The sequence below is a fragment of the Rhinatrema bivittatum genome, chromosome 6 (assembly GCF_901001135.1).
Source record: "Rhinatrema bivittatum chromosome 6, aRhiBiv1.1, whole genome shotgun sequence".
Taxonomy (NCBI): Eukaryota; Metazoa; Chordata; class Amphibia; order Gymnophiona; family Rhinatrematidae; genus Rhinatrema; species Rhinatrema bivittatum.
The window spans coordinates 107,244,427-107,382,566 of NC_042620.1; the positions used below are offsets into that span (position 1 = coordinate 107,244,427).

The 138,140-nt window shown below is 45.2% G+C and overlaps 3 protein-coding genes across 23 annotated transcripts in view; 2 read left to right on the top strand and 1 right to left on the bottom strand.

The window, feature by feature from the left end:
• Nucleotides 1–12,596, top strand: part of KLHL23 (kelch like family member 23) — a 14,589-nt gene extending 1,993 nt beyond the window's left edge. The window contains exons 2-4 of the mRNA XM_029605702.1: nt 1–567; nt 2,527–2,679; nt 11,906–12,596. The exon at nt 1–567 is cut by the window's left edge and continues 743 nt beyond it. Of these exons, the coding sequence (XP_029461562.1) occupies nt 1–567; nt 2,527–2,679; nt 11,906–12,216 (1,031 nt within the window). The 3' untranslated portion in view covers nt 12,217–12,596. The remainder of the gene's footprint in view (nt 568–2,526; nt 2,680–11,905) is intronic.
• Nucleotides 12,597–38,786: 26,190 nt separating this feature from the next.
• On the top strand, nt 38,787–86,898 carry SSB (small RNA binding exonuclease protection factor La). 5 transcript variants are annotated; one of them, XM_029605708.1, is made up of 12 exons: nt 38,787–39,008; nt 49,306–49,380; nt 53,898–54,001; nt 63,094–63,268; nt 64,607–64,714; nt 64,810–64,910; nt 66,390–66,461; nt 66,557–66,596; nt 66,897–67,037; nt 67,223–67,409; nt 85,286–85,405; nt 86,392–86,898. In XM_029605708.1, exons 2-12 carry the CDS (start codon nt 49,315–49,317, stop codon nt 86,571–86,573), a joined length of 1,296 nt encoding a protein of 431 aa, XP_029461568.1. In that variant the 5' UTR covers nt 38,787–39,008; nt 49,306–49,314; the 3' UTR covers nt 86,574–86,898. The 5 variants fall into 5 exon arrangements, with proteins under 5 accessions (XP_029461568.1, XP_029461566.1, XP_029461571.1 ...); XM_029605706.1 differs by lacking the exon at nt 38,787–39,008 and adding an exon at nt 46,800–46,955; XM_029605709.1 differs by lacking the exon at nt 38,787–39,008 and adding an exon at nt 46,940–47,076.
• METTL5 (methyltransferase like 5) lies at nt 86,554–121,462 on the bottom strand. 17 transcript variants are annotated; one of them, XM_029605712.1, is made up of 12 exons: nt 120,883–121,461; nt 120,548–120,765; nt 120,485–120,495; nt 118,262–118,384; nt 106,169–106,283; nt 105,615–105,790; nt 104,894–104,976; nt 104,577–104,628; nt 103,860–103,954; nt 96,390–96,439; nt 94,665–94,787; nt 86,555–86,691 (listed from the first exon to the last, which is right to left on the bottom strand). In XM_029605712.1, the coding sequence occupies exons 2-11, from the start codon at nt 120,565–120,567 to the stop codon at nt 94,709–94,711; spliced, it is 804 nt and encodes a 267-aa protein (XP_029461572.1). In that variant the 5' UTR covers nt 120,568–120,765; nt 120,883–121,461; the 3' UTR covers nt 86,555–86,691; nt 94,665–94,708. The 17 variants fall into 17 exon arrangements, 16 of the variants coding, with proteins under 16 accessions (XP_029461574.1, XP_029461587.1, XP_029461572.1 ...); XM_029605713.1 differs by having other exon boundaries at nt 120,548–120,694; nt 120,809–121,461; XM_029605715.1 differs by lacking the exon at nt 120,485–120,495 and adding an exon at nt 119,381–119,637 and having other exon boundaries at nt 120,650–120,765; nt 120,883–121,458.
• Between the last annotated feature and the right edge of the window lie 16,678 nt (nt 121,463–138,140).

Below are 138,140 nucleotides of genomic sequence, written 5' to 3' on the forward strand. Positions count from 1 at the left end.
GAACTGAATGTATTCATGACCTACTGAGGTGTATTCAAGTAGATTTAGATGAAACATATCTGAGGACAGCTTTAGAACTGCAAAAGCCATATCTGCTTAGTGAAAACAAGATTAGAGCTTTGATCTACTGTGCTTTGAAGCCCAAAACAAAGATTTCCAAACGATCCACAGCCAACATCTATGTTATTGGAGGGTATTATTGGCACCCTTTATCAGAGGTCCATGTGTGGGATCCATTGACTGACAATTGGATCCAAGGAGCAGAGATGCCAGACCACACAAGAGAAAGCTATAGCACCACCTGTCTAGGACCAAATATTTATATAACTGGAGGCTATAGAACTGACAACATAGAAGCTCTTGACACTGTTTGGGTCTACAACACAGAGACTGATGAGTGGGCAGAAGGCAATCCCATGCTCTCTGCGAGGTATTACCATTGTTCAGTTACCTTGGCTGGCTGTGTCTATGCTTTGGGAGGCTACCGAAAGGGAGCCCCAACTCCAGAAGCAGAGTGCTATGATCCTCTAAAGAAGGAATGGATTCACATTACAAACATGATTAAAGGTATGGAGCAGAATTTCTAACATTTCTTTCTTCCTTGGATTTCTCTCCGTTTGGGCGTGTTTATGCAAAAAAAACGCACTGCAACAGCCAGTGTTGTGATTACTTGGTGGAGTATGTCTATTGTTTAAAACAAATAACACTGTGCCTTTCATTATAGACCTGATTCATTAAGGTCTTTTCCCATAGCCACAGAGGAGTCAATTTTTCAAAAGCTTATGCATTCATAAAGCACTGTTTTACATGCAACCTGTATATAGGCCTTTTGAAAATTACCCTGGGGGATGTATGCTTAAAAGTGCGCACAGAAGCAATTGCACATATACTTTTACGCGTACTTGACAGAGCACTCTTGGGGCAGGGTTAGGGCAGGGAAACCATGTACTAAAATGGAAAGTATGTATGTGAATGTCCATGGGAAGATTTATACCTGCCTCCTATGGTGGCGTAAATGTGGGCATGCATTCTGTACTCACTCATTTTCAAAGCACGTTTAAGTCTGCTTCGAAAATGATGGCTGAGGTTCATATGCACTCTGTGCACGCGGACTTCAGCCCTAAGATCTGTTAAAAAACTGAGCTTAGAATGAAAAAAAAAAGGCCTAAGTGACTCAGCCTCTTACGTCACACAAAAATTGAATTGTCAACTAAAGGGTTTAAAAGAAAATGGAATACAGTTCACAGAAGGGTTAGGGGAAGAGTGCTTGCTTGATGAAAGTAAAATGTTTACTATAGCTTGCATTAAATATTGGTAATTAATACACAATAATCAACTGTGTCCAGAACAATAAAAAAAATTCAAATTCATATGAGAAAGCTAACCCCCTCACCCCCCAACCGTGTTTCAGCTGAAAAACAAGCACATCCCCATGGAAAGGGGAATGCAATCTTGTGACTCAGCAGTTATGGACACGACAGAGCTATGGCTGGTCCAGAGAGATCTAAGGTTTTAAAATAGTCAGCCCTAGTGGAATTAATGGCCCTGTTAAAGAACACCACAAGCAGCTACACCTCGCTAAACTTAGCAGAAAATTGGAAAAGGAGCTGTTAATTTCACCGAATCAATGCCTATCAGGATGAGCAGCAGTTCTTTTTTATTGCACTAAAATTTAACTCCAGATGCAGTAAACAAATGGTATGTTAATGCATCGGGAGTTAAAAATGTGTGCACAAACCCAAGGTAAAATGTGTGCTCAGATAATGTTGATCTCACATTTTAACTCAGGTGGCGGGGGCAGGGGGTGGCACGGGTGGTGTCTCAGACATGATTTATGGGCACAAAAATCATGTTTTCTTCACAGAAAACAAGCTTTGTATGCACAAAGCATTTTTTGTGTACATTAATCCCAAGTACAGTTCAGGATACCAGAACTCCTTCTTCTGCCCAAAGACTAGCACTGGAAACTTTATTCCACTTTCAACTAGCTGTAAAATTTCCTACACTAAATTTATTTATTTCTCAGTTTTATATTCCGCAAAATCCAAAACCTGAGTTAAGCCAGTGCATCTCTCTGCACTGGGGATAATAGCTAATGCCTTAATTAACATGGAAACTCCATGCCAGGGCGCTAAGCAGCATACACAGTTTTTATTTGCAAACCTCCTTGCTGCATTGGGAGTACAGTCTGCGCACAATCGCAGGTAAAACTGTGCGCCCTGCTGAGCACACTTTATTATATCGGGCCTGTATTTAGGGGTATGTGATGTACTTTTAGCTTATTTCTAAGGCCCAGGAGTGTTGTTGCAATAGTTGAGCTAAAAGGAAGAGATTAAACAAACAAAAAAAAAAAGCTGCCAAGCAAAGACACAGACTGCCTGATCATTTCTGTCAATTTCAGTATAAAAAGCTCTTGATTATGATTTCAGACCATCTTGCCATCGGCAAAAAGCTGAACTGTGTAATCGCAGTTGAAGTGACCTTGTGTGAAAAAACTGACAATGTGCTATACAATTAACTAAATAGGTGTTGGAAATGCCACAGCTTGCGTCTTGCGTGATGTCATCTATGTAACAGGAGGTCACTATGGTTACAGAGGAAGCTGCACCTATGAGAAAGTTCAGAGCTACCGCTCAGATATCAATGAATGGAGTACAGTCACAACTAGTCCACACCCAGGTAAAGAGAATGTTTTCCTGATGACTGCTGCAATTCTAGACTTGGACTGTTATTATATTACCTTTCCACTTTGAGATATAATTTCAGGTATTCATCTATTCAGTAAAAAAACCTCAAATACATTCTTTTTTTTAGTACTTTATTATTTTTTTTAACAAAAGCAGACAGGTAAATGCAACAAATATCAAGCAGAGAGATAACATGCCACAAATAATTCATATAATATAAACATACAGGACCACACTCACTCGCAACCACCCTGAACATAAATGACTCCAAGACAAATAAGTTGGGAAAACAAAGGCCGCAGCTTTATTCACAAATGGTCCGAGCCCTAAAACATCGACCATTTATTGTTAAGGGATCTCAACATTTCCTCCCCCGTCTATCCGCCACTCCGGCAGGATAGCCTTCACCAGCCACCCGGCTTACATAATTGGCACTCACTCCAAGTTCCGGCCTCCGTTGTCCTCCGACAAGGAGCCAACCTGAGTGGACCCCTGCCTCCGCCTGCCAGGGGTCTGGCCCCAGCAGTCCCCGCCTCCTTCCAGCAAGGGACCACCCCCTGACAACAGCCCAGTTGTCAACCATCACATGTCTCCTGTTGAAATCCCTTTACCATCAACCATCGCTTTAACTCTGCTGGCTCGGACCAAGCACCCCAGCTGCGACGACCTGCCCAAAACACAACTTGTTCAGTTCCATATACAAACAGTGAACAATATCACCAAATAGGGTGGGTGGGAGGGAAGCAAAACTGTCTCGCCTACCCGCCGCCGAACGACTAACTAATGTTCCCTCCTGAAGCTCTGTAACTTCAAATAGCTTTCCCCCAATCAGATTCCGTCCCCTCACCCCCCAGCCAATCACAAGCTGCCACTCAACCTCCCGTCCTGCACTACCTTCCATGCACCCGGCACCCCCCCCCCCCCCTCCTCAAACGGACCTCCAACCTCCCTTCTCGTCCCCCCCCCCTCCCCCCACCAACGCTCCTCGAGTGCGCCCTTCGTCATATTATGTGATCTCCGTGGACACAAGGTCCACTTTGACCGTCATAATATAAACATACAGGACCACACTCACTCGCAACCACCCTGAACATAAATGACTCCAAGACAAATAAGTTGGGAAAACAAAGGCCGCAGCTTTATTCACAAATGGTCCGAGCCCTAAAACATCGACCATTTATTGTTAAGGGATCTCAACATTTCCTCCCCCGTCTATCCGCCACTCCGGCAGGATAGCCTTCACCAGCCACCCGGCTTACATAATTGGCACTCACTCCAAGTTCCGGCCTCCGTTGTCCTCCGACAAGGAGCCAACCTGAGTGGACCCCTGCCTCCGCCTGCCAGGGGTCTGGCCCCAGCAGTCCCCGCCTCCTTCCAGCAAGGGACCACCCCCTGACAACAGCCCAGTTGTCAACCATCACATGTCTCCTGTTGAAATCCCTTTACCATCAACCATCGCTTTAACTCTGCTGGCTCGGACCAAGCGCCACAGACACAGGCATCCTATGTCCTGTGACCCCCCAAAGATGCGGCCTCGGCTACTTTAGGAAATAATACTTCCAGTACCTCCTGAATGGAATTTAAGAACAAATCAGTACCCAGGAAGGACAAATGAACCCCATCGGAGCCAAATAGCCCCGTACTCTTACCCCATGACCATTCGTGACGGACGTGCCTCCCCCCTAAGCGAGCCAACCAGGAACCAATCTGTTGGTTAGCTTTGGATCTGCTACGTTTCCACATCACATTATTCCATTCAGTAGGTCTAGCGATTATATCCGACCAACACAGGACGGTGGTAGGCAATAAGATTGACACAGTCATCAAGTCCTTTCGGACAATGCTGATGAATTGCCTGCCAGCCATCCGTCCCCAGTCATTTCCCCCCAGATGAATCACCACAACACGAGGCGGTCTGAGACGTGTGCATTCGTTCTTCACATACGGAACCAACTCGTCCCATCGCATGCCTCTCCGTCCCATCCAATGCACTCGCACCCCTCTGTTCTGTAGATCCAAATGAGGACCATAAGGCCGGCCTTGCGCGTGCTTATGTGCCCAATGTATATATGAATGTCCGATAATCCAGACCGACATATCAGCGGACACTGCACCTAAAAGAAACAACAATTAGTCGCCTTTCTTTGACATCCCCCCTTTTAGGCGGATATAGCCTTTATAGGCACTGGACCTCCACCGTCCGATCCTCTGTATCACCCCACCGGATAATCCCGCCCCCGCCGCAGAGGTTGCCGCTCCAATTCGAAACGAGTGAGTTCCAAATCGCCTCCCCTCCAATCCGATCAGGACCAGCGCCCGACGAAGTACCGCTTTAAATTGGTACCTGGTCAACGGACTTAGATTCTCGTGCACCAAAAATGGCGACACTCCCTCAGGCCGCGATCTACAATATTGAATTGCATTTGCCACCGGGCAGGTATTCAAGCCTGGCACAGCAGTCAACATCACAGATGACCCGCGACCTTGTTGATCTGTCTTAGAACGGGGAATACCAAGTACCACCGATCGATTTGTCACAATGACATGCTTGGCCAAGAGTCCCAAATCGTCCGTGCTACTGCCCGTTCGCGCCACTAATTCGCTGATCCTGAAGGCCCCGAAAAAAGCGAAAACAAAAGCCAAACGGAATAGCAGTATTTCATAATTGGACGAGCACAGCGTACCTACGGCTTCCCATAACCGAATCAAGATATCATGCGTGATGGGCAAACGATAGTCTGCTCGCTGCCCCACTTCACGCTGCCACCCCGCCAACAACCTACGTACTACAAAACGCCCCGAAGGAAAACCCCAGCCATGAACACGCATAAAGAAAGAAAATCCCGCCAATTGCTGACTCACCGACGACCTCGCATAACCATGCACTCTAGCATGTTCAATAAAACGCACTAGAGCCACGTCGGAGATAGGGCCACCGTGCCAACCCAGAGACGACAAAAATGCCGTCACCCTTCGAGCTCCATTAACGTAACCTGTCCAAGTCGATGTTGCTAATGAAGCTCGCAGCATAGTCCAGGCTTCGGGGCACCAAATTTCCAAAGGGAAGTAGGAACCGGCGTTCCATAAGGCTCCGCCTCCGGCGCTAATTCTCGAAATGTCTCCCACTTGAAACGAGAAAGAGAGTCGGCCACACCATTAGAAACCCCCGGCACGTGCCGGGCCCATATCGTAACATTCAAGGACATACAATACAAGATCAGAGCCCGCAACAACTCCGAAACTCGAATGCATTTTGCCGATCTTTTATTGATGACCTCGACCACCCCCATATTGTCACACCAAAAGACGACTCTCTTTCCCCGTAAACGCGCACCCCACACATGCACCGCTACCACAATTGGGAACAATTCCAAGAATGTGATATTTTTTGTCGCTCCCGCCTCCACCCACGTACCAGGCCATCTCGCCGCACACCATGACCCTTGAAAATAGGCACCAAAACCCGTAGACCCCGCCGCGTCAGTAAACAACTCCAGATCGTGATTAGATGACGGGTCAGACTGCCAAAATTCCACACCATTAAAACCAACTAAAAAGGTATCCCAAATTTGCAAATCCTCCCGTATTCCTTTGGAAACCCGTATGCGATGATGACGCTTCCTAACGCCGGACATGGCGTGTGACAATCTCCTCAGGAATACCCGACCCATAGGAATTACCCGGCACGCGAAGTTAAGGCTACCCGTTAACGATTGTAATTCCCGCAGTGTCAGTTTACGTCTGCCCAATGCCTCACTCACCAAATTCCGCAACCGCTCCACCTTCGTAACGGGCAGCCTGGAAACCATTTCCGCTGAGTCTAACTCAATCCCGAGGAAAGTCAATTTCGTACAGGGACCTTCCGTCTTGCTCTCGGACAATGGAATACCAAATTCCCTCGCCACATCTTTGAAAATGCTCAAGACCTGTTCGCACTCGTCCGAGTCGGCCCCTCCCACACACAGGAAATCATCCAAATAATGAACCATCTTATTAGACCTAGCTCTTATCTGAACCACCCAGTGCACAAAGGAACTAAACGCTTCGAAATAAGCACAAGCTATGGAACAACCCATAGGCAAGCACTTATCGAAATAGTAACCTTGCTGAAAACGAAATCCCAGCAGATGAAAACTATCAGGATGTATAGGCAGCAAACGAAACGCCGACTCAATATCAGCTTTCGCCATCAAAGCGTTTGGACCACAACTTCTCACTGCCCGAACTGCCGAATCAAATGACGCATAACGCACTGTACATAACTCTTGAGGAATCCCGTCGTTTACGGACTTACCCTCAGGAAAAGATAGATTATGTATAAGCCTAAATTTTCCTGCTTCTCTCTTGGGAATAACCGCCAGTGGTGATAAGACCAGATTTGGAAAAGGTGCCTCCGGGTACGGACCCGCGATCCTGCCTAGGACTAACTCCTCACTCAATTTTTTCTGAACCACTCCCACTAGCCTTCGTACGGACGGACAATTACTCCCTCCCCCCACGTCCCCTCCCCCCGTGAAAGGAATGCGAAAACCTCTTGAAAAACCCTGCAGAAGCAGTTCCGCCGCCGCTTGGTTTGGGTACAATCGTAACCAAGGCGACATCGCCGCAATATGAACCGGCGTCCAAGCCAATTCAAATCCCTGGTTTGTTCCCACCCTTGGCCTGTTGGGCCGCAGAGGAACCTTCACCTTGCCGTTTGAGGCATCGCAAGGCAGGGTGGGCTGCTCCGCATATGGAACAGGCGTGCCTGAATTTGCAATCGGGGAAGTTGCAATTGGAACGATTAAATCGCCAGCAGATGTCGCTACGCGCCACCCCTCCCTTTCCTCCCCCTCCGCTCGAGAACTCTTTCCGAAAGGACCGATTTAAATTTGCCCCCGAGACCAAACTCTGCCCGGGCCCCACACTCGACACCTTGGAGGCCATCTGGGTTAACCACAGGCCTACGTCCTGAGTACCCCAAGTAATAAATTTATTTTCTTCCATCCTGTCTCGGAACCTTTCGTCATAGTTTAACCATGACCATCCTTCGTAAGTTTTACTAGCTGCCAGAATCGAGTCTGCGTAAGCTAACAGCGACCCATACTGAGAGGGATCCTTTTTCCCCACTACGCTAGCTAACCTCAGGAATGCTCTCATCCAATTATGGATATTTCGTGCAACTTTTTGTTGCACCCCCGGAAAACGGTCGCTCTTACTTTTCTTCTTCTTTTCTTTACGCCTTCCCCGTCTACCTTCCAACAACTGGAAGATATCAATGAATTGCCTCCGCCAAATGCGCTTGCGAATGGATTTTGGCACTTCCTCCCACAGTTCCGTTAACGCCACTAATGCTGGGGCACCTCGTACCGTAGCTCCTCCCACCATCTCGCCTTTCTTTGACGCCCCTTCCTCAGATGAACTAGAAGACGATGAAGAAGAAGAAGAAGAGGAAGAGTCCGAGGAGCTAGAACGGGCCCTCTTCCTCCTCCTCTTAGTCTTCCCCGACCCCGCTGATCCCTTTTTCCCACAACTATCGTTGTCAATTTCGCTGCTCTTCCGACCTTCACTTACTTGCCCCGTGCCAGCCCTCCGCTCTCCCCTATCCTCATTACTACCAGAACCCCTGATCTGTTGAACCTCCCTCGCACCTTTCTTAGGGAAAATTACCCACTCACCAACTGGATCGGAATCCCCCACCATCGTGTCTGCTAGCATCATCCGTTCACGCTGCCCAGCTAGAACCTCCCTCGGAGCCACACTCCTCCATGAATCCTGTCCTGAAGGACCCGGCAATTCTCCGTCATCCGCAGGCTGATCCACCTGTGAAGACAGGGCACCAGAAGGGGAAAAAAGGCCAGCACCCACCAACATGCTCCGCCCTTCCGCCAAGCCCCGCCCCTCCGCTCCCCGCCTGTTCAGCGGCTGAAATTCCCCCTCGCTGCTCGCCCTGACGACACTCCCACGACCCCGCCCCAATCCGTCGCTGGTCCGGGCGTCACCTGGGGCCCGCTGCCTTTCACCCCTCTGCAGTGGCCTAAAACTCTCCTGCCTCGCACCTACCGCATTTCCCCCCTGAAATGCCTTCCATCCATATTCCCATGAACCGACGTCCCCACACGAGGAGAGCAATTGCCGCCCCCGGCCCATCCCCCTCCTAACAGATCCACGCCCCCCACCGATCGAGCTGACTCCCCTAACGCCTTTAGCAACGCCTCCTTCTATCTCCCTTTCGGACCCACTGCTAACCCTGTCTGCTCGTGCAACCCCTCTGCCCGTAAAAACAGCCTGCCGGTCTACCAGCCCCTCAACCACACCTCGCGAAGGCACATTCACAGCCTCTCTCCCAGCTCCTTCATATCTCGCCACCGAATCTGCCCGAATAGCAGCCCCTGCCCCACTCGGTCCCGCCCCCTTGCCTACCTCCGAAACTGGGCCTCGCACTCGATCACCACTCGCTACCCCTCTCCGGACTCCTCCCCGCCCAAACCCTCGAGGCCGAACAATACGAACGGACCGCCCCCGCTCCGCCCGCTCTGAATCTCCGGCCGTTGAGGTGAAAGAAAAAGAGCTAAGGCTCGCACCTCGGGCTGATACCCTCCCCCCGGCACTTCCCCGAATCTCACCTCGAAGGCCGCCTCCACCCCCGCCCTGCTCTCTGCTCACCCAGTCGCCGCCGACATCCTCCTCGAACTCCACCTCTTCTCTAAAGCCGGGCACCCAGGCCGCCTCCTCCGATTCAGGATCCGCTGCCATCTCACCGCCGCGTTCTCGCTCTGCCTGCTCCCACGATCCTGCCATGCCTCAGACTCCAAACGCCGATCCCTGCACGACTCCCGTGGGAAACAATGGCCCCTTACAACAAATTAAGCACCAATCGAACTACCCGCCAAAAAGTAAGTACCGAATTAACCCGCACAAGCAAAACTGTCTCGCCTACCCGCCGCCGAACGACTAACTAATGTTCCCTCCTGAAGCTCTGTAACTTCAAATAGCTTTCCCCCAATCAGATTCCGTCCCCTCACCCCCCAGCCAATCACAAGCTGCCACTCAACCTCCCGTCCTGCACTACCTTCCATGCCCCCCGCCCCCCCCCCCCCCCCCCCCTCCTCAAACGGACCTCCAACCTCCCTTCTCGTCCCCCCCCCTCCCCCCACCAACGCTCCTCGAGTGCGCCCTTCGTCATATTATGTGATCTCCGTGGACACAAGGTCCACTTTGACCGTCATTTTGGGAGTGGTTGGGCCTGTTTACTAAGGCTTTTTTCCTATGATATGTCTATGGGAAAGAAGCGTGGTAAATCAGGCCCATTAGGGCCAGAATTTCTCTCAGATGTTGTCACATTTATTTTTATTTTAAAACATGTCTTCTTTTCACTTACTGTAATGCAGTTAAAAAATTGTGCTTGTGCCAGTGAGCTGAGGAAGGAATATGCTTACAAAAAATTATATACCAGGCTACGTGTACTGGCTATCTCACTAACTGAACCTGCCCCCACCCCCTTCAAAAACAAAACAGAGGAGAGATGCATTTCTCTCCAATACCTCAGAAACAAATAGTAGGAATCAGCTTATAGGGAGACTTCCAGTAGCACCACATAGTTGCAAAGTATGCAGGTTTTATACCCATGGACCTTCCAGTATTTAAAAAGGGAAACAATTGGGTAGTTTCCCTTTGAAAACTGCCTACAAATTGAATGGGTAAGAGAGCACCCGCTTACTCTGTGATGCCTCTTTCTCTGTGTGGCAGAATGGGGGCCCAAACACCGTGCATTTCATTTCAAAATCCAAATGTAGGCACATTGCTCATGACCCCGACCTAAACACATCTATAGGAACTCCTCTTTTTATACCTGCTAAAAATATGTGTGTGGTGCAAGCCTGTGTGTACTGTTAGCCACTCAGAAGCAGGGGAGCATTTTCAACCTGAAAAACCCGGACTTAGTTTCCCCAGCTAAATTCCTTTGAAAACTATCCTTTTTGTATCTCCCAATCAATCATAATTACAGTTTCCACATTTTTCCAAAACCATTGTGCTCATATATATACACCACATGTGTACAATGCCCAACATGCCCACATCCCCCCAGCAAAACTTGGCAGTACAAAATAGCCATGAATAGGTGTGATGAATGAATGTGATCATGAGCTTAAATTGCTGGCAGTGCATAGAAACACCATATGCCTTTCCCATCATCATCATCCAAGAATACATTTTTTTTTTTGGCTTTCTATTCTGACTTTCCAGAGTAAGTTCAAAGTGGATTACAACACTTCCGATATGATAAGTCTCTTATCCCAAAGAGTTTATAATCTAAGTGGGTGCCTAAGGCAGTGAGAAATATCCCTTGTGATCTTGGGCAAGTCACTTTAGGAGTGGGAGAAGCAGAATGTGAATTCTGGATTTCCCCATCTCTCAGCCAATTGCTTTAACCAGTAGGCCATGCCTTCCTCCACAGCATTCATAACAAGCTGGAACCCATGCACACACACAGGTGACTTCAAAATACTGGCATATTGGGAGACATCTATTTTGTCATCAGTCCCTTTTCTACAAAAGATGGACTCTGTATTTTCAGTGCAAACTGCAAATAACCCAAAAGCCTTGACATGCTCTCTCCTCTCTAGTATAATAACTACTAAACACAAATGAGGGAACAAACTTCCTTATTGGCTGGTTTTGGTATCATATACAGGTGGTTGCCACTGGCTTATAATCTCATACCAATAATTTCATGTTTCCTTTTTTTTTTCTTTTTTAAGATATTGTCATTGCATCTAAAAGTTTTTTTTACTTGTGTAACGACTTTTCTCCTCTTCATATATTTCATGCAGACCTTCTAGTTCATATTTTGAAATATCAGTACTTATCTTAATATTCATAACCAGGTGATTTGTAAAGTCTCTTGTGATGTCTTCACTGAGGAAAATGACAAACATGTCTGGAATTGCCAGACCTGCTGGGCGGTGGGGAACTGGAACTGTTGCCACACCCTCTGTTCTTCCACTCCAAGTACAGGCCTAGGCTGCCTGTGTGTAACCAAGCCTGCCATCGCCACCAAAAATTCCCTTTTATGCCAGGGAAAGAGCGACTTCCACAACCTTGTTCTTCATCATCTGCAGGGGGTCCTGCTCCCGAATTGTTTTTAAGTTGCTGGCTTGGGCATTGCTGTTTTCTTATGCTACAGTGAGTTCAATGTTAAATTAAAAAAAAATAAAATTTCCTTTCTTTTCTCCAAGAATATGGATTATGCTCCATTCCCCTACAAAACAAACTTTATCTTGTGGGTGGACAGACCTCAACTACCAACTGCTATGACCCAGAAAAGAATGAATGGCTGGAGATGGCACATACAATGGAAAGACGGATGGAGTGCGGAGCTGTTGCAGTGAATGGATTCATCTATGTGACTGGAGGGTATTCTTATTCAAAGGGAACCTACCTTCAGAGCATTGAAAGATACAATCCTGAGCACGATGAGTGGGAAGTGGTGGGCAATCTTCCCAGTGCTATGCGGTCCCATGGCTGTGTATGTGTGTACACTGTGTAACAGACCTAGTCTTCCTTTGAAGGACGAAAGGAAGCACAAGATGTAGCAAACTCACTGCACACTAAGGTCCAAATTTAAGGCAAAGTCTGACAATGCTTTTTGTGGGAACTTCATAAGCCTTGGGCAAAAGGTGCAATGGTTCATGTTTGTACAAACTGACTTGTAGGTTTTTTAAGTAATTTCGTAAAATATTATTAAGAAAAATGTAACTGTACGCAAATGTAAAAAAGGGGTACGAGAGCGAATATTTTATTAATATTTAAACATGGCAACTTTGAATTTTCATTTTTAAAAGGTCAATCTAATGATCTGATTGCTCTACAAGCTAAAGAAAGGGATTGTTTTATCTGACATGTTTTCACCCTGATAAAGCCTCAGAAGAAGGGAAACTGGCACAGATGCATGTAGTATAAATTGTTGAATGTCACGGAGTGCGAGTCCTTGGGCTATGGTAAGGTTATTACTACCCAGCTCGTGAGAACAGCTGGGCCCACACCGACAGCAGGCAGACCTGCTATGCTAGGGCAGATAAGGCCTCACCTATACCAGCTTCTTCCCCCGCAGTTTGAGCCCATTGGATGAATATCCACAGCAGGAAGGACTGTCCACAGATCAAGCAGGCAGCGGTCAGACGGGGTGTCCATGGCCAGGCAATGGGTCGAGGGAGGTGGAGGACAAGACAAACAGAAGTCAGGTAGAGTTCAGGCAATGAGAGAGTCAGAGGGGCAGGGAGAGCAAGGGGCACGGACAAGCGAGGGCTGGAGTAAGGCAGACACTGGGACTAGACAGGAATGAGGGAAGATTTGAACAAGGCAAAGTGGGAGACAAGCAGGAACTGGGAAAGCAAGGAGCAAAAAAGGAACAGGGCAGGTAAAGGAGAGGAGCAAGGCAGGCAGCAACTAACACCATCGATATGCAGGAGGACCTGTTGCTGAGCCATCGGCTGGAAGATCAGCTGGGGTTTAAATGCCCAAGTCACGGTGACATCATCCATCTGCGCCGTGGGATGTTAGTGGCATCAGATGCATACACATGCGCACCTAGGGGAAGCCCGAGTGATGGCAACGACTTGTAGTTGGAGGCGGCAGCAGCAGCATGCAGGGTAAGTGAGGGCCAGCCGCTGTCGGCAAACATTACTCCCCAAAAACTAATACTACATTTATATTAAACTTCATGGTATTAATTTCCAAACAATTTTATTTATCTTCCACCTTTTGTGACACTTCAAAGTGGATTGCATTCAAATACTGTAGGTGTTTCCCTGTTGCCAGGAGGCTCACAATCTTTGTTTTATACCTGAAGTAATGGAGGGTAAAGTGACTTGCCCAAGCTCACAAGGAACATCCATGGAATTTGAATCCTGGCTTCCCTAGTTTGCAGCCTGCTGCTGTAACCACTAAGTTACTATTTGACATTTTCAGCTATTACTATTATTACCCATAAGGTCTAGATTACCTGTTTCATGCCTCTAGTGTTTCTTTAGCTTTTATTTATTGGTCTTCAAGGTGATCATCTCTAATTATAGCCACATGACCTTTTTTTTTTTTTTAACAATCCTTCTATAAATTGCCTCTATAAATTGTCATATGCATTATCTGTGCGACAGCTCTGAGGCTTTCTGATAAGGACTAGCTCAACAACACCTAAACTAGGTAGAGTAACAATAGTGGAAATAATAGAGTAGGAGCAAGTTTCTGAAACATTAAACAATCTCTTAACTAAGAATGAAATGAAAATACAAACAGGTGAAAAAGTGCACACCTTTAAAGCATATACTAATAGCTGAATACGTGGAAGATTAGAGCAGCAGGCGGGCAGCCAGGGTTCAAATCCCACTGACCTTGGGCAAGTCACTTCACCCTCCACTGCCTCAGCTACAAGTATAGATTGTAAGCCCTTTGGGTGACAGGGAAATGTCTACAGTAAGTGAATGTAATCCACTTTGAAGTGGCTTACCAGTCACAAAAGGCAGGAAAAAAAAGTGTGACACAAAGGCACATTTCAGGCATGTCCTTGCTTTCTCCGAATGTCCCTCAGAGGTCCTCTCCATGGACAGACCACGAAAGTTGGTAGGGGAATCTGAGGGTTAGCCAGGGCCTCTCCTGCCAAACTTTAACCACAGAGAGTGGCCTGAAATACCTACGGCTAGGCAAGCACAGTGAAGATTCTAGGCATTTTTTCATGGATGAAACATCTACAAAGAAGGATCTTAATCATTTTTGTACTAACCTGTGGGATTTCCAGTGGAAGTTTACTACTCATGCAAATTAACTATGTAGAAAATGTGGATGCAAATCTAAGCTACATGGATGGCTGGAAAAAAAAAGAAGAAACTAGCCCTCACTGAGATGTACTTATCTTTCTTGTGAAGATATCTTCATGTACATTTTTCACAGAATTCTCAGGTAATGAGCTGCTTTGTATGATATTGTATTGCAGCAGTTAATTATCTCAGAACTGTAGTAAACTTTCACAAACTATATACTACACAGAAAGGGGCCATTTTGTGATTTGTTTTGCAAATGGGCCCTTTTTGCATTAAACCCCCCCAAATCCTGGTGCTTTTTTGCATTTTGGACCATTTTAATACATGTTGGCTTCCTCTGTAAAACAAATCACACTTTAGTACTGTAACGCCTTGTATACCAAAGACAGTCTGTTGGTGAACACTACTACAACATCCAAATCCTTTTTCCCTCTGCAGTACTCCAAAATATGTTATTGGTTAATGTTTTCTTCCTATCAGGCCACAGCTGCAAAATCATGGTGGAGGCTTCAAATCCATTCTCATCTATAACAACATGAATACAATTTATTAATGTCACTCATTGTAAATACAGGGCCTTTTTCCCAAGCTGTGTGCAAAACCCCTCTGTTTATAACCAAATCTCAGTCATGTGCTAATCTCCATGGGCACATGATGACAGTTCAGAGGCGAGCCTTGGGATAATAAAGAGAACAAAAAAAATAGAGCCCCTAACACTCTTTTCCCAGCTTCCTCTGGAAATACTGTCCCAACCATCTGTGCACAGTCTGAGGAATGGATTGGATATACCTTAGAACAGTGGTCCCCAACCCTGCCCTGGGGGCCCACCAGCCAGTCGGGTTTTCAGGATATCCACAATGAATATGCATGAGAGAAAATTTGCATGTTATGGAGGCAGTGCATGCAAATTTTCTCTCATGCATATTCATTGTGGATATCTTGAAAACCCGACTGGCTGGAGGGCCCCAGGACAGGGTTGGGGACCACTGCCTTAGAATACGGGTGTTTCCTAGCTGGACACCTTTTCCTCGAAAAGCAATAATATACTGCTGCTTCTCCCCTTTCACCGCTGACTTGCTTTGGATACATAATTCACGGATCATGAAGTTCCTCAAAGAAATGGCAACGTCCTGCCCCCACACAGTAGCTCTCCTTTCTCTCTCTGACCACTCCCCAGTACAGTTCTAAACCAAACAATGTCAAAGGCTTTCCAATGGAATTTACACTGGTCCATTCCATAATCAGCTGAGATTTCCATGTTCTTGCAGCCTTCCACCATAGAAGGCAAAAGTCCTGCAGCGTTTCCTTCACTTCTTTTCAGTGGCTGCTCTAGTAGAGTCCCCTCCTCCAGAGGCCCATTCCTGTGCTTTCTGGGAGTTGCAGTTTCCTTTTCTCTTTTTCCGTTACCCTTGGCTTGAGGAAGGGATGCAAAGCTTACTGGTTGCATTTGTGGCACGCCTTCGCCACATTCACGTTTAGTTTTAACTGAGGCAGGGGCTGCTGAAGTTACCTTTAGGAAACAATTCTAAAACAGTTAATCTTACCCTGGCAGGATGTGGGACTCAGGTGTTGCTACCTGTAGCAGGGGCTGCCCTCAGCAGCTTCTTGCCATGTTTATGCCTCAATTCTGTTTTGTAACAATACTCAAATACTATACCCAAACTGTAATAACAAGATACAATATGAAAAAATTTATACAACTTGTTATGTATGGGGGATGTGGATTGAGCGTGCCTTCATACGATGCCAACCTGTGAAGTTTGGCTATCGTGTATGTGAGCCTTAAATGGCTTCTAAATCATTAGGCACCTCAATACAGGTTTTAAATTTATGGTTGTGTCCACGGGTTTGCGTGCTCTGCAAATTGTTTTTTCTAGATATTCAAGCCACCACTTGTATTATACTTGCGTGTGTGTAGTCAATCTTGTGCTGCCGACACCAAGGCGTTTCGGAGCTTGTGCTCCTTCTTCACGGGCTTTGCTTTGACAAGAGAGACCGCAAAAACACTGTGGCAATTATTGCTGTGGCTGTTCGAATGGTCGTGGACTGTGGCGCTGGAGACGCTGGTTGTCATGCTCCGTGTTCTGAAGCCACGGCTGCCTTAACCTGCTCCTCTGGCTAGCGCGCTAGCCCCGTGAGGAACCCCGTGAGGAACCACCAACCTGCTCCTCTGGCTAGCGCGCAAGCCAGAGGAGCAGGTTAAGGCAGCCGTGGCTTCAGAACACGGAGCATGACAACCAGCGTCTCCAGCGCCGCAGTCCACGACCATTCGAACAGCCACAGCAATAATTGCCACAGTGTTTTTGCGGTCTCTCTTGTCAAAGCAAAGCCCGTGAAGAAGGAGCACAAGCTCCGAAACGCCTTGGTGTCGGCAGCACAAGATTGACTACACACACGCAAGTATAATACAAGTGGTGGCTTGAATATCTAGAAAAAACAATTTGCAGAGCACGCAAACCCGTGGACACAACCATAAATTTAAAACCTGTATTGAGGTGCCTAATGATTTAGAAGCCATTTAAGGCTCACATACACGATAGCCAAACTTCACAGGTTGGCATCGTATGAAGGCACGCTCAATCCACATCCCCCATACATAACAAGTTGTATACATTTTTTCAATTCTGTTTTGAGCATCTTTGTTAGCCCTTTGCTACATTTAAATTCTACGTGAAATAGTACCCCTACTCTTTGACTTTCCCTGCCTTTTAAAGATAAGGGCTGAATGTCTTCTGCCCCTCTGAAATCTGACGAGGTAGGCTCACCCTCACAAGTACATAAGCCTCCAAATTTTAACTGGCAACTGAAGTTAAAATCTTTTCCCTACTGCATGTTTACTTTGCTTAAAATCCTATCCAATAAAGAAATCTCAGGGGCAGAGGTACTGGGAGAGGAGGCAGCTATAGCAAGGCCACTTGCAGCCACAGTACAATCTTAAATTCTGGTCCTGCTGGCAGGGCAGCCTAGCTCACCTGTTTTTAATTTATACACTGTGTATAAAATCAGCATAATGGGAGTGCAACTGGTGCGCACTTGGTTGCAGCAGCTGCTAATGCGTGCATACAGAAGCAATATCCAGCAGTGTTGCCAGATTTGAAATGGGGTTTATAGCCTAGAAAAAGTCTAAATAAATAAATAAAATAAAAAACTTTGTAGCCCAAGAAACCCAGGGAAAAGAAGGTCCCAAATCCAAAAGCAGCCAAATTTTCAAAAGATGAATAAAGGTTAAAATACAGTAAATTAAACACAGAAACTTAGAAATGATAACAGAAAAGGAACAATGGTCCATCCAGTCTGCCCAGCAAGCTTCCTATTGTAGTATCTACCATGCCGTGCAGGTTACCCCCATGTATCAGTAAGTGCTGCTTGTGCTTGACATACTTTGCTTAAGGACTTTGCCATAGAAGCAGTCCTGTGGTTTTTTCCTTAATGTCTGTGGAGCAGTACCCTAGACTGTAAAATAGTCATGACACATGTTGGTTCCCTCCGAATCCAAATTCTTCTTTTCCTCCACCCCCCACCTCCCTCCTTTGAGGCAGGGAGCAATGTTGCAGTTGCATCAAAAGCATCAAGGCTTATTGGTTAAGGGTAGTAATCCCATGCCTTCTGTGCAGGTTACCCCCATGCTTATCAGTTCCCTAGACTGTAAAACTCAGGGCCCTCATTGGTTGCTGTCTGAATCCAATTCCCCTTTTCTCCTGCCTGTTGCGTCCGTCAGTCTCAGACGGCTTCGACCTTTGTGTCTCACCTTTCGCTCTGCGCTCCCCGCTAGCCTTGGGAAGATGGCTACCGCCGTGTCTGCATGCCGCTCTCTCTGGCATCCCCAGAACGGCTATGGCAAAGCCTCACGCCATGTTTCTCCTAAGGGCCTCCAAGGGTATGCGCGCGCACGCCACCCACGTCTTTATCCACGTCATGGCGGGAACCTCAGGGGCGTCACGCCATACGGGTATTTAGCCTGCCCTTGTTTGCTAGCTCATCGAGTTAGCAAGGATCGTGAATGGATGGAAAGCCTCCGGTCTGAGCTATTCTGCCGCTTCCTCGCTGCCGCTGAAGCTCTCTCTGCCCTTCGGGGTATTTCTCTAACCTGGGTACCCGCTACTCGGGGGCCCTTTGCTTTCTTTCAGGTGCCTATCTGGGATCAGGTACTCGCTCCTCGAGGGCCTGCTCTCCCTGGCTCGGTGCCTGTATTCAACTACTTCTGCCTGCTGGGATCTCCACCTATACAGCTACCAACTTAGGCCTGGATTCACTAATGCCGCAAGGCTTAGTGAATCCCGGCGCTAACGGGGGGTGGGGGGGGCAAAGCAGGGGGCAGTGTGATCGCAGCAGCGATCACACTGCTGCGGTGCGATCGCTGCCGGCGACGCGCCAAATAACTACACCATAAAAGGTGTAGTTATTTGGCGCGAAATAGGCAGCGAAAAGGCTCCTTACCTTTTCGCTGTCGGCGCCGTCTTCGCGGAGTCGGCCCTGGTGATGCCCAGATTCCTCCTCTTCCGGGGCTGACTCCGCCCCAATGCAGCTAGTGCAGGCCTGCGCTAAGCTTTCCAGCTATTGCACGCTTGCGCTGGTAGCGCAAGCGTGCAATAATCTTAGAAAATAAGGCCCTTAGTGAGTAATCTAACATTCTCAGTCTGTCTCATCTACAGCTCTGCTGCACTGGGAACCTGCAACTGGCTCTCCCTATACTATCTCTGTGAGATGGGACCCCTCTGCCGAGGGTCCCTGGACTGCTACCTCTGGATCACTTAACTACTGCCACCTCTGGTGGTATATATCAGCTGTATAATAAAAGACAAATCTCTGTGTTTGTGCATCCCAAGTCTAGCCTAGTACTGTGGTTCCTCATGGGGCTCCTCCCCATGGGCGTGGTCATCTCCAAGAATCCATTCAAACACCTCAAAACCATAACACTGCCATTGAAGCAGAGAGCAATGTTGGAGTTGCATCAAAAGTATCAAGGCGTATTAAGAGTAATAACCACCACACCAGCAAGTTACCCCCATGCACGTTTTCTTTGTTTCTTTTAGGACTTGGCTGTAGAACCGTTCCATGCTTTTTTCTTTATGTCTGTGTATCAGTATCCCAGACCACAGAAGTCCGGACCCTCAGTTGTCATTTGAATCCAATTCCTCTTTTCCCCCTGAGTCTAAGCATGGAGCAATGTTGCAGTTGCATTAAAAGCATCAAAGCAGGAGGAAGTGATGTCACAAGAAGTGAAGGGCTGCTTGAGGGCTGAGCTCCGAACCACAATATTTGTGTTGCAGTCTGCGCCATCCAGTGTCTAAAGATAGCGAATCAGCCTCCAATTCCTCAGTGATGTCTGTATGCAAAAGAACAGTAGATTTGAAGCATTTTTCCTTTGAGTCGTGCACAGCTTGAAAACCCAATAGCCCGGTGGAGGAGGAGGAGAGAGAAAATGGCAGTGGGGAGGTTGGCTGCGAATAGTACACTGACAATAATAGCCCCTGACTACACAGACGGCCATGCCAGGGAGGACTTCCAAAATTGGTTTAGTGAGCTGCGGCAAGACATGGGCTCCTTGAAAAAGTAACTCAGATCCATAGTCGGAGAGCTGCGTCATGAGTGCATGGAACTCAGGGATCGAGTAGACAATACGGAGCACAAATTAGCAGAGCAGGAGGCTGCATGGGAGAAAACTGCACAAGACATGAAGTGGCTGCAGGATGATAACTTCATGTTAAAAGACTGGGTGGAAGACCTTAAGAATCAGTCTAGGAGAGGGAACCTGCATTTTTGGGGGGTGCCTGAGGAGGCTGCATATTCAGACTGTGCACAGATGGTTGCAAGCATCTGCATTGTAATCCTGGGGAGTGTGGAAGAGGCAGAGAAGGCTCCCTGAATTGAACTGGATAGAGCTCATAGAGAGCTTGCCTGTCAGAGGGGCAATGTCCCCAGGGACATAATGGTATGTTTTCATGAGTATGCGTTGAAGGCGAGAATGATGAAACAGGCAAGGAAGCTAAAATGTTTTTAATGGAAAGGACATAAGATGGAAGTATTCCAAGATCTTTCCTCAATGACTATTAAGAAAAGAAGAGAATTCAGAGAAGTGCTACAAATTTTGAAGAAAGAAAATCATCGCTATAAATGGCTTTTCCCATTTGGATTACAATTTACTGTGAATGGGGTTATCTCCTGAGTGAAAACAGTGGAGGAATCTGAAAAGATCCTACAAGTGGCAGGGCTGCTGAAGAAAGCAGATCATGGTTCAGGGTCATCTTCTCCTGCTACCAGGGGGAAACACCTGAGAAGAAACTTGGGAGGATCTTTGTCATCCAGATATGCGGTGACATGACCAGAAAGCTGGAAGTTTGTGGACTTAGTGAGATAAATGTGGACCGAGTCATCCAGATGCTTTGATTTTTTTATAAATCTGCTAATGACAATCTCAGAGTCTTTCTGAGTTGTGAATGTTTTCAGTTAAGGATGGGAGATGAGATATTATAGAGGAGTGAGTATGGTATTTTATTTGAATGATGGTCGGGGGTAGACCTTTTGCAGTTGTGGAAGGGAGGGGAATGTCATTCCTTGAGGAAGTGGTTGGAGTTGTTTGGGCGGGGAAGGGGAAGAGGGAGGGGAAGGGTTAGGGATGGGGGGGGGAGTGATTGTGTTGCTGGTAGAGTGGGATATGGGGGAATTGTAATGGAGGAGGAATGTTTGATAGAGGAGGGTGGAGGGATAGTGAGTGGCATTGGTTTATGAGAGTGAGAGGAAGAGATTGGACCTGTTACAGAAGATTGGCAAATTGGAGTTACATCATTAAAGGGTAGCCAATCTGCAGGTTGGTTCTCAGTTGGAAGTATTACGGCAGGAATTGAAGAGTTTGATTATGGGGGAAATTATCTTTCAGCTGGATAAGATTAAACAGGAGTTTTTTGAAGGGAGTAACAAAGTCAGTAGGATATTAGCCAGAAAGCTCAAAGTTAGGGTGGTACAGAACAAGATTTTAAAAATCAAAGACAGATCTAGGGACATGGTTCTGGATAATGAGAGTATAAGAGCTCGATTCACTCAGTTTTATCAGGAGCTATATTCCAAATGGAAGGATATTAAACAAGAGAGTATAGCTAAATACTGGGATGGGATTGAACTACTGACAGTGAGCAGCATTCAGCAGGAATGTTTAAACAGGATTTAATTTTTTGAAGTGGAACAGATTAAGGTCTTGAAGATAGGAAAATCTCTGGGAATAGATGTTTTTTTGGTGGGATTTTATAAGCATATGTGCTCAGAGGTGGTTGGTCCTTTGGCGGCGGCGGCGACATTTAATGAACTGCTCATGGAAGGTTCCATAGTGGAGGATGTCAATAGAGCTGGGATACGGTGTTGGCGGCTGACAATGTTTGGGGAGTGGTAAACTTGATTTGGTGGGCTCAGCATAAAAATATTCCCCTGGCTCTGTTAACAGTGGACACCAAAAAGGCGTTCAATGTTGTTCACTGGGAATATTTATTTTCAGTGCTAGAAAAATTGGGACTAGAAGTGATTATACCAATCAAAGCGCTTGAATAAAGACAAATGGGGGGTATTCAAGGACTTTCCCAATAGAGAGAGGCACAAGACAAGGATTACCACTATTCCCTTTGCTTTTTGTGTTTTATCTAGAACACTTGGCAGCCAGAATAAGGTGCTCAAAGATAGCTCAAGGACTTAGAGTGAGCAATTAGGAATACAAGCTCTCTATGTTCGCTGATGATGTTCTTTTTACCATAATACACCTAGAGGTATCGTTAACCCTGCTCTTGGAAGAGCTGGCGTGCTTTAGTTGAGTATTGGCCTATATACTGAATACAGAAAAATCTGAATTTTGAATATCTCTGTTCCCACTGAACAGCTGAATTTTATTAAGGAGAGATTCCTGTTCAAAATAGTTAACTCTATAGTGAAATATCTAGGGGTGAGAATAGGCTCTAAATTGGATGGGTTATTTAATCTGAATTATGATGACACATGGAGGAAAATTGGTGAGGATTTTCAGAGGTGGGAAAGGGGAGATCTATTTTGGTTGGGTAGAATTGCCACCATAAAAATGAATATACTCCTAAGCTTTGTTATTTATTTCAAATGCTGCCTGTGTTTATTTCTGAAGCATGTCTTGGGGTATGGCAACGCCAACAGAAGCTTTTCCACATTATCTGGAAGAGAAGACCTTTGAGGGTGAGCAGACGGGTGATGTATTTGCCTAAAGATAGGGGAGAACTGGGGTTCACTGTTTATTGAGGTATTATGTGGCTTTGGATTGGCATAGGAGGGGAGGAGGACAAACGATGGGTGGGATTGGAGCAGTCTATGCTACAGGGTATATCTCCAGATACTTTTGTGTGACTTCCTGAGAAGGTGAGAGTGGTGCTGGAAGTTGTGCTGCTGGTCGTTGCTCTCACATTAAAGTTTTGGGATAGATGGAAGGCACACCTAGTGGGGAACAAGCAGTATTTTCACAGAGCATCTCTCTTCTCAAATAGGGAATTTCTTCTGGGGTGTGCTCCAGCTGTGTCAAAACGCTGAATAGAGAGGGGATGTTGTAGGCTGGAACAAATGTGGGATGGCAAGAGACTGCTGGGATTTGAGGAGGGCTTTCAGCCTTGCACCCACAGATTACTATTTCTATCTTCAGGTGAGTCACTTTGTCCATCAAAGAGAAGTAGAAGAGGCCTTGGGCAGGGGGAAATCCCTTTTTGAAGGATTTTGGAACTAGAGGGATCTCAAAAATCTATAGTTTGCTAAATGAAGATCTCAAACAGACCCCCACACATATTGTTGGGTGGGAAAAAGATCTACAGCACACATTGGGCGATAGATTGTGGGATCTTTGCTATATCCATACAAAAAGGAGTTCTATTTCGGTTGCGATTGTAGAAAACAGCTACAAATTGCTATTTTGCTGGTACTTCACACCGGTCAGATTTCACATCTTACACCCAAATATGAGGGGTTTATGTTGGAGGGATTGTGGATTAAAAGGAACCTTCATTCATATGTGTTGGGAATGTCTGAAAATCGCTATATTCTAGGATGAGATCGTCCAACTGATCTTTGAGATAGCGGGGCAGAGGATTCCGAAAGATCCACTGTTTTTTCTACTAAATATACTGCATGAGGAACAGGAATACAATCTTGCATTTTTATCACACCAAGTGGCCCTGGCAGCTAGGGGAGAAATAGCATTCCTGTGGAGAAAGCCAATGGAACCAACCCTACAGAAAGTGACTCAAAGGTTGGATAAAGTACACTATTTGAGCAAACTAACCACAGTTAAAAGAAAGCAACTGGGCAAGTTTGAGAAACTATGGCAACGGTATATTGCCTGGAAATCTTGGGTATAAGGCAGTGGGTGAACATAGGAGAGGGCTGAGCTGGACTGGTAGGGCATGAGTGGATGGGGAAAGAGGAGGGGGTAGGGGAGGGTGGACGGAAAGGAGAAATTTCATTCATTTGACATGTAAGGTTTGTTGCTGGGGGTTCTGTGGTGTGGAAAATATTGGATAATACAGTTAACGTGTACATGGAGTGGTTTATTGAAAGAGAGTTTACTATAAGATGCTGCTGTATTAGATGTGAAGATGTTTGGGGTGAAGCAGTGGCTTTGTCTGTGTATGTATTTGGAAATATTCTAGTCTTTGTAAACTCCGATTTTTCAGTTCAGGTTGTATTTCATTGTATGCTAATTATTTTCATAATAAAACCAATTAAAAAAAACAAAACATCAAAGTATTATGGTTAAGGGCTTTAATCTCCATGCCTTCTGCTAAGGGTAGTAAGCACCGTACCAGCAAGTTACCCCCCTGCACACTTATCTCGTTTTCGTCCTCCAGCCTTTAGAAATCCACAGTGTTTATCCCATGCCTCTTTGAATTCTTTGACTGTTTTCTTCTTCACCACCTCCTCTGGAAGGGAATTCCAGGCCTCCACCACCCTCTCCATGAAGAAATATTTCCTGACATTGGTTCTAAGTCTTCTTCCCTGGAGTTTCATTTCATGACCCCCCAGTTCTATTGTTTTCTTTTCAACAGAAAAGGTTCGAAGTCCATACATCACTGAAACTTTTTAGGTATCTGAAGGTCTGTATCCTATCTCCCCTGTACCTCCTCTCTCCCAGGGTATACATACTCAGATCCTTCAGCCTCTCCTCGTAGGTCTTCCAATACAAACCCCACACCATTTTCGTCACCCTTCGCTGGACCACCTCCATCCTGTCTCTATCCTTTTTGAGATACGGGCTCCAGAACTGAACACAAGACTCCAGGTGAGGCCTCACAAGGACCTATGCAAGGGCATTATCACCTCCTTTTTCTTACTGGTATTTTCAATATTTATTTTCTTTCTGATGTAATAACATATACAGACTTGTAATATATTACAATATGGCAACAGGTGGATATACAAAACTGTATCAAGCAAAACTGAAAATAAATTAAAACTTTGTAATGAAAAAAATCCTTAAAGTGATCACAAAACTTTGTACATTAGGAAGCAATTTTGAAAATCCATTTGCATACAAAAAAATACAACTAACTTTGCCAGCACCTTATTAGGAGGAATAAGCAATGCTGAATCACGCCATTTCTGTGCAGTCCAAATCAAATGTGCAGTATGTTAGATAATATTTTTTTTTTTTTTAAATTTGTCCTTTTATTGATTTGAAAGCTAAACATACAACCAAATAGAACGTAACACCAATATAACCACAAAATGAAAACATTTCAGCTGCTTATAGGTGCCAGACAACATATCCCGGTCCCAGGATATCCCTAACGCCCCTCCCCCCCCCCCCTATCCCCTTCCAGGAGTACACTGAGATTAGTAAAGTAAAATTGCTCAAGAAGTTCTACATCAGCTACGGGGCTATAGAACGAGAAAGGGTAATTCACAAGGTACATATCTGATCCCACAAAGGCGAGACATCGAAGTCCCCCCACCTATCAAGACTAAAGAACCATTGTCTTTTCCCAGTCCATAAATGGTGTCCACGTGTTCCGGAAAAGAGTTACTGTCTTGTGTAACGCCGCAGTAATCGCCGCCGCCTCTTAAACGCGTTCAACAAAAGGTTAGATAATATTTTTAGTCTCAGTCTGTTATGAGTGCTATCTCTCAAAAGTGTCATCCGAGAAAACACACTTTCATCTTGGGCATTTGACACTGCAAGTGATAGCAATGTGATCTCACCTAGCCAGGGCTTAGGGGCGGATTTTAAAAGGCGCGCGAATAGCCTACTTTTGTTTGCGCTCCAGGCGCAAACAAAAGTACGCTGGATTTTAGTAGATACGCGCGGAGCCGCGCGTATCTGCTAAAAACCTGGATCGGCGCGCGCAAGGCTATGGATTTTGTATAGCCGGCGCGCGCCGAGCCGCGCAGCCTACCCCCGTTCCCTCCAAGGCCGCTCCGAAATCGGAGCGGCCTCGGAGGGAACTTTCCTTTGCCCTCCCCTCACCTTCCCCTCCCTTCCCCTACCTAACCCACCCGCCCGGCCCTGTCTAAACCCCCCCCTTACCTTTGTCGGGGGATTTACGCCTCCCAGAGGGAGGCGTAAATCACCGCGCGCCAGCGGGCCTCCTGCGCGCCGGGCCGCGACCTGGGGGCGGGTACGGAGGGCGCGGCCACGCCCCCGGACCGCCCCGGGCCGTAGCCACGCCCCCGTACCCGCCCCCAAAACGCTGCCGGCACGCCCCCGAAACGCCGTGACGACCGGGCCCGCACCCCGACACGCCCCCGACACGCCCCCCTCGGAGAACCCCGGGACTTACGCGAGTCCCGGGGCTCTGCGCGCGCCGGGAGGCCTATGTAAAATAGGCTTCCCGGCGCGCAGGGCCCTGCTCGCGTAAATCCGCCCGGTTTTGGGCGGATTTACGCGAGCAGGGCTCTGAAAATCCGCCCCTTAATTTGTAAACAGAAAGGAAGTGGAACCATGGAGGGTGTGCAATGGGCAGGGCCTGGGCCAAGTTTGACCAGTGCAAAGGGGCAGGACCAGGGCCAGGTGTGAACTCTCTCTCTCTCTCACATACGCACACACACACACACACACACTCATACCCAAATCAAAGCCATGTGGCTGCCCTGTCTCAGGGTAAGTAGCTCTGCTTCCTCCAAGGGCTAGAGCGCCAAAAATGATCCATGCAAATACTGGGTCTGCTCTGTTTCCTCAGGTGAACCAGAATTGATATACACTGCCGGCTCAGTTCCACTTTTTTGGGTCCCAGAAAAAATGTGGCAGAATGTTGTTCTGTGTTGTTTTGCCAGAAATTAAGCCCTTGGTAATGGACACAAAAAGGGGTTGAATTAGCATAAGTTTGAAAGTTATGAGCAGTAGTGCCATGCATCAAGATCAGAATGAAAGCCTTAACAATTGGCATTACTGCTCACAACTTTCAAACGTGTACTAATTCAACTTTTTTTTTGTAACTCTATTTTAGCAGTTTAAATACAAAGAAAAGGAGAAAACAAAAGTCAACACTCCAATTATAGAACCACAACAAAGACAATGACAGTGATTCCAAAGTCTGAATCAGTTTGGGACAGGTAGATACTTGAGGTCTGCAAATCAAAACTTAGCAACTGATTTCATTGTTCATTTGCAAATGATGGCTTCATAATCCTTTTGAAAGTTGACATGTAAAGCGTATGCAGATTACAGAATATGGCCAATGTATTTCTCAAGTCCAGTTGGAAAATATTTTGACTAATTTAATATATAACAAACTTCAGAAAAGTCAAGTAAAGAAAGTTCACTTCTTCATTGTACATTTCATGTAGCAGCAAAGCAGGATAGCTGTGCACCACATAGGATACTTGGCTTAAATGCAACTTCAATGCATCAAATTGCTGCAAGGTCTGCTCTACACATTCTACTCTAACAAACCATCTAGTACAGCTAGGAGAAATAATTTTAAGTGGCGAGGTTCCATCTAAAGTTTGGTACAACTCTCTATCTTCACCCTGTCTTCTTGCAGAATAGGCAAATGAGTTATATGTATCCTTGATCATAAAGTCCATGTTGCCAGGAAGGCTTTGCATGATTTTTTGAGCAACATATCAGTTGTATAGCAGGCTGCTTTTCTTTTAAAACTGTGTAGAGAGAGTGATTCTTGCTACATATTACATTAGCTCGATCAGTGACAATCCCAATAAGGTTTTCAATTTTAAGACCATTCTCTTGCATGAAATTAACAATAGCATGTGCTATAACAGTTGCACTTACTTGGGAAATTCAATTATATTGAAGTATGTGCTGACAAACCAGTTGCGTGTGCCGGCCACAGCAGGCCCACAGCCAGGCCCTCTTACCCTCTACTGCCTAATTCAGCATCTGGCTCCACTTCCCTCGCGGTGGTAGGCCGCCGGCTCCGTCCTCGGGCCACCCCCGGTGCTCCTAATGCTACTACGAGCTCCTGTGTTCCGCGGCGGGCCTCTCTGCGTGACCCACAGAGAGACGCCGCCGTCCAGTGCTGCACCCCTCCCTAGGTGTGCATGCATCACTGTCTCTTATAAAGGGCCCGCGGCGGGAACTTGGCCGCGGCCCTGGATGATGACGTCGCTGAAGCTCCGTTATATAAAGCTGGATTCAGCTCCTGTTAGTCGCCTTTGCAACAGGTCTCCACGCTGGTCGTGTACTTACATAGAAACATAGAAGTGACGGCAGAAGAAGACCAACGGCCCATCCAGTCTGCCCAGCAAGCTACGCAGTTTATCCATTTTTTTTCCCCTTTTTCTCCCTCCACCCATCTCTATTGGCTTCCAGCACCCTCCGGCCCCAATTCCCTTCCACCCCTCCACCAATGCAGAGAGCAGCGCCATCCTAGTGAACATCCAGCTCAATCAGGGGTAGCAACCGCCGCAACCAGCAGGCCACACCCCTGCCCCTTACCCACCCCTGTTTTGTTTGCTTGTTTGTTTTTTTTTTTTATTTTTTGAGATGGCAGCCCTCCATCCTTCCGCTTCGTGAAGGTGGAACACCAACCACTGGCCACTGGCATCCCGCTCCGTGAATGCCTCTGTGGCTACTGCCGCTCCATGCAGTGTTTTGTTGCATGAAAGTGGAACACCAACTACTGGCCACTGGCATCCCGCTCCGTGAATGCCTCAGTGGCTACTGCCGCTCCGTGCAGTGTTTTGCTGCCTGAAGGTGGAACACCAACTACTGGCCACTGGCATCCCGCTCCGTGAATGCCTCAGTGGCTACTGCCGCTCCGTGCAGTGTTTGCTGCCTCCTCTCTATTTACGCCCACTAGACTTGATGGATCCACAGTGTTTATCCCACGCCCCTTTGAAGTCCTTCACAGTTTTAGACTTCACCACTTCCTCCTGAAGGGCATTCCAGGCATCCACCACTCTTTCCGTGAAGAAATACTTCCTGACATTGGTTCTTAGTCTTCCTCCCCGGAGCCTCAGCTCGTGACCTCTGGTTCTGCTGATTTTTTTCCTACGGAAAAGGTTTGTCGTTGTCTTTGGATCATTAAAGTTTTTCAAGTATCTGAAAGTCTGAATCATATCACCCCTGCTCCTCCTTTCCTCCAGGGTGTACATATTTAGATTCTTCAATCTCTCCTCGTACGTCATCCGATGAAGATCCTCCACCTTCCTGGTCGCCCTTCTCTGTACCGCTTCCATCTTGTCTTTGTCTCTTTGTAGATACGGTCTCCAGAACTGAACACAGTACTCCAGGTGAGGCCTCACCAAGGACCTGTACAAGGGGATAATCACTTCCCTTTTCTTACTCGATATTCCTCTCTCTATGCAGCCCAGCATTCTTCTGGCTTTTGCTATCGCCTTGTCGCATTGTTTCGCAGACTTCATATCATTAGACACTATCACCCCAAGGTCCCTCTCCTGCTCCGTGCACATCAGCCTTTCCCCCCCCATCAAATATAGTTCATTCGGATTTCCACTTCCCATATGCATGACTTTGCACTTCTTGGCATTGAATCTCAGCTGCTATATCTTCGACCACTCTTCCAGTTTCCTTAAATCCCATCTCATTCTCTCCACTCCTTCCGGCGTGTCCACTCTGTTGCAGATCTTAGTGTCATCCGCAAAAAGACAAACCTTACCTTCTATCCCTTCCGCAATGTCGCTCACAAAGATATTGAACAGGACCGGTCCCAACACCGATCCTTGCGGGACACCACTTAAACCGCTCTCTCTTCAGAGAAAGTACCATTTACCATCACACATTGTCTTCTGTCCGTCAACCAATTTGCATTCCAGGTCACCACCTCGGCACTCACTCCTAAGCTTCTCGTTTTATTCACCAGTCTCCTGTGCGGAACCGTATCAAAAGCTTTGCTGAAATCCAAGTAGATGACATCGAGCGCTCTTCCTTGATCCAATTCCTTGGTTACCCAGTCAAAAAAAGTCAATCAGATTTGTCTGACAGGATCTTCCCCTGGTGAATCCATGTTGCCTCTGGTTCATCAATTCTCCGGACTGTAGATATTTCACTATTCTCTCTTTCAGCAGTGACTCCATTACTTTTCCCACCACTGAAGTGAGGCTAACCGGTCTGTAGTTACCAGCCTCCTCTCTGTTCCCACTCTTGTGAAGCAGGACCACCACCGCTCTTCTCCAATCTCTCGGTACCACTCCCGTTTCTAGGGATCTATTGAACAGGTCACACAGCGGACCCGCCAGAACATCTCTGAGCTCCCTCAGTATCCTTGGATGAATTCCATCAGGCCCCATGGCTTTGTCCACTTTCAGATTCTTTAGCTCTTCCCATACATTTTCTACTGTAAAAGGATTTTCATCTATTCCACTTCCCTCCAGTTTCTTGTTGTGTAGAGATGGTCCTTCTCCAGGGTTTTCTTTAGTGAACACAGAACTGAAGTATTCGTTTAATATTTCTGCCATTTCTTCGTCTCTCTCCACACATTGATCATTACCACCTTTTAATTTCACAATACCACTATGGACTTTTCTCTTTTTGCTGATGTATCTGAAAAATGTTTTGTCACCATTTTTTATCTCCTTGGCAATCCTCTCTTCCGCTTGACTTTTTGCCAACTTGATTAATTTCTTTGTCTCCCTCAGTTGAATCAAATATTCTTCTTTGTGTTCCTCCCTTTGGGATCTTTTATATTTCTTGAATGCTGTTCTTTTTGCTTTAATTTTGTCAGCTACCTCCTTTGAGAACCAGATAGGTTTCAATTTTCTTTTGCTTTTCTTTACATTTCTAACATATAGAGTAGTTGCCTTGGTGATTGCTCCTTTTAGATTGGTCCACTGCTGCTCCACATCTCTCTCGTTCTCCCATCCTTTTAGTTCTTCCTCCAGGTACTTCCCCATTTCCTCAAAGTCTGTGTTTTTGAACTGTAAAACTCGGGTCTTTGTGGTTCTTTTCCCTATTCTTTTAGTGATATTAAACCATACCGTTTGATGATCACTGGTGCTGAGGTGGGCGCCTACCTGGACATCGGAGACATTATCTCCATTAGTGAGCACTAAGTCGAGTATAGTTCCTTCTCTCGTGGGTTCCAATACCATTTGTTTGAACAAAGATACTTGCATGGCATCCACTATCGCTCTGCTATTTTTAGTTTCTGCAGATGGGATTTTCCAGTCTACATCTGGCATATTAAAGTCACCAACGATCACCACTTCTCCCTTCTTACCTATCTTATGGATGTCTTCAGCCAGATCTCTGTCCAGCTCTTCCTTTTGGTTTGGAGGCCTGTAAACCACTCCAATATAAATGGATGCTCCGTCATCTTTTTTTAAGTCGACCCATAGTGCTTCTTCCTTGCCCCAACTTCCTTGCAGCTCAGATGCTTGGATGTTGTTTCTGACATAAAGAGCCACACCTCCCCCTTTTCTATCCTCTCTGTCCTTCCTTAACAAGTTATAGCCTGGTATTGTTGTATCCCAATCATGAGATTCTGTGAACCATGTATCTGTGATAGCAACAATGTCCAATTCTGCCTCAGTCATTAGGGCCTGCAGATCTGGGATTTTATTTCCCAAACTATGAGCATTTGTGGTCATAGCCTTCCAGGTACTCTCTTTAAGGTTATTGCTTTTCCTGGACTCCTTATGAGACTTTATTTGAGATTTGTTATTCACTTCACTCTTTCCTTTTGCAGTTGTGCCACTGTTGACAGAGTTGTCCATCTCAATTAGATTTTTCTTTTGTTTATGGATCTTGAAATTCTGCATGCCTTGTATTTGTTTTCTCTTTTCTGGTAACACTTCAAAGTTTTTCTCAAGAACTTCTTCAGTTTTTAATATAGAGAAGGCTTTTTGTTCTTTTTGCATTCGGTACATTGTGTGTCTCCTCATCACAGGTCTAATTCTACCAGAGTCCACTGTAATCCTGGATTTTAAAGAATTTCTTAATGACCTGTTTGAGTGGGAGGGTGTATCTGTTGGCTGTCCATCTGTCAAGAATGGGTGACTGTGGGTCCTACCTGAGCCTAATGAATCACTTTTTCTTGACTTCTGGTTTTTCTGTGATGTTGGGGAATTATTTTCTGAGTAATGCAATGTGGGTGTAATTCTTGTAATTGAAGCTAATTGAGCTTTAATCTCAGTCGGCTCCTTTTTCAAGGAAGAGAGTTGTGCACAAATTGGGCAAGCTCTAAGTTTCCAGATGCTTTCCCTCAGAATAAAGGCTCCACAGCAGTTACATTGGATAGTCCTCATTTTGGAAGTTTTGATTTTTGATGAATAGCAATTATGGAAATACTAATTTACCTTGTTGCCATTTATGAATCTAGGCAGGTTATATAAGAAACACAAACCTAGGGGTGGGTGGGTAGAGGGGTAGGGTGAGAGGGTGAGAGGGAGTTAAACAGATAAATCAGACTAACAGCACTCCCAACTTTCTATTTCAGTTGTGCTTCTATTAACAGACAGTGCACTAGTTTTGGCAAATATAATGCCCTACTTCTAAGCACAGATAACAACAGATAACAACCAAAATGGACTTAACTTTAGCAGGAAAGGTTCTGGCTCATGTGGTGATACCTTCGTGTTCCTAGTTCCTGTTTCCTTTGAGTTCCTGTTTCTGGTTGCGTCTTCTCCATTTCTGTGTTTCCTGCTACCCAGCCTATTCTCCTGGATCCAACCTCCGCTTTGCCTGACTATGCTATTGATCTTCTCCTGGACCCAACATCCGCTTTGCCTGTCCAAGCTAGTGATCATCTCCTAGTTCAGACCTCTGCTTTGCCTGACCACTCTACGGATCATCTCCTAGTCCAGACCTCTGCTTTGCCTGACCATGCTATGGATCATCTCCTAGTCCAGACCTCTGCTTTGCCTGACCACGCTACTGATTATCTCCTAGTCCAGACCTCTGCTTCGTCCAACTATGCTGTTGCTTCTCTCCTGGATTTGACCTCAGCCTTGCATTGCCACCACTCCTTCTTGTCACCTGCCCTGACTCCAGCTTGTTCTACGATGTCTCTACTATCTATGTCCTGGACATGGCCTTTCAGGCTTCGGCCTATTCTTGCTCGGGCACCCCCTGTCAGACTTTGGTTCCTATTGGCGCCTGGGTCTCCGGGACTCTGCCTTATCCAGTACAGACTCTTCAGTTCTGCTTTTGCTGCCTCTGGGCTGATCTCTCCATCTTTTCATCGATGACTACATACGGAGGCCCACCTATCTCCAGCCGGCCCCGGTACCCAAAGGCTCAACCCGAGGGGAATGAGGGCTGTTATTGGCGAAGCTCCAGCCGGCTTCTGTCAGTCAGCCCACTCCTTCTACCGATGGTGGGGACCCATAGGACCCTTCCTACAGGTAGCATCAACCCCACCTCGGCCCAAGGGTCCACCTCCTGCGCAACAGGTTGCAAAGGCCATGGACTCAGCAGAGCCATGTGCCCTCAGGTTATTCCTGGCCTGGCTTCAAAGGTACAAGAACAGCAACGATTTCTTGAGGCACTGGCCTCCTCCAACCTGCACGCCTGGCTTGATGCCCAATCCGGTAATCCAGTTCCAGCACCGGGTTCCTCCCACCCACAGCCATCTCCCTCTTCCTCCAGGGCCTTGCTGGCTCTACCAGTTCCGCCTCGGCTTAATGATGACTCCAAGCTCTGCAGAGGGTTTATCAACCAATGCTACATGCAGTTTGCTCTGCAGTCCTCCATCTTCTAAAATGAACTTACGAAGGTCACCTTTATCCTGTCTCGTCTGGAGGGGAAGGCGTTGGCCTGGGACTCGTCTTTATGGGAGCTCTCGGATTCACTCCTGCAAGAATTATCTCGATTTGTGGCCGTGTTTTGTCGGACCTTCGACGACCCGGGTGGCCTGCTGTGGCAAGTGCTAATCTGCTTCACCTTTGACAAGGCCAAAAGAGCCTGTTTGATTACACAATTGAATTTCAGACCTTAGCTACCGAGCTCTCTTGGCAGGAAGACTGCCTACGAGCTATCTACCTAGTTGGACTATCTCCGCAGCTGAAGGACGAATTGGCAGCTTGGGAGCTCCCTCCCTCACTCGAGGATCTTATCGATCTGACTGGCCGAATTGACCATCGTCTCCAAGAGTGCCATCGGGAGAATCAGATGCCCAGAAGGTCCACTCGGGTACACTCCCGCTCACCACCTACCTCCAGCCCTGCCACCAGTAGGGTCCCTCTTGTGGCCATAGTGGAAGAACCCATTCAGTTGGGCTGTGGACGGCTGTCCTTGGAAGAGCACCTCTGGTGGAGACAATCAGGCCTATGGTTATATGTTATTCATATTTATATTTTATTGGACGCAATGTTTTAATGTAATGCCTTATCCGCGACTGTTCCGTTGTATTGTAAACAGGTATGATTTGTAAATTATACAAGAATGTCGGTATATAAGAATTCAAAATAAATAAATAAATAAATGACTGTATTGTGGAGCACCTGGCCACTGTCTACAGACTTGCCCAGTCCGTCCGGGAAACTACCCGGCCTAAGTTCAGTAGGGGTCCTGAACTTGGGAGCTACCTCACCGGCCCCCTCAACTGTCCTTACCTGTTACTATGACCTGGGATTCCTGGTCCTTTCCAGTCCTTGCTCTGGTGGATTCCGGAGCAGGAGGAAATTTTATTCTCAAGGATCTAGTTCAGCTACTGGGTATTGATACCCGTCCCTTGGAAACTTCCTTGTGTATTGCATCGATTTATGGTGAGCCATTACCTGGCAGAATCTCTTTCACTACAGAGCCAGTTCGTCTCCTCACTGGCACCCTCCATGTTGAAGAAATTGAACTCCTTGTTCTGGAAAAATCGATTCACCCTGTAGACCTGGGACTACCTTGGCTCCAACGTCATTCCCCCCAGTTTGACTGAGGGTTGCTCCAACTGGTGGAGTGGAGTCCAACCTGCCACCAGACTTGCTTAAAAAAGGTAGTACCGCCTCCTACATTTCCTCTGGCTACCACCTCTTCTGGCATTCCAACTCCTTATGCAGACTTTGAAGATGTCTTCTCAAAGCAGAAGGCAGACATCCTGCCACCTCTTCAGAGGTTTGATTGTCCCATTGAACTCTTGCCTGGAACTACGCCTCCTCGAGGGCGCACCTACCCGCTGTCACTACCAGAGACTAAAGCTATGACAGAATATATCCGAGAGAACCTTGCTAAAGGGTTCATTCGACCATCAACATCTCTTGCCAGAGCAGGATTTTTCTTTGTCATGAAGAAAAATGGATCCCTAAGGCTGTGTATCGATTACCGCGGCTTGAATGCCATCACTTGTAAAGACAAGTATCCATTGTCCTTGATCTCAGAACTGTTCGACCGTTTACAAGGAGCTTCCATCTTGACCAAATTGGATTTACGTGGAGCCTACAATTTGGTGTGCATCTGCCCCGAAGATATTTGGAAAACGGCCTTTAGCACCAGAGATGGGCATTACGAATATCTGGTGATGCCCTTCAGCCTTTGTAATGCTCCAGCCGTATTTCAATGGATGATTAATGAGATCTTCAGAGATTTCTTGTATGTCAGGGTTGTAGTATACCTTGATGACATCCTTGACTTTTCTAAGGATCTTGCTACGCACCGTGCAGATGTGTTCATGGTCCTTCAATGTCTCCGTGAGAACCATCTCTTTGCAAAGTGGGACAAGGGCCTTTTTGAAAAGTCTAGTTTGCCCTTCTTGGAGTATATAATCTCGCAGCAAGGATTCTCCATGGATCCTGAAAAACGTAAAGGAATCCAAGACTGGCCTTGGCCCGTAGGCCTCAAGCATTGCAACGATTCCTTGGATTTACAAACTATTACTGCCATTTCATTTCCCATTATTCGACCTTGGCAGCTCCTCCCACTGCATTGACCCATAGGGGCCAAGATACCTGGAACTGGACCCCGGAAGCCATTGCAGCTTTTCAGCGCCTCAAAGAGGCCTTCCTTGCTGGACCCTGCCTTCATCATCCTGATCCAAACCATCCCTTTCTGGTCGAAGTGGATTTATAAATGTTTTATCAGTAACGTAAATTGTGGTCCTTAGTTTCCAGCATTTCTGATAATTCCATAGGGTTCTTGCTTGAACAGCAGCAACCCCAAAACACATTATCATTCCTGCAAAAGCCTTTGCATGATGCTTATTTGTTGGTGCAATCATTTTTAAATTGTGATGATGCACACGGATTTCCACTCAACAATATTTACAATTGGGTCTTTGTCTCATTTATTTGGAACAGGGGCAATCTATTTACTGAACTGTAGATCAGACTCCCACGCCTTTCTATATTGCTTTCTATATTGCAGCCATTTACCCATTTTCTGGTTCCCAAACCTGAAATAAAAATTATCATATGAGTATCTCAAAATTATTGTAATTTACCAAAAAATATTGTATAGAAATGGTATCCATGAAGTACAGAAAGATTTCCAAAATCTAGGGAAAAAGATAAGACAAAGGCAGAAGTATTACCTGTTCATGGAAAGGAAAAAGAAAGGTTTATACCATATAGATAATTTCAATTTCTGGCTCAAAACCTAGTGTACAGAAAGTGGTTTTGAATACATTGGAGGCTGGAGCCGTCTATGGAGCAGTAAAAGGCTATATGGTAAGGATGGCTTACTTTTGTCTGTAGCAGGAAGGAAGATGCTAAATGAGAAATTTAGATCATATATTATCAGACATTTATGGTAAATCTGTTTTATTGTAGAATGATATAAATGAGAGACATAGCATGAAATTGAGTATGTTGGTTCCTTACATACCCCATAAACATAGATCATATTAACATTAATTTTAACAATGAATTTAAACTAGAGATTGGGGGTGGCAGGAGTTGGCCAATAAAGTTGGTATGCTCCCCCCCCCAAGCAATACAGGAAGTGGGAGAAGAAAATAACAAAATTAATCAGATCAAAAAAGCAGAAAAGGTAACTAGGAAATGCAGCAAATCAAGGGAGAAAAATTGGAATGCTATGATCACAAATGCTCATAGTTTGGGCAATAAAATCCCAGACCTGCAGGCCCTAATGGTGGAGGCAAACTTAGATATTATTGCTGTTATGGAGACACAGTTCACGGTTCCGGCTTGCTAATGCGCTAACTGTGCCTACCTTGCTCCCAGCATCGGCATGCCTTGCTCTGTTTTTTTCTTTTTTAAACGTTATTCCTGAGCTGATCAGAAGTATAAAGCAAGCACTGGGAAGTGGAGGAGGGGGCAAGAGAGAGACCTCATTCTCCATTCCTGATCTGAAACACTGGGTCTTTTCCAGACTTTTACTCCCGTGAGTAAACGAGGGAGAGAGAAGGAGAAATCTTATGAGGGAAAGCATGGGAGTGAGGAAGAGAGAGAGAGCGAGCTTGTGTGAGATCTGGTGAGATGGGTGGTATATAATTTTATTAAAATTAGAGAGAGGAAGAGAGCATATGTGTAAATGAGAGGGAGTGTTTGTGAACATCAAGTGAGAGAATAAATATTAAATGATTGTCTATATTATGCTGTTTTCCTTGTATTGCTATGCTAACAAAATACCCCTTTAGGGACCTTGAGTTAGAACAATTTTTTTCTTTTTTAATTTTAGGTATTCCTGTTTTTTTTAAATATTTTTGAATTCCACTAACTTTTCTTCAATTGTATTGTAAGAAAAACCCTGACAATCCCAATCCATGATTGGAGGGCAGGCACACAAATTTTCTCCTCTTTCATATACACACATTCTCTAAGTCTAACACATACTTATCCAATAAACTCAAGCCAGATTTTAAAGTTTAGATTGTTGGAGGGAGCTAGATTTTTTTTTTTTTATAGGCTTAGGACAGAGACTGACAGGTCCATATTCAGAGGCACTTAGTCGGAGTTATCTAGCTAAATGCCATCCTTTGAATATTTCGTTTACTTATCCAGCTAAACATTAATTAAATAACTTAGAGGTATTCCACGTTGGTTTTGGGAGAAGTGAAGTTAGTTGCGTAACTCTGATATTGTTTGCTGGATAACTTATCCAGTTAATTCTGGTTGTGCCAAAGAACTAGTCTAAAGTTAGTGGAATAAAAATCCATCTTTAAGATAGTCATCTATATTTAACAGTGTAGCTGCGCTACTAAATATCCAAAGTATACAGCTAACTTTGCAATCGGGTCAGTGACTGAATATGGATCTCTGAATAAGCGGGGGGTGGAGCTGCACAGTAATTGTTCAAATAGAGCAGCAAAAAAGCTTGTACCAGCCCTGCTCTCCTCAGCCCCCCCCCCCCCATACTCTCTTACCCCCACTCTCCTTTTCCCCCTCACTCCCATACTCTCCATTCTCCTCCTTACTTCTCCCCCTCAGCACTTCACACTCTTCTCTTACTCCTTTCTATCCCTTCTTGTCCTCCACCTATCCTACAAAGCTCCTTCTTTCCCCCTTCCCCCAAGAAGCTAATCCTCAATCAGGCAAAAAATAAAAAAAAATTGCTTCTTCCCTTAATCTCATCTCTTCCCTTTATTTCCCCATCCCAAGCAGCACCTGAGTTAGGAGGTGTGAGCAGGGTAAAGTCACGAGGTCAGCAGGTTCAGGGCCCAGATGAAGAGAGAATTCAGCATGTTCAGAGATGAAAGCTCTGCTTTCTTAAAACTAAGAGAAGCAAGGTGAAGATATATTAGAAGAACTCTTACTCTACAACTGCCTACATCTTCCCTGTATATCCGACATCAACAGCCAGCTGCATCTGACCTACTGTTCCTGTCACCTAATTGGCTGCTGCCGATGAGGTCATCACTCTGCGACTTGTGGCTGGGCTGCCCGAGGCAAAGAACGAAATGCGCCAACAGTATAGAGGGCTGTTAGCACTCAATTGCCCAGTCCAAAAATAGCCCAGTCCGCATAACTAGGGGGAAAATAGCCCAAATGGGCGTGAAATAGCCCAGTCTGGCAACATATGACCAGCAAGCTATGGCTTACAGTTTAGCTCCTCCTCTTGCAACTCATTGGTTCATTCGCAGTAGGAGACGGAGCCAAACTGTGAGCAGCAGCGTGGTGGGAAGCCTTCTCTACGATACTGCAGTCGCGCTTCGTGTCTTGCGTCACCCTTCCGATTTGGTAAATTTTTCCAAAAGGAAGAAGCAGTATTGTATTTAAAAACAGAAAACAGGTGAGCTAAGCTGCCCTAACGCTGGGTTAGATTTCAGAATGGTGATCGCGTGGCCTGATGCAGTATGGCCTCCCATTAGTTGTCCGATGCTGACTTATGATTTAGGATGATGCTGCTGAGGGTCAGGGAGCTTACTCTCTGCTGCCCATGCTGGCTTTAAACATGGAGCATCTGTCAGAGAAGCTGGAGAAAGCTGCTGCCACTTGTGTCCTAGAGGGGGAAGTAAGTGAATGAACGAATTTTTACGAGAGACGGAGAAAGTTTGTGCACCACAAGCCTTACTGGGTCCGCTCTCCCACCCAAGCTATGGAAAGCAGGGGGATTTTGTTTTGTTATCCTTTATTAGTTTTAATTATTGGGTGTTATTTGAAGTTTTGAAATATTTTATTGGTGTATAGAAATGTTTTTAAAATGTTTGAGTTTACAATTATCGAATGTTCTATTAATCAGCTGTTTTAAAATATTCTTTTTATGAGTGGTTTTACTTTTAATGACTTATAGGCCAATACAGTACGGTGTGCTCAGCTGAGCGTACTGTTTAGCATCGTATGTCAGTATCCCAGGCGACTAACTGTAAGGGGTAATAGCGCATCGAAAACACACGGCCAGCCCCACAAAAACTAATAGCACTCATGACATGCAAATGCATGTTGCTGAGCCTATTAGTTAGTTGCCCGGGATACTGAAAGTAAAATGTGCAGCCATGCCGCACATTTTACTCTAAGAAATTAACGGCTGCCCAAGGTCAGGCATTAAAATCTAAGCAACCTGGAAAAGTGTACAGAAAAGCAGAGAATACTGCTTTTCTGTACACCCTCCAACTTAATATCCTAGCAATATTAAGTTGGAGGAACCAAAAATTACAAAAAATAAAAACCAATCTGCTCGCCAGTCAGCGGCTTAGAAAAATGGATGCTCAGTTTTACCGGCATCCGTTTTCATAACCCGTGGCTGTCAGCAGGTTTGAAAACAGATGCCGGTAAAATTGAGTGTCGGTTGTTGGACCCACTGACAGCCACCTTTACCGCTAATAAGGAGGCGCTAGGGACACACTATTGTCCCTAGCACCTCTTATTAGTGCAACCCCTCATTTAAATAGAAAATTGCGCGCGTTGGAAGAGTGGGCGCTCAACATGGAGCGCCGGCTCTCCCGCACTTTTTACAGTATTGGCCTGAAAGATTTTTATGATCTAATTACTGGTATTGACTCCCATGGATAGAATAGCTTTCTTTAGTCTACCTTATTTTCTTATATTATGGACTTTTCCTTCAGAGGCTGTGCCCTACTATTTCTGTTTGGTGTTCAGTGTGGAAGGGCCAGGAGTAGGACCACACAAAATCAACACACATAGGATTGAAAGTGAAATAAACCTCAATCAGTTTTCAGAAAATTGTTATTCATAAGGAGTTAACTAACCTTACAATAGATAAAGCGATGGGATACATCCAAAGGTTTTAAGGGAACTTAGAAATGGCCTAGCAGCTGACCTTTCAATGCTTCTTTAGAGTTTGGAGTAGTTCCAGAAGACTGGAGACAGGCAGATGTATTTCCTATTCATTAAAGTGGAAGAAAGGAGGAGGCTGGGAACTACAGGCCAGTTAAATTTCCTCACCACAGAGGTCAGACTAACAGAACTGCTATTAAAACAGAGGATAGTGTAGTTTCTGGAATCCAATGGCGAACGAGATCTGAGGCAACATGGCTTTACCAGAGATTAGAAACTGGCTGAATGGGAGGCAATAAAGAGTAGTGCTAAATGGAGATCGCTCCAAGGACAGGGACATTACTAGCAGTGTGCTTCAAGAATCAGCCCTTGGACTGCTTTCTTCTCAACATTTTTGGAACAATGTTATGGAAGGATTATTGGGAAAGGTTTGTCTTTTTGCCAATGATACCAAAATCTGCAACAAGGTAAACAGTCAGGAAGGTATGGAAAAAATGAGAAGGGATCTGGCGAACTTTGAGGCATGATTTAGGATCTGGCAGCTATGATTAGTGCTAAAAATGCAGTGTTATTACACATTTGGGCTTCCAAAACCCAAAGGAGAGGTACAGTATAGGGGGATGAAATTCTTCTATTTATGAAAGAAGAGAAGGATATAGGATGATCATATCCGATGATCTTAAAGTGGCCAAACAGGTGGATAAGATGACAGCAAAAGCCAGAAAGATCCTTGGGTACATAGAGAGAGGAATGGTCAGCAGAAAAAAGGAGGAAATATTGTTCCATAGCCATTTGGAATACTGGTATACAATTTTTAGAAACTGCATCTTCAAATAGATATAAACCAGCTGGTGGCTATTAAAATGACCAGTGGTCTTTGTTCTTCTAAAGCATATGGAGACAGTTTTAAAGATTTAAACATATATACTCTGAAGAACAGGCAGGATAGGGGAGATATCATAGAGGCATTTAAATATCTCCAAGATTTCCATGTAGAAGAGGCAGGCTTTCTTCAAAGGAAAGGCACTTTAGAACAAGGGGGTCAAGGGATGAGCATGAAAGAGGGTAGAGTTAGTCCTGTGGGAATTCTGCACAACTGCGCAGTTGTGCAGAATTTGTCGGGCCCCGGTGTGCCACAACTGGGACGGTCTCGCAGCAAAGATGGGGCAGGCCCCATCATGCCACAAGTGGAGGCCGTCCCGCTCACGGCGAAGAAGGAGCAGGCCCCGACATGCTGCGAGTAGAGGCTGTCTTACTCAGGCTGAAGAAGGAGCAGGCCCTGGCGTGCCGTGAGCGAAGGCCATCCCGCTTGCAGCGAAGATGGAGCAGTCCCCGGTGAGAGTCTGTATGTGTGTGTAAGACTGTGAGCCTGGGGGATGAAAGAGAGCATGTGTGATGGAGCTTGTTTGTGAGAGAGGGAGTCTGTGTGAGGGTGTGTATGTGTAAGAAAGCGAGCCTGTGTGAAAGGATGTGTGTGTGTGTGAGAGAGGGAGCCTTTATGTAGAGGGGGTTGAGGGAACCAGTGTGCAAGAGTTTGTGAGAGACAAATAAGTAGCCTATGTGGGGTGTGCGCGAGGGAGAGAGGGAACCTGTGTGGGTGTGTGCACGAGTGAGAGGGAAGGAGCCTCTATGAGGGTGTGTGTATGCACAAGTGTGAGAGAGGAGCCTCTATGAGGGTGTGTGTATGCAGAAAAGAGAGAAAGAGCCTGCATGAGGTGGGTGTGTGTGTGCATGAAAGAGATAAGGAGCCTGTATGAGGTGGGTGGGTGTGCAAGAAAGACAGAAGGAGCCTGTATGAGGTGGGTGGGTGTGCACGAGTGAGAGAGAGAGGAGCCTGTATGAGGTGGGTGTGTATGCATGAAGTGAGAGAGAAGGAGCCTGTATGAGGGTGTGTGTGGGTGCACCAGTGTGAGAGAGAAGGAGCCTGTATGAGGGTGTGTGTGGGTGCACGAGTGTGAGAGAGAAGGAGCCTGTATGAGGGTGTGTGTGAGTGTGAGAGAGAAGGAGCCTGTATGAGGGTGTGTGTGTGTGCACGAGAGAGAGAGAAGGAGCCTGTATGAGGGTGTGTGTGTGTGCACGAGAGAAAGAGAAGGAGCCTGTATGAGGGGGGGGTGTGTGTGTGCACGAGTGTGAGAGAGAGAGAAGGAGCCTGTATGAGGGGGTGTGTGTGTGCACGAGTGTGAGAGAGAGAGAGAGAAGGAGCCTGTATGAGGGGGTGTGTGTGTGTGCACGAGTGTGAGAGAGAGAGAAGGAGCCTGTATGAGGGGGGGTGTGTGTGCACGAGAGAGAGAGAAGGAGCCTGTATGAGGGGGGGGGGGGTGTGTGCACGAGAGAGAGAGAGAAGGAGCCTGTATGAAGGTGTGTGTGTGTGTACGAGTGTGAGAGAGAGAAGGAGCCTGTATGAGGGTTTGTGTGTGTGTGCACGAGTGTGTGAGAGAAGGAGCCTGTATGAGGGTTGTGTGTGTGTGTGTACGAGTGTGAGAGAGAGAGAAGGAGCCTGTATGAGGGTGTGTGTGTGTGTGTGTGAGAGAGAGAGAGAAGGAGCCTGTATGAGGGTGTGTGTGTGTGTGCACGAGTGAGAGAGAGACGGAGCCTGTATGAGGGTGTTTGTGTGCACGAGTGAGAGAGAAGGAGCCTGTATGAGGGAGGGGTGTGTGCACGAGAGAGAGAGAAGGAGCCTGTATGAGGGTTGTGTGTGTGTGCACGAGTGTGTGAGAGAGAGAAGGAGCCTGTATGAGGGTTGTGTGTGTGTGTGTGAGAGAGAGAGAGAGAAGGAGCCTGTATGAGGGTGTGTGTGTGTGTGTGCACGAGTGAGAGAGAGACGGAGCCTGTATGAGGGTGTGTGTGTGCACGAGTGAGAGAGAAGGAGCCTGTATGAGGGTGTGTGTGTGCATGAGTGAGAGAGAAAAGGAGCCTGTATGAGGGTGTGTGTGTGTGCACGAGTGAGAGAGAGAAGGAGCCTGTATGAGGGGGTGTGTGTGCACGAGTGAGAGAGGGGAGAGCCTGTATGAGGGTGTGTGTGTGCATGAGTGAGAGGGGACAGCCTATATGAGGGTGTGTGCGCATGAGTGAGAGTGAAGTGGTCTGTATAAGGGTGTGTGCAAGAGTGAGAGAGAGGGGGAGCCTATATTTATTTATTTATTTAACAGCTTTTCTATACCGACATTAAAATACACATCATATCGGTTTACATTTTAACGTAAAAAAGGAAAATTACAATAAACAGGGAAAGGGGGAACGGGGCAACTGATAAATACGAAAGGAAGCACAGAGAGGCGAAATTTAGCAAAATGAAAACTAAAGAGAATATAGTATGCAAAATGTAAAACATATCTACAAATATACAAGCAGTAGTATGTGGCTACATGGAGTCATCAGAGAGCAATTGAGAGGTGTCATGGAGCGACGGGAGGAGTAAGAGGTGCCGGGGAGATGTATAGTAGTCAAATGAGGAAAATTAATCAGGGAAAGCCTGGTGAAAGAGCCAGGTTTTTAGCATTTTTCTGAACTTAAGAGGGCATGGCTCCAAACGAAGGTTAAGGGATAGAGTGTTCCAGTGCATGGGGCCAGCAATCGACAGGGTGCAGTCCCTGGTGGCTGTCAGACGAGCCTTTTTAAGTGGGGGGACTTGTAAGGTGTATTGAGAGATGAGTATATGAGGGTGTGTGTGCAGGAGTGAGAGAGAGGGGAAGCCTGTAGGAGGGTGTGTGTGTGCATGAGTGAGAGAGGGGGGGAGCCTGTGTCAGGGGCAGTACTCAGAGAGGGGTTGAACTCTGGGTGTGGAGATATAATGGAAGGGATTGAGCCTAGAGGGGGAGGGGAGAGATAGTGGCAGATGGAGGAGCTGGAGCCTGAGAGTGCAGAGAGAAAGGAGACTGGCCAGGGGAGTAAGAACAGAGGGCAGAAGAGACACTCTTACATTGACTTTCTAGGGAAATTCTGCTCAATATTTAAAACTCTGCATCTTTAAATAACTCTTTTCTGTATTATATTTTAAATTAATTATTTTGACTGTCATGTATATTGTATTATGTTGATTAATATAAAGTATGCAGAATTTTAAGTTTGTGTGAGCAGAATTTTAAAATTTTTTGTGCAGAATTCCCTCAGGAGTATAGAGTTCTTTGCAGAGTGGATAGTGGAGTAGAGGTGGTGGAGATGAGGACAGTATCTGAATTCAAGAAGGCATGGGCTAAGCACAGGGTTTCCTTGAGAGCATGGTAGGGATGTTAAAACTGAGTCGTTGGTGTGGATAAGCATTCTGGGTAGGCTGTAATGGTCTTTTTCTGCCATCATGTTTCTGTATTCATAAAGGATATCCTGACTCTCGAAAATTGGAAGTGAATACCACAGATATAAACCAAATTTTCTGTGCATGTAATTTATATACTGAAAACTTTTATGTGCATAAATTGTTTTATACACTGAACTTCGCAAATCTCTCAACTTGGATTGAGGGATGGTAGTCAATAAGTGTAACAGAAAAAGAATAAAACTACCTCACCTCAAAAATCACAAAATTAATTAAAGACGCTATGATTCATTCATATGACCTTCATACTAGGCGCCATTGATAGTGCAAGACACTAATTAAACTCCAACTTATTTATGCTCATCGGTCATTTTGGAAACCGTTGCTGTCAACCCAAGAGCCCTGATACATTCAAATGCATCTTTTTAGCCCAATGAAGGACTATTCACCGAAACACGGACCGTGTTGGACTTTAAGACTGGCACCAGTCAGACAACTATGGCATTCTTGTATAACCGTGATGATATGTATGAAATCACCATTCAACCAATTAATCGTGGGAACGGCAAGCTAAATAGTCTTTCATTTCAAAATCTTTTATTCTGATCACAAAAAGAGAAAAAATTGGGAGAATTTGTATTCACTTGCAGAAAAAGTCTAAAATATTATATGTACCTTTTGGGTTATTTTGCCACAAAGACTTTCCAAATTGACAAATGATTATAAATAAGGTAGAGTTTAATTAGTGTCTTGCACTATCGATGATGCCTAGTATGAAGGTCATATGAATGAATCATAGCGTCTTTAATTAATTTTGTGATTTTTAAGCTGAGATAGTTTTATTTTTTTCTGTTACATAAATTAGTTTTATGCATGCTAAGCTATTTTTACGTATTTTCGGGTTAGTTTTTTGTTTGTTTTAACTCTGATGTATTAGCATTACTTTTTTTTTTTTTTTAGTATATGTGAAAAAATGGTGCATTGGATTTTAGCAACCAGTTTTATTTATTATATCATCCTCTCATTTTGTGGTGGTGCTGTTCACTGCATCACATTTTCATTAGAAAAGGATAACCAAAAATCAAGGAAATGTAAACATATGGAGATTATCACAAATAATGCTGGAATATCAAGATTTGTTTAATATTTTTAGATTCATTTCATGTATTTTAAATTAATTGTTTTATGGAACAGGTTTTAAAATATTTACCATTTTCACCTTGCAATTATGTGCAAAACTAGGTTGTAATGTCAAATATATATGTCGGTAGTAAACACAATTTTGTGTGCAAAAATTGCCAGTGGTGTACATTGTGTTAGCATGTGCTCTTGCTTATTTTTGCACACAAAATTTAGCTTTTGTGAGTTTTGCAGCACTTTTCTAAATAACATAAACTGCATACATATCCAAAACAACTTATTACCCATGTTTGCATAATTAAATTTTGCATGCAAAACTTGACTGCCTCATGAGGTGCAGTTAAGTATTATGGTTTTTTCATGCAAAATCCTACACTACTGGTAACATGATTTAAAAAAATATAAATAAACAAAAAAAACCCTCCTCCCTTAAGCACACATGGTAGTCGTTTAATGCAAAAGGCAGTTCTGCACATGAATTATGCAAACATAGGGTCAGATTTACTACGGTTCTTTTTTCCCCATTCTGTGTCTGGGGGGAAAATGCTCAGCAAATGAGGCTCATAGTTGATAGGCTGAAAAGAATCATGCGGATCCACTTGTGTACTCTGCAAATGAACAAGTGGATCTGCATGATTTGTACGACCGACCCCTAAATGGACTACCGTTCCCAGAGCCCTCCGCGGATTAGTATATCAGTCTGTAAAAAAGAAAGACATGGAACAGACTTCAATAGGGAGCTCGGTTTTTGTTTTGTGTATTCACTGAATAAGGGCACCAGAGAGTTAAACGCGTATAGGTAAAGATACCCTTTAGTTTCTAGACTGACTTGGTTGAGCCCTGGAGACAGACCTTAGTGTCAAGCCTGACCCCACGCCTGAAAGACGCCTTGACACAGGAACTGATTTAACGCTCACACGCGCTACTTCCTCCTGCAAGGCACACTGGGCAGAGGGCGGGCGGGCCGGCCTTTAAATGCGCTGTGCGGGGGCGTGGCGAGGCTCGTCACGGGCTCTGAGTCGGTACTTTCCTGGTGGAGATAGAGATGGGAAACTGAGCTGTGCTCTCGCACGTGTTAGAAGCTGGCCGTAGACCTGGGATCGAGAGATGGTATGAGGAGTAATATAGGGCCGGTGCTGAGGTTAAGCTCGGAGATGTCTTCCCCCCTCTCCCGACAGAACTCGGGCACATGTGCTAGGATCCACATCACACTTTGGACACAAGACTGCAGGTCCAGTAACCCGGAGTTTTGCTAGTGTCCGCAGTTTCCGCCATAAGAGGGCCCGGTTCATCCTGGAGTTATCCTACCGGAAGACTTCAAACGGGTTACGACTCCGTAACTTGCATGTTTCAGCTTGTGCCATGTAATGCCTCCGAAGGGTTAGTGCCAAGCTGGTGTTAAATGCTTGGCCCGCTGGGAACGGTAACTTCAAACATAAAGGTGGTTGTCGTTTGAAGCTTCTTCGGCATTATCGTCTCGATGATGCAGCTCACAACGTGCAAATACCTGTAGTTCTGAACTTCGTTTGGTCTTTTCCTCGTGTTACCTTTTCCGTATAAATTGATTCCGGAAACGGATTGGTTCGTGCCCTGTTAAGTCATTGTGACGTAGCCGCTGTATTACTAATATGGCGGCCCCTATAGATTAAGAATAGTAGTAGGGACCTAGTTTTATAAGCCTGCAAATACAGGCCAATGATAACGTTAAATTGAAAAGATGGGGGCGGCTTGCTGTTTGCCTTGCGCCTCTTACTGATGATAGTATTTTGGGGTGGGGGGCGGCTTCCTTTTTGAAAAGAGTTCTGCTTAACATCCATCCTAGAAGTTATTTCTAAACCAAAGCAAGTTTGACCTTTCTTTTCAGCCCACTGTAAACATTTCTTTTTTTTTTTTTTGTGTGTGTAAAAAAAAATTACGAATTGCCTTTACCTAAAACTGGAAGGGCGATCTAGAAATTAGTTCTTTAATGGCCATTGCTGACTACAGCTGAAACGCTTCCAATAACTGATAGCTGTGACAAAAATGATTTATATCTGAACCAAAAATTATCATAAGCTTGTGAGAAAATATGACTATTGAATTTCTCTATTAAATACGCTAATAAACAGTTGAATTTAGCATGACAGTTCACAAATTTCAATCTTCAAGACGTCAAGTGTAGCTGTTGTATCATTAGAAAGAAGTGCCTGATTTGAAGAGTAATCTTGGGTAGTTTTCTAATTCCTTTTTCTGATTTAATTCCTGTCTTATTTTTAATAGAAAGTTGCTGCCTTTTGAGGCAGGGACCTACTTGTTAAGGATTCATGTTAATTGATCAATGTAACTACATTTATGGAAGCTAACTTGTTACTGAAATTGGGCTTTGCTTCCTTTACAGAAGCACATTGTTCTTATTGTATTCAGATCTGTTACAATGTTTCATGTTTGATTTTGCTTGTAATCCCTCCCTCTTTTTTTTTTTTTTAACCCATTACATATTGCCATTACTGGAACTACAGTCATTGACTGATTCATTTGAGCTATATTCAGGTCATGCATCTTGCCCTAAAGGGCTTGATTCACTAAGCTCTCCCCCCTCCAAGTAGAATTGGAAAAATGCCTTGGTAAATATTTTTCTGTATATGCTGGATAAGGGAAGTGATATATACATAGGGTCCTTCATTTTCAATTCAACCCAATTTTTTACCCATAAATTTCCAGATTTTTCCCAAAGGTGGTAATCTTTGGAAACCGCTATTCACCCTAATTTTAGGCTTATTTGAAACGTTGCAGATGCAGTGTTCAAGGCCTCCAGCCACTGTTGGAATCTAGTATGGGCCAAAGCTCTCACCCTCCAGTGCCTTCCTTGCCGTGTTTCAAGTCTCTCCTCCTCAGCGCCCCCCCCCCCCCCCAAGCAGCTAACGTACCTGCTGTCTAGTGCTGCAAATGCATTTGAAGCAGATCCTGTCCACTAGAAGCACTTTGTCCTGCGCAAAAGCGCAGTGCTGCAGAGCGTGGGGATCTCGGTAAGTGTGCTGCTGAAGGAAAGAGGAAAAGCCCTGAGCCGCCACCAGTAAGGATAAATGCTGTTGAGGGGAGGGGAGGGGGAGAGAGGCAGGCTAGGCAGAGGATAGGGGTAAAGATGAGAGAGCTTGAGTAGGTGAGTGGGAGAATCTGCTTAATATTGTTGTATGGTCCTGGCTTCTGTCCACCAAAACAAACTTTCTTTACCCTGAAAAATGAGTCCTTTTTCAGCTGATTTTCTCCTGAATTTTTTCTTGTCATAATAAACCCTGCTAAATTCCCAGGGAAAATAAAAAATGAAAGGCAGAGTATATGTATATACACATACACTTACACTTTGCTGGGATGTTTCACAGCCCAGTCATAATAATGTTCTATATAAAAATGGCCTACTGTACTAGTTAACGTGGCTTTGTGGGTTATTAACTCATTCATATGTATTTTTTTTTTGGGTCAGATTCTGAAAATGGCAGAAAATGGGGACAAGGCACAAACAATAGACCTGGAAAAGAAAATCTGTCAGCAAATAGAGGTATTTTTCTTTATATCCCCTATTATAATTGTTTAAATGTATTGTAGGAATTAGTGCATCGATGTGTAGTTCACCTCTAGAGAGTTGGCAAACTGTAATCCTTGCGTGCCAATGCAGGTCTTGTTTTTGTGGTATCCAAGTTGCTAATTACCTGTTAACTGATATCATTGTGTTTAAACTTCATGACTTTGTGCATTGTGGATATCCTAAAAATCAGATCAGGTTGTGGCACACAAGTGTATTTTTGTGAAACTAGAATTGTTATACATTTCCAAACTTTAAAGCACAAGGTGTTTCTTAAATGTTAAAGGACCCTCATAACACCAAATGGTTACTTTATCGATACATGGGACCGATGATCATATGTGACTAGTAAAAGCAGAAGAAACATCTACCTTATAAATGGGCTCTGACCGGCCCGCAAATGCGCAGTAGAGAGCAACTCTACAGCGCATGCGCGGGCGAGAGAGCACGTCGGTCAGAGCGGCGCAGCGCTGGGAGGAAATGGGGCTGCGGTGAGGCGTGCACGAGAGAGAGAGACCCACGGCTCTGACGGATGGCGAGAGAGCACGTCGGTCAAAGCGGAGCGGCGCCGGGAGGAAATGGAGCCATGTGAGGGCTTTGGTGAGGCGCGCACATGAGAGAGAGAGAGAGACCTGCGGCTCTGACGGACGTGCATGCAAGGGGAGTGCAAAGGGATAGAGGGTGGAGGGGGAAGAGGATAGTAAGAAGAAAGGGGAGGGCCAGAGGAGGAGCAGTAGGAAAGTGAGAGGGGGTTGGGGAGATGGGACAGCAGAAGAGGAGAGGGGAGCTGCAGGAGGGAACATTGGGTGCAAGGGGAGGGCAAAGGGAGAGAGGGTGGAGGGGGAAGAGTACACATCCTGACACATCCACACTCAACAGTTAGCTGGCATTTGGAACAAACATCTTGCCCGTTTTAACGGGCTTAACGGCTTGTCATATTGATAAAGTAACCATTTGGTGTTATGAGGCTCCCTTTTAAAAATTTAAAAAAAAAATACATTTTTTAAAGAAACCAGCTTCAGGCCGATTCAGTAAACATTGCGGGAGACCAGCCACTCTGTGTTGAGTGCCTGCTTCTCTCCTGAGTGCCTCTATTTAAATGTGGGGGTCATGCTAAAAGGAAGCGCTAGGAACGATTACACGCCCCCTAGTGCTTCCATAGCTCAGGAGAGGTGGCTCTGTCACCTCTCAGGAAATCGACGCTCAGTTTTCTGAGCATCGGTTTTCCGAACCCCTGACAGTGATCGATTAGGAAAACGGATGCCGGTAAAATTGAGCGTCCGTTCTCTAATTGGACCAGCTGGTACAATTTTTTTTTTTTTTTTACATTTTTGGGCAGGCGTTAATTTAGGAGAGTAAAATGTGCAGATGAATGACTAATAGCCTCATCAACATGCATTTGCATGTGATGAGCACTATTAGTTTTCAGGGGGTTTGGCTGTGCGTTTTCGAGACGCTAAACCTCTTACGATATAAGGGGTAATTGACACCCCCTCAAACACGCGGCCAAATGCATGTTGAACAGTGCGCATGGCTAAGCACACTTTACAGAATTGTCCCGCATGTGCTTTGAGATTTGGAAATTTATAACTTGAGTGTATTTTTGTGAAACAGTTGTATTAATACATTTTCTGAACTGGACTCTGCATGACATAATTGAAGATTGCCACAATTTAGTGTAAAATTGATAGCTTTAGGTTTAACTTGTGTAAACTATAAATGTAATTTAAAAACAGTATTAGCTAGATTATTCAGCATATTTGTTTGTGCTTTGGTTTTTTTTTTTTATTTTTTATTTCTAGGGTTGCCTTCTGCCCCAACGTAAAGTGAGAGAGATGCATCTTTTTATCATGGACATTTGGGAATTGGATGGCTTGAAAGACTTGTCACAGCTTTACAGAGCCTTTCCTCTCTAGGTCACCAGTTGACATCCAAGTCTGTGAAGACTTATAAGGAGGGCTATATGAAATGAATTGCTGATCTCAGTCCAGTTCCAGCGGCTATAGTATTCAAATCACAGCCGCATCAAATTCTTACAGATCTGAACTCTGCTGCATACTTTGTTACAGAGAAAGATCATAGTAATACTAGTATGTTTATAAAGCTACAGTCCTGAGCAGACAAGTGTTACTGTATTCATCGTGTTATCAGAAGCTCAAGCAGGCATCTTATAAGTAATATTGTAGCACAGATTTACCTGGCCACGCTAATGATTTCCCATCAACTAATGAGGAGTGTTTAGGAACTTTAATCTCTTGAAGATGAAGTAGGAAGAATCTTTAATGTAACTATCTGAGTTATTTACATTTTTTATCTTGGTACTGCTTTTAAATTATAAATTCAGCTGAGTTTTAGGTGGTTTTTTTTTTTTCAATTTAAGCTTTATTTAAACTTTTTAATGTAACCCAATAATGTTACTCAAATGTCTTCCAATGCAATAACTCATTACAGAAACACTACTGTAAGTAAATGATTCTAGAAAGGAACATAAACTAAATTCTACAATATGACCAGATATAAATAATGATGTGAGCTCTAATTTCCCACCTCCCCCTCCCACCTATATTTGGAGCTTTTTCACCAATGACAGTAATATAGGTTCTCATAAATAACTTATGTCAAAGAAAACTAACAAAAGGAAACATATATTCAGAGCTTTGTTTTGATTTTGTATCCTCCACTGCTCAAAGGGTGCCCAGATACAGTGCTCAGGCATGCCTGAGCACTGTAAGTATTTCCATATAACACTTTCTCAATTCAGGATTGTAACTGTGGTTCCATGAAGAGTTGACTTTTCCTCCATCCTCTTCAACCTAGCAGCCACGATAATTTGACTTAAAGATGAAAGGTGTGAGTCTACTTCTAGGAATGGGATATTTAGTATTAAAACTTCAGGTTCCCTGGTAACAAATAGCCCCGTAACTTCTTGTATGAGGTTCAATGTTATAGCCCAATAATCAATCACCTTAGGACACTCCCACCATATATGAATGAGAGTACCTATTTGACCATATCCCCTATTATTTTTTATTTAAATTAATTATATTCTGCCTTTCAGGCACTTCAGAGTAGATTACATTCAGGTACTGTAGTGAGTGAAGAGTACTTTTCTGTTCCTGTTCTATTTCCTAATGTGTCTTATTGTGGGAAACTGATAAGCATGGGGGTAACGGGGAATTGGATTCAGACAGCAACCAGCGAGGGCCTTGATGTTTTTGGTCTGGGAAACAAATGGGCATGGAGTAACCTGCACAGGAGATACTACCACAAACTTGCTGGGCAGACTGGATGGACCATTTGGTCCTTTTCTGCTGTCGTTTCTAGGTTTCTTATTGATGAACTTTGCATTTGGTTTTAAGGACCCAAGAAGGACATGTGCATGTTGATCCTAATTCTTTTTATGCTGTCTGGAAGTTTGATCCAGTGCAGATAGAGCTGGCAATGCTCAAGTAAAATATGAATCCAACAAAATGTGCCAAAAAGTGGGTAGCATTGAAACACAAAAACCAAAGCTAGGTCAATAAACATCAAGTTTGCTAAATATGGAAACACTTCACTGTTGACCAAAACTGATCCTGAGACAAAACCAAAACATAACTGCAGTGCATTTTCAGAAGTCCATATGGCAAATAGTAAACTTGTGTTACTGGTTAGGGATTCAGTTAACACTGAAGTTTAAGTGAGTCCCCTGCAGTTTCCTCTGTTTGCAGAAAGCAATCATATTTCTAAGCTCACAGAATATATTAAAATGTGAATTGGTTTCTGTTGTCTGCCAATTATGAACGAATATCCTGTCAGATGTAGTAAGGTCATTTGTAATCTATTTCTAATCATGAATGTTCTTGGGGATTTTGGGGAGTGTAGATGCTCATAGCTATGCAGAATCTTCTTGGTTCAGAGCAGGATGGGTACAGGTTTTTTATCTTTCAAAAAGATTCAAGTTGTTTTTCTATTTTGTTGATCTATTGAACCTACCCATCGGTGGGATCCTAGTAAACTATTTTTCTGTGAACATAGCTGTCCCTTGGACCATGCTTATGAGTTTTGAACAGTTGGATGTAGCGTGCTTTTGTAACTCCTTTATTTAAAGGAGAAGAGAATATGCAAACTTAGGCGATGACTAATATAAGTCCTAGCATATGCATCCTATATAGTAACTGGATACAGTGTTGTAAAGTCTTGGCTGTGTTGAGTAGAACTTCATCATACTGATACCAGAGTGTTTCACTACTGGGGAAATGCTGTGGAAGAGATGCATAACAAAGGTCTCAGCTGGTGTTTCACCTCTTTCCTAGTGTGCTGCTTACAAATTGCAGACTTGTAGCTACTTTACAGCTGGGGCAGATGGCAGTTTATACTGGTAAAGGAATCCTGTAGAGATGTATAGCTCAGAATTGTTGGAAATACAAATATATTCCTAAAATATTTGTGATCATGTAGAGCTAAATGGTCTGTGTATACCTATTCAGAACATTTTGTAACTTGCCTTCCAGTACTATTTCGGTGATCACAATCTGCCAAGAGACAAATTTTTGAAGGAACAGATCAAACTAGATGATGGCTGGGTGCCTTTAGAAACTATGATAAAATTTAACAGGTAAGAAACTTTAACTGCACTCTTTCCCCGTCCCCCCCCCCCCCCCCCAGCAATTTCAGCTTGATGTATCCTCGTGTATCAAGAAGAATTCTGGTGACAGTTCCAAAATCATAGTCAAAAAGATTTCTTATGTATAGCGGTCCAGGTCTTGACACATTTCATTTGGCTCAAGGGGTCATGACCTTGGGGGGGGGGGGGGGGGGGAGAGCTCACTCAATTTCTGCCGCCTCCACCTATCCCACACCCCCTTAGCGGTCTTAGTGCAGCACAGTATTTGGCAGCATCTCTCCTCCTCTGGCCTGACAACTGTTCTGATCCTTTAATCTGTATAGGCTTCTGACCTTTTTGGCCAGCAGCACTAGCACCACCTCGATTGGTCTGCTCTGCTTCGGGCTGCCAACACAGCCTTGTCTGCTCTTGCCCCCTCCCCCCCCACCCCCTTTTAGCTGGTCATACCAAATAGGTACTGCACCACTTGCTGGGGCAAAAGCGCAACTGTGAAGCGTTTTGGGGTTTTTTTTGTTTCTTTTAATTTCCCTTTCTCTAGTGATATTGCTTCCTTTCTAGCAACAGTCCAACTGTCTGTATGCTAAGCCTGAAATACGACTGATGATGGGTTGATGTTGTTAACTTAGCCTGCTTCTCTAACTGCTAGGCTACTCCTAATAACCAGGGAAGCCAGGGTTCAAATTCTGCTTCTTCCACAGATACTACTGATCTTGGGCAAGTTACTTCGCTCTCCATTGCCTCAGGTACAACTTGGATCATAATTCCTCTTGGGCAGGAATTGACTACATTACCTGAATTGTAATTTTCCCCAGCGTTTCGATCGCTCATCTTAAAAAGGATAAGTGCTTCTTATTAAGTGTTTTTTTTTTTTTCCACTACAAAAATTAAAAAAAAAAAAGGTGGAACCCAGACCAGTGATTATAAAAGCTGAACAAATACATAAGGACATAACGCTGTGTTCATGTAGTAAACAGATATGCTGTTTTTTAATGGGAGCATTGCAAATACATTGAAAGCTTTTTTTAATATATGAGGTCTGATTTCACTAATTTAAAAATTAGCTTCCAAGTATATGGTGATGTTTATGGTGATAGTAAGTAAAAGTAAGCGCTTTTATCCACGTCATGGCAGGAACCTCAGGGGTGTCCCCGCTGCATGACGTCATCTGCCTACCAGCTGACCTTCCTAGCTACGAGTTAGCAAGGATTTCTGTCTCTGAGACGTTCGCCTCGCCGTGCGTGCCTTCAAGTCTGAATGTTTCAGGTACCCGCTCCTCGGGGGCCTCTCTACACTCAGGGCTATCCGCTCCTCAGAGAGCCTTCTCTGCGAGTCTTTCTCCAGCTTACTGACTACGCTTGCTGCTACTAAGGGCGAACCTCCAGTTCTCCCGTTGCCTCGGGTCTTCACTGTGACTACGACAGTTGCCGCTACACTATGGAGAGAGTACAAGATCTGCTCTACTCTACTCTTCACTGTGTGTGGATTCTTGGGTTATCCCACTCTTTGGACCACTACCGGATTCACGCTGCCTTGTGCCTACCTCTATCACCAGCCTCCGGCCTACCCCATGCTGCGGGCCACTACCGGAGACACCCTGCACAAGAACCGCCAAGAGGAGATATTACCTGGGTTACCCCACTCTGTGGGCCACTACCAGTGAATACAGCTTGAGAACCATCTACTCTGGATTGTGTCTAATATACCTGCTCTTTGGGTTATCTTGCTACAATAAAACCTCTTGCCTCTCGTGTCAATCACTGCTGAGACCCTGCCTGTTGTGGTGAGTCCCCACAGGGCTCTTCCCTGTGGGTGGAATCAGCTCTCCACGACCCAAGGGCCCACTATCCAGTTCTATCATAACAGAACACAACAAGAACTATTTTTATACTGTTTCCTTTCATTATAACAGGGAATTCACTCCAGGATATACTACTGCAGTTGCAACTAGGCGGAGAGAGAAGGGATGGTATAGAATAGAGCAATTATGGAATGGGAATCGGGTTATAGATTTTGATTCCATTCGGAGAGTTTTCATATTATCAGATACAGACTATTATTTTTATATTCAGATTGCGCACTGGTTGAGGCAAAGGGTGTATCTGAAGCTTTAAGGAAAGATAAATTTCTTTGAATGTTTTTGTGGGCAAGTGCACAGGATAACTCAAGGAATATCCAAAATATATACTTTTGCTGAAAGGAGATTTAGCCTGCAAGACGTTTCATATTGTGGCATGGGAACAGGACCTCTGATCAGTAATGGACAAAAGGGAGTGGGCTACATGTTTTCAATCTGTGAAAGTGTTCTATCTCAGCTAACATTGTTGAAATTTTTATAGAAATTGCATAAAATGTTATTTCAGTGGTACATGACTCCAGATCGCCTACACAAGCTGTGCCCAAAAGGAGAAGTGTTGGAGACGTTGTGGCAAGAAGGGAACCTTCTTACATATGGTGGGGGTGTTTGGGTATAGAGCAGTTTTGGGATGTAAATTTGCAGCTTATGTATGATATTATGAGGAAGGTGATTCCTAAAGATCCTGTATTCTTTTTGTTGAATGTTCCTACTTTTGTAAGTAATAAACTTGATTTATTTGTAGAACAAATTATTCTGGTGGCCAGAAGCAAGGTGGCTTGTCATTGGAAGGATCCTCGATCTCCCTCTTTGTCAAGGGTGTGTTTAAGATTGAGCAAATTAATACCATTGAAAAGGAAACAGTTGGGTAATTTTGTATTATACAGTGATACCTCGGTTCTCGAACGCCTTGACTTTCGACCAAATTGGTATTCGACCAGGAGATTCGAGAAACTTTTGTCTTGGAATCCGAACAAATATTTGGAACTCGAACTTCCGAGATGAGCCGAGTTGAGCCGAATGGCGTTCATTCGGCCCAGCGCGCCTTGCTTGCGTCATCAGTGTGAGTGCAGAGAGAGAGTCACGCTTTGTGGAGAGAGTCACGCTTTACACTGAATTTAACCCTTAGACATGGGTCCAAAGAAAGCCAGAAGTGGTAATGCAGACAAAGGTAAGCGGAAAGCTGTGAGAACAACTATTGAGCTGAAGAAAGAAATCATTGCCAAATATGAACAGGGCACACGTGTTTCGGATCTGTCTGCTGAGTATGGCGTGCCAAAATCAACCATCTCTACTTTCCTTAAGAATAAAGCTGTTATAAAGGCTGCCAATGTTTTATTTCTTGTTGAGACTCATGTTTTTCTACATATTATATACAAATTAGGCCAGTAAATAGGCATTTTCTGGGGCTTGGAACGAATTAATCCAGTTTCCATTATTTCCTATTGGGTTTCATTGCTTCGGTTCTCGAACAATTTGGTTCTCGACCGTCCTCCTGGAACGAATTATGTTCGAGAACCCAGGTATCACTGTATTGGCAATCCTGTGTTGCATGGAAAGACCGATTTACATGATAGCTAAGGTTGCTTTATTCGTATTTGGTTTAGTTATCTCCGTTACGTGTTATAAAGTTTGGAAAGAGAAGGTAGGAATAGAGTTTCCTGGGAAGGGATACTGCACAGTCCAAAGTAATATGGTTATGCTTTCTGAAAAAGCCTAAAATAAACTGTGGGCAAGTACTTTAATACTTAATAAAGGCTCCCCTCCTCTATAGTAGCTTGAAAGTGGAATTTCTCAAACATTTCAGCCTAAATAGCATAGACCATGGTTTACTCTGCTTAGCAGACTGAACAACATCTCTTGCAGAGGGGACCTTATATAAAGAATGCAGGCTCCCCTCTTATACTTCCAGTTTTGTTCTTTGTCCAGGAATAAGTCCCTATTGATGTTTGGGTGTTGGAGCCTGCTTCTGCATTATAATTATTCATTATTAAATTTTAACATTTATAATCAAGAATATAAATACTTGATGGGAAGCAATAATGATAATCAAATGGAAAATTGTATAAGGAAACAAAATACTATGTTCGTCCACAATACGGAGAGAAAAAAGAGAGAACCATCAAAAGGAAATCAATTACAGATGATCTGTTTTGAACTCTGACAATACCCTGACATTATGTCATTCCAACAGGGACATTAGTTCTGGTAACAAGAAGAGCTTCAAGGGTCACAGGGTGACATCAGATATGTTTTCTATCTTAACAAGCACTTGCACAGAAAACATAAATTAAAAGAAAAATCTAAGGCAACAGTTTTCTCTTTGAGACAAAAGTTTTCTGCTGGGCTTGTTGTGATACCTTGGATATATCTGAAAAAAGGGCTACTTTATGTCCTGTGAATTCCTTTGAGGGAGTAGCAAAAAATCTCAAGTGTCCACTTCTTATCTAACTCCAAAACATACATCACGAGCAAGGTAGGTCTAAAGTCTATGCTGGAGTCTTGTAAGAAGTTGGACAAATCCAAATTATTACTTGGGTTCTCCTAACCACCCATATCCCCCTACCAGTAAATCCTGACTGAAATGGTAAATAAAATCTTGGAACTAGGGGTAAAGGACTCGGGAGGGATCAACAAAATATCTTAAGAGAATTTTTTTAAGCCATTCCAATGAGAATATTAAAGATTTGGGGGATCTATAGTCTAATCTCTTGGGAGGACCTTAAGTTCCTAATCAAAGTAGAATGCATCAATTGCTACTTCAGATTCTTTGAAGATAATGCATGAAGAATTTTAAAAACTAAAAGACTCTTAAATTTATCATAAAGGCCACAAGCAACCACTATAAAGATTTTAAAACTGGGGAGATGTGGTCTCTAGACTTCAATCCCTGGAGAAACGAGCAGTCGTGTTTTGGGTCAGCTGTAATCTATGCTGCTGCACCTTAGTTAGCCCAGCATAACAGAATGTTACAGTAATAGGCTTGTTTATAGTAGCTTGAATATAAGTTGCCAAGCTTCCTTGTGAAAGACAGGGTCATAAACAATGATTCTCAACTGTAAAAAGCAAGAACAAACTACTTTAAACATTTGGGAATGTAAATTTAAATATAAATCTAATACTTCCACTTTTGTGCTCATTCTAATTCGAAACTCTTGCAAAATAGGAGTTTGATTGTAAATGTCTATTGAAAATCGTTTTAGCAGTATAAACCCTGTGCCAAGAGAATATCTTTTCAGCCCTGGGGAGCACTGGTTTTGCCACTCTGGAGTGGGGTGGACTCAGTCTCTGGGCATGGGCTGGGAACCTGTAAGGCCAAACTAGATGAGAACACCTCAAACACAGTCCAGAAAATTCAATATCCATACAGAAGAGCCTCTGGAACATCAATTGCCTGGAAGCCCAAGCAGTCTGGTTGGTGTGCTTGCAGTTCAGTGACAGACTGCAAGATCAAGTGGTCCGCATGTCGGACAATGCAACAACAATGGCTTACATCAATCAGCAGGGAGAAACCAAGAACCAGTAAGTGTCGCTGGAAATACAGTGGCTTATGGAAAAGGCGAAAGGGTATCTTCAGGCGATCTCGGCCTCTCACGTTGCAGAAAAAGACAACGTAAGTGCAGTCTTTCTCAGCCAGGAGAGTCTGGATTCAAGAGAATGGGTGTTGTTGGATGAGACGTTTCACCTGATAGTGGATCACTGGGGCTTTCCATTCCTAGACCTGCTGGCGACTTCTCGCAATGCAAAGGTTCCTTGATTCTTCAGTCACAGGAGAGATCCGAAGTCCTTGGGTATTGATGCTCGCCTACAAATCCGGCCGGAAGACAAGCTGCTGTATGCCTTTCCCCTGTAAGACAGAATAGTTCGCAGGATCGAAGGCCACAGGAGGACGGTGCTTCTGGTGGCACTGGATTAGCCCAGAAGATCATGGTATTCGGATCTGTGGAAACTCATGGTAGTCTCCCCTTCATCTTCCCCCGCACAAGAATCTGTTGCAGCAGAGACCTGTCCTTCACAAAGATCTGACTATTTTGTCTTATTGTGCAGCCCTTGAAAGGGCTTGCTTGTTGAAGTGTGGTTATTCTTCTGTGGTGATTATCACATTGCTACGTGCTTGGAAGTTCTCCACTTCCTTAACCTATGTGCAGGTTTGGTGAGTGTTTGAGGCTTGGTGTGAGAATCAGTGTTCTTCCTCGTTCAATGAAGAACCTGCTTATTTTGGAATTTTTGCAGGATGGATTGGAATTAAGGGGTTGGCCCTTAATTCCTTGAAGGTACAGGTTGCGCTCTTGCATGTTTCAGATGCCAAGTCAATGGTGAGTCCTTATTGTCTCATCCTGATATGGCTCGTTTCCTGAAGTTACCAGTTCCCTTGTGGAGTCTTAACCTGGTGTTTTGATTTCTTGGCGGGTCCTATGTTTCAACTTCTGTAAAGCCTTTCCTTGCGGCTATTGATCTTGAAGACAGTGTGCTTGGTTGCAATGTTCTACGTGGTGAATTTCTGAGCTGTAGGCCTTGTCTTGCCGGGAGCCGTTCCTTTGGGTGACTCCAGGAGCGATTCAGTTGCGTACTGTTCCCTCCTCCTTGCCTAAAGTGGTCTTGGATTTTCACTTGAACCAGTCCATTGGATAAGGGGGAAAGATGTGGAAGAGTAACGCCTGTTGCATCCTTTGGATATCAAGAGACGTATCATGTGGTATCTAGTGGTTTCTAAACCTTTTTGAAAGACTGATTGCTTGTTTGTCCTTCATGATGGAAGGAAGCAGGGGGAACCAGCTTCGCAGGCTACAATAGCTTGCTGGATTAAGGAGGTAGTCACGACCCATTGACATTTGCTGAGCTGAGATGTGGTCCTCCTTACACACTTTTTCCAAGTATTATCGTCTGGATGCAGGCCCAAGAGAATGCAGTCTTTGCACATGCTTAGTCGGGAGTGGCTTGGATACATCCCACTAGTCCTGAGTCTGTTCTCGCGCTAGGAAAGGAGAAATTACTACTTACCTGATCATTTTTGTTTTCCTTAGTGTAGACAGATGGACTCAGCTTCCTGCCCTTGGCTGTAAAATGATTGGTCTGTTGGTCCTCCGTGAGGCTATGTGTTCCAGGGGTTTACTGATAAATGTTCATCCAGTCCCTAGATTGGGGTACATTCATTCATTACCTGAGTTCAGTGTTTCCTGTTGGTTGAGTACATTAATGGTTAACTGTTTTTAATCAAGTTATTTGCTAGTTTATTCACAGTTGCTTTTGAAGAGAATACTGGTAGGCTTATGTCACTGTAGGAGTATATATACTGTGATGTCAGCTTGCTCAGCCTCCATCTGCTGGCAGAGGTGCATAACACACTGGTTCTGAGTTCATCTGTCTACATTTAAGGAAAATAAAATTATCAAGTAAGTAGTAATTTCTCCATAAATGATCTGGAAAGGGGTACAAAGAGTGAGGTGATCAAATTTGCAGATGACACAAAATTATTCAGAGTAGATACTTCACAGATTGATTGTGATAAATTGGAGGACCTTGTGAGACTGAAAGATCGGTCATCCATATTGCAGATGAAATATAATGTGGACAAGTGTAAGCTGATACATATTAGGAAAACATTACCCATGCTGTAATTACACAATGTTCAATTTGGAGACAAGATGGCTGAGGTGGGATATGATAGGTCTTTAAGATCATGAGAGGTCTTGAACTGAGTAGATGTGAATCTATTATTTACAATTTTGGATAATAGGAGGACTCGGGGGCATTCCTTGAAGTTAGCAAGTAGCATCTTTAAGACTAATCGGAGAAAAATATTTTTCACTCAACGTACAATAAAGCTCTGGAATTTGTTGCCAGAGGATGTGGTTAGTGCAGTTAGTGCAGCTGGGTTAAAAAAAAAGGTTTGGATAAGTTCTTGGAAGAGAAGTCCATTAACTGCTATTAATCAAGTTTACTTAGGGGAATAGCCACTGCTATTAATTGTATCAGTAGCATGGGATTTTCTTGTGGTTGGGTAATTGCCAGGTTCTTGTGGCCTGGTTTGACCTCTGTTAGAAACAGGATGCTGGGCTTGATGGACCCTTGGTCTGTCCCAGCATGGCAATTTCTTATGTTCTAATGTTAGGTTTCATATTAGGAGTTTCCACCCAAGTGGGTGTTAGGGAGCAGCATAACTAACTTTGACAAAGGCTTAGCTGTCTTGGTTGTGAAGTGACATCGTAGTAACATAAAATGATGATAAAGACCAATTGGCTCATCTGGTCTGCCTAGTTGAGATTCTTCCTCAATGGTTTTCTAGCACTTTGGGTAGATGAGCATATAAATCTCCAATACTTAATCTAGCACCAGCCCACTTCTTCCTTCTGTTCACCACATATGCCTCTCTACCTGAACACTCAACCATTTTCTTACCACTACTGTTCTTCAGTTTTGAAGTTCCCTTTCATTTTTCCACGCTTCTTGGTGTCTGCTTACAGATTTTAATTTCTGCAGAACACGTTTTCCTGCAGTTCCTCAGCGCTGTTGCAAATAAATATTTTAAAGAACCTGACCTTTTTTGTGAAACCATGTTTCTGGCGGCATGTGTGCTACTTTATTTCAGTCTTGTTCTTCAGTTACGTTTCCATATTTTTGCCCACTACTGATGTTAATACTAACTGGCTCTGTCGTTGACCACGTCTGCTCTCTCCCGTCTTCTAGGATAAGTTTGAATAGAGCTGAGGGGTGCTGTAAGAACACTGCTGGATTGGTATTATGGGGTGTGTACCATCCGATCCCGTGGCCTTAGGCACTCATTTATGCAAGGAATTGTTCTTCTGTCGCATTGTGTCAAGGCCTTTCTCATCTTAGATCCATGCTCTTCCCTTTTCTCCTGTGAATATCGAGCAGAATTTAAAATTTCTGCCTTTTGCAGTCTTCCTCTTGGCAAATCCACTTTCGCCTTTTATTTTACCTATTTCCTCCCTCTGGATTTACTCGAGATGTCTAAATAACGATTTATTTCCTTTTTATCCGTTGAGCAATTTCCCCTCTGGGTCTTTGCTGTTTTTCCCAACAATTCTGCCTGCCTTTCACCTGTGGTCTTTTTGCTTGTTTGTTTTTAAATGTTACCTCCTTTCATCTCAACTTTATGACTCTTTTTTTTTTTTTTTTTTTAATTTTGTTCTGCTTACATCAATTTGTGGGTTAAAACTTCTGCTAAAAAGCATAACAGGTACATAAACGTCTCCATTATTCTTCCCAGATTAAGTCGCCTGACCACAGACTTTGGTGTAATAGTAGAAGCATTAGGAAAATCCAAGACTGGCCTTCTGGAAATAAATGACGGTAAAACTAAAATAAGGAGGTCTCCTGACAAACCCCTGCCTGAAGTCACGGACCAGTACAAAACTGCGGTCAAAAACAGATCTGTCTACGTTGTAAGTAGATTTCTCTATTATCACCACACAGACAATGAAACAGAAAGCACCACAAAATTGTAGATTGCTAGAAAAATGGCCACTTGAAAAGAAACATCTTGGGTGTTATGTTAACAGGCAGCATTAGTGCCTTATTTATTTATTTTAAAATGTTTCTATACCGCTTTTACAAACAATGTTTAATCAAAACAGTGTACAAAACTATCATTCTAAAAAAGAAAAGTGAAAAAAAAAATTACAAAATATATAATTATATAAATAATAAAAAATTAAAAACACATAAAACTATTAAAAGACAACTTAGAGTAATACTAAAATAGTGATATGGTCCCATTGCAATTGAGTCAAAAAATGATAATTAAGATTTTTTGAAAAATTATTTGGTGGATGTAATTTTAAATGCAAGTTGAAAGAGAAGCATTTTTAATGATTTTTTGAAGTGATTCTGATTGAATATGGTTCATTAATGACCCTCTGGGGGAGGAGCTTCATTTACAAAACACCTTGTGGCAATTGGTGGTGCAGATGTGATTATACCCCTGAGACCATTTGGGAGCTGCAGCCATCAGTGTTACAAGAGGTCTTTCCATTGCCAAATTGTGAATGGTATTTCTTTTGTGAGAGGGTGTATGTTAACCGTGCTCACTCTGCAGGGATTTAAAATTGTTCAACCAAGTTGTTGGATTAGAAATGTTTCTAAAATAGCCACCACTTAGTCTAATAAAGAAGAGGGTTTTGCTGAAAACCATTCTTTCCAAATTTACTGGAGTTACATTAAAAACATGTCTACAATAAACCTTATTTGCTCTGTCTGAGGTCTATAGAAATTTAGATCAGTTCAGTGATTCTTTTAAGGCTGTTGACTTCATAGGACTCCAGCTTATCAGTAACAGTGATTTAATTGGTCATGTGGCATTTTAAATGCAATATTAAACACTAAGCCAGAATTCATTGTTCACTTATAACATGCAATAAGTGTCTGTCTTTATTTATATAAATAAAGGTAAAACCGTAGGGTAGCTACTATAATTCTGTGATCAGCTGTCGTGAGTTATATTAATTTTGCACTGACTTCTTTGGAGGGAATATTTTATATATGAAAGCTAGTCACAAATATTAAAGTAATAAAGGGGGTCACCTTTAGCTTGTTTACATCTTCTTAAATGTCTGGTATATTTAGAAATTCAGGTTTTCTTTTTTTTATATCTTAAAATTCTTATATTTCACTTGTATTGAAATGTCTTTCTAAGCAGATTCCCACACCAAGGATTTTTACATGCTGTAAATTTCAAAATGCAATTCCCATCTTTCATTCAAATCTGTTTTTTGCTCTTTCAGAAAGGCTTTTCAACAGATTCAACCTTCGATGAAATCAAAGAATGGTTTGAGAATAAAGGCCCCATAGAAAACATTCAGTTGAGACGAAATGTACAGAAAGCATTTAAGGTATTTAATAAAGTGTAGGGTATGTGTGAAAGCTTACTATAGCTGTAAAAATCATGGGATTTTGTTAATCAATGTCTTCTCCAAATATTCCACAGGGGTCAGTATTTGTAGTGTTTGACAGTAATGAATCTGCTAAGAAGTTCATAGCTATACCCAACCAAAAGTACAAAGACACAGACCTGGTCATATTATCCAAGTAAGTTTCACATGTCTAAAGTTGAGTGGATATCTCACTAGTGAATAGATACTCAAAATGTTGCCCAACTTAGGCCTAGATTTATCAAAATGCAGTAAATATTGCATGCAATAGGAAAAGGGATGTGTTTTATGATAATAATGCACATTGCAATAAATAGGCTATGTTAGGACTTTGCGGTAATACCTACATAATTGCATTTTCCTACTTGCAAAGTGCTCATTTCACCACAGAGAGAGACACATTATCTACAAGGCCCTTTTACTAGTTAGCTATTTATGCTACTATAGGAGGCCCACCTAGTAACTCGAGGTGAGGTTGAGGTAGTAGTGTAGAGGTTAGGGGCCACTTTTATATGCAGAGTGAGACGTACGAACAGAGATCACTCTGAAAGACAGTAAATATTCACAAGAGTGCACAGTTCTGTTGTACGTCTCACTCTGCATATAAAAGTGGCCCCTAACCCCTACACTACTACCTCAACCTCAGCTCGAGTTACTAGGTGGGCCTCCTATAGTAGCATAAATAGCTGCTCACTATGGTGTCGCCCCCAGAGTCTCTCCCCACTCTCCTCCAACATCTCAGGCCCGCCCTTAGCCTAAAAATGCCCAAATTGCATTATGGGCATATTGCATGACATAGCACAGCTTAAAGCTATTGAAAAAGGTGTAGTTATTTTCGGTGTTAAAACTGTGCGATATTATGCGTTATGGCTTTGCAAAGTGTGAAGCCAGCCCACTTTTACAAAATTTCCGCCCCTGACTCCTCCCCAGTCCCACTCCTTTTAAAAATTTGCATCGCACCATGAGTTATGGGGCTTATCGCATGCGTTAAGGCATTTTTTGCATGCGAAAACGCTATAATGCGAGTTGACTGACCCTGTTTGCTTTGAGAATTTTTTACTTCTGTTAGATCACTGTTATCAAAAGGCAGAAAAGACATAAATTGAAATATTTTATCAAATATGCTAAAAAGATGCTAATCCCCTTCCCCCCCCTTTTTTTTTTTTTTTTTTTGTGTGTATGCTGAAAATTTAAAAACTGCTTTGGAAGTGAATGTCTTAGAAGCTGGATTGTTACCAACGGAATTAAGTTTCTCCACCGAGACAGATTTCTATCTAGTGATTTCTAGTCTAGCAGTTTCATCCTAGGAAAGCCACTTTTTTTGTGTCATACCAAAACAGGACTCTCCCCATCCCAATCTTCCTCCCTGGCCTGATCTGTTACTACTTCTTCTATATCCACTTAGCCCTGAACTGCCATGGCAGCCAATTTTATATTGTGCCACCAGAAATCTTAAGTGTTTCAATAATTATTGCGCTTGTGATTTAAAAATCTGGCCCCTGATTGTCTGAAAGATATATTTTGCTATCTCTTCTACAAAGCTTACAATTATGTTTAGCTGTATGTGGATACTATTCTATGGGTATAAACCTATTAGGACACTGTTTCAAATCAGCACTCTGAACTACTTTTATAGGGAGGATTATTATGCCAAGAAGAATGAAGAACGAAAACAGCTCAGAGGAGAAAAGAAAGCAAAGTGCAAACAGTAAGTGTTCAATAAGCACAGACTAACAGTGTTAGGCTTCAGTTGTCGTGATGGATCATGCCCGCTGCTAACGATGGTACACATTTTATTTATAGGGAGAAAGAAGAAAATCAGAAAAAAGCAGATGCGGAAATGGTAAGAGATTCTCATAGGGTTACAATTATTTCTTGCTTATTTGCCTTCTGCAGTAGACAGAAAAGTGCACAGTTTGCCTTTGGACTTGTGCCATACCTTGCCAATAGTAGTGTGTCAAATTCAAGAGTCCTTAAGCTCCAATTGTGGAAATTCTTTAATGCTGTTACTGCACTCAATGGCTTAAACACTGGCAAGACCTGAGGGAGGGAATGGTAGATCTGTTGCAACACACTCTGCTCCTAGTTTTAAAATTTTAATGAAAATAGTACAATTGATTAGTGTGAGGATTTTTGTCCTTAGAAATCTCTGGAAGAGAAGACTGGATGTTTGCTAAAATTCTTTGGTGACCTAGAGGATCAGACTTCTAGAGAAGATATTCATGCAGTTTTTGCAAATCATGGTGAAATTAAATGGATAGACTTCATCAGAGGTGCAAAAGAGGTGAGACTATTTCAATACAGTAACTTCACTACTAATAGAGGCCATGCTAGGGTTAATTAGCAGTGACTGAATGCATGTCTCCGGAGTCCTTTAATTTTAAGCATGTTTGGATGAATTATGCTATGTGAATACAGATTATTAAGCCATGCAAGCACTGATTGATACAGCATACTTTATTTTTCTAGGGAATTATTCTGTTTAAAGAGAAAGCACTTGATGCACTTGAAAAAGCCAAAGCAAAAAATAATGGAAATTTGCAATTACGAAACAAAGATGTAACATGGCAGCTGCTAGAAGGAGCTACAGAAAAAGAAGCTTTGAAGAAAATTGTGGAAGACCAGCAGGAATCATTTAACAAATGGAAGGGAAAAGGTAACATTTTAATCCTTGTAATGTGTCAGTAGGTAAACTATGAAGTTAAGTTGGTCATTTTTATAAACAGGTTGCATAATTATGGGAAGGAAGCAGCAAATTAGCAACAGGCTTCAACTAGCATGTGGTTCAGAGTGAAACTGAAATTTTTAGTAAATAGGACTACAGTAGTAGTCCAGTGGTTCTAAACCTTTTTTCTGTCAGGACACACCTGAAAGATGGTTCTCACATACATGACACTGAAAACATGATCGTCATGGGGCTAAATATAAACATATATACTCTGTATCTACAGGATCCACCCTGAGCCCCCCCCCCCCCCCCCCCCCGAACAGAACTAGGACATTCCCCATTCAATTTACCATACAAAAAAGATATTCCCTGTACATACCCGGAGCAGTCCAGACTCCTGGGTTCTGTCCACTCGTCAGCAGATAGAGGCAGAGAAAGTTCCAGCTGACTCCACCCCTTCCATGAGGGCACCTTCAGTACGTCAGTATTTCTCTGCTTCCAGCAGATGGTGGAGGTGCAAAACCTACAGTCAGGTTCTTTGTCAGTTTAAAAAAAATATATATATATTTTTGTTGAAGAGAGGTGAGTGGACGCTAGCCTCCCAGGGAGTTGGCAGATCCTGAGGGGACCATCCTCCCTGGTATTAGAGGCTTTTGGCTTTAGGGGTTGAGAACCCTTGGCTTACTTCGCTGCAGCTTTTCGGGTGATACCAGGGAGCCCAGTTCACTCACCCCGCAGAGCAGAGGACCCAGCTGCTTCTTCAGGTCGTATAAAAAAAAAAAAATTTGATTTGTTTTTCTTACCGAAGTAGATAATCTTTAAAGCCTTTTTGCTTTGCCGGTCGGACTGCCTGTTGCCTTTTTGCTGCTTTGGGCGGTCGGCGGGCTTTTTTCTTTTAGTTTCATTTTCTCCTCAGCCGGCTCGTTCTTTGAAATACTGTGCAGTCTGATCTTCCCCACGTGTGGAGACGTGCGGGCGAGAGTTTCTTGCGACGGCCTATGCTCCTCCTGCCTTCCGGGGGGGGGGGGGGGGAGGGGGATCTTCGGGGGCAGGTGCCATTTCTTCCTCTCTTCATAGCTCTGCTAGACCGGGACACCCACATCTTCCTGCTGCAGTTTCTTTCCTGCTTACTGCTTCTACAGATGCTATTTTGGGCTCTTTTAGCGCTGCTTCCCTCGCGGCGGAAGGGGGGGTTTCTCCTCCTCTTTCTCCACAGCAATTAGTCTCCGAGGGAGGTGATATTTTTCCTGATTCAGCTGCTGCTGGTGAGGAGAGTCCTGAGGGGACTTAAGACTCCTCTTCTTCATTTTCTTCCGACTTTATTATGTTTTTACATGAGGCTTTCAAGGCTAAAAGGTCTTCTAGAAAGAATCCTGAGGGGATTTCTCATTCAGTACCACTCTCATAAATCAGCTTCTAAAAGGAACAAGCCCTCGGGAGGTGGGGGGAGGATGGACGTTCCTAAACTTAAACACTCTCTCAGGACTCCGGTGCCTCGGCTTTTACCAGACACCTCTACTGACACCTCTGAGTCAGACCACGCTGACCAAGTGACATTCCTCCTCAGGATCCTGATTCTGCTGCTGGTCTGGATCCCTTGTCCTCTCTGGGTTCCCATGTGGTCGAAGGCGATGATCCTAAGGTGATCCACCTCTTTAGGAAGGATGAGCTTATTCCTCTCATTCCTGCTATTCTTGAGGAGTTGGACATTGATTTCCCGCCAGAGGATTCTTGTATGGGTTCAATTGACCCGGTCATGGTTGGTCTTCATGGCCCTACTCTGTCTTTTCCTTTTCATCTTTCGGTCACAGACTTATTTCGCGAATGGGACACTCTTGACTCGGGATTAAAAGTCAGCAAGGCCATGGATAAGCTTTATCCTCTGAGGATGCTTTGGACTTTTTACGGGGTCCCAAGGTTGACGCAGCGGTCTCTGCGGTTACTAAAAAGACTACTATCCCGGTAACCGGTACTACAGCTCTCAAAGATCTTAAGGATCATAAGCTAGAGGTTCAACTAAAAAAGATTTTTGAAGTTTCGGCTCTTGGAGTCCAAGTCACTATGTGCAGCAGCTTCGCCTGAAGAGCAGGGCTCCGCTGGGTTCAGCTCCTGCAGAATAATTCTTCTTTTTCTGAGTCCGAAGCTATTCAAGCTGGGTGTTTGGAAGTCGCTGTTGCTTAGTGCTGACACTCTTTTTGATTTTTTGCGTACCTCAGCCAGATCGATGGTTTTGGCTGCTTCTGCCCGCAGACTTCTGGTTAAGACACCAGTCTGCGGATGTCTCTTCCAAAGCTCAATTGGGATCTTTGCCTTTTAAGGGTAAACTTCTCTTTGGGAAAGATCTTGAGGACTTTATTTTCTCCTAAGGAACAAATTAAGTACATTGTCTGTCTGCCTGAGGATAGGCCCAAGTCAAGAGGGCATTGCATTCCAGATCACGTTTCCGAGGGAATCATAGATTTTGCTCCTTTCGGCAACAGCCAACTAGACAGCAGTCTTGGACTCAGTCCTTTCGAGGACGTCGCTATGGAAGACCTGGTCCCTCCCAATCCTCTGGTGGAGTGAAAACATCTTAATGAGGAGGCCGATCTTTTCCTCTGTTCCAGTAGTGGGAAACAGATTATCTCTCTATTTTGAGGAATGGGCCAAAATAACATCGGACCAGTGGGTCCTCACTGTGATAAAACAAGGCTATGCTTTAGATTTTGTTCTGCGCTCTCGCGACCGTTTTCTGGCCTCTCCATGCTCTTACGCTCAGAAGTGTCAGGCGGTGCAAGACACCTTACATCGCCTAAGCGAGCTCGGGGGCCATTGTGCCCGTACCTCCATTGGAGCAACGAAAGGGCATTATTCCATCTCTTTAGTCATACCCAAAAAAGACAGCACATTTCGTCCCATTCTGGACATAAAGAGTCAATCGATGTCTGCGAATCCCAAGGTTTCGCATGAAAACCTTAAGAGCGGTCTTGGCATCCGTCCACAAAGGAGAGTTCCTAGCTTCCTTGGACCTGACTGAAGCATATCTTCACATAGGAATTCGTTCCGACCATCAGATGTTCCTGCGGTTCTCAATTCTGGGGGACCACTTCCAATTTTGCGCTCTCCCATTCGGCCTTGCCATGGCGCCCAGGACGTTTACCAAAATAATGGTTGTAGTAGCTGCACAGCTCCGAAGAGAGGGATTCTTTGTTCATCCCTACCTGGACAATTGGCTCATTCGAGCGAAGTCAGAACATCTGTGTCTTGAGTTCTTCAGCTACTGAAGTCATTAGGTCGTGTTGTCAACCCGGTGAAGAATCACTTAGTGCCATACCAGGCCTTGGAGTTTCTGGGAGCTCTTTTAGACATCCAGCTGGGGAATTTTTTTCTCACGGAAGAACGAATCATCAAAATTCAGTATCAGATTCGGATCTTGTTGTCAAAGTCTCCTCCCAGAGTCTGGCATCATCTACAGGTTCTAGGCTCCATGGCTTCCACTTTGGATTTAGTTCCGTGGGCCTTTGCTCATTTGAGACGTTTCAGTCAGCGTTGCTTTCCTGCTGGAATCCAGAGTCTGAACAGTTTCATCTTCCCCTTCCTCTTAGACTCTGCTCGTTCCAGTCTCGATTGGTGGCTCCTATTGCAGAATTTGCGTCTGGGAGTAGACATAGAGGCTCCAGTTTGGACAGTAATCACTATGGTTGCCAGTCTATCCGGCTGGGGGGGCAATTTGTCTCAACAAGTCTGTTCAGGACCAATGGTCGCCAGAGGAATCTCGTTGGTCGATCAGTCGTTTGGAGACCAGAGCGGTGAGGCTAATCTTACAGGCTTCCGCTTCGGGGGAAGTCAGTCAGAATCCTGTCCAACAACGCAACGACAGTGGCTTATATCAACCGCCAGGGGGGAACCAAGAGCCAACCGGTGGCATTTGAGGCTCAATTGTTGATAGCATGGGAGGAACAACATCTCGTTTGCATTGCAGTGTCTCACATCGCCGGGCTAGACAACGTTCAAGCAGACTTTCAGTCGCCATTGTCTAGATCCTGGGGAGTGTGAACTTTCTGAGCAGGCGTTTCTTCTTATATGCGAAAAATGGCCCACGCCGAGCATGGACCTGATTGCAACATTCCGGAACTCCAAGGCTCCACGTTTCTTCAGCCGACGTCAAGAGCCAGGGGCAGAAGGAGTCGATGCCTTGGTTCTCCCCTGGCCGAGTAACATTCTGCTTTGTATTTCCTCCCTGTCCTCTCATAGGCAAGATTCTTCGTTGCGTGGAATCTCATCCATCGGAGGTGATTCTGGAAGCTCCGGAATGGCCGAGACGTCCTTGGTTTGCAGACCTTGTCAACCTCATAGTGGACGGTCCGCTTCATTTTCAGGACCTTCCCAATCTTCTCTACCAGGGTCCTGTTTGTTTGGAAGAGGCAGATTGCTTCTGTCTAGTAGCCTGGCTTTTGAAAGGCGTCATTTAAAGGGTAAGGGCTATTCTGATGCAGTAGTCTCTACTCTTCTCAGGTCCCAAAAAACTTCTACTTCCCTGGCTTATGTCGGGGTTTGGGGAGTGTTTTGAATCTTGGTATGTAGAGAATCAGGTGGTTCCTACTCGGGCTTGGATTCCTGACATTTTGTCATTTTTGCAGGCTGGTCTGGCTAAGGGCTTATCTTGCAGTCCTCTCAGGGTACAGGTGGCAGCTCTTGGTTGCTTCCGTGGGAAGATAAAAGGAGTCACCCTGGCCTCTCATCCTGATGTAGCTTGTTTTCTTCTGGGGGGGGGGGGGGCAAAACACTTGTGTCCTCCTTTCAAAATTCTTTGCCCTTCATGGAGTTTAAATTTGGTTCTTAAAGCTCTTTGTGCGGCACCCTTTGAGCCTCTGAAAAGGGCTAATCTTAAAGATCTTACATTAAAGGTGATTTTTCTGGTGGCTATTTCTTCGGCCCGTAGGATTTCTGAGCTTCAGGCTTTATCCTGTAGAGAGCCAATTTTTAAGAATTACAGATTCTGGAGGTTTTTTTGAGGACTGTTCAGTCTTTTTTTCTTCCAAAAGTGGTTTCTTCTTTTCACTTGAATCAGTCAGTTGATCTGCCATCTTTTCCTGATTCATAGCCTTCGGATCCTCAATCTAGAGATTTGAGAGCTTGATGTTCGGTGGACTTGCGTTACCTCAAGGTCACTAATGGTTTCTGCATGTTGGACCATCTTTTTGTGCTCTGGAGCGGCCCCAAGAGAGGGCACAAAGCATCTAGGGCTAATGTAGCCCGATGGCTGAAAGAAGCTATTGGTTCGGCATACTTACCTCATGGTTGGTCGCTTCCGACTGGTCTTCGGCTCATTCCCTTCGGTCTCAAGCAACCTCCTGGGCGGAGTGCCAGCAAGTTTCTCTGCAAGAGATTTGTAGGAAGTCTTTACACACTTTTGCTAGGCATTATCGCCTGGATGTTCAGGCCTCAGGATCTGGCGGCTTTGGTGAGGCTGTGATCTGAGCGGGACTCTCAGGGTCCCACCCTGTGTAAAGGAGCTCTGGACTGATCTGGATATGTACAGGGAAAGGAAAATCTGTTCTTGCCTGCTAATTTTCGTTCCTGTAGTACCACGCATCAATCCAGAGTCCCACCCTTTTCAGTTTGGGATTAAGAGTCAGCTCGTTCTTAGTTATTTACTTTGCAGAAAAGTATTTTTCAATTAAAATGTTTGTTCTATGTTAGGTGCTCTTCTGTCGTTTGGGTAAGTGAGTCTGGTTCTTATAGAATGTTTTCCCAGTTTTTTAGCGGTTAGCTACTTAGTTCTGCTTTGATACATTTAAAAACTGACGTACTGAAGGGGCGGAGTCAGTTGGAACTTTCTCTGCCTCCATCTGCTGGTGAGTGGACAGAACCCAGGAGTCTGACTGATCCGTGGTACTACAGGAATGAAAACTAGCAGGTAAGAACCAATTTTCCTTTTCTGGTGTCATCTCATTAACAGCAACATAAGCATTATTTCCTACCAGGTGCTCCTTATAAAACAAAACAGTAATTTGCCACCAATGCATGTCCTATTGAGAAAACAACAAATATTGATACAAATGCCTACATGCTAGTAAAATATCTCGCCTCTGTCACTCACATAAAATTGACCTTCACCAAGTACTGAAAGACCGCAAATTACAAATATGGAGATAGAAACTGGAATGGAAACCCAAAAAAGCCACTATGTATGCAGTGCAAAACTGAAGAAATGGAAACAGAAATATAGCACCTAATAGACTCCCAGCATCTGCAATAATGTACACAAGCGAATGCACAAACCTGCACTATGGAACTAATTCAAACAGTAACAACCCTACCTATGAAAAGGTAACACCAATACACCTTCTATTAGGAAACAGAAAAAGTCAAGCTGCTATAGATATCTATACAAAAAATACAAGCTTGCAGAATACCTTTCACCTGGGTCAAGTGTAGAACACACACAGACCCTCACCACATACAGAATAAAGTGACCATCAAGTTAATGTTTTTGTTTTTCTGTTTCACTGCATACACTGAGTCTTGCTTTTTGCTGTTTCTAGTTCAGTTTTTATCTCCACATTTCTATTTATACATTTCTCAAGTAATATAAAATAATTCTAAACTAGAATGTTTCAAAACAGCTTCTAAATAGAATAACATTCAGTCATTAAAAGCTTACAAAATAATTATATATTCTCTAAACACCTATAAAATATTTCTAACAGAAGACATCACATAATACCCAATAATTACCGAATTTTTCGCTCCATAAGACGCACTTAGGATTCAGAGGGGGAAAAAAAAAAATGGTGTGCTAAACCGGCTCTGTTCCCGGGCGTCTGTGCATCTTATGGAGCAAATTAGGGTAGTGCATAAAATTGTTTTTTGTCTCCATTTCATTTTCGGGTCTGGGGAGGGCCATTTCGGTCTACTCCCCAGATCAGAAAACTTTTTTATCGTTCTCTTTCTAAACCCCCCCCCAATCCCAACCTTTTAAATTTAATTAACTCTGACACCCCCCCCCTCCCAAGACCTGCAAAAAGTCCCTGGTTGTCCAGTGGAGTCTCACAATGGCACTGGTAGCCCATGTGACATAGTAAGGGCAAAGAGCCGTTGGCGCCATTTTGATTACTGGCAGCCGACGGCCCAAGTGCAGGACTTCGCTCCCAGACCCCCGCTGGACCACCAGGGATTTTTGGCAGGTCTTGGGGGGAGGGGTGTCAGGAGGGTGGGGGGCTATAGTTAGCTTTTTTTTTTTTTTTTTTTTTATAATATTCGCTCCATAAGATGCACAGATATTTTCCCCCCACTTTTGGGGGGGAAAAAAGTGAGTCTTATGGAGCGAAAAATACAGTAAAACGGCAGTCAATCAAGAAAGATAAACTTAAAAAGCCACCTTTACTTACTCTCTCCAGCAACTCTCCTACTCCTTTCCCTTGTAGGCCAATAGCACACACCAGAAGCGGCAATGGCTGCTGAAGCTGTCCTCGTGCTGCTTTTCCTTAGGGCCCATGACTAATCTGTCTCGTACACACATACACTTTGTTTCTCACACACCAGTCATCTTTCTCTCTCCCACCTGCGCCAGTCACATCCCTGACCAATCTCTTTCACTCACCCCAGCCACAGCACAAGGCAGCCGGTATGCTGCTATTAAAGCAGTAGTGACAGGCTGGGAACTGCAGCAGGAATAACTCCCCCCCCCCCCCCCCTTCCCGGTCCTACAGCGGTAAGAAGTCAGCACTCAGTTGTTTGCCTGTGCTATGATCATCATGGCACAGAGCAATAAGCTGATAATGTGGCTGCAGGGATTTCCTGACGCACGGCTTTTTGGGAAATCTGTGATGTGCAAGGGCTGCGGGAGACAGGGACAGTCTGGGGGTCATTGTTTGTCGCACGGGTGAGTGGCCAAGAGCAGAAAGGCAGTGATTCTGGCTGCAGGAGCCAGGGAAGGCTGCTGGGAAGAGGGGCTGAAAATAGTGGCTGTAGGCTGTACATGTGCAGAGCCTCAGGAAGACAATGACAGGCTCCACCCCTGGTAAGAAGAGGCTGCGTTTTGAACTGCAGGAGCCAGTTGCAGGCTTCCCGCAGCCTGAGGGGAAGGGCTGGAGTGGATAGCTGCATGTCAAGCCACTGCAGCTGCCAGCCCTCCCACAATGAACTTGGCAGCAGTTGTGGGTCTGAGTTCAGTGCCACCGCAAGGAGGAGAGGGAGGGAAGCTGCAGAAGGCATTGGGGGCCTTACAATTTAGGCCATAATCTGCTGACATCAGCAGGACCTGTAGGTCTGGAGCAGGGGCCATATAAAAAAAAATGTTCCCTGTACGTACTCGGATCAGTCCAGACTGTTGGTTGAGCCTCCTGTCCAGCAGATGGAGACAGAGAAAAACTGAAAGGGTATCCTATATCAGGACAGAGCCCCCCCTAAAGTCCCTTCAGTATTTCTCTGTCTCCAACAGATCCAGACAGTTGAACCTGCGGCTCCCTTTCTTTAGCTGTTTCTTCTTTCTGTGGGGTTCTTTCTCCTCATTTTTTCTTCAGGATCAAGCAAGTATTGCCAACCTAATTCCTATATAAAAAATAAGTTATACTTTTTTCAGGGTTTAGCTCTGTCCCTTGGCTCTTATAGGGTCCTAGGGGGGCTTGCCCCTTTAAGATTCAGCCTAGGATTCCTTGCCTGGTGACCTTTGGCTGGCTTGGGGTGATACTGGTGGTTCAGTCACTCCCCCTCTTGACTTCTCGGACCTGAGAGGCTTTTTGCCTCTGGTCCTAGTGCACTGATAATTTACTGCTGACAAAAAAAAAAAGGGGGTCAAGGAAGCCAGACGGAGCACTTTTGCCTCACCTGCGTTTAGTTGCTCTAAGGACAAGAGGAAAGAGCAGTGCAGGGTTCATTCTCCTGCTTTCACTCCACATTGCAGCCCGGCTCAGCTGTTTTCATTTACTGTCATTTTCTCCGTGGCACTTTTTTCCTCTCATGCTGCGATCGGCTGCTTGTCTTGCCTGGGGGGAGCCTGCTTCGTGGCTCTCCTGCAATGGCCTATGTTCAGCTTGCTTGCCTGGGGGTGAGGGACCCTCCGGGACTCCAGCGAGGTCTGTGGTCTGGGTTCGGGCTCCCCGGCGCGTTTCCAAGCCAGCCCCCTCGCTAAAAGCCATGGGAACTGCGGCCATTTTGGTTTCAGACATCGCAGCAGGCTCTTTGCCTCAGGGGGGAGGGGAGTTGCATTTTACAATTTCTCCACCCGATCTCAGCCCCGTGTGCTCCCCGGGGAGGAGGGGTGCCTGACTCTTCTGACTCCTCTGAACCTGTGCCCCCTCCCCTACTACCCGGGAAAGTCCAGAATCATCCTTTTTCACCAGATTTTGTGCTCTTGCTGCACAGATCTTATTTAGCCAGCCTTCAGGAACAAGAGGAACTCTCCCAGGCCCCCCTCTGGCAAAGATCCCTCGGGTCTGTTACCCAGCCTCCTAGGGCCCCAGCTTCCCAGGGTTCCGCCCGGGTCAGGACAGTTCCAGGAACACAGACTTCCCCGGACCCAGATTTGCTCGCCAATCCCCCAATAGAGGGTGACAACATGCAGGTTTTGAGATTGTTCCAGAGGGAAAAGCTGGATCCGCTCATTCCTTTTGTTCTGGATGAGCTGGGGATCAAAAACCCTCCTGAGGAATCCTCCGGTGCCGCTGCCTCAGGGAATGTGGACCTGGTCCTGGTGGGACTCAGGGCTTCTCCATGTACTTTTCCTTTCCACCCCATGCTCATGCAACTCCTCCGGGAATGGGAGTCTCCCGAAGCGGATCTTCGGGTGGGCAGGGCAATGGACAAGCTCTATCCCCTCCCTAACCAATGCCTGGAGAATGCTTAAGGTTCCCAAGGTGGATGCTTCGGTTTCCGCAGTCACCAAACGGACCACCATCCCCGTGGTTGGTGCCACGGTGCTAAAGGATATTCAGGATTGCAAACTGGAACTGCATCTCAAGCGGATTTTTTAAGTCCTCGCTCTAGGAGTTTGGGCGACAGTCTGCAGCAGTCTCATGCAGCAGGCAAGTCTTAGGTGGATTCAACAATTACTCAGCACCCAGGACCTCCCGTCTGCAGAGGCGGATCAGCTGGAAACCACAGTTGTGTATGGGGCTGACGCCCTCTATAACTTGCTTTGGGTGCAGGCCAGGGCCATGGTGTCAGCAGTTTCGGCCAGACAGCTTCTTTGGCTGCGCAATTGCTCCTCCAAGTCGCAGCTCGGCACGCTTCCTTTCAAGGGTAAGTTGCTTTTTGGTGAGGACCTTGAACAGCTTATTAAAACTTTGGGAGATAACAAGATCCATAAGCTGCCTGAGAACTGTCCTAAACAGATTAAGTCCTTCTTTCCTTCGCACTCTCACTTCCGAGACCAACACAGGTATAATAACAGAGCGTGGGGCTCCTTCCAAAGAGGTGCTTCCGCTAGATCCCAGCCGTGGTCTGTCCTTTCATGGCCGTCGGCCCTTCCGAGATGGCAACCTGCAAGGCTCTTCTGCAAAGTCCTCACAATGAGATACGGCTAGCCCATTCCTCCTTTCAAAACTTGTGGTCGTCTGTCCCTCTTTCTCGGGGAATGGGTCAAGGTTACAACGGATCAGTGGGTCCTCGAAGTGATCGAAAACGGCTACGCATTAGAATTTGCTCGAACTCCTGGACCACTACCTTGTCTCTCCCTGCGGGAGCTGAAAGCATCCAGCGGTGTCAGACTCTGGCCAGGTTGCAGGAGCTGGGAGCTGGAGGAACAGGGATCCGGCCAGTACTCCATCTACTTCATCGTTCCCAAAAAGGACGGCTCCTTCGGCCCATCCTGGATCTCAAGAGAGTCGACCAGGCCCTCAAGGTTCCCCATTTTCAGATGGAGACCCTGAGGGGCGGTCATAGCAGTGGTTTGCTCAGGCGAATATCTCGCAACTCTCGACCTTACAAAGGCTTACTGCACATTCCAATCTGCCATGACCATCAGAAGTATCTCTGCTTCAACATCCTGGGTTAGCACTTCCAGTTTCGGGCTCTTCCGTTTGGTCTCGCCACCGCGCCACGCACATTTACCAAGATCATGATTGTGGTGGCGGCCTCTCTCCGCCGGGATGGAGTCCTTGTCCACCCTTACCTGGACGACTGGCTCATTCGTGCCAAATCAGAGAACCTCTGCATGATAGCGGTCAACAGAGTCGTGACATTCCTCACCTCCCTCTGGTGGATAGTCAACTTCTCCAAGAAATTCCTTGGATCTCGCTTCGACACCTGCATGGGCAAGGTGTTGTTGCCAGAGACCCGGGCGCTCAAGCTCATGGATCAGGTATGTCATCTCTTGTCCCTCGCTGTTCCCACAGCCTGGGACTACCTTCAACAATCGATTTGGTTCCTTGGGCCTTTGCACATATGCGTCCGTAACAGAAAGCTTTGCTGTGCCGCTGAAAGCCGGTCTCTGAGGAGTTTCGGGCTTCACTATCGCTCTCCAACTCTGCCGTAGCCATCATGCAGTGGTGGCTTTCGCTCACCCACCTCCTGAAGGGGATGCCCCTGAAGACTCCTCCATGGATCATTGTTACAAAGGATGCCAGCCTCTCCGGCTGGGGAGCAGTGTGTCAGAATCAGTCTACCCAGGGACCTTGGTCCCCAGTACAAATCAGTGGCACATAAATCGTCTGGAGGCCCGAGCAGTCCGTCTCGTGCTCAAGGCTTTTCTTCCTTTGATCTGTCGCAGAGCGGTATGAGTCCTATCTGACAATGCCACCACAGTAGCATACATCAATCTTCAGGGAGGTACCAGGAGTCGTCTGGTGGCATTGGAAGCCAGCAAGTTCCTTTCCTGGGCAGAACATCATCTGGATTGACTGGTGGCTTCCCACATTGCGGGGAAGGACAATGTTCAAGCCGACTTCCTCAGTCGCCAGCATCTAGTCCCCGGAGAATGAGTTATCCGAAAATGCGATGCGCCTGATCATGTGCAAGTGGGGAGCTTTCCACTTGGATCTAATGGCCACGCTGGAAAATGCAAAGGCTCCCAGGTTCTTCAGTCGCAGAAGGGAGCACTGCTCGGAAGGCGTGGATGCCCTAGTCCTCCCCTGGCGGCATGACATTCTTCTCTGCGTGTTCCCTATCTGGCCTCTGCTGGGAAAAAGTTTCTCAGAAGGGTAGAACTTCACAAGGGCCCAGTCATTCTGGTGGCTCTGGATTGGCCACGGAGGCCATGGTTCACGGACCTTGTGAACCTTGCAACGGAGGGTCCGCTGCGTCTGTCACCTCCCAAACCACCTGCGCCAAGGTCCCATATTTTTCGATCAGGTGGATCGCTTCTGTCTAGTGGCCTGGCTTTTGAGCGGTGGCGACTTAGGAAGAAGGGTTATAGGGAGGAAGTGATTTCCATCATGATATGAGCACGTAAAACTTCTACCTCCCTCTCTTATGTCCGCGTCTGGAGAGTGTATGAGAATGTGTTCTGAATCTGGTGTTCTGGCATGCAAAGCCTCGGTGTCTCATGTTATCTCTTTTCTTCAGAATGGCCTCTCGAAGGGATTGTCCCTTAGCTAGTTACGGGTGCAGGTGTTGGCCCTTGCTTCCCTCCTCAGGAGAATCGATGGTTATGTGGTGGTGGCCCATCTGGACGTTGTTAGCTTCCTCAAGGGTGCTAAGCACTTGAACCCACCCATCCGGGCTACTTGTCTGTCGTGGAGCCTTAATTTGTTGCTTCGTGTTTTCTGTGAGGCGCCCTTCGAGCCTCTCCGGTGGTCTACCCTTAAAGACCTGACCCTCAAGGCGGTGTTCCTTGTCTCTATTTGTTCAGCCAGGAGAGTGTCTGAGATCCAAGCCTTGTCCTGTAGGGAACCCTTCCTGCCTTTTTCTGATTCAGGGATTACTCTTAAAACTGTCCCCTCCTTACCAAAGGTTGTTTCCTTTTTCCACATGAATCAGTCCGTGGAGCTCCCAGCTTTCTCTTCCGAGGATGTCGTCAGCATGCCGGGCGGCGAACTTCAAGTGCTGGATGTCAAGAAGGTTCTATTGCAGTATTTACGGGTTATGAACAAGTTCCTCGTCTCTGATCATCTTTGTCTTGTGGAGCGGACCCAATAAAGGCGATAAGGCTTCTAAGGCTACTATTGCTAGTAGCCTTAGAAGCCTTATCGCCGATTGCGATAAGGCTTCTAAGGCTTACGCCTTAGAAGCCTTATCGATTGCGTCGGCGTATGTCTGTCGGGGCTGGCCAGTTCCGAAAGGCTTTGAAGGCCCATTCTTTGCGTTCGCAGGCAATCTCTTGGGTGGAGAGTCAGTTGTTGTCTCCACAGAAAATATGCAGGGCTGCTACCTGGAAGTCGCTGCATACTTTTGCTCGCCACTATCGTCTCTATGGCCAGGCGCCAGTTTTTGGCTCCTTCGGCAGACAGGTACTTCGAGCAGGACTATCTCGGTCCCACCCTACTTAAGGAAGCTTTGGTACATCCCACTGTCTGGACTGATCCAGGTATGTACAGGGAAAGGAAAATTGATTCTTACGTGCTAATTTTTGTTCCTGTAGTATCACGGATCAGTCCAGACTCCCGCCCTGGCTGATTTACTGTTTGTCCGCTCAGTGTTTTCCTTTTGTTCTCTACAGCACTGCTGAACGCGTGGTCTTCTATCAAATTTTGGCTTTCAGATTTTTCAGGCACCTGAAGTATCTACCTGATATCTATATGAGCAGTTTTTTGGGGTTTTTTTTTTTATCACAATGTTTTGAATTTCCCAATTACCAGTTCATAGTTTAACTGTTTTTTTGCTTGATCTTTTACGGGTTATCATTATATTTCTCTTTGTTGAGATCCTTTATACTGAAGGGATGCTAGGGGGCTCTGTCCTGATATAGGATACTCTTTCAGTTTTTCTGTCTCCATCTGCTGGACAGGAGGCTCAATCCACTGTCTGGACTGATCCATGGTACTACAGGAATGAAAATTAGCAGGTAAGAACCAATTTCCCTTTAAATCCACAAACCTGGGGCAGCTAATCAGTGGATTTCCCAAAAAGCTGTGCTGCAGGGAATCCCGTGGCTGCATTCTCAGCTGACTGCTCTGCACTGCAATGATCGCAGCACAGGCAAATAGCTGAGTGCTGTTTTTTACCGCTGTGGGACCGGGGGGAGTCTTGGGATTTCTGCAGTAGCAGCATGGTCCTTTCTTCTTCCTTCATGCCCAGTAAACATCACTTCACTTCCTCTTCTGGGCCACAAGGGCGGGCAGAAAAGGCCACTGCTGCCGTTCCACTCTGGGCTTAAATGTGCTAATAGCATGGGCTGGAACGGCAACAGTGTTCGTAGAAGAATTGTGTGTGTTTCACTGGGGTGGGGAGAGGGAGGGAAGAATAGCGGGAGACCAGGAAGTGCGCAACACACCTGCCGGTGCTTGGCAACACACTGGTTGAGAACCACTGGTCTACTACCTGGTTTGGTGTGTAAAAGCATTTGCAATCCACAAAGTTGCTATATCGAACCATGTCCAGCAGGGCAAGTTAAGCCAATATTGATTTTTACCACATTCACTGCTTGCATGAAAATGTAATTCTGCTTTTCCTAGGCAACACAACAAATTGGGACTACATTCTCATAAATACAGTAGAATATTATAGGACTGGCTCAGTTTGTTCCCTGGACCTGGTCCAATATGGTATCCATATATGAAGGGTATTGTTCTGGGCAGCAGGCTGGAATTTAGTAACAATTGGCAAAGGTAGTGCACACTCTCGTATTGCAGACTACTTTAACTTCTGTCAAACTTGATTTATTTTTTCTATATCTGCTCCCCCAACAGAACCTCTCCCATGAAAAAGTGAATACTTCTGCACTATTGTAATAATATATATGGCAAAGTTAAGTGCAAAGGAGGTATTGCTGATTTACTTTTGACAAGTTGTAAAGTACCTGCTGTGAATATTGATCAAATAAAAGGTGGTTAGAAAAGTTATGCTTGAAGAGCTTTTCAAGATGGTGCCCTGAACAGACATGCTAGTGAGAGGCTCCCGACATTTCCTACTCTACATGCTTACCTCTCATGCTTCATACCTCTCATTACCTCTCATGCTTCATATCAAAAGAAAAGCCAGGGTATGGGGGTGGGGAAGGTTCCTCCACCCCGTTAGAAACCACTCAACCCCGGATAGGAAGTTTCTTCCCAGCGGTACAGCCGTCAGTGCTGGGTGAATGGAGCGCGAGTCTTCCCTTTTGACTGAGATATCACTTACCCCCGGCTCACCTATGAGGGCTGAGATGACGGATGGAGAATGCAGGAGACCACGGGCCCACCGGAAGAAAGCTACAGTGAGGCAGTGGCGGTTGGACAAAGTTTTAACACCACAAGGACTGATTAACATGGAGCAACAAACGAAGGTAAAACCCTGTGAGAGTGAAGTAGGAGAGGGGCTGAACTTCGCAGGAACGCTGGATTTCCTTCGTGCCTGAAATGGCGTCGGTGGTACAGCGGATGAAAGAGGAGAAGGGAAAAAACTTTCTAAAATAGAAAAAATACTACCTTTAACAACGGAAATAATACTATCAACAATATGGACGGCTCTTCAATCTCTTGAAAGGGCAATAACGGGACTTAAAAAGGAAGTGCTCGAAGTTAAAAAAAAAAAACAAAAACCAAAAAAAACCAGGTAAAAACCCACACGAAAGAATTAACTCTTCAAAATAATAAGATTGAGAAAATGGAAGGCCAGATAGTTGCAATTGAAAAAGTTCAAACCGTTATAATTCAGAATGATGGTGAAGTGAATAAAAGATTGGAGAAGATTGAAAACAGCATGAGAGCACACAACTTAAGGTTTATCAATTTTCTTATATTTGGAAATGTTTCCCGATAGATTTGTTTAAGCTCTATTTATTGCAAATATTAAAGATACCAGAGGATGTAAAACCGGTAATTAGCAAGGCTTATTATTACCTTTATTCTGCTGAAGCAAACCAGGAGAATACGCAAGGACAATTGCTACCAGATATAACTATACTGGAATCCTCTCAAGTGATGGTTGTTTCTCAAAGAACCGCTGTGATGTTATAAACAGTGGAGTTGCCGCTTTGAATACAAAGATAAAATAAACACGAATTGGAAGATATCTGGACTAAGATATATTTTTTCTGCACTCATTGTGGTATACGATATTTCTGGCTGAATATAGTCACTGCTCATACTTACTCTGGAATTGTTTCTCAAAGAAGATCATTATTAGTATCCTTTTGCTTTTTTAATGGATAAAAATGTTTTCAAACACTATTTCAGGAATAATCAAGCCCTATTCTTTGGCCAAAGGATATAGTGCTATCCAGACTTGGTGAAACAAACACAAACTAGAAGGAAATTATTCTTGAATATGCAGGGGGAAGTAGTGCAAAAAGGAGCAACCTTTAAATTGCAATTTCCTTGCAAGTGCTGTGTGTGTTTTCTTTGAACCCCAACAACTTAGGTTGTTCTTGGATACCCACTCCTCTCCTATTTAGGCCCTCTGTTGGTGTGATTGAAGTCAAAGATGGTTGTTTTGTTCTGTTTGGGTAACCCGATTTATAAAATTATTACTATATTGATTTATGCTCCATTTGCCAAAGCTCTCCCGTATTTTTTCTATTTTGTATATCAAGTTCAATAAAATCTGTTCCTTTTTTCAGTAACAAGTGGATACTTGCATTTGTTAAACGCAATAAATATATAAAAAAAAAGTTATGCTTTGTGTTGATGGCTATAACATAGTTGCTACTCGAGGCAAGCCCCCAGCTTCTGATGCTTCTGTTCAGGATGTCCTGCTATGATATAAAAAAATTTTCATGCACTATAATTCCTTGTTTTGCCCTGGAATTTGTTCTCACCAGAGAGAGCTAATTTCCTTTTGACCTGGCTTGTAGTGGAGGTTGACTTTTACAAGACTGTACTGCAAACAGGCTTGGGATGCTTGCTTAGTTTAGAGAGGCTTGGATAGTACATATTCTTAGGGAACTGTAAGATTAACATCTTGTAATACCCTTAGTCTGAAAGCTATTACTACTAGTACTTTGTGCCATTACTTTGTGACTTGGTCCTTTAGAAGCAGCCCACAAATAACCAGCCCTGAAGTTGCTAATACTCTCCAGTCTTGGCTGGGAAAGCAAAGACCAGCTCTGTACTAAGGGCCTGAACCAGTTCATGTGAACAGGCCTTTCCTAAACTCCCCAGCCACTGGGATAAGTACAGTGAAAAGTCTAGTATTTGAATGCATCTTTGTTTTACCTGTTAATCTTCGTAAGTTAAATCTTTTTTTCATTCACTATTCTTGCTGTTTAAATGCTTTAGTTTATTAGCTCTGTCTTGTGACTGATTAGTAATTCTAGTAATTTTTTTTTCTGTATTTGTTCTGTGGTTTCATTTATATTAACTGGGAGCCCCAAGCTGTATGGTTTGGTCCTAGAAATGCAGGGGAAAGCTTGCCTTAGGGCAAGGGGGAACCCATTGGGTGGGTAGAAAACTGCCAGTATAGGGGCAGGTACAGGCAGGCCAGAGCAGCGCTTGGTGGATCCCTCTGTGTCCACAGGGTTAAACCTGAGTGGTGTTAGGGATAGAGCTAAGGCATTATGTGGCACCTGTCCTCTATCTTGATGCTACTGATTGAAGTTATTGTGGGTGGGTGGGGGAACCTTGATGTGGAAGGCTTGAGAAACTCTGTTTTTATGGTACATGTACTATTCCTTGGCATTGTTGCAGAATGTATAATAGAGCTGGACTCACAGGGGACTAGGATCTGTACTCCTGATTCAATAGCAAGTCTCACATTTTAGCTAAAATAACAGGTGAAAAATTCTATAGCAAATGCAGGTCCTCCAGTACTTATGCTGTACTAGGTAAGGCAGCATTTATATGGTCTAACTGTATATTTCTCTGCAGGTCGTAAATTTAAAGGTAAAGGACGAGGTGGTAAAGCAGGTCAAGGTGCATCAGACAAAAAGAAAATACAGTTCCAAGGAAAGAAAATAAAATTTGAAAGTGATGAAGAGGATGATAAAGGTAGCCCTAGGGACACTTTCATAGTGCCCAGATACTAAGGCTGGGCAGTAGAGAAGTTAATAGATTCAGATTACATCTCCATTTCTCTTTGGTAGAATAGTAGCTGGAAGAGATGAGAATATAATCTAACTACTTGTCATTTTTCTTCTCTAGTAGAGTAATATGGAGATGTAATCTAGAGATACAATTTCAGGCTTTTTTTTTTCTGTGCTGGTACATGCCCTACCCTTCCCTCTCCCAATATCTACATGGGGAGAGGGGTTGGAGTAGAGGAGCTGTTGTCTGCTTCAGCCTCATCCCCTCCTATTGCTTGGGAAGGGAGGAGGTGAAGCAAGAAGGAGGGGGCTGTTCTGAGTGACATGCAAGACACTGGCTGACTAATATCTATCTGGGGCATGAGCCACATCCCTCTACTCCCAAATTCAACTCCTGAAGATGGTCCTATGGCGGAGTACTGGCATCATTTTTCTAGGAGGGAGGGCAAAAACGTCTAGTCACACTTAGCATTACTGTAAAGGCTGGACCAACAAGATTGTATATAGAGCTTTTATATCTGAGGAGAGGTGGTGGCTGATACAAGAAAATAAGTTCTGTAATCCTGGACCACTTACCTCCTAATTCACTGGTTCAGATCTGATAGCAAAGTCCTCATTTGAAAAGTTTTTATTTATGGAACATGGTCTATCCTGTTACAAGTAGACAGCCATATTGCCACTAGCAGTAACAATCTATTTCAGCAGAGGGGCTAGCGATAGTTACCCTTTCAACCTTGAATGAGCCCTCTAGAGTAGAATGTAAATATAGTTGCAGGACAATGGGAACGCTTTTACTGGCTATTGTACTATCTGTGGATGTGTGGATTTCTGGTTTCCAGTGTCAATCTAGCATCTCTTTCACATCTCATTCAGAAACTAAAACATCACCTTGCTTTATTCATTGTTATTTCCAAACATGATCTTTAAGCAAACTTATTTTACATCTTGTAGGATTAATTAGTCCCAAGAAAGAATTGGATACAACTAAAGAACCAGCAATAAAAGAGGAAACATGCAAAAATGGGCAGGAAGCTGGCAGCAGTCCTAAGAAACGCAGTCTGGAGGAAGCAGATGGAGCTGAAGAACCTGTAGCAAAACAGATAAAAACTGAAGAAGGGGCTGGAGATCAGTAGGAGTTCTGAATGGGCAACACAGAGGTTTTAAATACTACAGTTTGAAATGTTTCAAAGACATTCCTGATTTTGGAAGTCAGCTGGTAGAAAATCGAATGAAGTCCACTTCAATGTCAACCTGCAATGAGAGTGATTTTGTTAGCTATTTTCCTTGTTCAGGTGCATGATTATACTTCTCTAATTTTGGACTTTTTTATATTTATATTTCTCTTAGAAGGAAGGAAACCTTCCAAAAAATAGCTAAGACAGAAGGGGAAGATCTACTTAGCAATTACATAAAATTGATTTTGATTTCAATAATAAAAATCTTAATTTTTACACCATTTTCCACTCTTTGCTTTGTGTGCTTAATCTAACCCCTATGCCCACACATCTGGCAGTATCCCAGGATTCACTAGTGAAATGTGGAAGATTTGGAGGAGGTGCAGAAGCCAAGAAAACAAGGACAACTCCCAAATGAGCCTAAACTTACAGAATGAAAGCTCCCAAAGTTCTGAGTTTGATCAAGTTGTGGCATGGCCTGTATGGATGTACATTGGTGTTTCTACCTCAGCAGATAAGGATCCCCACTAATTGTTCTAACTTACTCCCACATGTAGTGCTGCTCACCCAAGTCAAATGGTCCCCTCTGCCTTCATAAGAAAAGAGGGTCCCCAAGGAGAACACACTTTTTCCTAGCATGTAGCAGATGGACTCAAAACAAATGGGTATAGTGTGCTCGTGCTAGCAGTTGGAGACTGATCTGACGTCAGCACGGGTACATATACCCCCACAGGAAGTGAAGCAATTCAGTAATTTCCGTCTCCAAAGCAGTTTGGAGCTACCCACATTCGCTGAGCGTGTTCCAAATTCTATCGACTAAATTCATAGAAATCTACTGAAGACAAGCCCCGCACTCCTGTGGTGATACCAGGTGGTCACTCACCCAGTTGAGTTTCCCGAGCTGACTTCCATGGTCCCTCGGAGGTAGGAGCCTCGGTCCGGTGGCCGGTTCGCGGCAGGGACCCAGCCCCCGAGTGAGAAGGGCTCGGGCGCGGCTTGGCCCCCGAGCGGTTCGGACGCAGCCTAGAGGCAGCCTCTGTCCCGGCGTGGACTTGGCCCCTGAGCAGTTCGGGCGCGGCCCAGAGGCAGCGGGTGCACTTCCTTAAGCGCGGTGGTGAAGGTATTCCCCCTCTCCCTCCGCAGCCGGAGACAAGGTAAGGCGTACATCTTTACTTGGTCTCCAAGGAAGTGTGGACTGACTGGGCCTGCCTACGAGGCCGCCCGCCTGGGAGGACGCCATTCTTGCCTGCCTACTTCGTTTCAGATTAAGCGCTTTTGTTTGCTAAACACATGTTAGCGCACGCGATAGGCGCACGTTGTTAGCGCACGCTACTTGTATACGCATACATCTGCTAAGACGCCCGCTTCTAGGCGCAAGTTTATAAGACGCCCCGTTGATAGGTGCACGTTTCTAAGGCGCCTGCTATAGGCGCCCGTTGTAGGCGCACATCGTAGGACGACACCGCATTTCAGGCAAATGGAGCATAAGAATGCCTCTGCGTTCGCAGAGTCGGCACCCCCAGAATCAGGCATGAACGCTCTAAGCCTCTGCTCAGCATGCAACCTGAGAGCCACACAGAGCGAGGAAGCAGACTCCCTATGTGCCCAATGTGAGGAAGCCATGGCAGTTTCAGGACAAGACCGGTCCCAGCCCAGCGGTTCCTTAGGGAACACTCCGGACTTAGCAGACCGCGGCGAGCAGCCAGGGAACCCGAGAGACCTGGTACCCCTGCGGCCAGATCTGGCTTAGCTTTCCTGGGTGGAATTATTTAAGGGGATTCACGCCTTTGTCCAGTTGCAGTCTGCTCCTCGGATGGGTCCTTCCGTTCCGGTTGATCCGGCCCCTGGACCCTCGAGATCTAGGCGCAGCCACTCACCACCAGACAGCCCCAATCATGGGGATTCGGATTATTCACAAGTAAGTGAGGAGCCCCCCGAGGAGAATGAACTTCCCTCGGAGATAGAACCATATCGGACCATGAGATGCTTCTTTTGGAGAGAAGATCTGCCGGGCCTGGTCTCACAATGCTTATCGGAGCTGGCCATTCCGGGCCAGGACCCCTCAGGGGTCCCTGTACAGAACCCTCTGCTAGAGGGCCTGCGCCAAACGGCTCACCACTTTCCCCTCCTTCAAGCAGCACAGCAGCTAATCGAGCTGGAATGGAAGGCGCCAGAGGCCTCATTCAAAGGGGGTCGGGCCTTGTCTGGCATGTACCCTCTAGATCAGACATCCAAGGAATTGCTGGCGTGCCCCAGGGTAGATGCCATAATTAATGCAATCGTGAAACGCACCACCATTCCGGTGGAGGGGGGAGCGGCACTCAAGGATGCGCATGACAGACGCATGGACACCATTCTGAAACAAGCCTTTGAGGTAGCAGCCATGTCGCTTCGTATCGCGACTTGCTGCACCGTGGTGACACGCTCCTGTTTATCACAGGCAAGAAACAACACCTCGGTCTCCTCAGTGGCAGCCAGAAGACAGCTTTGGCTACGCAATTGGGCGGCCGACTCGTCCTCCAAGACTCGACTCACAAGAATGCCCTTTAAGGGTTCCCTACTGTTCGGCAGCGACCTTGAGAATTGGGCTACTAAATGGGGTGCCTCTCCATTACCCCGTCTACCAGAAGACAGGTCAAGAAGGAGGCAGCGTCCTGTTTCCAGACCATCCAGAGGTAGAAACTCACAACACTTCAACCCCTACAGGTCTCGCTATCAAGCACCTCGTTCTCAGGCCAGGAATCAGCCCTTTCGGGCTAAGCATACCAAGAAGAGAACCGGTCCGGGTTCTGGCCCTGGCCGTAATCCACAATGACAATCAGCCGACCCATCCGAGGGTAGCAGCCATAGGGGGCAGGCTAACCCTCTTCTACCGCAGGTGGGTCGAGATCACTTCAGACCAGTGGGTCCTCGCCATCATCCGGGAAGGATATTACCTGGACTTCTTTCGGCTTCCGCCGAACAGGTTTGTGGAATCTCCTTGTTCGCCACTCAAGACAGTGGCACTAGAAGTGACCTTACAGCGGCTCCTGGCCCTAAAAGCCATAATCCCAGTACCTGCGGAAGAGGTAACTTCTGGGCATTATTCCATTTATTTCATAGTACCCAAGAAAGAGGGCACCTTCAGGCCCATCCTGGACCTCAAGTCAGTCAATCGACACCTACGGGTCCCCAGTTTTCGCATGGAAACTCTACGGTCTGTCGAATTCAGTGCAGCCAGGGGAGTTTCTAACCTCCCTAGATCTGTCAGAAGCCTACCTGCATATCCCAATCCATCGGGATCACCAGCGCTATTTACGCTTCAAATCCTGAATCAGCACTTCCAGTTCCGGGCCTTACACTTCGGGTTAGCCGCCGTGGATTTTTACCAAGGTAACAGTTGTAGTGGCAGCAGCGCTCAGGAAGGAAGGAATCCTCGTCCATCCCTACCTGGACGATTGGCTGATCAGGGCAAAGTCACTGGAAGAGAGTCACCGGGCAACCAACAGAGTTATAGCTCTTCTGGAAAGCCTAGGATGGGTAGTCAACATAAAGAAGAGTTCCCTACAGCCATCCCAGTTGCTGGAATATCTAGGGGTCCAATTCGACACCCAAGACGACAAGGTCAGCCTGACCTCCAAGAGACAGTCAAAACTCCGGAATCATCTGCAGGTCCTGCTGAGCGCCAGCCGGCCCACAGCTCGGGATTATCTACAAGTCCTCGGCCTCATGGCATCCACTCTGGAGGTGGTGCCATGGGCGCGGGCTCATATGAGACCATTGCAACGCGCCCTTCTATCTCGATGGAGTCTACAATCACAGGACTACACCATACACCTGCCTCTACCAACCAGAGTGCGGAAGCAACTACGCTGGTGGTTACAGCCCGGCCACTTGAGCCGGGGGTTACGAATGTCCTCCCCAACCTGGATTCTGCTCACCACAGATGCCAGCCTGAACGGATGGGGAGCGCATTCCGAGGAGCTCACCGCCCAAGGACGGTGGACCAGAGAAGAGTCAAGGTGGAATATCAACCGACTGGAGGCACGGGCGGTCAGGCTAGCATGCCTGCGATTTGCCCACAGACTTCGCAACAGAGCGGTCAGAGTGATGTCAGACAACGCCACCACAGTGGCATACATCAATCGACAGGGCGGAACCAGAAGCCAACAAGTGTCCCTAGAAATAACTCCCCTGATGATTTGGGCAGAAGCCAATCTTCAGGACATCTCCGCCGTACACATCGCCGGGAAGGACAACACTGCGGCAGACTTCCTCAGAGAACGCCTAAACCCAGGAGAATGGCAGCTGTTGCCCACAGCCTTTCAGTTAATTGTGGATCACTGGGGGATGCCAGCCATGGACCTATTAGCAGACAGGTCCAACGCTCAAGTTCCCAGATATTTCAGCCACAGGCGGGATCCTCAAGCTCAGGGGATCGATGCCCTGCTACAGCTGTGGCCTCAGGCTTCCCTGCTATACGCATTTCCTCCATGGCCCCTGTTGGGCGCCATTGTTCACAGGATTCAGCGACACAGAGGTCTAATTCTTCTAGTGGCCCCGGACTGGCCAAGAAGACCCTGGTACGCAGACATGAGAAGACTACTGGCAGGGAATCCTCTGCCTCCATACCAGGACCTGCTAAGGCAAGGCCCCATTCTCCACAAGGATCCAGCTCAATTCTCTCTTACGGTCTGGCCATTGAGAGGGCTAGACTGAAGGAAAAGGGATACTCGGAGCCGGTGATAGATACCCTCCTCCGAGCACGCAAGTTCTCCACATCACTAACATTTATCAGGATCTGGAGAATTTTTGAAGCCTGGTGCGATTCTCACAGCACCAATTCGCATACCGCACAGATTCCTATCATTTTGGACTTCCTACACGATGGACTTCAGAAGGGTCTCTCCCTCAGCTCCATCAAGGTACGGGTAGCAGCGCTGTCTTGCTACGGTCCCAGATGTGACGGCAAATCCATTGCCCAGCACCCAGACGTTTCACGCTTCCTGAAAGGAGTCAAACACATTCGCCCGCCACTGAAGTGGCCGGTGCCCTTGTGGAACCTTAACCTAGTATTGGAATTTCTAGCGGGATCAACCTTCAGGTCCCTTCGAGGCCTGTCTCTCCGTTTGTTAACCTTGAAGATGGTGGTCTTGCTGGCTGTGTGTTCAGCACGCCGCATCTCAGAGCTACAAGCACTATCCTGTCGTGATCCATTTCTTAGAATCACTCCAGAGGCTATCCATCTTCGTACAGTTCCTTCCTTTTTACCCAAAGTGGTCTCCCACTTTCACCTCAACCAAACCATATCCTTGCCTACCACGGAAGGTTTGAAGAAATCGGAAGAAGGTTGAATACTACGTCATCTCGACATCTGCAGACTGTTGTCCAGATACCTGGAAATGTCAGAAGCAGTACGAAAGACGGACCACCTGTTCGTCCTGCACAGCGGGAAGAAGCAAGGGGAAGCGGCCTCACAGCCGACCCTCGCCCGCTGGATTAAAGAGGTTATCAAGGCAGCCTACATAGAGGTGGGAAAACCACCACCTCTACAGGTCAAGGCTCATTCTACCAGAGCACACTCAGCCTCTTGGGCAGAAGCTAAGCTGCTGTCACCTGCAGAGATATGTAAAGTGGCGACGTGGTCCTCCCTCCATACCTTCTCCAGATTCTACCGTCTGGACGTTCAGGCCAGGGAGGACACAGCATTTGCGACAATCCTACACAGTCCTCGGGCAGCCTCCCGCCCAGTCCGGGAGTAGCTTTTGTACATCCCATTTGTTTTGAGTCCATCTGCTACACGCTAGGAAATGTTAAGATTACTTACCTGGTAATCTCCTTTTCCTTAGTGTATGCAGATGGACTCAGCATCCCGCCCGGCTGCCGGTATACAGGGAGATTCGCTGACTCATGGTAAGCCATGTTTTGCTTATAATAGGGCTTCCACCCTGCTGGGGTGTCGATGTCTTCTGGTTGAGAACACTGGTGGTCTCCAGCTACCATCAATTGGTCAGGCTAATCCTGTTGATTAATCGATCAGTCAGTACACATATAGCTATAACAGCTTTGCAAGGAAGATTACTGAATTGCTTCACTTCCTGTGGGGGTATATGGACCCGTGCTGATGTCAGATCCGTCTCCAACTGCTAGCACGAGCACACTATACCCATTTGTTTTGAGTCCATCTGCATACACTAAGGAAAAGGAGATTACCAGGTAAGTAATCTTAACATTTTTTTTCCTCATAACAAGTAAAAACCTAGTTGCTTTGCAATTGTTGATCGCTCCAGTGCTTCATCTAGCATTTTCTTATGTAACTATTTCCCAAGAGTTTGTTTGGAAGCTGGCTATTGGAGAAATTACTTACCTAATAATTTTCTTTTCCTTAGGTTGAGAACCACTGGGTCTACACTTTTTCCCATCATATGACACACATGACCATGCTCACATGTGAGACACTGCTCATTACAATTCACGGCAGAAATAAAAAACAAAGGCCCAGTATTATTTGTTAAGAATGACACAAGGGAAAGACACACATACTGTCTGAACAGAAATTGCATAAATAGTAAACACCCCACACCAAACAGTACCAATTTCCAGTACTCAAACAATAAACACCTTACTTAAAAGACAACACTGAAAATATTACACCAGGCCTTAAGACATCAATACACCTCCTATTAGGAAAACAGAACAAGCTAGGCTACTATAGAGCCCTACACGGAAACTACATGCCAGCAGAAAACCTCACCTGAATCACATGTGCCGACCCACACCTAACAAAGAATAAAGAGACCAAAACGCATAACTAGAAGCATGCAGACTAAAACTGAATTGGAAACTGCAACAAGCCAGGGTCTCTGTATGCAGTGTAACAAAGGAAAAAGAGAATCTGCCTCAGTCCTTATAAAACAAATCAAGAAATATAAAATCAATAGCAGCAAAACCATCCTAACAAAAAGAACAGATTTCAAGACAGCTGATGAATGGAATATCCAATAATTTAAAAAACTCAAGTTTCTAGATACCAATAAAATATTTCAAAATAGCAGAAACAAAGACCCAGTAATGAAAAATGATACAAAAAATGTTTTGCTCTGCATACCTGGGAATGTTTGATATCCAGGCGCCCTGAGATTGTTTTGAATTAGCAGGAGGCGGGATGGTTTGCTTGCAACTTTCTCCTCTCTCTCTCACTCACTCACATACAAATACTTTTTCTCTCACTTATATAGGCTCTTAATTACACATTTACACACATGCTGTCTATCTTTTCACACTTACACATACAGGCTTTCAATAGCACACATACATGCTGTCTCTCACACTCATTCACATGCTTAACACATGTGCTCTCTCAATCACATGCTCCCTCACCTAAACCAGCTCTCAATCAAACCCGTGGCCCGGAAGAGGAAATGGTGAGCAGCGTGTGCGGAAAGAAGAGACCATGCTCGTGCGGGCAGCGTCAGCCCCAAGAAGAGAAGAGAGCCGCAGCCTGAGGAATGAGGAGCGCGGCTCGGAGAAAAACGAAGAACATCATCAACCCCCGTGACAGATGGGACTGCGAGGGCTGAAAGTGAAGGAGGTTGCTGCTGCTTTTAGTGCTGAAGTAGAAGAGGCAGCTGCTGTCGCTAGTTCGGGGGGGGGGGAGGAGAGTGAGTGAATGAGCAACCATATGTGTTTGAGGTGCTGTGTGTGTATGTATGAGTGAGACAGCATGTATGTGAATGATTGAGGCCTGTATATGTGAGTATGTGTGAGATTAAAAGCCTGTGTATATAAGTAAGAGAGACCATGTTCCGCCCAGGCTTTCAGCATTTTAAGCCCGGGTGGAGGACCTATCTTGCTCGGGTAGGGGTAGCAGCTGGGTCAGCAGGGAACCGGGAAGTGTGGCGATACACCTGCGTGTGCTTGGCAACACACTGGTGTAGACAGAAGGACTTGGGACCAATGGGTTATATGCTCCTCTGCCAGCAGATGGAGTCAGGTTTCAAAGCTAATGTCACTCCTGCACCACTGTGGACATATCGAAAAAAATTAATTAAAAACTTGATTATAGATAACCTTAATTAAGGACTGGATGATGGCTTATCCATAAGCTCTTGGAATCAATATCCACTCCACGGGTGAATCCTTGGCACCGTTCTTGGGCAGCTGTGGGCAGGATGCTGAGTCCAACTGTCTATACTAAGGAAAATGAAATTATCAGGTCAGTAATTTCTCTATTTCCTAGCAGATAGCCAGATGGATTCAGGACCAATGGGATGTACTAAAGCTACGCCTGATCAGGGTGGGAGGCTGCCTGCGGTCCAGTTAACACCACCTTTGCAAAGGCTGCATCCTCCTGGGCCTGAACGTGCAGGTGATAGAACCTGGAGAAGGTCTGCAAAGAGGACCATGTTGCTGATCGCGACAGGAGACGGCAGTCTAGCTTCCGCCCATGAGACCACCTGAGCCCTAATGGAATGAGCTTTAATTAACATAAAGGGGTAATGGCTTTCCTGCCTCCACATAGTCTCCTATGCCCACCTCCTTAATCCAGTGAGCTATGGTAGCTCACGAAGCTGGTTCGCCCTGCTTCCTTCCATCCTGAAGAACAAATAGGCAGTCCTTTCAGACCGGTTCTGACTCTTCCAGATACCTCACCAAAAGCCTACTGCCATTCAATGACAGGGGAAAAGAAAAACTGATACTTCACACATTTCCAGCATTGCCCTCTGCTTCATGGCAGAGAGCTATGCTGCCGCTTACCCAACTAATCAAACTTAATATTTCACTTGGAAGCAGCTCCAGCACTGCTCTCTACATTAATGGTGGGGGTGAAAAGGGAATTAGAACATAAGGTTACTAAGAGCCAAGAGAAACAGTTAAGTATGAGAACAAATGTGTGAAGCTTGCTGGGCAGACTGGATGGACCGGTTGGTCTTCTTCTGCCGTCATTTCTATGTTTCTATGTTTCTATGTTTCAAATGGCGGAAGAGGTAGTATTCCTCCGCATCCTTGTGCTTATCTAGGGTTCCCTGTAATTACCCGAATCAGTCCAGACAGCTGGGTTTTAAAGTAAATAGAGACACTTGCCCGATTGCTGTCCCTGGTTCTGCAACAGGTCCTGCTCCTGTGGGGGTGAGTGAGCTGGGCTCCCAGGTATCACCCTGACGCTGCTGACCAACGAGTGCAGGGTCCTAGCAACCCCCTGGGGGAGACACAGAACCACTGACGGTGAGGGACTAGCTTTCTGTGACTTTTTTTTTTTTCCTTAAAGTGATTAAGAAAATAATTAAAGGAACAGAATCCCCTAAATTGACAACTTGAACCCCGACTACAATCCTGACCTTGCCTGATTACAAGCAGTTGGTAATCAGAAGAGACTGTGGGTTTTGCACCTCCGCCATCTGCTGGAGACAGAGAAAGACTGAGGGACTGTGGCTGGCACCTTGGTATATATGGCAGGGTTGTTTTGAAAAAACTTCTGTCTCCATCTGCTGGAGGGGAGGCAAAACCCAGGCGTCTGGACTGATCTGGGTACTTACAGGGAAGGTGCTAGGCAGCAACTTTTTGGATAGGATCCTTTTCACTTTTTTTTCCCATTACTACAGGAGTGAGACTGCAACTTAACAGTTCAAAGCCATGACTTTTTTTTTTAAGTTTGTATTTATTTGGAAAGAGCTAAACTGTATTCCCATAAATTTAGTAAAGTATTGCATTTTTCTAGAAACTTTCTAGTGGTTAGACATCTTTTAGTGATAACATTTACAAGAAGGAGGAAAATATTTTGTAATTAAATCTTACCGATGTCTTCTTATGAAACTTGTATGAAGCTGGTAAGTCATATCTAAGTTCTGGTAGTGAGTAAGAAAAAAAAACCAAAAACCAATGTTTGCTTTATATTTAAAGTTGATTAATAAAATAGACCCTACCTACGTTTTGCCAAAGATAAATTAAAAAAAAACAAAAAAACTTAAAAAGGATCAGTGCCAACAGAATAGTGAAATGAAAATCTGAAAAAAAGTGTTACGCTGATCATTGTTCTGAATGCAGCTGTGGTCCAAATGGCTTTTCTGTGTGCTTCATTTAATATTAAAATTAATGTCTGAAATGTGTCCAACCATAGCAGTCAAAATTTAATATAACCATAAACAGCTGCTTACACCAATTCTAAAATTCCCATTCTAAAGAAATAGTCCAAGTTGATAATATCGGGAGACATGTCATCAAAGAATGCTTTTCATTTTAACCATTTTATTTGTAAAGTAATAACGCTAACCCCTTTCATCATTGGTTTTCAGCTGCTATAACAAACTTCTTAAAGTATCATCCTTAACATAATCCTATGAGGCTCATAGATAGCCTAAAGTAATCATCACCCTATCATAATAAAGGACTATTCCAATCCAGTGTTTTGAGTGTGCTTTAACCATTGCGGGTACTAGGTATTGAATTAGCATCATGAATTTAAAATAAAAACTTTTGATATTAAGCATATGTTGTGTTTAATGAAATAATTAACTTTAGGGCTCTTAATACATCCGACTGCTATTATGTATGCATTTTTTTCTTTATATACTGGGACAAGTTCCTTTAGTATATGTGGTTTCAAAAATACAAAAAAAAAAACAAACTTCAGAAATAAGAACATAAGAAAATGCCATACTGGGTCAGACCAAGGGTCCATCAAGCCCAGCATCCTGTTTCCAACAGTAGCCAATCCAGGCCATAAGAACCTGGCAAGTACCCAAAAACTAAGTCTATTCCATGTAACCATTGCTAATGGCAGTGGCTATTCTCTAAGTGAACTTAATAGCAGGTAATGGACTTCTCCAAGAACTTATCCAATCCTTTTTTAAACACAGCTATACTAACTGCACTAACCACATCCTCTGGCAACAAATTCCAGAGTTTAATTGTGCGTTGAATAAAAAAGAACTTTCTCCGATTAGTTTTAAATGTGCCCCATGCTAACTTCATGGAGTGCCCCCTAGTCTTTCTACTATCCGAAAGAGTGAATAACTGATTCACATCTACCCGTTCTAGACCTCTCATGATTTTAAACACCTCTATCATATCCCCCCTCAGTCGTCTCTTCTCCAAGCTGAAAAGTCCTAACCTCTTTAGTCTTTCCTCATAGGGGAGTTGTTCCATTCCCCTTATCATTTTGGTAGCCCTTCTCTGTATTAAATAGAACATTCATTACTACTTTGTTTCTTATGCTTCCCACTGAATGCTGCATTACAGCCTGCTTTTCAGTAATCAGCTCATTTTATCTGAAAAATGAGTATAGCAACATTTCTGAGAGGAAGGGGGATTATGAATGGTGAGCACCTTTAAGTAGAGATGGGCAACTTTTATGGCATGTGGTGCAAGGAGCATGCGCCATCCATAGGTTGGAAGTGCATCTACCACAGGCCAGATAAAAACCTTGCCTCAACAACTCTCCATATTGCTTGGATGGAGATAGGAGAAGCTCATTCCCCTTCCTGTCCCCTCATGGTTCCGAGGGCTGGCCCCTCAAAAGGCCCCTAACGCAGGCAGGGCCATAAATGTAGCCCTTAACCCAAGAAATGTTTCTCTATCCCTGTCCTACACTAAAGTCTACTTTCATTTTGCAGGTTGTTAATACAGTAATAATGTTCTCATACAACCCTAACAGGACATAGCTTATCTCCCTCCAATTAAACAAACTGTCATCCAATTTCATGTTGCCTTTTTGTCAAAGATTTTGGAAACCATGGTTCTGAATCAATTAAATACATAATTTGGTAGACAATTATCAGTATGATTTTCATAAAAATCTTAGCAGTGAAGTATTTCTTCTGTCAAGCTCTGACAGTCAGGCAGAGCTCCAATAATTACACTAGATGTGTCCAGGAGAAAGGAAAATTGGTTTTTACCTGCTAATTTTTGTTCATGGAATAGCACAGATCAGTCAGACTCCTGGGTTTTGCCTCCCTGCCAGCAGATGGAGACAGAGAAAAAGGTTTCACTCGCCCTGCCTTAGAACCTAGTGTGCCATCTGCAGTCCCTCAGTATTGACCTGTACCCAAGCCAAGATGATGATAACCAAACATTAAAAGTAAGATCCCTAAAACCCCCTCAATGATTAGGAGGGAGCTGAAGCACCATAATTAGAAAACCCTTTTCCACAACAACTCCATCGTTACATAGTAACACAGTAATGACGGCAGAAAAAGACCAAATGGTCCATCTAGTCTACCCAGCAATTTGTTTATGATAGTAACCACAGCTCCGTGCAGGTTATCCCTATGCTTTTCGTTAAGGGTAGTAACTGCTACTCTGGGCAGGTTACATGTTATATCAACCCTTTCATTAAGTCTTTAGGTATCTGCAGTGTTTGTTCCATGCTCTCTTGAATTCATTAGAGAACATGGGACAAACACTGCCAACATGAATGGGCTTCATAATCAGGTAGGGCTCTGGATTGATCTGTGATATTCCAGGAACGAAAATTAGCAGGTAAGAAGCAGTTTTCCTTTCCTGTTCATACCCCCAGATAAGTCCAGACTTCTGGGATGTACCCAAGTTCCCCTAAACTGGGTGGGAACTTGATAGTCCTGCTTGTAGAACACACCAAAGTCCATGGAATCTGGAGCCAAACATTAAACCAATGATGCCTGGTGAAAATGTGCAAAGACTTCCAAGTAGGCGCCCAACAAATCTGCGGAGACATCCGTTGAAACTCAGCCCAGGAGGTTGCCTGACAGTAAGACAAGTTAGCTCTCTGGCACTAGTCGACCCTTACACTGTAAGCTGAGCCAATAACTTCCTTCAGCCAAAATGCTATTGTAGCCTTGGATGCCTTACACCCCTTCGGACCACTCCAAAGAACAAAGAGGTGATCTGACATCTGGAAATCATTAGTGACCTTGAGATACCTATGCAGTGGGAGCTGTTCGTCCAATGCAAAAGTTCCTTTGCGTAAGGGGTGGCTGAATCCAAATTCGGAAAGGCTGGAAGCTCCATTGATTAAGATGGAACACAGAAACTACCTTTGGAAGAAATGAGGGTACTGTATGCAACAAGTCCCGACTCCAAAATCTGTAGAAAAGGACCTCTACATGACTGCCTGAAGCTCCTAAATCCTTCTGGCTGAACAAACTGCCACCAGAAAAACTACTTTCAGGATTAAATCCTTTATAGTCACCCTCTTCAGCGGCACAAATGGCGCCACACGATTCCCCCTCAGAATCAAATTAAGATTCCAAGAGGACCGTATCTTTTGCACAGGGGGATGCACCTGTTTTGCTCCCTAAAGAAAGCTAACCTCGAAGACAGCCCAATGCTGCCACCTGCACCTGAAGGGAGTGAAAGACTAGTCCTCTAATCAACCCCCTCTATAGAAAGGTCAAAATATTTGAAACCAAAGCATGAATAGGCTGCACTCCCTGTTCTGTACACCAAGACTCAAACCCTCCAAATCCTAACGTAGGGCAAGGAAGTGGATGATCTTGTGGCCTGCAGCAAGGTGGTGCTGACATCCTCAGAATAACCCTTCCATCTTGGACATTTCCTCTCAAAAACCAAGCCATGAGACAGAAGTGAGCTGCCTGATCCAAACATATTGGACCCAGACAAAGAAGTTTAAGCAGATGATCAAATCTTAACAGCCTGCCTTCAGCCATGTTGACCAGGTCCACAAACCATGGTCCATGTGGCCATGCCAGAGCCACTAGAATCACCTCGCCCAGATATTTCTTTATCCATTGTAGCACCTTGCCCACCAGCAGCCATAGAGGAAACAGAATTCCCCAAGGCCAGGGTAGGACCAGGGCATCGATCCCTTCTGTCTCATGTTCTTTCCTGTGACTGAAAAACAAAGCGCCTTGGTGTGTTGTCATGATGCCATTAAGTCCATGTGGAGAATTCACCATCTGATTTGAATGAGGCACATTGCCACCTCTGACAGCTCCCACTCTCCAGGGTCCAGCCATTGATGACTGAGAAAATCCACCTGAATGTTATCCACCCCTGCTAGGCGAGACACTGCTAGAATATGACAAGTATTGTTCCACTTAGTGAACGGTCTGGGCCTCCTGAGCTACCAGTCGGCTCTTGGTTCCTGCCTGCCGGTTGATGTAGGCTATCATCCTTGCATTGACTGATAGAACACGCATTGGACAATCACGTAACTTCAGCAGAAAGGCAAGCAATGCAAAACACACAGCTCTAGTCTCTAACAGACTGACGGACCATGAAACCTCCTCCTCCGCCCATTGGCCCTATGCTGACCTTGACACACTGCAGAAATGTTCTAACAATTGATTCCAATGGGATAGAAAGGCTCTGGGCAGGGCTTGCATTTGAGCAAATGCCGATGGGACCAGCTCTGTTTGATACCAGAGAACTCAGACCCTGTGCATCAAATGTCCTGACGAGCAATGAATTTGACACTGCAACTTTAGCATCCTGTCCCCTGAGAAATACCTACCCCGCCTGCATGTCAAAATGAGCACCTAGCTATTCCAGGGTTTGAGATGGTGCGAGATTGTGCTGCGTGGTAAATCTGGCAAAGTACCGAGACTTTATCTGGACCAGTACCCGTTGCACTGACTGTTGACAGAGGTTCACCAATTTTGCTTGGATGAGCCAGTCAGCGAGATATGGATGTACCAGCATTCCTTCCTTCCTGAGCGCTACCACCACTCCTCCCCTCACTTTGGTGAATATAGGGGGTGCAGTCATCAACCCAAAAGGAAGGGCATAAAACAGAATTCCCCCAGGATCATGACCTGCAGGTGCTCTAGCCTAATTGCTATATGAAGATATGCCTCTGTCAAATCTAGGGATACTTTCAATTTCCTTTGTTTTTCTACCCCTCAACTTATCTTTATTGTGGGCTAATTAGATATTTACAGATTTGTTTGTTTTCTTTTTTATAATTTCTTGTTTAAATGTTTTGATACATCTTGCAAATTTTGTTCATTAATTTGTGGAAATTTAATAACTATAAAAAAAATCAAACAAAAAAAATCTAAGGCTGCCGCAGGAACTCTTCCCTGACTGACTGCAGAGTCTCCATTCGAAACTAAGGAACTTTGAAGGCCGCGTTTACCTTTTTTAAATCTAAAATTGGCCGAAACATTCCCTCCATTTTTCATAACACGAAATAAATGGAGTATCTTCCCATTCTCTGTTCCTCGAGGAACCAGAACTATAGTCCCTAGATGTTGCAAGTCGTCCACTGTCCCCTGAACTGCCACCTGCTTAGTGTGAGAAGCTCAAGGGGAGACTATGTAGGCTTCTCGTATTGGTCAAACATTTACAGTCTCTTATCACTGGTCTGTTAATCTGGTTCACCCATCGCAAAAGAGAGCCAAATGACCCCTGACAGCCAGAACAGAAGGGTGGGCTGGCTTCGCTTCATTGCAAGGACTTTGTACCCCTGGTTCCTTGACCAGGGTATTCTTGGGATGGCTTCCGTCCACCCCGAAAGAACTTTCCCCAGGACTGTGCTCTGCCGAACCCTGTCTGAGGGCCCGAAGAGTCCCTGTTCTGCCAAAATCTATTATCTCTAAATCACGAATGGGCTTGTCTTCCAGCAGTTTGTCCTTTAGATTTTCCTACATGTTTACCAGCTGCTCTAAGTCCTCTCCAAACAAAAGCTTGCCTTTGAACAGCAGAGCTCCTAGCTGAGTCTTGGACCACATATCAGCCAACCTAATTTCTCAACCAAAGTAGTCACCTGGCCAACACAGCCAGACGACTACTAATCCTGGATGATGTCCTGATTAGGTCATAAAAGGCATCTGCCACATATACTATCTACTCCTGGGGGAATTCTGCGCAAAAAATTTAAAATTCTGCGCACAAAAACTTAAAATTTTGCAAAATTCTGCAAACTTTGTATTGGTCAAAATAACACAATTTACATGACAGTCTTTAAGTAATTACATTTTAAATACATACAGAAAAAAGATATTACTTAAAGATGCAGAATTTTAAATATTTTGAGCAGAATTTCCCTAGAAATTCACTATAAGAGTGTCCCTTCCACTTGCTCTCCCCTACCCCCCTGGCCACTTTGCCCTCTCAGGCCCCATCTCCTCCAACTGCCAGTATCTCTCCCCTCCACCTCTAGGCTCAACCCCTTACACTCTATCGCCAGACCCAGAGTTTGACCCCATTCTCAGTACTGCCCCTCACACAGCTCCCTCTGTCCCTTCCCCTCTCACACACATGCTCCCTTCTCTCTAATACACATACTCTCATACAGGCTCCCTCAATCTCTCACACACACACACACACACACACATCTCCTCATACAGGGCCTTCTTTATTGTATACACACCCACAAGAGCTCCCTTTCTCTCTCACACATACATCCTCACACAGGCTATCTATGTCTCCATCTCACAGGCTCTGTCTCACACACACAATCCCTTCACACAAGCTAGCACCCACACATACACACTCCTTCACAATCTCCTCATATAGACTTCCTCTCTCTGAAACCCACACTCAAGCATCCCCCCCACTCTTATCTCCCATGCCCTCACACCCTTCTGCTCTCTCTCCCCATCTCCTCTCACCCACACACACTCTCTCTCACTGGGGCCTTCCATCTTCACTATGAATGGAGCGTGTCCTGTGGGACGCGCTCCGTTTGCAGCATACTGGGGTCTCTTCTGCCATTTTCTGCACAGAAAATGGCAATTCTGCACAGGGGGGGAATTCTGCGCAAATTCTGCATTCTGCAGTAGTGTAGAATTCCCCCAGGACTAACTATCACTATCTCCAGATGCTCAGCCTGTTTTATTGCAGTTGCTGATGTAGATTCCCTTGCCTGCCAGTGCTGGACCCAGCATAAGCATGCCCTCTGCATAAAATACTGCAAACTGCAGCTCGTATGCCCAAAACCGAGACCTCGGTCTTGAAGTGTACTTCTCCAACTTGCAGTCCTGCACATTTTAGCGCCATGGACCCTACCACCGGAATGGTGGTAGTCTTGGTTACCACCGAAATAGAAGCATATAAACTTCAGAAGCACCAAAAGCTCGAGCATCTCTTCCAGCAATGGGTAAAGCTTAGCCATTGCGCTACCAACCTTCAGGCTGATCTCAGGGGTGTCCTATTCCCTGACCACCAATTTCTTCACTTATGAAAAGGAAACACTTTCACCGGGCCCCTCAATCCATCTGTGATGGGTCCACTCCTTCCTGGTCTGATTTTCTTGCGAAGCCTTGTTGCCTAGCTCCTTAAAGACATGCAGAATCACTGCTCCTCCTTGGAAAAAAAAAGCCATACCACTTTTGTCTCATCCCCTTTGGCCACTGGCACTCCTCCAGTCCCATCCTCAGGTTCTGATGCATTCAGAGCAGATCCTGCTCCTGGAGAATCAGCTGCAGAAGAAATAAATCCTCTTATTCGTCTGTTTCCCTCCTTGGTTGAGCTGACAGCCCAAAACTTCTCCGGACCCTTGTAGACCCTTTTCTCTTCAAAAGTGAGGATCTCTGCACAGGCTGCAACCATTTATAGGCAGTCTCTGAGGCTGAGAGTTATTCTCCCCCATTGTCTTCTTTGCATTAGGAGCACAAAATCTGCCGAGAATGCAGGGGACTCATCTAAATCCTCATCCAGAGGTCCTAACTCAGTGTCGGAGGCTCCCCACCATTACTTGGGTCCAGAAACTGCAGGAAACAACAGAGGCGGGGAATACCCTGCCTCCTGCAGCCATCCCTCCTGCTGAAGCTAAGATGACTGTCATTCCCACACTGACGGGAAAAGCATCCCAGCACATGTAAAGCCATGCGCTTGGCCAAGCGCACTATATTGCAACAGCCTATATGCTTGTTTAAATTAGTTGTTCCTGCTCGGAAGATGTGCTCTAAACTGAGCTTAGTACGCATGAATTTTGGTGGGTGTGATGCTATGATTAATTTCAAATAACTATATAGTTTGTATAAAAGCTGCAAAAAACTTAACGTTCAATAAAATTATGTATTCTAGAAAAAAATGTCTTACCTGCCACTACTTCCATCTTTATTTTCCATTCTTCTGCTTTCCTTTGAATATGCTGAGAAGAAGAAAACAAATTGGTGAATGGTGAACACCTTATAGGTGTTCAGATAGCTAGGCTATGGAGGGTAGGGTAAACTGGAAGCCTTCCTGAAGGCCCCTGCTAGCCCTCATAATTAAGATGGCAGGAGTTTTTAGGTAGCTGCTGACTGGACTACAATGCTAGAAGGGCAGAGATCAAGCAAGAGGAAGAGTTGGCTGAACCATTATTGAAAAGCCCTAACCTGTCACATCGTTTTTTTCTTTTTTTTTTTTTTACTTACTTCCCGGGTTGAGGTTTTGTGTAAGGAATACACTGCTCGTCTTGCTACTTGCAAAGCTGTCCTGAGGAAAATCATATCCATACCTAGGAAACAAAAAAATGCTAATTCTGCATATAATGTAGGCTTTAATGCACAAGAAGCAAGCTTTTTTTCAGAGGTATGAATGCCATTACAATAAAAAAAAAAAAGAGGTCACAATATGAGACTGTGGCTTCCCAAACTCATACAAATGCCATCTTGCTACAGCTGTGGCTTATTCCACATGTCTTGGGGAAGACCCATTCATGCCAGTATTCTTTCCAGATGCTGATCAAGTACAATCAGCATCCAACTCTAGAAGAGAGACTCCATTTTTTTTTATTGCAAATGTAATATTTTTCAGCAGCTATACTGTGTCCCCATAACAATACAGTGGCTTGGCTTTCAATCTCTAGTAGATGTGAACTCTCAGCATTCCCACTCTGAAAAGATCCTTCAGCCAGAACAGGAAGGAAACCAGGCCAATGCTAATTTAATGTTTCCTGAAGCTTTTTTGTTTGAGGCCTTTTAGCCTACTGTCTGAAGGATGAGCTCGCCCTGGCTATGTTGCCCTATTCACACCACATCTGTGGGATAGCAGGACTCTTGACAAGGGTCAATTTGGATCCATGCACATGCGCAAAGTTTGGCAAGCAGGCTGATCTTGTTTTGTCGACAGGATGAGAGGAAAACCATCACTGACCTTTATTATGTTTCGTCCCAAATGGAGGATTCATGATCACTGTATCAACCATTTTTCTTGACGGTAGCGAGCATACATCCCACTGAATCATATCAATGTTTGTCAGCTCAAACTCTTCAACGTTTGTTTTAAATATTTCTAGTGCGTCTTCATCTATGTCAAAACCTACACACAACCTGCAACAGAACAACCATCAATGATCTGCTGCCCTTTTCAATGAAATTCATATGCCCCCTCCATATTACACCTTATAAATGGTGAAACAGGATAATGTTACCTGTTGCAGTTAATAAGATGTGCTTCTAAATGTGATATTCTGAGAAACCGTTTCAGAAACTTGAAAAATTCAACTGCACATGGTTAATTGAACATTTTTTTTTTTTTTACAATCCAGTGGACTACAGTCATTTCTCTATAATGAGGGACCAACTCGTAATGTATTTCTCATAAGCTGCACACAGCACAAGTCTTGGCCAGCACTGTAACAATCTGCCAGTCCTCTTTTGTTCCAGAATGGTAAAGGAAGAGATGACATCCATATATGCTGCACTTACCCGGCACCTAACATGGCAGCTCCGATACTGAGGACACCACAACCACAGCCAAGATCTGCCACCACTTTATCTTCAATATCATCATATGTTGTATGAATCGTATAGAGCATGCATGCTGCAAAAAAGAAAGAAAACTATCCCAGGAGGTAGGAAATAAACACAAGCTTCAGCTTGAACTGAATGGTCACTAATTATTATCTTGTTGAAAAACTCTGTGCTAGTAATAAGTAGGAAACAAACTCCAGCAAAAGTGGCTGCAGTGGGCAGCCCTGATACAGAAATCAGTCTGAAGTTTTTGTTTTCTTCAAGAAATTTCCCGTGTTCGTTAATTAAATGTGCCTGTATCATAATTAAAATATGGCAACTATTTATATGTTATAACAAGCACATTTAGTGTTTGATTATAATTATGAACCCATCCACAAAATCACAGCTACTATTCAGTAAATAAGTAGCCAACCTGAATCCATTTGTAATGCAGTGCATAGTTGAAACCTTTAAACATTATTATTATTATTTTTATAATGGACCTCCTTTCTTCCTCAGCTTTATACTGACGACATTAATGGAACACCACTTAAGCTGCAGTATTAGATTCATATAATTTTTCTCATACACGGAATGGGAGAATCTCCTTCACGTGGAACTGCCTTGTTGCATCAGGGGCTGCTCAGTAATAACTTACAATAGAAGTTAAACCTGCATTTTTTCACGAAGCAAATGGAAAGTAGTTATAACACTCTACAGGACCCTGCTGGTGGGTTATCACAGCCTGTGTCATGCTTCCAAGCTCCTTCAATTATTTCCTCTCATATCTGTGGGTCAAGTGGCTCTGATGTAAAAACAGTTCTTTCCAGATTCAACATGTTATAAAACTGCTGTACAGTAAACTTGCCCTCATCCATTTATGTTCATACTTTAGTAAAACTGCCAACCCACCAAGTTCAAAAGTGGGAGAAAGACACTAAACCACTCTGCACAATTTTCTGTAATTCAGATGTTCCCTAAGCACTTCTGCACAACGCCACACAAACTGATTAACTTAAGTCATATACCATAGGACTATCGTCCTCTGTGCTCATAACATTGCAAGCAGCTTTCCTTCTGAAGCAGGAGGAAAGCTGTTTGCAAAAAAACCATGTCCAGTTTGGACAAGAAATGTGGGTTTTCTCTTAGGATAAGAGCTGCACAGCGTCTTTGGACTATAGCCCTTGACACATGATCAACGTACCCAATTCTTCAGACACAAGATCCATTGGCACAGACAAGTATCATTTAATTTGCAAACAAAAAATTATTATAAATAAAGATATTTTTGCATCGCATTTAAGTAGGACCAATGTAATGGAGAAATTACTTACCTGATAAATTTCATTTTCCTTGGACTTCTCAACGGGGGGAGGGAGCCTTAGGTTTCACCGCAGGAGAGCAGGGCTCGATCTTCTTTAAGGTAAATTTTCTTTTCTCTTCTTTGCTGTAACTCAACACTATTCTAGTGTGTGGGATAGTGTCCGCATCTGCTAGGAGATGGAGAGATACTGAAGAGCTGATGTTACTGCAGAGGTATATCTAGAGTGACGTCAGCTTTGAAATCTGACTGACTCCGACTCCGTCTCCCATCTGCTAGCAGAAGAGCACCTAACCCCACCGGTCCTGAGTCCATCTGGCTACACGCTAGGAAATTAACAGTTGCTCCATGAGTTGTTCGTGATGTAATTAGCCTGAAGGATGATGGTCCTATGGTATACGAAGGAAAATTAGTTTCTTACCTGATAATTTTCGTTCCTGTAGTACCACGGATCAGTCCAGACACCTGGATTTTGCCTCCCCTCCAGCAGATGGAGACAGAGAAGTTTTCTCAAAACAACCCTGCCACATATACCAAGGTGCCACCCACAGTCCCTCAGTCTTACGTAATGTCAAAGCAGAATGGAACAAAACCAAAACTATACAATTAACTATCTTTCCTCTTATAAAAAGGCGTAGTCAAACCCCCAACGGGTAACAGAACTCGCAGAACCAAAGGAACAAGTGATAAGGTAGAACAAATATCCAGAAAAAAAATCATACGAGCAGACTCTCCGTTACTTTAGAGTACACAGCCATGGGCGGGGATCTGGACTGATCCGTGGTACTACAGGAACGAAAATTATCAGGTAAGAAACTAATTTTCCTTTCCCTGTATGTACCCGGATCAGTCCAGACACCTGGGATGTACCAGAGCCAACTTACCGAGGGTGGGATCCAGACAGGCCCGCTCGGAGCACCCCTTCTCCAAATTCCCCGGAATCCGAAGCTTGAACATCCAATCGGTAATGCCTTGCAAAAGTGTGCAACGATTTCCAAGTAGCCGCCCTGCAAATTTCCTGGGGCGACACTTGATGACATTCCGCCCAAGAAACGGCGTGTGACCGTTTAGAATGGGCGGGAAGTCCCACCAGTACCGTTTTCCCATGCAGTAAATAAGCTAGCTTCCTTCAGCCAGCGAGCTATCATAGTCTTTGAGGCCATACCACCTCTTTTTGGACCACTCCACAACACAAAGAGATGGTCGGATACACGGAAAGGATTTGTAACCTCTAGATATCGCATCAAAGCCCTGCGAACATCTAGTTTCCGTAAATCCCGTGCCATAGGATCTGATCGCTCCACCTTGGAGAAAGAGGGAAGCTCAATCGACTGATTCAAGTGAAAAGAAGACACCACCTGTGGGAGAAATGAGGGAACTATCCGCAAGGACACACCTGAATCAGAAATCCGCAAGAAAGGCTCCCTACACGACAATGCCTGCAATTCAGACACCCGAAGTGCCGAAGAAATCGCAACCAAAAATACCACCTTCAGCGTGAGATCCTTCAGCGTCATCCGCTTTATAGGCTCAAAAGGCGGCACACACAAAGACGAAAGTACCAAATTGAGGTTCTAGGAAGGACACAGATGGCGAAGCGGAGGACGTAAGTGCTTTGCCCCTCGAAGAAAACGCGCCACATCTGGGTGTAATGTCAATGGTACCCCTTGGACCTTACCTCGGAGACAACCAAGCGCCGCAACCTGCACTCGGAGGGAACTACAAGTGGGACCCTTAGAAAGACTGGCTTGAAGAAAACCTAGAATGTCTGAGACCGAAGCCCGTGTAGGATTCACTGCGCGATCCGTACACCAGGCTTCAAAAACTTTCCAGACTCGAACATAAGCTAAGGAAGTAGACTGTTTTCACGACCTCAATGTGGCCACAACCGCGTCAGAATAACCTTTATTCTTCAGCTGTTGCCTCTCAAAAGCCATGTCACGAGACAGAAGAGACCCGCCTCTTCCAAACAGACGGGGCCTTCATGAAGAAGAGCCACAGACTCCCGAAACCGTAGAGGTTTCGCAGCAGACAGATTGAGCAGAACTGCAAACCAAGGACGCCTCGGCCACTCTGGAGCTACTAGAATCACCTCCGCCGGATGAAGCTCTATTCGCCGGATCACCTTGCCTATCAGCGGCCATGGAGGAAACACGTACAGTAAGATGTTCGTTGGCCAGGGAATCGACCCCCTCTGCTCCTGTCTCTCTGCGCCGACTGTAGAACCTTGGCATTCTGGAATGTGGCCATCAGATCCATGCGTGGCATGCCCCACCGATCGCAGATGAGCTGAAACGCCCCGTCGGCCAGCTCCCACTCTCCGGGATCGAGATGGTGACGACTGAGAAGTCTGCCTGTATGTTGTCTACCCCGGCGATGTGAGATGCTGCAATGCTGACGAGATTCTGCTCCACCCAGATCATCAACTGTTGCGCCTCTGCTGATACCGGGCGACTCTTGGTTCCTCCTTGGCGATTGATATAGGCCACTGTGGTTGCATTGTAAGTATTTATATACCGCTTTTAAAAATAGATTTTGTCAAAACGGTTTACAAAGTATATAAACAACACATTAAAATTAGATTTGAAAATACATAAAATTGATATATAGCTAGATAGATTGCTAGCCTTAAACAAAATCTTATTAAAAGAAAGATGCTGTGCCCTAGGCCTGTTTAAGAAAATGAACAGAGGGGAAGGGTAAGGTGTAGGAAGAAATCTCTAGAAAGCGAGGGGAGGAGGATTGAATAGTGGAGGTAGAATGATTTGATGAAATATTAAATGCAAGTTGGAAGAGATATGTTTTTAGAGATTTTTTGAAGTGAAGAGGATTTGATATTAAGCGAAGTGGATTAGGTAAAGAATTCCAGAGGGAGGGTCCTGCTACGGAAAACACTCTCTTTCTGGTAATATCTAATCTAGCCTGTCGTGGTGATGGAATGTCTAGTAAATTGTGTGTAAGTGATCTTAGATGTCGAGTGGGTTTGTAGATACGGAAAAAGAGAACAGAGCCAGGTGGAAGAGGAGTTGTGTATTAGACTATGAATAATAGAGAGTACTTTATATTTTATCTTGAATTTTATAGGTAACCAATGAAGAGATTGTAAAGTAGAGGTGATGTGATTACGAAGAGAGATACCAGATAAAATACGAGCTGAACTATTTTGAACTAATTGTAAGAAACATAGAAATGACGGCAGAAGAAGACCAAATCGGCCCATCCAGTCTGCCCAGCAAGCTTCACACTTCTTTTTTTCTCATACTTATCTATTTCTCTTGGCTCCTAGTAACCTTTGGTTCTATTTCCCTTTCACCCCCACCATTAATGCAGAGAGCAGTGATGGAGCTGCATCCAAGTGAAATATCAAGCTTGATTAGTTAGGGGTAGTAACCGCCGCAATAAGGGATGGATTGAGGAGTCGGGTAGTCCTAAGTAAAGAGCATTGCAATAATCTAAGCCAGAGAAAATTAAAGATTGAAGAATAGTTCTGAAGTCATGATAAAAGAGAAGAAGACGGAGACGTTTTAAGAGTTGTAATTTGTAGAATGATTTTTTGTTAAGGAAGAAATCTGCTGTTTCATTGATAAGTCCGTATTTATGATTACTCCAAGATTTGTGGTATAGTGTGTTATTGGGATCGATATACCGTTAGTTATCAGATGTGAGGGTGGGCCAATTGAAGTATCTGAAATGGATGTTAGATGGACAACTTCAGTTTTAGATGGGCTCAATTTTAAACGATTGTGAGAGAGCCAGGAATTGATGGTGGATAGATAACGTGAGACCATAGATAATGTAGCAGACCAGGATGTTTTATAGGGAACGAGGAATTGTATATCATCTGCATAGATTTTGAATTGTATGTTAAGAGAGGATAGAATGTGACAGAGGAAGAAGATATATGTTGAATAGTATGGGGGATAGTGATGAGCCTTGAGGGACGCCTGACGGAATTGTGTATGGAGTAGAGGATTGGTGATTAATGTTAACCTATTGGGGACGATCCGTGAGAAAAGATGAAAACCAGATTAAGACTGTTCCTGTGATACCTATAGCTTTTAGACCTGAAATGAGTATTTGATGGTCAACCGTGTCAAATGCTGCTGAGATATCTAAAAAGACTATAATGTAATCTGTATATGAATCAAAAGCACGGAATAATGTGTCAAATGAAGCTAGAAGTGTTTCCGTAGAGTGTCCCTTTCTGAATCCATGTTGATTGATATGAAGAATATTGTTTTCAGATAGAAAGTCAGAAAGTTGACGTAGTACAGTGGCTTCAATTACTTTAGCTAAAGAGGTGAGAGTAGCAATAGGTCTATAGTTGTTGAGATCAGCTGTGTCTTTTGTTTTAGTTTTCATGATTGGTAAAATGGAAGTTTTTTCCAAGCTATGTGGGAATAAACCTGTTTCTAAGGATTGATTGACTAACAGAGAAAAGTTCAAGCGTGTTGGCTGATGGCTTTGAAAAAAGCTCCGGAACAAGGATTGTTAGATGAATTTGAAGGTTTTTGTCTATTAATTATGGTTAGGATGGTACTTTCAAGTACAGGGGTGAATTCAGACCAATGATAAGTAGGTTCTTTATTGACACATGTGGGGCATGGTAGTTGTGAAAACTCTGTAGAAATGTTGGTTACTTTTATTTTAAAGTGGTTAGCAATTTTATTGCAAAAGTTAGCAACATAGTCGATGAAGTTTTCATTGTAAGGAGTAATTAGTGTTTTTACAATGTTAAACAAGGTGTTAGGATTTCCATTAGCTTTAGAGATTTTATTTTCATAGTAGAGTTTTTTGGCTTGATTTATTTCCTTGTTGTAATGGCGTAAGGTACAGCGATATGCATTTTTTGATTCGATGGTTCTGCTACGTTGTCATCTTTGTTCTAATTTTCTGAGGAGTGTTTTAGAAGAGTGTAAGGATTTAGTATACCAAGGGGCATTTCATTTCCTTTTATTGTTATTTACATAGAAACATAGAAATGACGGCAGAAGACGAACAATCGGCCCATCCAGTCTGCCCAGCAAGCTTCACACTTCTTTCCTTTCATACTTATCTGTTTCTCTTGGCTCTTAGCAATCCTTGGTTCTATTTCCCTTCCACCCCCACCATTAATGCAGAGAGCAGTGATGGAGCTGCATCCAAGTGAAATATCAAGCTTGATTAGTTAGTGGTAGTAACCGCCGCAACAAGCAAGCTACACCCATACTTATTTGTTTACCCAGACTATGTTATTCAGCCCTTATTGGTTGTTTTTCTTCTCCCCTGCCGTTGAAGCAGAGAGCTATGCTGGATATGCGTGAAGTATCTATAGCCTATGAACTCTCCGTTAATTTTACATACTCTTACCCACCCATGTTTTTGTTTTTTTTAAATTTAATTTGGAGATGGCAGCCCTCCATCCTTCCGCTCCGTGAAGGTGGAACACCAACCACTGGCATCCCGCTCCGTGAATGCCTCTGTGGCTACTGCCACTCCGTGCAGTGTTTTGCTGCCTCCTCTTTATACACGTCCTCTAGACCTGATGGATCCACAATGTTTATCCCACGCCCCTTTGAAGTCCTTCACAGTTTTGGACTTCACCACTTCCTCCGGAAGGGCATTCCAGGCATCCACCACTCTCTCCGTGAAGAAATACTTCCTGACATTGGTTTTAAGTCTTCCTCCCTGGAGCCTCAGCTCGTGACCCCTGGTTCTGCTGATTTTTTTCTGGCGGAAAAGGTTTGTCTTTGTCTTTGGATCGTTAAAGTTTTTCAAGTATCTGAAGGTCTGAATCATATCACCCCTGCTCCTCCTTTCCTCCAAGGTGTACATATTCAGATTCTTCAATCTCTCCTCGTATGACATCCGATGAAGACTCTCCACCTTTCTGGTCGCCCTTCTCTGTACCGCTTCCATCTTGTCTCTGTCTCTTTGTAGATACGGTCTCCAGAACTGAACACAGTACTCCAGGTGAGGCCTCACCAAGGACCTGTACAAGGGGATAATCACTTCCCTTTTCTTACTCGATATTCCTCTCTCTATGCAGCCCAGCATTCTTCTGGCTTTTGCTATCACCTTGTCGCATTGTTTCGCAGACTTCAGAAGAATGCTGGGCTGCATAGAGAGAGGAATATCGAGTAAGAAAAGGGAAGTGATTATCCCCTTGTACAGGTCCTTGGTGAGGCCTCACCTGGAGTACTGTGTTCAGTTCTGGAGTTGTTTAAGAGGGGCGATTGTATCTAACGTTGATATGATAGCTGAGTTCCATTTTGTTACTGATTCTTCTATATTTGATGAGACGGTGATAAGTAAATTAGGTATAACTGCCTCTACAAAGGAGTCTGAGTTGATGAATTTCCTCATATATTGTAGCCTGTTTTCTAATTGTATGTTTATTGCAGTCTGTATTAAAAGAGAAATTAATTTTATGATGGCCAGACCAAGGTATGGGGTAACTATGATAACTTTCAAGTTTGGTGCGAGAAAAAGTGGGTTAAAGAATACAAGATCCAGTATTTGGCCTTTAGTATGAGTTGGAGTCTTAATGAGCTGTTCCCACCTAAGGCCAGGCAAGGAGTCCAGAAATGAGTTTGCAATTGTGGAGGGATTAGAGATATGTGCATTAAAATCACCAAGTAAAATTGTTTTACTTAGGTTGACAGGAAGTGTAGCAATAGTTTCTAAGAGATTAGAAAGCTCTAGATTGAGACATCCAGGTGGACAGTAAATAGTACCTATGTTTAGTATTGTAGTAGTAATACTAGTTGTCTGACAAGACTCTGACCGACTTCCCCCGAAGGAGTGGGAGGAACGCTTGCAAGGCCAGAGCCACTGCTCTGGTCTCCAGGCGGTTGAAAGACCACTGAGATTGGTCTCTGGACCACTGCCCCTGCACCGACTTTCCCAGACAAACCGCTCCCCAGCCGGAGAGACTGGCATCCGTGGTGACGACTGTCCAGTCGGGCATTACCAGGGGAACTCCACACCTCAGATGATCCGAGACAAGCCACCAGTCGAGACTGGCTCTCGCGGAGTCTGTAAGCAGAAGCGGTAGATGAAACTGTTCGGATACCGGATTCCAGCAGGACAGAGATGCAGATTGTAAGGGACGCATATGAGCGAAGACCCAGGGAACCAATTCCAGAGTGGACGCCATGGATCCCAAAACCTTCAGGTAATCTTTCACCTGCGATATCTGCAGGGACAACAGGTCCCTCACCTGACCCTGAAGCTTGAGTACACGTTCTGTTGTGAGGAATACTCTGCCCTGCTTCGTGTCGAACAGAGCTCCCAGGAACTCCAGGGACTGCGAAGGGGTCAAATGACTCTTGGCAAGGTTGCCCACCCAGCCGAGCGATCGCAAGAGCTGTAGTCCCCAGCTGACAGCTGTCTGACACAGAAGCTCGGACTTCGCCCGAGTCAGCCAATCATCCAAGTAGGGATGCACCAGCAAGTCTTCCCTCCGGAGTTGCGCTGCGACCACCACCATCACCTTGGTGAACGTTCGGGGAGTGGTGGTGAGACCAAAAGGCAGAGCCCGGAACTGATAGTGCTTTCCCAGAATGCAGAACCTGAGGAACATCTGGTGGGACGACCGGATGCTGATATGGAGATATGCTTCCGTGAGATCCAGAGAAGCCAGGAACTCTCCTTGTCGGACGGAGGCGATGACTGACCGAAGAGTCTCCATTCTGAAACGCGGTATCCGAAGACACCTGTTGACTCCTTTTAAATCTAGGATTGGTCTGAAAGTCCCTTCCTTTTTGGGGACATGAAGTAAATGGAATAGCGGCCTTTGCGTTGTTGCGCGGACGGAACCGGTGTTATAGCCCCCAAGTCCAGCAGGTGCTGTAGAGTGCCTTGTACCGCCTCTCGCTTTTCTCGGTACTCGCACTGAGAAATCAGGAACTCTGTACAAAATCTAAAGCGTAACCTTGACTTATCACGGTGAGGACCCACTGGGCCGACGTTATTTTGGTCCATTCCTCGAAAAATAGCGATAGTCTGGCTCCCACGTTTGGTACCTGATGGAGAACCTGAACAGAGGAATGGACCTGCCGTATCTCATTGTGAAGCCTTAGTGCCTGCCCCCGACTGAGGGTTACTTGGTTTGCCGAATCTTCTGCTGCGAAAGGACTAAGGCCACGACGGCTACCTGCTTGAGCCTGGGCGAAAGGACAGCCCTGGAACACCACGCCGGCCAGGGTCTCCTGCTACCACAGAACCGAGCTCGAGCTGCAAATGAGCCGCGTGACCTAGGCCTGTCCTCTGGTAGCTTATGGACCTTGTTCTCTCCCAGAGATTGAATCATGACCTCCAATTCCTTGCAAACAACAACTTTCCTTTAAAAGGCAATGAACCAAGGTGGGCCTTGGAAGAACCATCCGCAGCCTAATTCTGGAGCCAGAGGAGCCTGCGTGCGGAAACCGTGGATCTGGCTGATGTGTGCAGCAGGTCATAAAGAGCATCTGCGCTGTACGCGATTACTGCCTCCAGCCGGTTTGCCTGGATAGCCTCCCCCTCAGAGAGATCGGCATTGGCTTGGAGCTGTTGGGCCCAGCGAAGACCCGCATGCAGTGCAAAATTACTACACATCGCTGCAAGGACCCCCAGAGCAGACACTTCAAAGACTTTCTTGAGCTGTAGCTCCAACTTTCTGTCCTGTAAGTCCTTGAAGGCCGTCGCCCCTGTAACTGGGATAGTGTACCTCTTAGTAACAGCCGACACCACTGCGTCCACCTTAGGAACTCGAAGCAGCTGCAATGCATCCTCCGGGGAGGATATAGCTTGTCCATGGCCTTGCTTACCTTCAGACCTAAATCCGGGGTGTCCCACTCTCTGAACAGGAGATCTGTCGCTGAGAAATGGAAAGGGAAGGAAACTGTAGGCCCCCTGAGGCCTAGCAAGACCAGATCCATAGCTCCCCGCCGGGATTCCGCCGGCAGAGCCTCTATTCCTAGCTCCTGCAGGATGGCCAGAATAAGCGGAGACAGCTCCTCTTTCTTACATAGACGAACCACCTTTGGATCGTCCCTTTCCATCGCCTGAGATCCTTTGCTGGTACCTTGCTGCGTATGTGCGTCTGCATCAGCCCCCCCAAGGGGCCTCACCGGCGGATCTGGCTCATCCTGAGATGTAGAGTCTGTGTCCGTCCCTGCTGGGACGGACCTTAAGGGCCTCTTACCCTTAGGTGGGTCAGAGCCTCCCCAGGACCTATCCCTTTTTCGTGTCCTCTGGGTCTGCGGCTGCAGTTCAAGCCTCCCAAGAGCCAGCTTTCTCCCTGCCTTTTTTGCTTTAAAAACTTTGTGCATAAGCAAAACAAACTCTGAGGAGAATGCAGACTCCGAAGAGGAATCAGTAGCCCATGCAGGGCTATCCACATATGCAAAGGAGAGGGTGGTCCCGCAGGAGCGCCCCTCCCCCCCTCCCGGAAGGTATTTACTGCGGGGATAGCGAGGGAGGCAAAGACCCCTCCCCCATCACTGCCTGCGTGGCTTCTCTCAAGGTGCCCAAAATGGCCTCCATTCCCACGCTCAGCAGGAACTCTGCACTCGGCCCAACATGCGCCGGCGAACGCGGAGCCCGATTCCGAACCCCCACCCCCGAACGGAAACGGAGGGTCCCTCGCCTCCTTGCACACAACTCGAGCAGAGGCCTTACCGCGAGAGGCGCGCTCTGAGCCGCACACGTGGCATGAGGAGCCCCGAGGCATCGGTGGTCCACGAAAATAATTGAAAACGATGATGGGGAAAAAAAAAAATGAAGACACCAGGCAAAGTATCGGAGAGCCGGCATGCATCACACAAACACCAAACGCTTTTTTTTTTTTTTACATAAAATAAACTGCAAAACTTGCCGTTCGCTGTCCCTGGTTCTGTATACAGGTCCTGCTCCTGTGGGGGTGAGTGAGCCGGGCTCCCCGGTATCACCCCACTGCTGCTGACAAGTAAGTGCAGGGTCCTCGACACTTAGCAGCGGCCTCGACCAGGAGGGATGGTCCCCTCAGGACCTTGCAACTCCCTGGGAGGCTCACAGAACCGCTGACAAGGGACTTGCTCTCGGTCTTTTTTTTTTTTTCAACTTAAAGAGATAGCTCACTAAAATGTACAATCTAGACCCCTGACTAAAATCCTACACTACCAACTTGTTTCAATCAGGGCATCAGAAGAGACTGTGGGTTTTGCACCTCCACCATCTGCTGGAGACAGAGTAAGACTGAGGGACTGTGGGTGGCACCTTGGTATATATGGCAGGGTTGTTTGAGAAAACTTCTCTGTCTCCATCTGCTGGAGGGGAGGCAAAACCCAGGTGTCTGGACTGATCCAGGTACGTACAGGGAATTTAAGTTATTCAGTTTGTGTGGCATTGTGCAGAAGTGTGTAAGGTACATCTGAATTACAAAGCAATGCAGTGTATTTTGGTTTAGCATGCTGTAGTAAAAACACAATTGAAGGATCATGCGTAAGTCTATGTTTTTATTAAGCAATACATGATACAGCAGGTCTAAAAGGTTTAATTCTAAGGATCTGAGTCTTTCCCTACGCTAACAGTACCAGACCAGAGCAAGCCTGTAGTATTGGTAATAGAGTCCAAATTTCTTTTTCTACATTATTTATGGCGGTCCCAAGAAAATGGCTGAGCTGCAGAAGTCACTATGTTTTAATGCTCCAGCAACCTGCTCTATCAACACTCTGTGAAAACAATCCACAAAGGAGAACAGCATCTTGCACACATATTTCCCCAGAAAATACAACTAAATTTACCTGCAATATGTGGCCTTGTTGGATACTGTTCCAGGATTAATTTTGGATTTTCAAAACCATCAACTTGTTGAAGGTAACTCTCCAGTTCCTTTCGCTTCAGCTTCTTCATGATTACTGTAGTAACTACAAAATGTAACCAAAATTTATATTACAATATTTTCCTTTGACGACTGATAACGTGCTGAATGTTACAGTGGTTTTAGTAAAGCTTAAACTTTTCTTCATTATTTTAGAACTAATCAGCAGGTGGAGCCATTTAACTGTACCTCCCACACCCTCTGCTGCTAGCTAGCATCAGAGGAAAATCAGATGTACAGGTTGGTTGTAACCACTTTGACTTCTCTGCAATATCTGCATAGCATACTAGTTTAAAAAAAAACAAACAAACCTTTTCTTACTGCATAGTGAAAACAGAAAGTAAAGCTCAGGCTGGTTCTTTCTGGGATAGACATTCTTTTAGTTTTTCAATGATATCAGTTCTACTGATGTGTTGCCAATTTCCTATCTAGGGCTCTTTCAGTTTGGTTCCACTTGGTAACTCTCTTAGTTTTCATACAAATAATTTAGCAAGAGAATCCCCAAGAGCCCCCTCCACCACATTTCTCAATCTCCTCTCTCTGCAGTCCATTGCTGGGCCTTTCATTGCTAGACCCATGAAAGGAACATGATTGCCCTTCCAGTAGGAATTCTTCAAATTATTCTACAGCATTCAAAAGTTTACAGCATGTGTGGATCGTGCTGTCAGGCACTGACATGAGGATTATGCGCTGTTTAAGAAATGACCTGCAAGGCAGTTATTTTCATTTTTAATGGCATAACAAATGGAGCCTACTTTCAGCAAATTGCCTCTGCACATAGCTGTAGATCCTAAAAGAAAAACCCACCTCTGTCCAGATCCCGACATATCTTGAAATGTTTGGTGTAAGTAGACCACTAACATAAGTTACCTTGGGACTGCCAGGATGTGCAAGACCTTGGTGAGAAGAAGCACATATCTCATAGTATTAGACAAGAGAAACATTTTTAACAATACCAGGAAGACACTGGTCCTTTTCACCAGGGCTCTGTAGGTGATCCTGGCACACATATTACCTGCCTGGGAGTTACTAGTACTCTTACCGCTGTTAGAGAGGATGAGAATATGAGCTCAGACAAGGTTGGGCTAGTCCACTGCACCAGGGAAGGAAGGAAAGGCACAGGACCTTTGCTTTGGCCAATCCAGCATCCTAACAAATTTCAGCTCTGGTTCCAGACTCCATCGCCCTCCAAGAGATTTTAGTGCAATTCAAATGTCAGCTTGATCCTGTCCTGTACTAGTGGTGACATGCAGTGAGGTGAGAACTAAATGTCAGGCAGCTGTTGAGAGCAGTGCAGATCTGAAATACAAAATTATCATATGCTACAAAAATAGAAAAAGGTGCATTGCAAATATATGATGAAATGGAAGAAATGGTTAAACAAGTTTAGCATTTTGTGGCAGCTCAGGAGAGTGTTTTATGAAAAGGTAATGGAGTCCCAGGCCAATGTGAAGGAGTCCTGGCCTTGCTACTGTCCTGCTACAGTACTAAAAAAATGTATTTTTTAAAGTATCAATTAAAATAACTTGTCTCAAAACACCACACACTTCCAGACTTTTGCTTTTTATTTGTTCTGCTTTTGATTCTTTGCTCTCCCCTTCTTCTAGCTTTTCCTCTTCTCTCTCTCTTCCCCCAGCAGTTCTCCTTCTGAGGGCTGATCTTACTCCTGTGGCATCGTGTGAGTGTGCGATTCCTCTCCTCCGGAGCATAACAACAATAGCACCCCCATGTGACCTCTCTTCAGCTTCTCCTCTCTTTTCAGCTTCCACCTCTAAGCTTCTTCCTTCCTTCAGCTTCATCCCCTAATTTTAGCATTCCCTATCCCTAACCTTCTTGCCTCCCCTCCCATTTTTCCCTCCCTTCAGCCTCCACCTGCAGCGGAGTCGTCGCTCTCGGCCCAGGCCCAAAGTGGGATACTAGTGGCCTTTGCCCAGGTATAGACTGCTTGACATCCCCCGTCCCCCATATGTTCTTGGTGTTTGTCTACCTGCCGCGCTAGATCCTGCCTGTGACCCCATGTGCCGCAGACAAACTGATAACATAAGCATGCTAAATATACACTGGGGGGGGGAATCAATATTTCGTAAACAACAGACTTAAAACGGGATCAGATAGCTGTAAAGACCAGACTTTAACACATACATACCACCACGCTGCCCTCCCTCTCCCATACCGCGAGGCTACTCCTGGGGGAATTCTGCGCTACTGCGGAATGCAGAATTTGCGCATAATTCTCCCTTCCCGCAGATTATATCCCTCACCTCGCAGAATCCACTGCAGCCTCTACCTTCACTCAGATTTCCTCCCTCACCTCGCAGAATCCACCGCAGCTGAATTCTTCTCCCTTCCGAATGATCTGAAGGAAGAGGAAGCATCAGGGCACCAGCGAGTTTGCCGTGCACAGAGCTACTGACTCTAAGAGATCAGCTGGAGGAAAAAAAAAACCAAAACAGGTTACAGCAGGACTGACCGGAGGCTTATTCAGGTTAAGAAAGGTGAAGGCAGCATGTCAGAAGCAGCGATAGGACAGCAAGAAAAACACACTTTGGATATAAGGAGAGCAGCTGCACCCTGCCGAAACAGCGTCAGGGACTGGTGTTACATCATCAGTCGTCCTGAAGGAAACACAGGTTTTTTGTACTGCAAAAAAGTGCTCCCCGCAGTGAGGGATGGGGATTACTGGTGCTACCTAAGGAGCAAGGTAATTTAGCCCTCAGGGATGCATCAGGAGCTGTCACTGGCAGATCCATAAACAATTAGTGAAAATATGCTCCATGACATCGGAGGGGAGGGGGAGAGAGAGAGGGGGGGAGAGTGTTTCTAGTAGGGGCTCGAGGCATGAGGGGAAAGCAGAATGGGAATAGGGGCAGAGGCCAAAGGGGATTCATATTTCCATTTGTTTTGAGCCAGAGGTTTGCAGCCTTTGACTTGTGTGCCCTGGCACTGGGCAGCTGAGCGGACTCTGACTTCTGCCGCAGAGGTTGCTTTTAACAAACATCAGCTTCTGCAAGACCGGTCCCACAGCAGCGGGAGATGTTTGGAGCTAGCTTGCTGATCCAGGTAGCGATGGCTGTCATTGTCTGCTCAGCTGTCCAGTGCCGTGAGTTGCTGCCCTTGGCCTAAAGCAGGTGGAGCTGTGAATCCTCCTTTGACCTCTGCTTCTGTTCCTGTTTACCTCCTCATGAAAATACTGGATTGCACTGAAATGAGGAATAATTTGCAAAAAATATTGTATTATTTTGACAATTAAATGTGCAGAATTTTGCAGAATTTAGAAAATGTACACGCAGAATTTTCAATTTTTTGTTGCAGAATTTCCAATTTTTTTTGCGCAGAATTCCCCCAGAAGTACTCGAGGCAGAAGACAGTGAGATCAAATTCAAGCTGTAAACTGCACTCTGACTCCCCACTCCAGGCAAGCAGCATGCAGAACTGAGCTGATTGACTGCACTGTGGGGAGGAGCAGAAAAGAACCGGAAGAGCGTCTGAGCACTGGGCAGGCCAACCAGAACAAGCATTGCTCCACTCGCAAGCACTTCCTGGAAGCCAGCAGAAGGGAGGACTCAGCTGATTGGCTGCTATTAGGAGCAGGAACTAGAAGGTAGGGGAAGGGCGCAAACTCCGCCTTCTCACTCCTGCCGTCGCTATAGCTGCAGTGGCTTACCAAAGAGAGTAGATAAAAAAGACAGGCAGGAAGCTGCAGACCTGGGATAGTGGAGACTTCTGTCATTCAATTAATGTGTATTGTTTTTTGTAGTTGGTTTACAATCTGTATCTTTTAGTCGTTTTTTACTTCAAAAAGAAATATGCATAATATTTCACTGAACTGCCAAAATAAATCAGATTTTAATGAAAGTCAAGGATTATCGTACAGATTTAGATCATCATGGATACCTGATAGGTTCCTGGTTTTGTCTCCACTGCAGTCACAAATTTGTTATTCTTAATGATTTCTCAAAATAGCAAAATTACAAATTCATGATTAGTTTCAGAAGGACCAAACAAGGTCCCTGACTTGCTCATCCTGCCTTGGGACACTCTGCCATCTCTACGACTTCACCTTAAGGGGGTGGGATCTATTCACCGTGTATTGGAAGTGAAGCAGCATTGCCTCTGTCGAGAGCATTGGTATTCCTACTACTTTCTGTTTGCCTACAGGCCGATTCAGTAAAAGTCACGGGAGAGCGGGCAAGTGCCCGCGCTCCCGGCGCGCGTGCAGGCCACTCTCCTTGCTGGGTATGGGATGGAGGAAGAGAAATAGGGAGATGCTGGGTAGGTGGGGAGAGAGAGAGATGGGTACTTTGCTGAAGCTGCCACTACTATAAGAACATTTCATTTCATTACAACTTTGTATCCTGCTTGATAAAACATGTTATCCAAGTGGCAATACATTAAAAAGAACAGTCATAAATTTCTAATAATAAACTAAATACAACATAAAATAATAAAACCCAAACAATACAAGAAATCATATTTTAAGACAAAAATTAAATAAAATGATAAAACACAAACCAAACAATGGAATCATAAAAAAAAAAAAATTTTAAATAAGCTTGCCGGAGTATCAAAGTTCAACATGTTGTGGTTCTGGCCGCGAGCACCGCGACCAGACCCTTACCTCCGTGCTCCTGGACCTACTCCCGCTTCTGGAGGCCTGGTTTGCGCCCAGTTCGGCGGCGTCCCCGTTGGGACCGCACCACCGGGAAGCTTCCCATGGACGCCCTGCTTCTAGGCGCGCGCGCGCCACTTGGACGCTTTTCTAGGTAATTTCCCACCAGCGGTGACTCCGCCCAGTTCCTGACGTCAGACGCCGCGGCCTTGATAAGCCGGCCGCGGACATTCAGACTTTGCCTTGCAAGGGGTTTACCTCCTGGTTCCCTGTTGCGTTGTGCCACGGAGTGAGCTGCCTTGCTATTCGCTCCGTTCCTGCTTGTCTGCTACAGTACCTGCTTGGTTCCTGCTTGCCTGCTACTGTACCTGCTTGGCTCCTGCTTGCCTGCTACAGTACCCGAGTCCTGCTACAGTTCCTGCCTGGTTCCAGTACCTGAGTCCTGCTACAGTTCCTGCCTGGTTCCAGTACCCGAGTCCTGCTACAATTCCTGCCTGGTTCCAGAACCCGAGCCCTGTTACAGTACTTTCTACTGTCCTAGTCTGGTTCCAGTTCCCAGTCCTGATCATCAACTTGCCTAAGTCCCAGCAGTCGGGCCCCTACGGGCTCCTCCCGGGGGGGCTTCAGCTTCTAAGGGTGAAGCCGCCTAAGTTCCAGCGGTTGGGCTCCTACGGGCTCCTCCCGGGGATGTACCAGCTTCCAGGGTGAAGAGCAACTCTACGTCCTGCCTGAACATCTGCCTACCGGCCTGCCACATACTAGAGACATTGACCATCTTTCCCAGTCTCCTGCAGGTCGGCCCAAGGGTCCACTAAACTGAGACTCCATAACACAACACACCAAAACATAGGTGAACAGAGTTAGACACCAATTAAATATTGTCAGAATGCCATAATAAAAGACCAAGACTTGTCAGCTTTTCTGAATTTTAAAGTCAGAGGGAGAACAGATGTCAAAATGTAATGCCTTCAAAAGAGATGGTGCTTGATAACTAAATGATGACTCTCTACTACATTCCAAATGAATAGCAGATAATGGGAGTATATGGAAAAAACCAGCATGTGATGACCATAAACAATGAGATGGAATATAAGGAATTAATAGTTTAGACAAATAAGATGGTGTAGCAGTGATAAAGACACATCAGGCAGGACTCGTGGTGAAATGAGTCCCCGGGAAGGTCACCTCTCTCCTCCTTCCCCGGGGCTCCCTTTTATTGTTCACAATTTCCATCATAAAGCATGGCATGCAGATTTGTCAGAACATCATTGGTCTTTGCACATACATCATACATTGGATGTTTAAGCGACATTCCATAAATGTCCTTCCTGGCCTTTGTGCTGACTACGCGTAAGCTAGCAGGCCAGGAGGGTAAAGGTTCATAAGCTGGACATTGAGACAGTTTTAAGATATGTTAAACTAGCTGGCTAAGTGTAAGAGGAAGTAGGCAGAAAGCAGTTTCGGTTTGACACAGTGAGATCTATTCCTGGGGCAAGCTGTCTGGAGCAGGTTGTTTATGAGACAGGTTCCTGTCTCAGAATAGTGGCAGGATGGAGTTGCACAATTTCTGCAGCCTCCAGTGTAAGGAGAAAAGGGAAGTAGAGTTAACCCCTGAAATACTCCTTCAGGGCCTAAGCTTACGATCCCACATCTCATCCTTTTGTTTTTATTTTTATTAAGCAGCATAAAGAAAATCTTTGTATCCATGCTTGAGACCCAATCTGGGGCTTGCTGTGCTTGGCATATATAGGCTGGAGATAGGGAAGGGGAGATATGGCGGCAAGAGCTGAGCCTGCGTGGTGTGCCAACTGCCGCCGAGCTCTTGATTCCCCATATCACCTAGAGCTTATGCAGCGTGGTGTGCCAACCACTGCAGGGCACATGATTCCCTATTAAGCAGCATAAAGGACATCTTTATATCCGGGTGAAAAGCAAGGTCTAAGCATAGACACAAGATTTGGTATGCATTGAATACAGCAGCATAAGGAAATGAGTAAGCCAATTATCATGATCACAATAGGAATAATTTGTTTGAGACCACCGGTATCAGGAAGCCAGGACCATAGCCATTCCCAGGGGGATACCGGTGTTCTATCTGAGAGTGGTGCATCGGCAATCATGGCCTCTATCTGCTCTATGGTATGTGTGAGATTTGCTTTATAATCTGATATATATATATATATATATATATATATATATATATACAGCAATGAGAATAGTCTTTCTGAGACCTGGAGCCAGGAGATGTTGTGAAATTGTGCATGTGTTCAGTGATGGTTGCATTAAGGAAGTATTTTCTACCGTGTTTCCCCGATAGTAAGACACCCCTGATAGTAAGACGTAGTGGGAATTTTAGGGGGGTCGGCTAATGTAAGACATCCCCCGAAAGTAAGACGTAGTGTTCAAAAAAAAATTATTTTTAAATACCTGTCGGAGGGCCGCGTGGGTCCAGGCGGCCGGCGGCGGGAGCCGGGTGGTCGCGTGTTAAATCTAGGCCGCGGGCGGGTGGGCGCTTGTTCCCGGGGGGGGGGGCGGGTGGACGCGCGTTAGTTCGAGACGGCCGGCGGGCGGCGGGTGGTCGCGTGTTACATCTAGGCCGGGTCGCACAGGCGCGCATTCATTCACTGCCGGGGGGGGCTGCCTCGGCAGCCCCCCCCGGCAGTGAATGAATGCGCGCACAGGCCCACAGCGCCTGTGCGACCCCTGCGATTCGGCGCTGGGGGCTGCCGGGTGGGGCTGCTTTCGGCGCTCAAGGCAGTCACATGCTGTGACACAGCATGTGACTGCCTTGAGCGCCGAAAGCAGCCCCCACCGGCAGTGAATGAATGCGCGCCTGTGCTGTGTCACATGCTGTGACACAGCATGTGACTGCCTTGAGCGCCGAAAGCAGCCCCCACCGGCAGCCCCAGCGCCGAATCGCAGGGGTCGCACAGGCGCTGTGGCCTGTGCGCGCATTCATTCACTGCCGGGGGGGGGCTGCCGAGGCAGCCCCCCCACCGGCAGTGAATGAATGCGCGCCTGTGCGACCCGGCCTAGATGTAACACGCGACCACCCGCCGCCCGCCGGCCGTCTCGAACTAACGCGCGTCCACCCGCCCCCCCCCCCCGGGAACAAGCGCCCACCCGCCCGCGGCCTAGATTTAACACGCGCACCACCCGGCTCCGCCGCCGGCCGCCTGGACCCACGCGGCCCCTCCGACAGGTATTAAAAATTTATTTTTTTTTTGAACACTACGTCTTACTTTCGGGGGATGTCTTACAGGTTTTTTCCAATATAAGACATACCCCGAAAGTAAGACATAGTGGGACTTTTTGGGGTAAAAAGAAAGTAAGACGCTGTCTTACTTTCGGGGAAACACGGTAGTCATGATGTGGTGCAGAATGAATGTTTGATTACAATATGAGTATTTCCCTACCCTGAGCCCTGTGATACTGTCATTAGTATATTGCAACAAAAACAGCATTCATTTGTACCCTACTATCCAAATGCATTACTGTGTAATTGACTGGTGAATTTATAAATTTATATTTGATAATTTTTGCTGTAAGTCCCTTCTGTAAGAGAATCGGATAAAAGCAAGCCCTTTATTAAAACGCCCGACTCTGGCCGAGTTTCACTCCTTTGCACAGAGCTGCCTCAGGGGCAATTCATTCAAACAGGACTTGGAATAGTCAATGTGGAAATTATCGTATTGATTGTCATCCAAAACAACGAGAGTTGAAAGACTGCTCGTCGTCACTGCTACACAGCTCGCTGGATCGGCTTCCGATTTGTTTTTTGGGTCAGTCCCTTCTGTAAGTCCATGGGTAAGAAGTCCATCATGATAGGTTAAAAAGAAACTGCATGCATCAATAGTCCTTTTCTGGAATGGGTTGGCATGTTCATGCAAAACCCAGCAATCTGTTTGGTTCAATAGTTGTGATAAAGTCTATGCATCGGTAATGTATATGTTGGATTGTCAATAGTTCTCGTTCAGACATCGCTATGGCAGGAGAGATGAAGCTAAATATGAGGATACAGAACACAATTGTTAATGAGTTGGCATTCAGGCAAGAAAAGGCAGCTAATAAGAAGTTCTCTGGAGTTTTCTCAAGGCCTTGCTGTTCCAGGAGTTGTGCAGATTGGTGGGATAGGGCTTTGATCTATCCCCAGGTCATCTGGGGCTGCTTTTTGCGAGGAGTCCGGTCTCTGACCGTCTGTGGGCTGTGGAGGCTCAGGGAGAAGTTTGGGATCGGGTTTTGTGGGTCCAGACGCTTTTCCATCTTTCCACGGCTTGACACAATGGATTGGCACCCAAATTGGACCTGTGGGAGTAAGCACAGCAACATGCCCGGGAACGGGACCATGCCAGACAGTATTAGGTAATATTCTTATACAAAATTGACGGTTGTGGGTGACTAACTTTAGTCCCATAATGATTATCCACGGCTGTGGTCTGATTTGAATTTGATATGTTTAGATGATTTAAAGTGAACAATACTTTGTTCAGCCAGTCCTGTTTAGGGGGAAGTCCAATGGCAAAGTCCAAAGGCATTTCCTGCTTTCCGTTTGTTTGTGTTTATGCTCCAGGAAGAGAAGAAGCAACATTACAAACATACTGGCTATCAGAAATAATGTTTAAATCAGCATTGATAAAAATTGCAAAGGTAGAATGACTGCAGCTAGTTCTGTTTTTTGCGCTGACTGCTGCAGCAAGATTAATAAAATTTAATGATGTCATAGTCAATCTTACAGCAAGGTGTATCAATTTTTCATTCATCAAGGCTTAATTGTGATACGTGTTTCTTATAGCTTCAGGTACCTAATATAGGAAGAGAAACTGAAATACAAATTAATTGAGAAGATTTCATCATGACTATAATTTTACTATTACTAATCTTATATAATGTTTTCCCACTTTATTAGTATTAAAACAATGAAGCAGAAATAAAATTAGATCAAAGATCAGAAATCAAAAAGTGGTTGAAAAATGTTTGAAAAATGTTAAAAGAAGCTGCAAAGTAAAGTATTCATCTTCACATCTCTCATGACAGGAAGACTGTCAATCTGGAAAATATTAAATTCTGGCATACAGCAAAAAATTATTAAGATAATAATATAGTACAACTGTTAGAATAGCACAGCGCCTCCTAGTGGATGCACTATCATCACTGTATAGATGTCAACCTGGAGTAAATTCAATCAATAAGATTCTGAGCTGAAGTGTAATGTGTAATACTAAATAGTTAGAATAATTGGAACTTAAACATCAATTAATTATCAAATAAGTAGAACTTAAATATGTTCCGTTTAAACAAAAGTAAACCTGTTTTCCTTTTTTTTTTTCTTCTGTTCGCTCAGCACTGAACAGACAAGCACTTCCCTAAAAAGCAGTGCTCTGTCTGCTAAACGCCAAAGCAACTGTTACTTCCTCTTTTTCTTTTTTCCTCTAAGATTCAGTTCAATTAATTATTTGGTGAAAGTGTCCTTTCAGATTTCAGTAGCTTCTAAATTTTAACACTAGTAAATATTCTTGTCAGTAACCTCAGTTCAGTATTAACGAAGTTTGAAAGTATTAATGTATAAAGTATGTGTTGTGATAAAGAACTGTATCAGAGATATACAGAAATTAGGAAGAGAAACTGCAGTACTAAGTTCAGTTTTCAAAAGTTCTCCCTCCCCCCCCACGAGTGATAACCAAGAGTTAACAACAGAAAGGGGGAGGAACAGTGTTTCTCAAGAGAAAATAAACAGAGGAAAAAGAACTCCATTAAATGAATCAATTCTTCAAGCCTAGAGGAACTGAGAATATTAACTTAAACTAAACTCCTTATACAAAAAATGTAACGGCAAGTGATACTGGCAAGGATTTGCTAATCTTCTAGTACAATTCGGGCTTGAAACTGACTCATTAAATCTCGTCCCCATAAATTGATATGAATGGGAAGGATTACTGGTTTTAAGTTTGCTGTGCCTGAGCCGGAGGGATTTGATACCGTGAGCCAGCGAGCACTGCGGTGGGCCAGCTGTCTCCCTCCCACCCCCCACACCGAGGGAGAGTCTACGGTCGGCCAATCGGTGGGCCAATTATCTGTGGTTATGACTGAGACATCAGCTCCTGAATCTAAAATGCCTTCAAAGGGCTTACCGTCTAGCAAGTAGGTTCTCTTTGGTTTCTCTTTTCTGATTGCCTGAGTCACTGCTAAAATGCTAGGATGCAGTGCTGGGGCTCGGGTAGATCCGAAGCCGCTGGAGCCTCTGGCAGTCTGCTGTTCTCCTATGGGCAAGACACAGGGGACCATAACTAGCTGTGCCCAGGAGTCCCCTTTGTGCAATGTGAGGGAGGATTTGGTTTCGAATTGGATCATAATAGTACCTTCATAATCAGAATCTACAACCCCTGGAATGACATAGATCCCTGCCTTGCTTGCAGTGGACCGGGGTAGAATCAGCCCGACAGTTTTTTCGGGCAGAGAGCCTGTGAGCTGAGAGGGCATCAGAGTGACCTGCCCTGGGAATGCAACAAATTTTGTGTCTTGATTAATAAGATCTATGCCGGCACTGCCAATGACTTCCGCTGTGGTAGATTGCGCCTGGATCTTAGGGGCTGCGACAATTGGGCTGGGGCTTGTTGCTGGCCCGGAGTCTAGTTTCCCTGACTGGTACTTCGGCATTGATTTGCCCAGTGGAATCCTTTCTTACATTTTGGGCACACAGTTTTTGGTCGTGACCTAGAGACCCCTGCAGAATCGGTTCCTTTATACGCCCCGCCACCTGGGGCACGACAATGCTGTTTAAAATGGCCGGGTTTCTTACAGTTAAAACATGTGCCTTTGGGATTGTGAAAATTGACCTTTCTGTAGGGCAACAGCGAGGGCATCCATCTGAAAAGCGTGGGTGCCCACATCTGCACAAGCCTTAAGCATGTCTGCTAGGTTGTAATCAGGTCTGCCAACTATGGACTGCAAAACCTTACGGCAGTCAGCATTTGCATTTTCAAAAGCTAACTTTAGCAGGAGCTCTATGCTCGCTTCTGGATTATCTACCTGTCGCCTAATGGCTTCCTGTAAGCGATCAACAAATTGTGTGTAGGGCTCTGTCGCTGTTTGTCGGGTCATTATAAATGACTTTGTGACCTTTCCAGATTCAGGGACCTTTTTAAAGGCTTTGTTTACACAGCGGATAATTGCTGGATAGGCGACCGCTGGTATGCCAAGTGCTTGCTGTTCTATGGTGGCAAATTGACCTGATCCAAATAGCTGCTCTGGTAAGTAGGCGCCACCTGAAGTGGTTCCTGCTATCAATGCTTCTCTTTGGTACTCAGATTCCCATACTACATACTGAGCCGGGGTGAGGAGCATACGGGACAAGTCTTTCCAATCTTGGGGAACTAATTTATAGCCATTAGACATTGCCTCAAGCAACCCTCGGGTGTAAGAGGAGTGGAATCCTGTCTCCTTGATGCTTGTGCGGAGTTCCCTGAGAACACTATAGGGAAGGGCAGACCAGTTCATTTCTCTCCCACCCATATCATTGATCCTTTCTGTGATGGGAAAGGCTTGAAGTCCTTCTAACAGTTCTTCCCCTGTAAGGTTACCCTTTTGTTGTTCCTGTAGAACACTCATTCGAACAGTACCGCACGGGCCAAGTTGTGGCTCGATTGTGCTTATGGGCTGTTTTTCTGAATAAGGCTGGGAGGTCTGAATGGGCTGTGTCATGGGTTCTGGCATGGGAAGCTGAGGATACAGCGAAGTTGCTGTTCCTGAGGGATTTTGCAGATGTGGTGGTGGAGGAGTGTGTGTAGTAGCTGTGCTGACAGGCAGTCTGTCTGCTTCTTTATTGTCTGTGTCTAAGGACGCATGAACTGGAAGTGGTGCCTTAAGATTTTTAGTCCTGATGTGTTCTAGAGCCTCTGTACATTTTTGCCAAAGCAATAACTGCCTTATAGGAGCTCGCGGAGATGTATGAAGGCTATTAAATATCTGCACCCAATGATCAACATTCAGGGTTCCAGATTCCGGGTACCAGGGACAACGGCAAGCTATTTCTTTTATCAATTTTCCCATGTCCCCCGATTTGATATGTGCTATTTCTCCCTTAGTGACGAAATAATGATTCTTCACAATTTTCCTCAGCTCTTCCGCATGCGTTTGCTGCTGAACTGAAATTTTATCTCCCATGCTCACGAATGTTTGGGAACAGACTTACTGAGAAAAAAAACTTAAAAAATACTTACACTTGCAAGAGCAGGTCTGCTGAATACGGTGCGCACCTTGGCTTTTGTCCAGCCGAATGAGCAGGGAGTTGTCACGTCTCGGGTCTCTCCTTGGATCAGGACGTAAATCACGGCGGGCTCACCAGATGTAGCAGTGATAAAGACACATCAGGCAGGACTCGTGGTGAAATGAGTCCCCGGGAAGGTCACCTCTCTCCTCCTTCCCCGGGGGCTCCCTTTTATTGTTCACAATTTCCATCATAAAGCATGGCATGCAGATTTGTCAGAACATCATTGGTCTTTGCACATACATCATACATTGGATGTTTAAGCGACATTCCATAAATGTCCTTCCCTGGCCCTTTGTGCTGACTACGCGTAAGCTAGCAGGCCAGGAGGGTAAAGGTTCATAAGCTGGACATTTGAGACAGTTTTAAGATATGTTAAACTAGCTGGCTAAGTGTAAGAGGAAGTAGGCAGAAAGCAGTTTCGGTTTGACACAGTGAGATCTATTCCTGGGGCAAGCTGTCTGGAACAGGTTGTTTATGAGACAGGTTCCTGTCTCAGAATAGTGGCAGGATGGGAGTTGCACAATTTCTGCAGCCTCCAGTGTAAGGAGAAAAGGGAAGTAGAGTTAACCCCCTGAAATACTCCTTCAGGGCCTAAGCTTACGATTCCCACAAGATGGTAGATCAGGAGAGGACAATATTTATCACTTTAAATCAAAGATCCTGCAACAGAATGACGTGCCAGAAGGAAATAGAGAGAATGAAACATGATTTAAGGAAGCTTGAACAGTGGTCGAAGATATAGTATGGTAAACAGTATATAAACATGTTAAATAAATAAATAGCAGCTGGGATTCAGTGCCAAGAAGTGCAGAGACATGCATCTGGGGTGTAGTAAGCCAAAAGAGCTGTAAATGATGGAGGGTGAAAGACTAATGTGCACAGACCAGGAAAGGGACTTTGCAGTGATAGTGTCTAGTGATCTGAAGGCAGCAAGCAAAGTGACAAGGCGATGCCTAAAGCCAGAAGAACCAGTAAGAAAAAGAAGTGATAATCCCCTTGTATAGGTCCTTGATGAGATCTCACCTGGAGTAATGTGCTCAGTTCTGGAGACCATATCTCAAAAGGGACAAGATAGGATGGAGGAGGTCTAGAGAAGGGCAACCAAAATGGTGGGGGGGGGGGGATCTCCATCAAATGACTTATGAGGAGAGGTTGAAGGACCTAAACATGTATACCCTGGAGGAGAGGAGGTGCAGGGAGATATGATACAGACCTTCAGATACCTGAAAGGTTTTAATGATGCACAATCGACAACCTTTCCGTTGGAAGAAATCAGTAGAACTAGGAGTCACAAAATGAAACTCCACAGAGAATGACTCAGAACCAATGTCAGGAAATATTTCTTCTTAGAGAGGTGTGGTAGATGCCTGGAATGTCCTTCTGGAGGAGGTGGTGATGACAAAAACAATGAAAGAATTCAGAGGAGCATGGGATAAACATGGTGGATCCCTATAGGCTAGAGCAGCAATTCTCAACCGGTGTGTTGCCAAGCACCGGCAGGTGTGCTGCGTACTACCCGCAGCTGGCAGGGCTGAAGATTAGAGCTGCTGGCCACCACCGGAGACCAGGCCAGTGGGGCCAGCAGACCCGAAGACCGGAGCCTCAGGCTGCCAACAGAGACCAGGCCAGCGGGGCAGAAGACCTAAAGACCGGAGCCGCAGACCGCTGTCAGAGACCAGGTTGGTGGGGCCGAAAATTGAAGCTGCTGGTGCTGCCGCCGGAGACCAGGCTAGTGGGTTGAAGATCAGAGCTGTTAAGCTGGGGGCCCAATGTATATGTATTTGAGATCAGGAGTGTGCTTCTGTGTCTGTGTGTGGTGTGTATGTGAGACAGGGAGGGTGCTTGTGTGGGGGGTGTGTGTGAGAGGGGGAGGGTGCGTGGGTGTGTATGTGAGATGGGGAGGGTGCTTGGGTGTGGGGGGTGTGAGACTGGGAGGGTGCTTGTGTGGGAGTGTGTGTGTGAGAGGGGGAGGGTGCTTGGGTGTGTGTGTGTGGGAGGGGGAGGTTGTGTGGGGGTGTGTGAGAGGGGGAGGGTGCATGGGTATGTGGGGGGTGTGAGGGGGAGGGTGTGTGGGGGTGTGTGAGGGGGAGGGTGCGTGGGGGTGTGTGGGGGTATGTGAGGGGGTTTTGCTTGGGGTGTGTGTGAGAGGGGGAGGGTGCTTGGGGGTGTGTGTGAGAGGGGGTGGTGCTTGGGTGTATGTATGCGATTGTTTACATGTGGGTTCCATGGTGAATTGGCCAAAGTGGGCCCCCCCACCCACCCCTCACCTCATTTCACAAGCAAGGTTCAAGAACACCTGGGATTTCTCTGAAAATGTGCCAGCTGCTGGAATAGAGCTGGAACGTCTGCTGTATTTGGGACTTGTACTGAAGGGTTGTGTTAAAAATTAAGTGACTCTTGTACTTGTTTTTTGGGTTTTTCGTTGTTCATTTGGGTTTTTTGTTGTTCATTTTACAATAACATCTCATTTTTGAGATGTTATTGTAAATAACTACGTGTGGGTTTTTTCGGTAGGGGTGGGCATCAATTTCAGTTTTCTCACAGGGCACTGGTTCGCCTAAAGCTGGTCCTGGGGCCACTTCTTTAAATACCTTTTGGGATCCATGAAGCCCAGGTAGGAGAACAAAAGCTCTGTGCTGAGTGGGAATGATGAGGTCTGGGTGGCTGGGAAAGAGGAAAGGGGAGCCACGAGGTCCAGGTGCTGCTTTGCTGTTGGCGGCATGAATCCGGCCCCGGCCCCCTCACTTTTATACCTACATCCTTGCCTTTGGGTCCGATGGAATTAGGATCTGTGCGTGCACAGTTTAACCTGCAGTTGTGTGCACAAACTTTACTGCCAGGGCAGCAGGTGGTTTTGTGCATAACAATGTACATACAGGTTAGTGCCCTTTCATGCAAATCCCATGCTAATGATGGTGTCAGCTCTTTACCTCCCTTCCCCTCGCATTGCAGAGAGGTGTGCTGGTTTTCCTGGTATTTTCTTAGTGCTGGAAGCTTAACTCCTAGTTCGAGGTCTAATGTTAGTCTATGGGCAGAAACTGGAGTTCCAGTGCTGGGATCTGCAGTTAGGATTTTCTGAGTTTTAAAATATGATTTATGTGCAGAAAAAATGCTTTCTGCATTGAAAATATTTTTTGGGTGCATAAATCATATTTTCTGTAGAGAAATCTTGATTTATGTGTATAAATCATGCTTTTATATTTGTTTCTCCAATCTGAGGTACGTCAAGCTAAATCCTACATACAGGATACCTCAGATATGCTTCAAAAATTAGCACAATTGGATCATCATCGCCAGGAACCTTGCCCACGGACCTTCAGGAAAAAGCTAAGACTGGTTATTCAAACAAGCGTTCCCCTAAAGAACAGACACCCTCTCGCGGACCCTATTTCTTCGTCCATTCTCAGCACGTTCTTGATCTTAAGTATTATTTCTGTTGTCTCCAAGCCTCATGTTCTAATTGATCTTCTGCATGGTTCTACCCCCCTATAACCCTCCCATTTTAAACCCTCCCATCACCAGACCATAAGGTGCCTCTGGTTGGTATATATTTACTGACCGGGTAACTGAACTGACTTACATACTTTGTTTCCTTGCTATCAGCCGTCATTATTTCTCATAGTTATGCATTTAGTGTTGGAGGCTAACCTAGTGCTCTAGTGTTGCTAAACTTAATCTCACAATTATGCTTTTACTGATTGTTGCTAACCTCGTACTCTAGTGTTCCTACACATCCCTTGTTGATGTTATCCTTGTTCGATGTATCCCTTGTTCGATGTAATAATAATAATTTGTTTAACCTGGTTCGATGTAAACCGATGTGATATGTCTATTCATGAATGTCGGTATAGAAAAGTGCTAAATAAATAAATAAATCATCTTCCAGGAGACTCTTTTTTTGATTGTCGATATAGAGGCATTATATACTAATGTGCCTCAGATGGAAGCCTTTAAATTAGTCAAAGAAGTATTAGGTCGAAGAGTTCGACCTCACAGAATCCCTTCGTTTTTTTAATGAAACTTACAGAAATTATTTTGTTTCATAACTTCTTCTCCTTTGAACATCAATATTATTTACAAACACATGGAGTTGCCATGGGGTCCCCTGTAGCCCCAGATGTAGCAAATCGTTTTGTAACCAAATTTGAAGATCAATATATACATCTCCTTTTTTTTACAAATGTTATCCAGTGGTCCTGTTATGATCGTGGACCCTTGGGCCGGCTGGGACGTTGGATGGTATGCTGTGGAGGACCACGGCAAGTGTCACAGCCGGGAGGCGGCACAGAAGAGGCTTCACCACTGGAAGTCCGAGGTCCCCCCAGGAGGAGCCCATAGGGACCTGGACCTCTTGGACTTAGGTGGAATCCTATGCGACCAAGGATCCGGACGGCGGCTGAAGAGGTGGACGAAGGACGGCTGGGCCCAGGTAGCTGGAGAGTCTTCACCCTCGGAAGCCCGCGGCTCCCCCGGGAGGAGCCCGTGAGAGCCCGAGCCACTGGGACTTAGGAGAATCCTCGGGGCCATCAAGTTCCGGATACCTGTGGTGATGAAGAAGTCAAAGTCCAAGAGCGAAGCCGGGTCAGAAGCCAGAAGTCGGCGAACCAAACCAAAGCCAGGGACGAAAGCAGAAGACGGAGTCGTGGGACGGAGCCAGGTCAGAAGCCAGAGTTCAGAAGACAATACCAAGTCAGAAACGGAAGCTGGAGCCGTAGTCGGAGGACGAAGCCGGGTCGGAAGCCAGAAGTCAGACGTCAATACCAAAACCAGAGGGCGGAAGCAGAAGACAAGTCAGGAAGCAGGCCGGGTCGGAAGACAGAAGCAATCCAAGGAACACGCAGCAACTTGAGACTCAGGAGACTGAGGAACCTCGTTGCAAGGTGAGGTATTGCTGCAGCTGCCGGGTTTAAATAGCCCGGCAGCATCTGACATCAGCAGGGAGCTGTCCAGGATTCCCACGCTGGGCCCTTTAAATCTGCAGCCCTGGCGCGCACGCGCCTGGGTGCGGGGTCAGCCACGGATCGATGTCGGCATCTCCCTGCGAGGGAGAACGCCACGGAGGGCCGCTCCTTGGGCCGAGGAGGCCGAAGTGAAGGCGTTCCTGCGGCCAGACCGGGCCGCCTGGTAGGTGCAGGTCCAGGTACATTGACAATATCTTCTTTATATGGACCGACACAGAAGTACAGTTGCAAGCTTTCCACATGTGATTGAATCAATCCCATCCCAATTTGAAATTCACACTCACATACCATCAAGAATCCATATCTTTTTTAGATATTTATATACACAAATATGGGTCTTCTCTACAAACCACATTATATAGGAAACCGACTGACAGGAACAACCTGCTACGATTTGATAGTCATCATCCACGACCCTGTAGGCCAATTTTTTTGTATCCGAAGAATTTGTTCCAATAAAGAAGAATTTCATCGTCAAGCATCCATGTTAAAATCACGATTTCAGGAAAGAGGATACCCTACACAGGTCATCAATCATGCTTATAAAAGAGCCACATTCTCAGATAGAGAATTTTTGTTACAATATAAACAAAAACCAATCACAGCCAATTTAATCTGTGTTTTACAACATTCACAACTCACGCAACAGATCAGACAAATATTACTTAAATATTGAAATGTTCTCAACCCTCATTCAGTGTTCCAAAAAGAGCCCATGTTTGCCTACTCCCGGGGACAAAACATTAAACAATATGTTGTTAGAGCGTTATCACCAGATCCAAAATCTCATACTGGCATTGGGCAATCCTTACGTGGCAAATGTTCCTTTTGTGTTCAAGCCCATCAGGGCTCTTCGGGGCAAGATCCTATCAGTGGATATAGAGTAAAAGTAACAAGTGATGTGAATTGTAACACAGATTACGTCGTTTATGCTCTTCAATGTCCATGTCCAAAACTTTACATAGGCCGCACCAAACGTAAGATTTGGACACGACTTACAGAACATAAATGCCATATCAACAATAAAGATCTCAAGGCACCAATTGTACAGCACTGCATAGACAGAGGACACACTTGAACATTTTAAATGGGCCATCATAGAACATGTTCCTGTATCGTGGAGAGGAGGTGATAGAACATCCACACTCAATTATAAAGAGAACGCATGGATCCATCGCCTCCAAACCTTACAACCTTCAGGTCTTAACGACAAAATTGAGTGGTTCTCTTTAATTTAGCATAATACAGATAGATTTCTCAATATATTTTGTTCAAAGTTTGCTCTGCGAGTGACGCCATATTACATCACTTCCGGCTGTCAATCTTGACAGACAGAGGAATTCCCTTTAAAAATGGCGCTCACTTCAGCTTCTTCGTGCTAGTTAAGGGCACAGTACACTCACCACGCCGGTAGCTCTTTGTACCTAAAATAGTAAGCATTATTTACTTTCAAAAATCTTTTATGCTATTCCTGGCCACTAGTTGCAACGATGTCTTCACCTAAACTATGCTCTAGTATTTTTCTAGCGATAGCCGATAGCATCGCCAAACTTTCTGTCATCGGACGGCTCCTGTTCCTTCACAAGGCATCAAAAACAAGCAAGTACGTGTCTCTGCCACTCTTCACTAGCCATATCAATTAATTGTGTACACAATATTTAGAGGACTTACTCATTTTGATTGCATAGATCAGTCCATCCACTGTCCACCTTCATCAATGCCGAAGCCCTTGAAGAAGGAGGCTTCATCAACTAATGTCAGTGGACTTTACCTAAGATAAGTGTGACTGACAACGATAGCTTCAATAAAAGAATGAATACAATAATATTAAGTAACCTAATGATTATAAAGCCTTATAGCTCATAAGGCTTACCAGCACGATAGCCATAAACTTAAAATTGGCATCGTATTAAGGTTTACTTGATTCTCAATGAGTTCTCCCACATAGCAAGTTGTTTTTTATGTG

Excerpts from the sequence above, each read along its gene's own strand:
- SSB (XM_029605706.1), top strand. Across the intron at positions 66,597-66,896 it reads AAAAAGCAGATGCGGAAATG|AAATCTCTGGAAGAGAAGAC; the intron begins GTAAGAGATTCT and ends TTTTGTCCTTAG. Across the intron at positions 67,038-67,222 it reads TCATCAGAGGTGCAAAAGAG|GGAATTATTCTGTTTAAAGA; the intron begins GTGAGACTATTT and ends TTATTTTTCTAG.
- METTL5 (XM_029605712.1), bottom strand. The coding sequence starts at position 120,567 with ATGCGCAAATTCTGCATTCC. Across the intron at positions 106,284-118,261 it reads AACAAGGCCACATATTGCAG|CATGCATGCTCTATACGATT; the intron begins GTAAATTTAGTT and ends TCTTTTTTGCAG. Across the intron at positions 103,955-104,576 it reads AAAGATGGAAGTAGTGGCAG|CTGATTCTCCAGGAGCAGGA; the intron begins GTAAGACATTTT and ends TTTCTTCTGCAG.